The 144179-nt window shown below is 43.7% G+C and overlaps 1 protein-coding gene across 1 annotated transcript; it reads left to right on the forward strand.

The window, feature by feature from the left end:
• The first annotated feature begins 13111 nt into the window (after positions 1–13111).
• Positions 13112–68064, forward strand: LOC143997923 (fucolectin-like). The gene is made up of 4 exons (XM_077493744.1): positions 13112–13198; positions 58982–59052; positions 59453–59738; positions 65958–68064. The coding sequence occupies exons 2-4, from the start codon at positions 58983–58985 to the stop codon at positions 66118–66120; spliced, it is 519 nt and encodes a 172-aa protein (XP_077349870.1). The 5' UTR covers positions 13112–13198; position 58982; the 3' UTR covers positions 66121–68064.
• The last annotated feature ends 76115 nt before the right edge of the window (positions 68065–144179 follow it).

Below are 144179 nucleotides of genomic sequence, written 5' to 3' on the forward strand. Positions count from 1 at the left end.
AACAGCAGGCACAGGTGGTCAGACTGGAACAGCTGGCAGAAGAAGCGAGGTCAAGGTACAAGCCGGGTCGGTAACAGGCGGGCAGCAACGGTACACAGGAGAAGGCAGAAGCGTGGTCAAACAGTCCGAGGGTCAAAGGCTGGCAGCAAGCAGGCATCGTCAGGAACAGGCCGGGTAACAAGGATCAGGAACAATCAGATAAGCAGGAGACAAAGTAACCGGACACGCTGTAGACTGGACAGCATAGAGGCACTGTAACGGATTCCTTAAGTAGCCCTTTGGGCGCCAAGAACGGTCGCACGGCGTGCCTGTGTGCGCCCGCGTGAAACCATGCAGCCGTTCGTGACCCCGCGCACCCGCGTGCGCTCATTCGCAGCATCGCGCACCCGCATGCGCCCGTTCGTACCTACACGCACCCGCGTGCGTCCGTTCGCGCCAACGCGCTCCCATGGATACCTGTTAACTCTCAATGAGGGGATTCCGTGGGTAGGCCTTCCATAAACCACTGGATTCCGGAGACGACCATGACATCGGCAGGTTCTGAGCTGTAATTGTCCCATCCACTGCGCGTTCCGTTTACAAAAGAGTGGAGCGGTAAAAAAAAAGGGGGGGGGGAGGGGGGAGAGAAAGGAGGAAAAAAAGAAAAAGTAGAAAACCACAAAAAGAAGGGATCAAAGTGCCGCTTCAGACGTCATCAGTTCACTACAGGGCAATCCGAAGTGAGGGTCCGAGCACCCCTTTTATATAGAATTGCAGTACTCACAGTCCATCCCGGGAGGCAAGAACTCCTAGTGTCCTTGTGTAGTCCAAGCAAGGTGAGACACTGGCTACCCATACATGAAGGAAGGAGATGTCCCACTCCGGGAGCCCATGGGATCTATGTGGCCTCTTGTATACAGGGTCCAAGTATGCAGGAGCCCTTCTGACAGCTGTGGTATTTGGTTGAGATATCAATTATTTACATCCCTTTTCACCTGCCGTCGTCGCTCCCATGTATTAACATCCAGCTTCCCTGTGGCCTCAGAGTAACACAAAACAGTTTATCATCACCTCCGGTGCACTCAACACTTAACTATAAACTTCTGCACATCTCAAGTTCCTGTCCGACATATCATGAGAGTTCCTTATCCAGCCATTCGCATGCCTCTGAAGGGTTATCAAAAAATGTAACCCCACCCTTATATTGCACTCTGAGTCTACTGGGGTAAAGCATGCTGTACTGCACCTCTTTCTCGCAAAGCCTCTTGCGCACATCATTAAAGGAGCGGCGTTGTTGCTGTGTGGCCGCTGAAAAATCGGGAAACAGCATCACCCGTGCATTCTCATGCTTTAAATCCCTGAACTTTCTGGACTTGGCAAGAATCATGTCCCTGTCCCTATAGTTCAGGAACTGAACAAGAAAGGGCCAAGGGTATGCTCCAGGAGGTCTTCTACTGGTGGGGACCCTATGCGCCCTTTCCACCACGTACGTAGGGGGCAAATCCTCTAGTGATAGTAAGGTTTTAAAGAGAGTTTCAGCAAATATGACTGGTTTATCACCCTCTGCTCCTTCGGGCAGGCCCACCACCCTGATGTTTTTCCGCCTCTGGCGGTCTTCGGCGCCATCTGCCCTGCATTGTAAGGAGCTCACTAGGTCCCGGAGTACAGCTAAACTCGTCCCGTGGGCATGACTAGTGTCCTCCACTTCGGAGACACTGTCCTCTACCGTATTGAGCCTGCCCCTTATCTTATCCAGATCGTGTCTAATCAATGTACATTCAGAAGACAGCAGGTCAATGCACCCCATGAGTTCTGATTTACTCACATTGATTGCCTCCAGGATCGGCCGTGTGATTGCCTCTGTGTCCACAGCCAGTACTTGCTCCTCCGGGCTGTCCACATCCGACCCTGTCTCAATCCTGTCTCCCTGCTACGCCATCCCTTTTGTTTTCGCGCCGTCATGTTGTTCTGGTCTCTGCGTGGGCAAATTGGCGGGGGTGGAGTCCCGCTCCTGCTCCCTCATGGAGCGTGTGGAGCGTGGGTCTTTCAGCGGCTTATGATGCTTCTTCGACGCGGAAGATGGCATTGTTCCGCTCCTCTCTCCTTCCCCCAAACGGTGATGGTATTGAAAGGGGAAATAAATCGCTCCAATATCACCAAAGAACAAAGCGGACCTCTCCTTGCTCATCATCAGCTGGGATCTCCAACCCCACTAGATCTTCAGTCCTCTCTGAAACCTGCACTGAGAGGAAAGAAGGTGTAGAATTAGGTGGGTAACAGCCAAGTGCTTGCAGGCAGTCTGCTAGCAGTACACCCACGTCCGATTGTAACAGGCAAATTTCCCTGCCCCAGCTGCTGGACTGTAGAAAGAAGTTCACTCCCAGCCATCCACATGCCCAGCAGTTGAATGCTAGCTTGGCTAAATTGCTAGCACTTCAACTGCTTCCTTTTCAGTTGTGCAATGTGCGGTTCCTCAGTGGCAGGTCCCCTAACGCCACATTTTCTCATGGAAGGCGATTCCGGCTCTCTACCGGCATGTGAAAGGCAATGTCCTTGCCTCGCTAGACAGGGCGGTCAGCGGTAAGGTGCATATTACCGCTGACTCATGGTCCAGCAGGCATGGACAGGGACATTACCTGTCTTTCACAGCCAATTGGGTCACTCTTCTGGCAGCTGGGAAGGATGTAGCACAAGGTGCAGTAGTGTTGGAGGTTGTTCTGCCACCACGCCTCCAAAATGCTACTACTGGTTGTGACACACCTCTCTCCTCCACCCCCTCCTCTTCTGTCCTCGGAACCAGCGGTGCTCCGTAGGCGTTCAAGGGGCTACGCAAGTACACATGCAAAAATATGCCTTGCTTGCGCTGGTTTGTTTGGGTGACAGGAGCCACACTGGAGCAGATATTTTGTCAGCTCTGCAGGGGCAGGCCGAGAGGTGGTTGACGCCATGCCAGCTTAAGCCAGGAATGGTGGTTTGCGACAATGACACCAACCTCCTCTCCGCCCTCCGACAGGGACAACTGACCCATGTGCCCTGTGTGGCTCACGTCCTTAACCTGGTGGTCCTTATCCTTAGTGACCCAGAGGACTCCGGACCAAATGCCTCAGCTAACCTACGCTGCATGGCCTCCCTGATCCTGCAAAGCCTGCGGAAGGATCCTCGTATTCTTCAGGTCAAGGAGAGGGACCATTACTGGCTGGCCACTCTCCTTGATCCACAGTACAAGGGTAAAGTTGCAGACCTTATCTTGCCATAGCAGAGGGAGCAGAGGATGAGACATCTCTGGGAAGCCTTGCAGTTAGGTCTGTGCAACGCGTTCCCAGAGACTGGGAGGTTACAAACTCCTGGTCATGGACATTGTGTTGCTGAGGCTTCAGTCAGAAGGAGCGGTGGAGAAGGTGGCGGTCTGACCGATGCGTTCAGACAATTTTTTAGTCCGCATCCCCAAGGCATGATCGGTTCTAGCAACCATTGCCAGCGTCTCATTTACATGGTGCAGGAATACCTAGGGGCAAGGTCAGACTTGGACACCTTTCCCACCGAAAATCCTCTGGCTTACTGGGTCTTGAGGATGGATCACTGGCCAGAGCTTGCACAGTATGCAATTGAGCTACTGGCCTGTCCTGCATACAGCGTTCTTTCGGAACGCACCTTCAGTGCTTCTGGTGGCTTTGTAACTGATCACAGGGTGCGCCTGTCCACCGACTCGGTTGATCGACTGACGTTCCTAAAGATGAATCGGTCTTGGATCACCACCAGCTACCAAGCACCTGAAGCTGATGTAACCGAATAATTTTTTTTTAAAGGTCACATCCCTTCAAGACTGTCTATGCTGATGCTGAGTGACTGTCCTGTTATGTTGACTGACTATCCTCTTCCTCCTCAATGATCCCGCTGATATCTCGGAAGAACATTTTTGGTTCTGGGTGATGCCACCCGCCCAATTTTTCAGCCCCTGTTTAACAGGGGCGTGTAATTACAATTTTTGATACAATGCTTTGCAGCAGGGCTCATTCCTGCACACCAAATAGAGTATATGGGAGAGGTTGCAGTGTCGTGGCACCAGCACCAGTGCCCAAGGCTCAATTTTTCATCCCCTGTTTAACAGGGCCATGTAATACAATTTTTGATGCAATGCTTTGCAGCAGGGCTCATTCCTGCACTCCAACTAGAGTATCTGGGAGAGGTTGCAGTGTTGTGGCACCAAGTAGTGCCCAAGGCCCAATTTTTCAGCCCCTGTTTAGCAGGGGCATGTAATTACAATTCTTGATGTAATATTTCACAGCAGGGCCCGTTCCTTTGCCCACTGATACTAACTGAGAGGACTTATAGTGTTGTGGCACCAGCACCACCACAACAACCACCAAAGGCCCAATTTTTCTACCACTGTTCAACAATGGCATGTAATTCTTGATATAATCGCTCAAAGCAGGGCGCTCCAGCGCCCACCAAGAGTCACTTTGAGGGCTTACAATGTTGTGGCAACACTAACACCTTGTTCCGCCATTTCTGCAGAGCATATAGGGCAGGCCCCTACTTTCAAACATCCAACTTACAAACGTCTCCTACTTGCAAACGGAAGGAGACAACAGGAAGTGAGATGAAAAAAGACGGACGGCAAAACAAATTATACAGGGGTGATAACCATTCCCTATGTTTTCCAAAAAGCTTAAAAATAGATTTTTTGACTGGAGCTGCACTTTAAAAATGTACCAGTTCAAAATTACAAACAGATTCTACTTAACACAACAAACCTACACAGTCCCTGTCTTGTTTGCACCGCCTGTATACTGCTGTTCTGAGTATATAGGGCCTGGGGGTCCCACGTACTTCCTTTTTTTTTAATTTGTGTACGGGGTTCCCCTTAATATCCATACCAGACCCAAAGGGGCTGGTAAGGGGCAGGGGGGGCTACCTATGCCATTTTTCTAAATGATTTTTATCCATATTGCCGGAACCAGATATTACATTAAAACCGCAAGCAGTTTTAAATGACTTTTTTTCCGTTAAATGTCATTTTGTGCAGGGACTGTTCTAAACATGGGAAACACGTGGCACTTCACATCCATACTATAGACACCCCCCAGGCATGATATTTAAAGGAAGATTTCACTTTTTTTTCACTTTAATCGTCATTAAAGTCAGTGCTTCCAAAAAAACTTCCCTTTTTAAAAACAATTTTAGCATTGACCCATGTCCCCTGGGGCAGGAGCCAGGTCCCCAAACCCTCTTTAGGACAATATCTTTGCATATTAGCCATTAAAATGAGCACTTTTTATTTCGAACGTTCGAGTCCCATAGACTTCAATGGGGTTCTAAAGTTCGCACAAATTTTCGGTCCATTCGAAAGTTCTGGTGCAAACCGAACCGGGGGGTGTTCGGCTCATCCCCAATGGTGAGTGTGAATCTTCTCATTACATTGGGGCTTGGTGTACAATCCTTTCATTCACACTAGTGGCTAGTGTGAAGGTCCCCCTTAAATGGTCAGTATAAATCCCTATTACATTGGAGGCCAGTAGGGATGAGCCGAACACCCCCCTGTTCGGTTTGCACCAGAACCTGCGAACAGACCTAAACTTTGTGTGAACTTTAGAACCCTATTAAAGTCTATGGGACTCGAATGTTCACAATCTAAAGTGCTAATTTTAAAGGCTAATATGCAAGTTACTGTCCTAAAAAGTGTTTGGGGACCTGGGTCCTGCCCCAGGGGACATGGATCAATGCAAAAAAAAGTTTTAAAAACTGCAGTTTTTTCAGGAGCAGTGATTTTAATAATGATTAAAGTGAAACAATAAAAGTGTAATATTCCTTTAAATGTCATACCTGGGGGGTGTCAATAGTATGCCTGTGAAGGGGCGCATGTTTCCCGTGCTTAGAACTGTCCCTGCACAAAGTGTCATTTGTGCAGGAAAAAAATATTTTAAAATCACTTGCGGCTATATTGTCGTGTTGTTTAAAAAAAAAAAATTGACGTGGGGGTCCCCCTAAATATCCATACCAGACCCTTCAGGTCTGGTATGGATATTAAGGGGAACCCTGCATCAAATTTTAAAAAAAATTTGACGTGGGGGTCCCCCTAAAAATTCATACCAGACCCTTTATCCGAGCACGCAACCTGGCAGGCCGCAGAAAAAGAGGGGGGGACGAGAGAGCGCCACCCCCCTCCTGAACCGTACCAGGCCACATGCCCTCAGCATTGGGAGGATGCTTTGGGGGTCTGTGACTCCTCAAAGCACCTTGTCCCCATGTTGATGTGGAGAAGGGCCTCATCCCCACAACCCTGAGCGGTGGTTGTGGGGGTCTGCGGGTGGGGGGCTTATCAGAATCTGGAAGCCCCCTTTAACAAGGGGACCCCCAGATCCCGCCCCCCCCCTGTTTGAAATGGTAAGGGGGTACAAAGGTACCCCTACCATTTCACAAAGAAAGTGTAAAAATGGTTAAATAAGACAAACACACTTTTGAAAAATTCCTTTATTAAAAAAAAAAAAAAAAGATTCCAGCGGTGCTAATCCACTCTTGCTATCCAGCGACAGATCTCCGGGGTCCAGCGATGGATGATCATATCCAGCGACGGGGGATCTCTCAGTCCAGCGCCGTCCATGCATCCGTCTTCTGTCTCCGTTTCTTATATTAGGAGGGCGGGGCCACCCATCACCTGACCCGCCCCTCTGACGCTGGTGAGGGGAGCCAGGGATTCCCTAATGACGTATGGGTGACCCCGCCCCCTCTGATGTAACGGAAACCTGCGTCAGAGGGGGCGGGGTCAGGTGACGAGTGGCCCCGCCCTCCTAATATAAGAAACGTCAGCGCTGGGATCCCCGCAGTGTCTCCACAGTGGAGACAGAAGACGGATGCATGGACATCGCTGGACTGAGAGACCCCCCGTCGCTGGATATGATCATCCATCGCTGGACCCCGGAGATCTGTCGCTGGATAGCAAGAGTGGATTAGCACCGCTGGAATCATTTTTTTTTTTTTTTTTAATAAAGGAATTTTTCAAAAGTGTGTTTGTCTTATTTAACCATTTTTACACTTTCTTTGTGAAATGGTAGGGGTACTTTTGTACCCCCTTACCATTTCAAACAGGGGGGGCCGGGATCTGGGGGTCCCCCGCCCGCAGACCCCCACAACCACCGCTCAGGGTTGTGGGGGTCTGCGGGCGGGGGACCCCCAGATCCCGGCCCCCCCTGTTTGAAATGGTAAGGGGGTACAAAAGTACCCCTACCATTTCACAAAGAAAGTGTAAAAATGGTTAAATAAGACAAACACACTTTTGAAAAATTCCTTTATTAAAAAAAAAAAAAAAAATGATTCCAGCGGTGCTAATCCACTCTTGCTATCCAGCGACAGATCTCCGGGGTCCAGCGATGGATGATCATATCCAGCGACGGGGGATCTCTCAGTCCAGCGATGTCCATGCATCCGTCTTCTGTCTCCACTGTGGAGACACTGCGGGGATCCCAGCGCTGACGTTTCTTATATTAGGAGGGCGGGGCCACTCGTCACCTGACCCCGCCCCCTCTGACGCAGGTTTCCGTTACATCAGAGGGGGCGGGGTCACCCATACGTCATTAGGGAATCCCTGGCTCCCCTCACCAGCGTCAGAGGGGCGGGTCAGGTGATGGGTGGCCCCGCCCTCCTAATATAAGAAACGGAGACAGAAGACGGATGCATGGACGGCGCTGGACTGAGAGATCCCCCGTCGCTGGATATGATCATCCATCGCTGGACCCCGGAGATCTGTCGCTGGATAGCAAGAGTGGATTAGCACCGCTGGAATCTTTTTTTTTTTTTTTTAATAAAGGAATTTTTCAAAAGTGTGTTTGTCTTATTTAACCATTTTTACACTTTCTTTGTGAAATGGTAGGGGTACCTTTGTACCCCCTTACCATTTCAAACAGGGGGGGGGCGGGATCTGGGGGTCCCCTTGTTAAAGGGGGCTTCCAGATTCTGATAAGCCCCCCACCCGCAGACCCCCACAACCACCGCTCAGGGTTGTGGGGATGAGGCCCTTCTCCACATCAACATGGGGACAAGGTGCTTTAAGGGGTCACAGACCCCCAAAGCATCCTCCCAATGTTGAGGGCATGTGGCCTGGTACGGTTCGGGGGGGGAGCGCTTTCTCGCCCCCCCTCTTTTCCTGCGGCCTGCCAGGTTGTGTGCTCGGATAAAGGGTCTGGTATGGATTTTTAGGGGGACCCCCACGTCAAATTGTTTTTAAAATTTGATGCAGGGTTCCCCTAAATATTTTCAGGTCTGGTATGGATATTTAGGGGGACCCCCATGTCAAATTTTTTTTTCAAATTTGACACGGGGGTTCCCCTTAATATCCACACCAGACCTGAAGGGCCTGGTAATTGAATTTTGAATTTTGGTAATTGAACCCCCACGCTTTTTTTTTTTTTGAATGAATGAATGAATGAATTGTCGGCTAATACAGAGAACACTCATTGAGTGTTCTCTGTATTACGGGAGCTGACAATATAGCCGCAAGTGATTTTAAAATACTTTTTTTCCTGCACAAATGACACTTTGTGCAGGGACAGTTCTAAGCACCAGAAACATGCGCCCCTTCACAGGCATACTATAGACACCCCCCAGGTACCACATTTAAAGTAATATTACACTTTTATTGTTTCACTTTAATCATTATTAAAATCACTGCTCCTGAAAAAACGGTCGTTTTTAAAACTTTTTTTTACATTGATCCATGTCCCCTGAAGCAGGACCCGGGTCCCCAAACACTTTTTAGGACAGTAACGTGCATATTAGCCTTTAAAATTAGCACTTTAGATTCTCCCATAGACTTGTATAGGGTGTTCCGGCTTTTTGAATTTGCCGCATACAGCCCAAATTGTTCACTGTTCGCTGAACAGGCGTACAGGCAATGTTCGAGTCAAACATGAGTTCGACTCGAACTCGAAGCTCATCCCTAGTGGCCAGTGTAGAAACTCCTCTTTATATTGGTAAAAAAAAATCCAAACTTGCATTTGTGGACAGTATCGACTTCTCACTTACATTAGTGGTCCATGTAGAAGCCCCCCTTGTAATTCCGCCTTTCCCTGCAATTACAGCTGCAAATCTTTTTGGGGATGTCTCTACCAGCTTTGCACATCTAGAGAGGGACATTTTTGACCATTCTTCTTTAAAAAAATATCTCAAGCTTTGTCAGATTGGATGGAGAGCGTCTGTGAACAGCAATTTTCAAGTCTTGCCACAGATTCTCAATTGGATTTAGGTCTGGACTTTGACTGGACCATTCTAACACATGAATATGCTTTGATCTAAATCATTCCATTGTAGCTCTGGCTGTATGTCATTGTCCTGCTGGAAGGCAGGGGCGGATCCAGGGGGGGGCAACAGGTCAATTGCCCCCTCCGAGAATACCGGCAGCTGATGACAGCAAAGCCGGTTCCGCAGGTCCAATCGCGGCCGGTTCCGAGGGTACCAGCGACCGGTTCCACAGGTCCAATCGTGGCCGGTTCCGCGGGTACCCGCACGGCCCGTTCCGCGGGTCCAATCGCGGTCGGTTCCGCGGGTACCCACGCAGCCGGTTCCGCGGGTACCTGCGCTGAGTGGACGGGTGAGGGGGGGGGCAGCTGGGCGGCTTAGGAGGGCTGCTGGCCAATCAGGAAGCCAGCAGGCAGGGGAGCAGCGAGATGACATCATCTCTCACTGCCCTGCATCCCTCCAGTTACGCCCTCACTGTGTAGGAAGCTGTGCGCAGCAGAGAGATTGCATCATCTCTCTGCTGCCTATCTTCACTCTGGGACCCAACAAAAGACCACCTTAGCAGAAAAGTGACACAGTAGGTGACAATCCGCAATGTGTGGCAGGCTACGTGGCAAGTGGCAATCCGCAATGTGTGGCAGACTACGTGGCAAGTGGCAATCTACAATGTGTGGCAGACTATGTGGCAAGTGGCAATCCGCAATGTGTGGCAGGTGACGTGGCAAGTGACAATCCGCAATGTGTGGCAGGTGACGTGGCAATTGACAATCCGCAATGTGTGGCAGGTGACGTGGCAAGTGACAATCCGCAATGTGTGGCAGGTGACGTGGCAAGTGACAATCCGCAATGTGTGGCAGGTGACGTGGCAAGTGACAATCCGCAATGTGTGGCAGGTGACGTGTCAAGTGACAATCCGCAATGTGTGGCAGGCTACGTGGCAAGTGGCAATCCGCAATGTGTGGCAGGCAACGTGGCAAGTGACAATCCGCAATGTGTGGCAGGTGACGTGGCAAGTGGCAATCCGCAATGTGTGGCAGGTGACGTGGCAAGTGGCAATCCGCAATGTGTGGCAGGTGACGTGGCAAGTGACAATCCGCAATGTGTGGCAGACTACGTGGCAATCCACAATGTGTGGCAGACTACGTGGCAAGTGGCAATCCGCAATGTGTGGCAGGTGACGTGGCAAGTGACAATCCGCAATGTGTGGCAGGTGACGTGGCAAGTGACAATCCGTAATGTGTGGCAGGTGACGTGGCAAGTGACAATCCGCAATGTGTGGCAGGCTACGTGGCAAGTGGCAATCCGCAATGTGTGGCAGGCAACGTAGCAAGTGACAATCCGCAATGTGTGGCAGGTGACGTGGCAAGTGGCAATCCACAATGTGTGGCAGGCAACGTGGCAAGTGACAATCCGCAATGTGTGGCAGGTGACGTGGCAAGTGACAATCCCCAATGTGTGGCAGGTGACGTGGCAAATGGCAATCCGCAATGTGTGTCAGGCAACGTGGCAAGTGACAATCCGCAATGTGTGGCAGGTGACGTGGCAAGTGGCAATGCGCAATGTGTGGCAGGCTACGTGGCAATCCGCATCTGGTGGAAGGCGACGTGGCAAGTGACAATCCACAATGTGTGGCAGGTGACGTGGCAAGTGACAATCCGCAATGTGTGGCAGGCTACGTTGCAAGTGGCAATCCGCAATGTGTGGCAGGCTACGTGGCAAGTGACAATCCGCAATGTGTGGCAGGTGACGTGGCAAGTGACAATCTGCATTTGGTGACAAGTGACGTGGCGAGTGACAATCCACATTTGGTGGCAGGCGACATGGCAAGTGACATCCTCAGGGCTCCCACTGATTCTGCATTATGGTGAGTTGAACCATTTAATTTTATATTACAATGTATTAATAGAAATAATGTGCTTCAATCATCCTGACACCATAACAACCATGGTGCCATAATGATTGAAGCGCAAATACCAGCCATTTCCCATATAAATTGCCCCCAAAAAAACATATTTTATAGCAGTGCCCCTCCCGAGATTAGACTCTGGATCCGCCCCTGCTGGAAGGTGAACCTCTATCCCAGTCTCAAGTCTTCTGCAGACTCTTAGCCCTTGTACACACGGTCGGACATTCCGACACCAAAATCCGTCGGATTTTGTCCGACGGATTTTGTTGGAAACTGGTGTTGCATACACACGGTCGGACAAAGTTGATGGAAAATCCGATTTTTCGTAATGTGATGACGTTATTTGGTTACGACGGGACTACGTTCAGGCTAGTAGCCAATAGCTTTGATCTAGGAATTTGATCTGAGCATGCGTGGCACTTTGTCCAATCGGAATTCTCTACAAACGACCGGACAAAGTCCAATTGGATCATGTTGTCAGAAAATTTTATAGCCCAGCTCTAAAACTTTGTCGGTCGGATATTCCGACAGAAACAGTCCGGTGGAGCCCGCACACGGTCGGATTATCCGACAACACGGTCCGATCAGACATTTTCCGTTGGAATGTTAGACCATGTATACAAGGGCTAACAGGTTCTAAGATTGTCCAGTATTGGCTCCATCCATCTTCCCATCAACTCTGACCAGCTTCCCTGTCCCTGCTAAAGGGGACGGTGTGTTCAGGGTGATGTGCAGTGCTAGTTTTCCACCACCCATAGCGTTTTTGCTTTTAGGCCAAAACGTTCAAATTTTGGTCTCATCTGACCAGAGCACCTTCTTCCACATGTTTGCTGTGTCCTCCACATGGCTTCTCACAAACTGCAAATGGGACATATGGCTGTCTTTCAACAATGGCTTTCTTCTTGTCACTCTTCCATAAAGGGCAGATTTGTGGAGAGCACGACTAATAGTTGTCCTGTGGACAGATTCTCCCACCTGAGCTGTGGATCTCTGAAGCTCCTCCAGAGCTACCATGGACCTCTTGGCTGCTTCTCTGATGAATGCTCTCCTTGCCCGACCAGTCAGTTTAGGTGGACGGCCATGTCTTGGTAGGTTTGCAGTTGTGCCATACTCTTTCCATTTTTGGATGATGGATTGAACAGAGCTCTGTGAGATGTTCAAAGCTTGGAAGATTTTTTTTATAACCTAACCCTGCTTTATACTTCTCCACAACGTTATCCCTGACCCGTCTGGTGTGTTCCTTGGCCTTCATGATGCTGTTTGTTCACAAAGGTTCTCTAACAAACCTCTGAGGGCTTCACAGAACAGCTGTATTTATACTGAGATTAATTACATACAGATGGACGATATTTACTAATTAGGTGACTTCCGAAGGCAATTGGTTCCACTAGATTTTAGTTAGGGGTATCAGAGTAAAGGGGGCTGAATACAAATACACGCCACACTTTTCAGATTTTTATTCGTAAAAAAAAAACATTTATCATTTTCCTTCCACTTCACAATTATGTGCCACTTTGTGTTGGTCTATCACATAAAATCCCAATAAAATACATTTACGTTTTTGGTTGTAACATGACAAAATGTGGAAAATTTCAAGGGGTATGAATACTTTTTCAAGACACTGCATTGTCTGCACATGTATAACATCGTTGTTATAATTTATTGACAGTTCTGTTGAACTGGTTGACAAAATGAACTTTACATATCCAAAAATTCAATTAGGCCTGATTCACACCTAGGGCATTTTTAGTGCTTTTTGCATTTTGCAGATTTGCACTATAGAACATGTTCCATAGGAAACTACTGTATGTTAAATGAATTGTAGTGCAAATCTGCAAAATGCAAAAAGCACAAAAAATGCATAGGTGTGAATCCAGCCTTACAGTCGGATGACTTTACACAGCTCCTCCCCCCTCCCCAGGATAATTAGGGATTGGATGGATTTTTAGGGATAAGTCAGACCAGGTTCCCCACCCTCATTGAGGACGGGATTTGGTGTGGGAGGAAATGTGTAAAGCAAACACCCATATAAATACAGAGGGGAGGCTATGAAAATTTCAGAAGCTTCAAGACTCTGTACAGGTAAGAACTTCATATGTAGAAATACCTGTTGGCGGGGGAGGGGGATGAGGGCAACTGCTTAGGTTGCAAAGCACAAGGGGATACAAAGACATCCCAAAGGTATCAGAGAAATGAAAGTGTATTTAATGACACATTTTTTAGTCAAATAGGATAAAGGAATAGTTAGGCTCCATTCACACCTATGCAAGTTCTACAGTACGCATTCGTTTTTTGTGCAACTTTTGTGTCTTGTTTAGGGGCAGCCCATTCATATCAATAGGCTGCCCTAAGGCTGGGTTCACACTGATGCAAATTGAATCCGGATTTCTCCGCATCCAATTCGCATGACAGGCGAGTGTGACCGGCTCTCAATAGAGCCGCTCCACATAGGAAAAGGGTCCTGTGCGTCTTTGGCTCAGTTTCAGGTGCGAATTCAGGCAAAAATTTGGACCTGATGCGCACCTGAATTGGTAAATAGACACGCACTGGACCCCCTGCTGTGACTCCCACCGGCATCAGTGTGAACCCAGCCTTAATGTGAAAATCACACAAAAGTGCATACTCTTTTTATTTTTTAAGGTTACACTGCACCAAAACACATGGCACTATGCTAGCATGCATTTTGGCACGTGTACGGTTGCATGCCTGCAAAAGAGATGCACTTTTTTGCGTTTTGTGGAAACATCGACATTGATGGGGGGCACTACTTCATAGTTACATAGTTAGCCAGGTTGAAAAAAGACACAAGTCCATCCAGTTCAACCTTAAAAACAAATAAATAAAATAAAAAAAAGAATCGTACAATCCAAATACCCAATTTTATGCCCACAATTCATTCAGAGGAAGGCGAAAAAAAACCCCAGCAGAGCATGCTCCAATTTGCTACAGCAGGGGAAAAAAATTCCTTCCTGATCCCCCAAGAGGCAATCGGATTTTCCCTGGATCAACTTTACCTATGTTAGTACCCAGTTATATTATATACATTCAGGAAAGTATCCAGGCCTTTCTTAAAGCAATCTACTGAGCTGGCCAGAACCACCTCTGGCGGGAGTCTATTCCACATTTTCACAGCTCTAACTGTGAAGAAACCTTTCCGTACTTGAAGATGAAATCTCTTTTCCTCTAGACGTAAAGAGTGCCCCCTTGTCCTCTGGGTTGACCGTACAGAGAACAACTCAACACCAAGTTCACTATATGGACCCCTAATATATTTGAACATGTTGATCATATCCCCCCTTATTCTCCTCTTCTCAAGAGTGAATAAATTCAGTTCCTCTAATCTTTCCTCATAGCTGAGTTCCTCCATGCCTCTTATCAGTTTGGTTGCCCTTCTCTGCACTTTCTCCAGTTCCCCGATTCTTCATTCTCCCCTAGGCAAGAAAGGAGGACATGCTGTGATGCAGCATTAAAAAGGAATAAGGAATCTTTTTCAAATTGTGGGAGAGCGAGGGAGGATCAGGGCCAAAACTGGGGGGCTGGAGGGACATGTGCCCGGAGTGCCACATTAACACAGAAATATTGACAGTGGTATCGCTATTCCTGTGGCCGGCACATCTGAAGAGATGCCAGGGATTAAGGTGGTCAGATTTTTAAAATGAAATCTGGGGACATATTTTTTTTTATTGGCAAATGGTAAACTATTTTATAAGCATTAGAGATGGCCTTGCGGTTCGCCCAGCGGTCGGTTCGCGATTCGCCAAACCGGCGGACATATGGCGCTGTTCGCGGCGGCACTATTCGTTTACATTGTGAAGAACTTTGACCAATGGCACATCCATCATGGGGTACAGGACAGCCAATTGAGACATTTCAGCACATGGACAATTGGACATTCCCCCTACCTTATAAATAGACCTGATCTGGCAGCCATTTTACATTCTGTCTTTTGTCAGTGTAGAGAAAGGACGCTGCGTGGAGCAGGGACAGTCAGTCTGTAATCACTAGCTATTACTATTATGTCCACAAAAGTCCTTTTAAGGACTGGTATAGGTGTACAGTATATAGGGTTGTAATACACTTATAATATACTTTCTTTCACATATAGAAAGCATATTATAGTGCACTGCAGTGCTGACCGATTCTGCAGCTGTCTGTTCTCAGTGTAGGGATAGAGTTTGCTGTTTGGAGCAGGGACAGTCTGTAAATCACTAGCTAGCTACTATTAGGTCCACAAACGTCCTTTTAAGGACTGGTATAGGTGTACTATTTGGTGTGCAGGATATAGGTGTGTAATACACGTATAAAATACTTGCACATAAAGAAAGCATAGTATAGTGCATTTCTACTGTGCAGTATTGTGACTGCTGAGCGGTTCTGCAGCGATACTACAAAGAGTGACAAACACAATTAGAAAAAAGTATTATAACCGGTGTGATAGACCAGTGGCCCCCCAATACGACAGATGGAAGTGGGGTGTTATATACCTTCTTCCACATATACTGCACATCTCTAGAGACTTTTGTCACTGGGTCATTTAAAAAATGACAGGCAGAGGAAGAGGCAGGCCCTTCTGCAGGGGTGGTAGGGGTAGGGCAGGAGCAACAGGCTTGAGCCAAAGTGACAAATTGCAGAAGGTGCGTCCGATTACGTCAAAGGATGCACCAGACTTGGTTGAGTGGCTCACTCAGCCTTACTCTTCTGCACACTCCTCATCCTCTCGATCTGCACCCTCTTCACTCACTGCTGTGTGCACCCCCAAAGACACTACCACCAACACCACCACCACCACCACATACCCTCCGCTTGATCACAGAAATTATTTTCCGATCCATCACAAGACATTTCCGATGCGCAGCCATTTTTGGCATTGGATCAGGAAGAGGTAGCAACAACCGCCACTCAGCAGTCTGATGACAGTACCCAGATCAGCCCAAGGAGGTTGGTCCCCGCTGTTGCTGCCTACTCCGAGATCTCTAATTATAGCAGTGGGGAAGGTGACGTCGATGATGACGTGTCTAGGGACGTCACGTGGGTGCCCACAAGAGAGGAAGAGGAGGGGAGTTCAGAGGGAGATATGGACCAGCAGATAGTGAGGAAAAGCAGGCATAACTTACATTGCACAGGAGGGACAAAGCAGACTGCTAATGTATCAGGAGCCATCAACCATGTACGGTCACATCTGGCGCTCCCAGGACGCCAGCACATGGCTCCGCAGTGAGGGCTTTTTTTAACGTGTCCGCTGCTGACAATAGTGTTGCCATCTGCATCCTTTGCAGTCAACGCATAAGTCGCAGTAAGCCCAACACTCACCTAGTGACGACCACCTTAAGAAGGCACATGAGCTGCCATCACAGAGCCCAATAAGAGCAACTGAACCCACAAAGCCACACTCCATGCTCTCACCGTCCAGCCTCTTCTACTTCTCCATTTTCTCTCTCCTCAGAATTGTCCTCCACTCCACCTTCCATCATGCCTTTCCTTTCTGGAAAAAGGCAGGCTTCCGTGGGCCAAATGTTGGAGCGTAAAAAAATGATGACGCCGGATAACCCTCTTGCCCAACGGTTGACCGCTGGCTTGTCAGAACTGATAGCCCACCAACTACTGCCATATAAACTGGTGGACTCGGAGGCCTTTCGAAAATTTGTGGCCATTGGAACACCACAATGGAAGGTCCCAGGATGGAAATATTTCTCACAGAAGGGCATCCCAGAGCTATATGGCCTCGTTCAGAGGCAAGTGAATGTATCTCTGGCACACAGTGTCGGTGCCAAGATACATCTGACCACGGACACGTGGTCTAGCAAACACGGGCAGGGAAGGTATATAACTTTTACTGCCCACTGGGTGAACCTTGTAACCCGTGGCACCCATGCAGATTTGGTTTTACCGCCACGGATTGCATGCAGGCCTGCCTCTTCTTCTCCTCCTCCTACTCCATCCTCCCTCTCCTCCTCGGCTGACTCCTCCTTTTCCGCTGCTAGCGTCTCTCTTCCGCTGCGTCAAGATCCCCAGAACCTATTCGACATGCCAGGTGAGACGTTGCCATGCTGTGCTGCGTCTGTTGTGCCCGGAAGCCGAGAGCCACACTGGCCCGGCACTCCTTTTAGCTTTGCGTTCACAGGCAGATCAGTGGCTAACACCGCTCAATTTGACAGTTGGTGAAGTGGTGTGCGACAACGGTGCCAATCTGCTTAGCGCATTGAAACAAAAACAAAATTACACATGTGCCATACATGTCACACGTCTTAAACTTGGTCGTGCAGTGATTCCTTGTCAAATACCCTGGGGTCCAGGACATCTTGTGGCAGGCAAGGAAAATCTCGGACCATTTCAGAAGATCTTACACGGCCATTGCTTGCCTTGCTGACATTCAGCGGCGACACAATCTGCTAGCCAGACGTCTTATTTGCGATTGCCCGACGCAATGGAACTCAACCTTCTATATAATGGAAAAGGGCCTTCGCGCTACTATATAAAAAATATAGATACAAACTGAGTAAAAATACCTCTCCAACTAATCAGTGTGAGTAAATGTAGAAAATATGAATAAATAGTCAAAGTGCATGTGCAAATATAAGGTGCAAAAATTGCAGCAAAACCTGATAGTATACACAAACTACCCAATAAAGTGACAAAAGTAAGAAGGTCCTGCGCAAATATGCCAAAAAATAGTCCTTGGAACAGCTAAGTGCAAAATCAATTAAACAAATAGATATATATAGATAAAACAAAAAACTATATTAAAAGTCCATATAGATCACGAGCACCAATGGTGAAAATAAGTGGATGAAAACAGTGGTGTTAAATCCCAGGATTAAGGGCTCTCAGAACTCTCACCTCAAAAAGAAGAAAAACGAGCACATCAGAGAAAAGCTATCCCACTCCACTCCTCGTCTCTAACCACCAGGGGGGTCCTTCACTGTGGCAGACTACACGGCGATGGTCTCCATACCGGGCCACTAGGGGGCCATATACTGCATGTACACGCTACTGTGGTAACCAGGAAGATAATCTCCGTAATATGCGGCTCAAATGAAAATAAAAGAAAAGGAGGGAGAAGGGAGGCTCCAATAGTGTAGTAATTAGAATAAATGATGGTTTAATAAAAGAAAAGCAAATCGGACTCTCACATTAAAAAAAGTAAACAACAGCATAAGAAGTAAAAATGGTGGTATGGCGTCTTCCGCCAGTCCTACTTCACTTCCGGTACGTCATACGGCCAATCCCTACGCGTTGCGTCAATCACGTGACTTCTTGAGGGGATTGTGATGGGCCGCTGTATCACTCCTTATATGTAACAAAACCGGAAATGCCAAATCGGCCATTTTAATAGTGGTATTCAGGAAGTAAACAAGTGTAGACCGGAAGTGTAGATTCCGCCATCTTGCTACTCCAGTTAGACACAACCGGAAGTAAGAGCCACGCCATTTTAGTGCTCTTAATGTTCATAGCAGAAATGGAACGATAATAAAGGGAAAACGCATAGAAATCAATAATTCTAAAATAATAAACAACAAAGCATTGGCGTTAAAAAGGAGATAACAATCCCCATGTACCATCTGTAGAAAATAAACACAAAACGCCGATTTATATATATAAATTACAGTATGTAGATGGCATACAGCACCAAAAATGAATTATAGCTCAGTGGCAGAATAAAAATATGCGATAGCTAGAAAAAATAATACTAAAAATATGGCCAAATCAGCCTAGGGTGTTGCAAAATACCACGACCATATCCTTAAAATGAAACAAATTATAATCAGGAATATACAAATATATTAAAATACCATAGAAATAGCGACGTAAAAAACGTATATATAAAACTCATGTACAATCGCATACCGAAAATGAAGCAGGACTTTACATATGCAAAAAATATATCTATTAGTTGCAAACAGGCATCACAAGACAAATACAATAATATATAAAAAAAATTTCAGCATATAATATAAAATGAGAAAATATATGCCTATAATCTTAGTCAAAATGTCTAGAGACACTGTGTTTGGGAAAGCCTTTAAGAATGTTTTGTATATGCTCTTTTAATCTAACTTTTAATGCTCTCTTAGTTCTTCCTATGTACTGTAAATTACAGCTACATTGCAAGCAATATATAATCCCTTCGGTATGACATCCTATAAAATCACTGATGGAGTATGTTTGTCCAGTAGTAGTGCATACAAATTCAATTCTTTTACTCTGAAATTGTTTTGACTGTCGACATGCAAAACAGTTTTTACATGGGTAGAAACCCTTCCCCGTAAAAAAGGTGTACCCCTTTCTGGGTGGTGGTTCTACCACAGATTTAGCAATAATGTCTCTCAAAGTAGGGGCCCTCTTATAAATAATATTCGGCTTCTCTGGTAAGATATTTCCCAAATCCCTATCTTTTTTCAGGACATGCCAATGGCGACTAACCAATCTAGATATTTCTTTATGTTGTACGTTGTAGTCCAATATTAGGGAAGGGACCTCATGGTTAAACCGGTTGTCTTTATTATTCTGTTGGAGCATCATATTTCTATCCAAAAATGTCACTTGTTCAATTTCCATTTTAATCTGGGAATCTTCATATCCCTTTTCCTGGAATCTTGCAGCAACAAGATTAGCCTGTTCCAGGTAGTCATCAACCTTGGTACAGTTTCTCCTTATTCTAACCAACTGTCCTTTGGGTATATTGTATAGCCAAGGCTTGAAATGACAGCTATTTATAGAAAGATAACTGTTAGCATCGACGCTTTTAAAGTGAGTTTTAGTGATGACTTCATTTCTTTCAAGGGAGATATTTAAATCCAAAAAATGTATTGACTTCCCATCAATTTTCCATTCTAAATGGATATTTTTATCATTATTATTCAAACCAACCAAATATTTCTCCAATGCATCAGAACTACCATTCCAAACGATGATAACATCATCGATGTATCTTTTGTAGAGAGTCAACTCTGCAGGCATATTTTTATAAACAGCCAGTCTAATTTGTACCTTTGCAGTGTGTGTATGTGTATTCTGTGTGTGTATACTGTGTGTCAGTGTGTAGATTGCGTGTCTGTGTGTGTGTATGCTGTATGTGTGTGTGTATACTGTGTGGCCCCATAATCTATTGCCTGGGGGCCCCATAATCTCCTATTGCCTGGGTGCCCTATAATAATCTTTTCCTATTGCCCGGGGGCCCCATGAGTTGTTAGTCCGCCCATGGTATGATATATACATTATTTCTCACATTTTGTCCATGAAATAAAAAAAATACTTCTTAGAATTTTTTGGGATATGACTACCAAATGTTTTTTTTTTTTTTGTTTACAAACTTTTTTATTTGGTACAAAAGGTGGTACAAAATATATAGTACAGTAGTATAAGACAAATCACAGAGAGTTCAATATACATTTGAGCATATAATAATCATATGTGGTATAAATAACATTCCTTGACAGTAAAAAAAAGGAAAAAAGGGTGAATTCTGTCATATTTTTGGGTATTTATATTTTTAATTCTTTTTTGGGGGGAAACACTTACTTTATATATGTAGGCAACTAAGGATTCAAAGATTAAATATAAATGTGGACATTATTCAGGGTTGAAAAACTCATTGCTATGTTCAAACCAGGGATCCCATTTTTTATTGTATATATGCATAGTGTTTTGAACAGAATGAAATATTTTCTCCATTAAGTTAATGTTTAGGATCCTTGTCTTAAGATGTCTTAGTGGGACTGTAGATGATTTCCAGTGATATGCAATTAACCAGTGGACTGCTACACATATAGTATGGATTAATCTCATATTATGAGTGCGGAGATCTGTAATTGGGGAGAAGAGGAGGCAGTTGTGTAATGATAAAACTATATTTTTATCTGATATTTTGGAAGCAAACTTTTCTAGTTGCCTCCAAATATAGGTGATCTTATCACAGGCCCAGAAAATATGTGAGAAAGATCCTATAGAATGGCATTCTCTAAAGCATGTAGGGGAGGAGGAAGGGAAGATGGTGTGGAGTTTAATTGGGGTGTAATACCATCTAGTGAATAATTTTAAGGCCGTTTCTTTAATGGCAATAGAATTGGTACATTTATGCAAATTATTTATACAAACGTCCCAATTAACCATAGTGTACGAGAAATTTGATTCTTGTTCCCATTTAATCATGTATGGGAGTTTATTTATGCTTGTAGTGTTAGATAGGTTAAAGTATACTTCCGAGATAAAGCCACGCTTTCTAGGTGATTTAAGGCAGAGGTTTTCATAGAAGGATGGAGCTTGAGTGTGCGTGGTTTGATAATGTTTAATAAAAAATTGTTTGATTTTAAGATAATTGTTAAATTCTGTTTCTGGGACTTGATGTTTTGCCTTGAGGGAGGAGAAAGAAATGAAATTTGAGCCTTCAATGAAACAATAAAGAAATGTAAGGTTATTATTAATCCACCAAGTAAGATCTGCAGGGTCTTGAAGGTAGTCGTGGAGTTTTGGGTCTCCTATAAAGGAGGCGTGTGGTGGGGTTTTGGAGATACGATTACATTTTTGGTTATACAATTTCCACAATTGGTAAGACTGAGAGACAATTTGATTCAGAGAGTCGATTTTTGGGTTGGGAACTTTGTTTCCCCAAAGTAAACTTGATAGGGCGAATGGAAGAATTGAATTTTTTTCGAATGCGACCCATGGTACCCTTGGGTTCGGGATATGCCATTGGGCGATTTGGGTTAATCTGGCTGATAGGTAATATAACCAGAAATCAGGGAGGCCCGTCCTCCCTGTTTTTGGGATCTATATAGAATTAATTTTGAAAGGCGCGGGTGAGAGTCTGACCAAATAAATTTATTAATATCGGATTGAAACTTCGTAATCAATGCTTTATTAAGTCTGACACGGAGCGCTCTAAATAAATATAGAATTTTGGGGAGTAGTGTCATTTTAATTGCTGTTATCCTGCCCAGGAATGAAATTTTATATGATTTCCACATTTTCAAAGTGGTTCTCAGTTTATGTATCAATGGAATGTAATTTTTAGTCCCTAAATCTAGAAAAGTAGGGGTAAGGTGAATACCTAGGTAGGGGAGAGAATCTAAAGAATAGGAAAAATTGAAAGAGGTACGTAGGGATTCCAGGTTTGAGGTTGGTATATTTATCGGCATACCCAACGATTTAGAAACGTTTACCGTTAAGCCTGATAGAGATGAGAAAATATTAAGCGTTTGTAATAGGTTGGGTAATGCTTCATGAGGTTGAGAGAGGAAAATTAACATATCGTCTGCATACATGCTTAATTTATATGAATTATGTGTAGTGGAGTATCCCTTAATGCCGTCATGAAGAAGGATAGATGTAGCTAATGGTTCAATCGCTAGTGCGAATAATAGTGGGGAAAGGGGACATCCCTGCCATGTTCCTCTACAAATTTTGAAAAAATCTGAATTGCAACCTGGAATTCTAATTCTCGTGGAGGGGTTGTGATAAAGTGCATGAAAAGCATGCACAAATGCTCCATCAAAGCCGTATCTTTGAAGGATAAGATCTAAAAATTTCCAGGAGACACTGTCAAATGCCTTATTAATATCCAGGCTCAGCATTAAAAGGGGTTTAGAGTGTAAGTTTGCATCCTGTATAATGTTAGTGACTAGTCTGATGTTATCAGTAATTTGTCTTCCCCGGATAAAGCCATATTGAAAAGGGGAGATAAGTGTGGGGATGATTGAGGAAAGTCTATTGGCCAGGAGTCTACTGAAAATCTTCAGATCGCTGTTTATAACAGAGATTGGTCTGTAGTTTTGTGGTAGTGTGTGATCTTTATTAGGTTTTGGGATGAGAGACATATTGGCCGATAACATTTCCTCTGGGAATTGTTCCCCTTTTAGGATCTTATTGAATACTTTCATGAGGTGGGGAATTAGAAGTTGTTGAAATTGTTTGTAGTATAGCGATGTAAAACCGTCAGGGCCTGGGGCTGAGTTTATTTTAAAAGACTTAATAATTTGAACTAATTCTTCTTCAGAACATGGAGAATTCAGAGTATCCTTTTGGTTTTGATTTAATTGAGGGAAAGGGATATTGTTCAGCCAGGAAAGTGAGGAGGGAGGGAGTGGGAGATTAGGTGATGAGAGGAGATCAGAGTAAAAAATTTTAAATATTGAGAGTATCTCCTGAGGATGTGTGATCAACTGATTTGTGTTATTCTTAAGCTTGTATATATGGGTAGGTTTTATAGATTGATTAAGTTTACGGGCAAACATTGTAGAGTAGGAATTACTGGATAGTAGGAATTTGGCTTTCGACCAACGAAGGGCTTTCTCTGCTTTGAACGTTAGCAGAGCGTCTAATTCATTACGTTTAGTTGTAATTTGTTTGAAGATATCAGGGTCGTGTGTGTGTTTATGGTCTTTGTATAGATTATGAAGGTCTTTGGTGAGGGAGTGAATTTTTTCTAACCTAGCCCTATTACATTGTGCCGCTCTTTTAATAAAATGGCCTCTTATTATGGCTTTATGTGCTAACCATGTTGTGGAGGGGGAGATATCCGGGGTGACATTGGCTGAGAAATACTTTCTAATTTCCGAAGCCAGGTCTAGTTGATGAGCTGGGTCTGATAGTAAGGAGTCACTCAATCTCCATGAATACGGGGTAGGGGCAAGGCCTATAAATTTGGTGTTAAGGGAGATAATGTGGTGGTCTGACCAAGAGCATGGGTGTATTTCAGCATTCAGTGTGTTGGCTAGTATTATCGGGGTGCAAAAAATAAAATCTAAACGGGAATATGAATCATGTGGGTGTGAGTAAAATGTATAATCCCTTGCACCTATATTCAACGCTCTCCAAGAATCAATCAATTGTAGGTCATTAATATGGGAAGTGGTGGTTTTAGAGAATGTTCTGGAGTGTTGATTCTGTTTACTTCTGTCAAGGTGTGGATGAGGAACTGAATTAAAGCGGAGGTCCACCCTAAAGTGGACCTTCCGCTCATCGGAATCCTCCCCCCCCCCTCCGGCGCCACAATTGGCACCTTTCAGGGGGGAGAGGGGTGCAGTTACCTGGATAATCCAGGTAACTGCACCCACTTCCGGGATAGCTCTCTGCGGAAAGGGGCGTAGATTACGCCCCTTTCCGCAAGTGCCCGCCCCTTTCCGCAAATGCCTGCCCCTTTCCGCAAGTGCCCCGCTGCCTGCTGGGAAACACACAGATCCCAGAGGCAGCGGGGACCGTCCTTATTGCGCAGCGCGATTCGCGCATGCGCAGTAGGGAACCGGGAAATGAAGCCGAAAGGCTCCACTTCCTGATTCCCATACCCAAGATGGCGGTGGCAGCACACGAGAGACGATCTAGAGATCGGCTTCGGGTGCCGACATCGCAGGCGCGCTGGACAGGTAAGTGTCACTATTTTAAAAGTCAGCAGCTGCAGTATTTGTAGCTGCTGGCTTTTAAAAAAAAAAAAACGCGACGTCCCGGCGGACTCCCGCTTTAAAGTCTCCTCCTAAAATAATGTGAGGAGAGTGATATTGTTGTAATATATATATAAAGTGGTTTGTGCGTCATTTGGAGCGTATAAATTTGCAATTGTAATATTTCTGCCAGCCAACGAACCTTTGACAATAATAAACCTACTTTCCTGATCTTTATAGACCTGACTTCTAGGGGGAAAGAATGATGAAAGAATATCGCAACCCCTCTGGTTTTTGATTTATGGGTGGTATAAAAGAATTGGTTGTATGCTTTATGGAAGTAGGTGGGATGAGTGTCAGTCATAAAGTGTGTTTCTTGCAGCATTACAATTTTTGCATTCAACCTTTTATAATGCAAAAAGGCTTTTTTCCTTTTATTGGGGGAAATGAATACCTGTACATTATGTGAAATTGTTATGATCGTCATGGGATGGTATTAGAAAGTGGGGTAGCAACAGAGTAAGTAACATATGAAAGCATTTAGGTATGGATAGAGGAAGATTATATATGCTATAGGCCAGCTTAAAATGTATACGAGATAAGAACCCTTCCGTGAGGCCCAGTTCGTGTTTGTTGTATCTAGATTGTCAATCGAACGAAAAATTGTACCATAATAAAATGATTTTACAATAGATAACTTACATGAAAAAAAACTTATTTGAAAGTTAAAAGAACCTTTGGGGTTGGGAAAAAAATATATATCCAACCGACATAGAAAATATAGAGGACCGGCCGGTCCAAAACTCAGTTTTAATGACTTACAAGTGCGACACATAATCATCTGCAATAATAATATAATTGAGTATTTGAAAGTGTGTAAAAGCTTGTATCCTAGTTGTAAGTCAGTTCTCCCTCTATAGAGAGGGGTCACTCTAACTGAGTGGGGGAAAATCATGGCGTCATAGGGTGAAGAGCCACATGAAACCTTTTTTTTTATTTTATTTTTTATTTTATTTTTCCTTATTATTTCTTTATATATATTGAATGTTTTTCTTTTCTTATTTTTTGGGTTTCTCTATATCAAAAAAAACTTAACCTGTGCAAAGCAGAATAGTTGGTAGTAATGTATCAGCCAACTGGGAGAGCATCAATTCTCAGCTCATAGAGTTATGTGGAATGTAAATAAAAACGGGGAGGATGAGAATATTACCATGTTATATCTAGAGGGTCAATGTTTAATCTAACATGTGAATATTCTTCATAGAGGCTTAGGAATTCTCCTAAAAAAAAAAAAAAAAGAGAAAGGGAGGGGTACTTTAAAGGCGTACTCATCACGTGAGAATAAGACTGGTGGTACTCTGTATACAATGGTTAAACTTGTATGGTTAGTTGCTGGAGCATGACTTTTAAGAGTTCAGAAAAATAAAATTTAGGATTATTATTCTCGCAATACCATCTGTAGGAGACTGATAATAAGTGTGATGTAGTCAGAGTATATATAAGTGGATAAAAAAAAAAAAAAAAAATGAAAAAAGGGTGTAATACCAGTTCCCGTCTGTAGATGTCATTGTTTCCTTCTAAATATGTGAACAGAAATGGTAACTGCAAACTTAATGTAGGAACCTTCTAAACATGGAGATCCGTAGGAATCCCCATAAGCTTAAAGTTTGAACCGAGCAAAAAGAAAAAGAAAAAAAAGAAAAGAGTCAGTCTCTATTAAGCATGAGGATATCATTGAATCAACAGAACATCCAGAAAGTCTAGTTTTGATTGAAATTCAGGATTCCAGCCTCATGTCTAAATCTGCGTCTGTCTGATCTTGATGCTGGGGTGTTCCAGATTGGAGCTGGGCGAGGTAAAGATGGGGTGCGAGGGAGATTGCCTGCGTCCATCAGCCCAAGTTTAATCAGGATATCCTGACCTTCAGGAACAGTGATAGCAATGTAGGTTGTTCCATTGTGGGGAACAATCAGCTTAAAGGGGAAACCCCATCGGTATCTGATCCTTGCTGTGGATAACATTGTGGTGATTTCTTTCATTTTCCTGCGTCTATCCAGTGTTGCTTGTGAGATGTCAGGGTAAATCTGTAGTTGTACACCGTCCAGGACTATGTTTCTCAGACCCCTGGCCGCCCTCATGATTTCCTCTTTAATCAGAAAATCTTTCATGCAGAGCACAATGTCTCTAGGGGGTTTGTCTGGGGGAGGTTTAGCTCTTAAGGCACAGTGAATGCGATCACACAGAAATGCTTGGACATTTTGATCAGGCAGCAGGGAGTGAAAGAGCTTATTAGCATATACTGATAAATCTGTAATGGACTCTGGGACCCCTCTGATCCTGAGGTTGGATCTCCTATTCCTGTTGTCTCCGGGCGGGAAAAGTCCGCTCATTTCAAAAGTAGGGCGGACTGGCACACACACACGGGCGGATTGTCCGCCGAAATGCGAGTCCGACGGACAGTATTACGGAAATTCCGAAATACTTAGTCCGCCAGACTGCACGCTGAAAAAGTCCGCTGAAGCCCACACACGAGCGGACTGTCCGCTGAAATGTGTTTCGGCGGACTAAGTAGGCCAGACAGTCCGCCCGTGTGTACGCAGCTTAAGTCTCTGAATTAAACAATCAGGTCTTCTTTATTAAGAGATAAATCACAGAACAAAGAAATACGGCAAAGTTGCCAAACATGACATGACCTCTGAATTCTTTTTAATAACATTGTTATGCTGTTGCTAACCAATGATGCATGGTTTTGCTGATGGCTTTGTAGTCTAGTTGATAAGTGGTGAGGTTAAGATTCATGAAGGCATTGAGACTTCAATCCGTTAAACGTGATCGTAGGTTGGTCTTAAAGCGGGGTTCCACCCTAAAGTGGAACTTCCGCTGATCGGAACCCTCCCCCCCTCCGGTGTCACAATTGGCACCTTACAGGGGGGAGGGGGGTGGAGATACCTGTCAAAAACAGGTATTTACACCCACTTCCGGGCATAGACTCCCATGGGAGTCTATGTCATTTCCTGTCCTGCCGCGCTGTCTGCTGGGACACACACGGGTCCCAGTGACAGCGCGGACAATTCCTATTACGCTGCGCGACTCGCGCATGCGCAGTAGGGAACCGGGAAGTGAAGCCGATCCGCTTCACTTCCTGATTCCCTCACCTAGAATGGTGATGGCAGCAGCCGAGAGCCGAGCGATCGATCGGCCTCGGCTGCCAGCATCGCTGGAACCCGGGACAGGTGAGTGTCCATTTATTAAAAGTCAGCAGCTGTAGTATTTATAGCTGCTGGCTTTTAATATTTTTTTTTTAGGTGGAATCCCTCTTTAATGTTCTTTTTTTTAATCGATTAATCGACTAATTTCGACTAATTATAACTGTAATGTTGTAATTTCCCCCACTGTAATATCCACATCTCCCTTCACTGTAATATCCACGTCTCCCCTCAGTGTAAGGTCCACATCTCCCCCCACTGTAATATCCACGTCATCTCCCCCACTGTAATATCCACGTCATCTCCCCCACTGTAATGTCCACATCCCCCCCACTGTAATATCCACGTCATCTCCCCCACTGTAATATCCACGTCATCTCCCCCCACTGTAATGTCCACATCCCCCCACTGTAATATCCACGTCATCTCCCCCACTGTAATATCCACGTCATCTCCCCCCACTGTAATGTCCACATCTCCCTCACTGTAATGTCCACATCTCCCTCACTGTAATATCCACATATCCCCCCCCCACTGTAATGTCCACATTTCCCTCACTGTAATATCCACATCTCCCCCCCCCCCCCTTACTGTAATGTCCACATTTCCCCCCATTGTAATGTCAACATCTCCCTCACTGTAATATCCACATATCCCCCCCACTGTAATGTCCACATCTCCCTCACTGTAATGTCTACATTTCCCCCCCCCCCACTGTAATTTCCACATCTCCCTCACTGTAATATCCACATCTCTCCCCCACTGTAACATCCATGTCATCTCCCCCACTGTAATATCCATGTCATCTCCCCCACTGTATTATCCATGTCTCCCCCACTGTGATATCCACGTCTCCCTCCACTGTAATATCCACGTCTCCCCCCACTGTAATATCTATGTCATCTCCCTCACTGTAATATGTCTGACTCTGCTTGCTTACCACTAGCAGGCAGATCCAGGAGCAGATGAGGCGGGCAGTGATGATGACGTCAGCACAGCGCTCACCTAGGCCGCTGCCGGGTGTACCAAGATGGCCGCGGCTCCGGAGCTAGGCCGAAGCCGCGGCCTTTGCTATGGGCTCAATCTGCGGATCGGCACACCACGCGATCCGCGGATTGAATTGCGAGAGCCAGATGTAGCCATCAAAAGAGCCACATCTGGCTCGCGAGCCATAGGTTCCCCACCCCTGGGTTAAAGGATTGGTGTAAAGCTGAAGGCTTTGGTTATATTAGTGTAGCGCTGACATGCTTGTTTATTAATGTGTGTTTCCATGTAATAATCAAAAGTTTATGGACATGTCTATGGCTTAGTATTTGGCGCCATCTAGCGGCCAAATACTGGTACTGAACTTAAATGTTTATTGCTTTGAAAAAAGCACAAAAGAGATATACAGGAATTGACTGTTGTTTTGATCAGAAGGTTGACCCTTTTATCCAGGAGGCTTGATGACCTACCCATGAACACTCTCTCTGGCAGTGCATGCTGGGTAGGACATAAAAGGACCCTGAACGGCCATTTTAGGTCTTTTGGGATCGCATGGCCAGCCTGTGAGGATCTGTGTGAAGGTCCTCCCGGAGACAGGGCCCACAGCCTTTGCGGAACGCAAATCTCGCTTGTTTGTGCGAGTGATCTGACGGTGCCAGAGAGATAGTGACCGGATTGGAGAGATCCAGAGGCACTCGTTTGAGCATCAGAGGACCGGACTCACCCAGCGGAGCAGAACAGATCGACGGGCCCAGCTGACGGAGAGGCAAGCTGCAGTCACCAGACCAAAGCAACTACACGGAGCTCTGATCCAGTTGGTGAGCGGGTCACGGCCCACAGTTTATTAACTTTCACAGGCAGTTAGACTCATACACAGGCCTCACTGGGATTTATAGTTCCACGGAGGATGAGCAGAGCAACTGACACTGAGCAGGCTTCAGGCCTACCTATTCTGATATCCCAAGCCTTGTAGAATAAGTACTGAAGTTATATCAGGAGCACCTTTACCTCAACTTAACCTACTTTAATCTGTGGATTACAAAACACAAGGAATTATTTTAGCTAGCGAAGAGAAGAAGACCAAAGACCAAGTACTTTAAGTGAGATCTCACGCATAGCTTAAAAAATGTAAGGGGAGCTCCCGGGTGTTTATCTATATGTATATTGTTTGATATTGTTTATATTGAATTCCATTGTACTGTCGTCCTATGTTGGGATGACAGCGCAATTACTGTAATCACCTCTTTGAATATTTTCTCAGTAAAATACACTGTTGTTTAAGCATCCAGTTGTGTGGCGTACTGTTTTCTTTCAGCAGGTGGAGCCAGTGGATCCTGAGGTTACACTTCAGGTACCTTGCATTGTATTATATTGTACTGTATTGTATTGCAACACAGCTGTGTCAAGGGGACTGAGCCAAGTTAGTGGGGTGTTGTTATTAGAGTGCAGGCCCAAATCAAATCAGCTGCTATTTTGGAAGTCAGTGCTACACGTGGGGGCGTCGTCCGGGATCCTGTCACTCTGAAAACAAGCCCACCTCAGCAGTGACAGTATGGATCCCCTCACAGTGGTCCAGTGGTGCGAAGAGAAAGGCACACGCTCACAAGTGAGCATGGCCATTGAATTCCCAGGAGAAGACTGGAGGGAGAATCAAGTTAAAGAAATTGTGCAAGCATTGTCCCCAGACAGAAAAGCTTATGTGGTCGCAGTGAGACCAGACCATGAGACTGATTGCACTTACGCATTACTAGAGTGGAGGCAGGGTGTCCCTGAAAACCTTCAAGGTGCCAGTGTAAAATTGTCAGAGAAGACAAAGTTCTACCTGACACATCCCACCAGGTCAAAAAAGGACTGTTCGGGTCGGAAGCAGATAGAATCCTTTGACAAGGAAGTAGGGACCGCTGCCAAATCACGGTCAGAGCAACAGTTGGCTGACCTGAAAAAGTAAAAGTAAAACAATATAGTGACATACAGGAGAAGTTTCAGGAGACCTCCAGTATGATAGCTGAGCACATTAATGGATTACGTGTCGCATGCGGAGGTCAGAAAGACAGCCAGACTACGCCAAAACCTGGGTCGGTAATGAAGAAGCGTACCCATGGCCGCCTGCAGGAAGTGACTATCCGGAAAGATTTTAGCATTGATGGCCAGATAGGAGAGAGAGGGCAGAAAGACAAACTGTCCTACACAAACCTCCTGCATCAAATTGAGTTGGGGCTACAAAAAGAATATTCAGAGTCCGAAATCAGTGAGGCTGTAATCCACCATGCCATTAGCCCAGGTTTAAGTGTCAGGAGCATGCTGGAGAGGAAAAGTGGATTGACTCTGACTCAGCTCAAGAGAATATTAAAGAGTTATTACGAGGAGGAAGATGCCACTGAACTATTCCACCAGCTAATAAATATGGCACAGAGCAGTCAAGAAACTCCCCTGAACTTTTTATTCTGAGCCATTGAACTTAAAGACCGCCTGTTGTCTGTATCACAGGGGGAAGGCACTGGAGAACACTTTGGAGCTGTACTGGTTCAGAAAAAATTCCAGAGGTCCATGACTACAGGACTGAGGAGTGACTACATCAAGTTACAGCTGAAGCAGTACCTGGAAGATCCCTCCACTCCAGATGAGATACTCATTGAGAAAGTTAATGAGGCAGACAAGATGGAGACTGAGAGAGATCAGAAACAGAGAAATCTTCAACCTCCCAGCATCACAAGTGGCAAAGTCCATCAGTTAGAGGTTCCCGAAAGCACTCGAGAACTCAGTGTCCTAACAGCAAGTGCTGAACAGAGACCGTGGGTTTCATCCACTCACCATCTACCCACAAGCCAGCTTGAACTGGAAAAACTGCTCCAGACACAGAAAGAAATACTGGAAACGATGGCCCTGTTGACTGCCAGATCCACCATTCCTCTGGATAAAGAGGTTCCCGCGCCTAAAGAACTGACCAGTCCCACGGTGATAAAAGAGCCCATGACCTGCCTCAACTGTGTAGGAGTGGGACATCTCAGGCGAGTGTGCCCAAGCCCAAAAGCCGTCTTTAAACTTTAAGGGGCCCCAGTGAAGGAGTCAACTGGGTGCCCAGTTATCACAAGGAACTTCAATCCAACCCGTACGCACCAGACCCCTGAGACTGCAGTAAAGTCAAGGTGGAAGAAGGAGAGGCCACAAAAGCCAATTGTCAAGGTACAAGCCACTAAGCAGGCCAAAAGTGCCACCTCCCGTGGGCTCCCTCCCAAGTTAGTGGGGCCCTCTCCAATTGTCCCATCCAGATAGAGGGCATATACACCAAAGCCCTGCTGGACACTGGGGCACAGGTGACACTGCTCCACAGGGACTTCTATGATAAGCATCTCAAGCACCTGCCTTTACAAAAACTGGAGGAGCTGGAGATATGGGGATTAGGGACCCCGAACTTCCCACATGACGGTTACCTGCAGGTCAAGCTCCCTTTCGACCCGAGTAAAGCAGGGGAGGCGGAAACCTTTGACACCTTGGCAGTAGTGTGCCCTCGCCCTTCAGGAGCTGACAGAAGTTCCCTCGTCATTGGAACAAACAATGACTTGGTGAGAAGACTACTTGCACCACTTGTACAGCAGGAAAAGACTCTCCCCACAAAAATAAACCCAATGTTAGCCCAGGTGTACCGAGACCTTAAACATGAAGAGAAGGCGCCAGAAGAGGGAGTCGGAAAAGTCTGTCTTCTAGACAAGAAAGAGAGACTGGTAGTCTGCCTGAGAGCTTCCGTCAAGTTAACCTGGAAGAGACCGGGTCCTTTCAGTGTTCTTGAGACTTCAAACCAAGAAGAACACAGGGGGTTAGAACTTATCCATGTAAGTATTGCCAACCAAGGCATTGAAGAGGAATCGCAGCAACATTTCAGTCAGTGTCCACAACACAGCAGCTGTGCCAGTGAGGGTGCCAGCCAGAAGACTGTTGGGACAGGCCAGCCCAGCAACTCCAGTCTCACCGTGTGTCTCAATGGGAGAACAGGCCGGAGAGACTCCCCAAGAAGAATTCTTCCTGAAGAACACACCTCTTACTCCTGCCTGGATGGAGAGAGCCAAAGCCCAACTCCTGGGATGGAAGTCGACTTTTGTGAGTTTGATGTGGGGCTGGCGAAGAGTACGACTCACCGGATACATCTGGAAGAAGACAAGCCCTTTCGGGAGAGAGTCAGGCGAATCCCACTGGGGGATCTTGAAGATTTGAGAGAACAGCTGGCTGAACTCAAAAGGACGGGCATTATAAGATAGTCCCGGAGTCCTTACGCCTCTCCAATAGTGGTGGTAAAGAAGAAGAATGGGTCCTTACGGCTGTGCATTGATTACAGGACCCTGAACCAGAGAACCATTCCTGACCAGTACACCACACCTCGGATAGAAGATGCCCTGCAGAGCCTGTCAGGGGCGAGGTGGTTCAGTGTGCTGGACCTAAAAAGCGGCTACTATCAAATCCCCATGTGCCCTGAAGATAGGGAGAAGACCACTTTTATCACTCCTGTGGGTTTCTTTGAATTCAATAGGATGACACAAGGCCTGTCTGGAGCTCCAGCAACCTTCCAGAGACTAATGGAGAAGACAGTGGGCGACATGAACCTGATTGAAGTGCTGGTATACCTGGACGATATCATAGTGTTTGGGAGAGCATTAGAAGAGCACGAAGAATGCCTGGAGAAAGTCCTGAAGAGGCTCCATGATGAAGGCCTGAAGCTCTCCATGGAGAAATGCCAATTTTACCAACCTTCAGTGAATTACGGGGAAGGGTTTGCCAAAATAGCCCACCCACTCACTGAGCTTCTGAAGAACGGGGAAGAAGCTGGTGCAGACTCAGATCAGCTTGGGAAGGCAAAGGAAGGACCCAGGAAGAAGAGAGAATCCATACAGGATCAGTGGACTCCAGAATGTGAGGAAGCCTTCAGGCAGTTGAAGTGGAGCCTCACCACTGCTCCGGTACTGGCCCATGCAGACCCTGCCAAACTCTACAAATTATGTAGATGCCAGCTGAGAGGGCCTAGGAGGGGTACTCTACCAGGAACATGGTGGGCACCTGCGGCCCGTTGCCTGTGTGAGTAGAAGCTTAATTCCTGCCGAAAGAAGCTACCCGACTCACAAGCCTGAATTTCTGGCTTTGAAGTGGGCAGTGGTAGACAAGCTGAAGGACTACCTCTACGGGGCTGAATTCCTAGTCAAGGCAGACAACAACCACCTCACATACCTGCTCACTACTGCGAAGCTGGATGCCACTGGTCACAGATGTTTGGCTGCCCTCTCGGCGTTTACCTTTAGCCTGAATTACAGACCAGGAGTTGGTAACCGAGATGCGGATGCCTTGTCAAGAAGGCCCCATGACTCTCAAAACCCCTCAGAAGACTGGATTCAGCTTACCCCGGAAGGAGTAAGAGCCCTCTGTGAAGGGACAAGCCAGCAAGGGAAAGGTGCTATTGTAATGTCTCTCAGATTATGCAAGAGGGTCTTCCCAAACTGTCGAAAAAGGATCTCAGAAAAGACCAGGAGGAAGATCCGCTCTGTGGATTAGTGCTAAAGGCAATGGAGAACAAACAGCCTTATCTGCTGCGGAAGAGCCCCCGGAAAGAAGCCCGGTTACTATTGAAAGAGTGGGATCGGTTACAGTTACAACAAGGGGTGGTCTACCGAAGGGGCCCCTCTGAAGATCCTGAAGAGAAGTGGCAACTGCTTTTGCCGAAAAAGCACAGAGAGAGGGTGCTGATGGCCCTACATGACCATCATGGTCATCTAGGAGCCGAGAGGACTCTTCAACTCATAAGGGACAGATTCTACTGGCCTCACATAAGGACAGAAGTGGAGAGCTATTGTCATTTCTGCCTCAGGTGCATACAATGGAAGACTCTGCCTCAGAGGGCTGCCCCAATGGGCCACCTAGAGAGCCAAGGGCTGATGGATCTAGCCTGCATAGATTTTCTGTGCCTGGAACCCGACCTGAGTGGGCAAGGGGACATTTTGGTGGTTACAGATCATTTCACCCGCTATGCCCAAGCGTTCCCTACTAGAGACCAGCAAGTAGCCACAGTAGCAAAGACTCTCGTAGAAAAGTTCTTCATCCATTTTGGCTTACCTCAACGGATACATTCGAACCAAGGAAGAGACTTTGAGAGCAGGCTGATAAAAAGAGTGTTGGATCTGTTATGCATACAAAAGTACAGGACTACTCCTTACCACCCACAAAGGGAACCTCAACCAGAAAGGTTCAACAGAACCCTCCTGAACATTTTGAGAACGTTAACTGCAGAACAGAAACCCCACTGGAGTAGACACATCACTGCACTGGTTCATGCCTACAACAGTACCAAAAGTGACGCCACTAGGTATTCACCTTAATTTGTGTAATTACTTCTAAAGGTCCAATGAATTTAGGACCAAGTTTCTGAGAAGGAAGATTAAGTTGTAAGTGTTATGCATAGGGAGGAATGGTTCACCTGTGTCTATTTGCAATTTCCTTATAGGATTCTTGAAGTTTGCGTAAGGTCTTCTTCAGTAATTCCTGATTGTTTTGTAAAGCAGACCCTCTTGCATTTACAGTTAGTAATAAAATGGTTATAAAAGATGGATGACATCCATAGTTGACGAAGAATAGGCTTTGAGAGATGGAACTATGGCAGGAGTTATTGTAAGCAAATTCTGCTAACGGTAAATATTCAGTCCAGTCATCCTGAAGAGGGCAGATGAAACAACGAAGATATTGCTCTAAAGTTTGATTCGTTCTCTCAGTCTGCCCATTTGATTGTGGATGAAAGGCAGTTGATAGGTTGACTTCAATTGCCAGAGTAGAACAGAATGTTTTCCATAGTTGTGATGTGAACTGGACTCCTCGATCATATATCATTTCATCTGGGAGCCCATGCAGTCTGTAATTTTCTCATACTAATATTTCAGCAGTGTCTTCAGCTGAAGGAATGCTAGTGATGGGCACAAAATGAGCCATCTTGGTTAAACGGTCCACCACCACCATGACAGTTGTAAATCCCTTGCAAGGAGGTAGGTCCACAATTAAAACCATGGTCGCGATAGCACAGGGAGAGGCTGTAGCAGACCTACCGTGAGGAAGCGTGGTGCTTTGTGTCGGGCACAAGTCTCACATGAGAGAACATACTCCTTTGCATCTTTCTGATAAGAAGGCCACCAAAAGGTACGAGCAAAGAGGTCTATCATTTTCCTAATTCCAGGGTGACCAGCAGATTTTGAATCATGCACCAGCTGAAGCACCTTAAGTCGTGCCTCTTCAGGGACATACATTCTTTTTTCAAAGGTCCAGCGGCCCTCATGAAAGTCCATGTGTAAATCTCTTGGTGGATTAAGAGTGGGTTCCTATCATAAATTTCTTTAAACTTTTAAAGAAGCTCTGCAGGGTACATTACTCCCAAAAAGTGTCTGTTGTAAGATAATACTCACTGGTTCTAAGTCTGTAGAAGAGTCACAAGACATTCTCGAAAAAGCATCTGCTTTTCCATTTTTACATCCTGGTCTGTAAGAAATGACAAACTTGAATCTTGAAAAAAAAGAGTCCATCTTGCCTGCCTTACATTGAGTCTCTTTGCAGATTTAATAAATCCAATATTTTTGTGGTCACCAAGGACAGTTACGGGGTGTGTGGTGCCCTCCAGAAGGTGTCTTCATTCAGGGAAAGCTTCCTTAATTGCTAAAAGTTCCTTATTGCTGATATCATAGTTCTGTTCTGCAGTTGTCATTTGGTGGAAATAAAATGCACATGGGTGTAATAAAAATTTTTCACCAATTCTCTGGGAAAGAACTACTCCGATGGCTGTATCGGAGGCATCTACTTCTACTTTAAAGTGAAGTTCTGGATTAGGATGTACCAGTATGGGTGCAGGGGTGAATAAGGTTTTCAGATGTGAGAAAGCCATTTCTGCTTCTGTGGACCACTAGAAGCGTACCTTCTTCCTTGTCACATAAGTAATGGGAGCCACGATTTTAGATTTTTTTTTAAATAAATCTTGGGTAAAAGTTTGAGAACCCTAAGAACCGTTGCACATCCTTTATGTTCTTGAGGGTAAGCCAATCTAGGATGACTTGGATCTTGCTGGAATCCATGTTCAGCCCTTCAGGAGAGATGATGTAGCCCAAGAACTGTATATGGGTCTGTTCAAACTCACATTTTTCCAATTTAATATATATGGTAATTCTAAGACCGTATGGACATAATCCCAGTGTTCCTGTAAATTGGCTGAAAAGATAAGTATATCATCCAGCAAAAGCTACCACAAATTGATCTAACAAGTCTCTGAAAACATCATTTATGAAATGTTGAAAGGTAGCTGGTGCATTACAGAGGATCCATAATGCCCATATCTTGTCCAAAAGGCAGTCTTCCATTCATCTCCAGATCGAATTTGAACAAGATTATATTCACCCTGCAGATCAAGCTTGGTGAAAATCTTTGCTGTGCTTAGTCTCTCGAATAGTTCTGGAATTAATGGAAGTGGGCAATGATTCTTGACTGTCATTTTATTTAATTCCCTGTAATCGATGCATGGGTGCAGGCTTCCATCTTTTTTCTCAAGAAAGAATAGCAGGCTCCAGCAGGAGAGGTTGAGGGATGGATAAACCCCTTTGCCTGATTCGCTTGTAGAAAGTCCCTTAACGCCTTCAGTTCTGGTTCAGTAAGATTGTAAAGGCGACCACAAGGAATTGGGGCTCCTGGTACAAGCTCTATTGAGCAATCATATGCCCGATGAGGTGTTAATTGGTCAGCATATTTCTTATCACAAATGTCTTTAAAGCCTCGGTGTTGAGGGGGCAATTTTTTCAGGTTAGTCGATGTCACTCTGGTAATAGTATGTGAGATGTATCTCTTTTGACAATGTAACTCACAATGTTCAGAGGGAAAGGCAAGATTTCGGGCCTGCCAGTCAATATTGGGGTTGTGAATTGATAGCCATAATATTCCTAAAATAACAGGAAACTGAGAAGAAATCAGGTTGAAAGATAAGATATTAACTCTTGATGTCGGGGCTCAATACTTAACTGCAGAAGAAGTCTCATGAGTGTTTAAACCGGAGGTGAGTAGAGAGCTATCCACTGTCTCCATATGTACTGGGGATGGTTTAGGTATTGGGTGATGCAATTTTCTTCAGCAAACTTCAAATACATAAAGTTACCACCAGCCCCGGAATCCAGCATTTCTGAGGTGGAGAATAACTGGTCTTTCTCTTTAAGAGTGACGTTTACAGAAAAATGTGGGTGATGACAATCTCATTTTCTCCTGTTCGCACTTGTTCCCTAGATGTGGACAATTCTCTTTGGCCAGCCGCTGCAATGGTTTGTCTTGATTTATTTGGACACCTGAGGGCGTAGGGATCTGACTGACCACAAAGATTCAGTTCCTGTCTGCATCTCTTTTCAGCAAAGCTGAGAGCTCCAATCTGCATAGGTTCAGGTTCAGATTCATAGTTGGCAAACGATTTAGGCGTTGGTTGACTATCGAACGAGGAACTAAAGTCAACAGATCTTTGTTTCTCAAATCGTCTCTCCATAAATCATCTATCGATCTTAATGCTTAATTTAATAAAGTCATCAGGACCATTGGGCTTATCTATTCTGGAAAGTTCATCTTTTATATTCTCAGAAAGTCCTTTTCTAAAGTGAAAAGCTCTTTGCACTGTCGTTCCAGTTGATATCAGTTACCCATCGACGAAATTCGGCAGCATATTCAGCAACAGTACGTCTTCCTTGGCGCATGTTCAGTAAAACAGTTTCAGCAGTTACGCTGCGATTTGGATCAACAAAAATGAAATTCCTGGTCGTCACAATCCCCTCGAAATCTCCTAGACGCCGTTACCTAGACTGTCAGCGGTCTTCTCAACCCTGGTTCACCGCACTTCATGAAGTTCCGAGGAGTGGTGATAGGGAGACAAGCAACCTATAGACAGGATTGTGAATTTTATCATGCTATTTTAATCTGTATACATTGTGTGTAATTGTAAGGGGGGTTGTTTACAATACATTTTATGATGGAATTACACACATATCTGTTTTTATTGTGAGAAATATCCAGATCAACTGAAGCAATCTCAGGTGCAAAGACACTGATCATTACAGGCACAAGTTGTGGATCTATCTGGTGAGTTTGTGACCATAGGGGAGATTATGCACGTGGTGTGGTGACGGGATTCTGATTTGGAAACACACCATGCATGAACGATCCTAACAGATCTGAATTGGATTGATTTTGAACAATTGAACAGTCATGTTATCTACTTATGGCAGAACATTTAAAGCATTGCTAATGTTATAGTTTTTCTGTAGCATATGTTTGAATGTTGGTTTTAGTTATAGCGGCCGCTATTAATGTTTATATCAAATCACTATTTGTAATTAGTGGTCTGTGAGCTCTGGGAGAGGGACATTTTTTTGACTGTGGTTAATTGATCACTTTCATTGGATTTAAGAATCTCTTATAATAGGAGCAAAATCCCCAAAACTACCTCAATTCAGTGACGGTGCTTGGGCGGGGCCAGGAAGTAACGGCCTCCAACTTCTGAGGGTCAGTAGCTATCCCCTCGACTGAGACTACATGCCCAAGGTACGTAACTGAGGTCTGGTAGAACTGGCATTTCTCTAACGACAACTTCAGCCCCTCTGTGTTTAGCCATTGGAAGACTTTCTCCATCCGAGCTTCATGCTCCTTCGATATTCTGCCAAACACAATGAGATCATCAAGGTACACCAATACTTCTACCAAGTTCATATTTCCCACGGTGTTCTCCATCGGTCTCTGAATGGTGGCGGGGGCCACAGCCAGTTTTTGTGGCATTCAGTTGAATAAAAAAATCCCAGAGGGCTGATGAAGGCCGTCTTTTCTCATCATCCGGATGCATGGGTATCTGGTAGTATCCACGCTTCAGATCTAGTACACTGAACCACTTGGCCCCTGATAGGCACTGCAGGGTCTCTTCCATGCGAGGGGTTGTGTACTGGTTTGGAACAGTCCTTCGGTTCAAGGTTTGGTGAGAGGCGCAGCTTCTCGCACAAGCCGGGGGATAGCAGGGGGACTCTCGATGCTGTCCCCAGCTGGGAGGGCGACATTCCGATCCCAATCCACTTGTAGTGTCCACGGAGGTTGGGCTGGTGCGACTACCTCAAGCAGGGGTTCCCCGCAGTGTCCACAGAAGATCTAAGGCCACAGGTGTGTGAACAAGCTGGAACACTTCCTGCAAATCAGTCCCAAGGCCTCATAGGCTCTGGCCGTGTACAAGGCAAGGCTACCCTTAGGTGTGTACCATACTCTGGTGTCAGTCAGGATGCCCTTAGACCCGCCCAGACCAGGGCCAATACCTCAAACATACACCTTCCAATCGGACATGGTATCTCCAAGCTGCCTCATCTTTTCCACCCAACAATCAGATGCACATGGCAGCACTTCCTTATCCTCCTTCACAGAGCGATATCTCCTCCTGCTAAGGGATTGGTCCAAACATTGTAGAGAAAAGAAAAAGAGGCGCCTCTGGGTGTAGACTGTAAATGTTATATTTAATAGAAAAGTGGTTAAAAACACTCACATTGTAAAAATGATAATCAGGCGATATGTTGATCCCATAAGAACGGAGGGGAGAAGAGCCTCAATGTGTAGTCATTCCAATCATTTGCGCTAGGGAGTCCTGTCAGGATGAGTCCGCTCCTGGTGGCTGTGTTGGTATACGAAACGGCTGGTGTTGACAGCGTGCGTTCATCTGAGGCGTGGAACGCACGCGGGACTCCAGGCGAAGGGAGATGATGTCACAGAGGATGCGACGCGTTTCCTGAGCGGCAATACCGTAGATGACAGGAAGGCTGCGCTCCTTTGTCAAGCTGGCCGTTCGGAATCAAGGCGGAAGTATAAATACCAAGGAGGGGAAAGAAGGGGTGGGGACACAAAGCCAATAGACATACGGAAATAAAACAGGAAAATACAAGCTGATGCATAGGACCATAAATAGTGGGTTGCAAAATAAGAGAAAAAAGGCCCAGAAACATAGTGGAAAAAATAATAATGGAAGAAAATATATATATATAATAAAAAAAAAAAAAAAATATATATATATATATATATATATATATATATATATATATATAACGAGAAATAAAAATAATAAAAATATATATATAGAAGAAATGAAAGTAAAAATACAAATAAATGTGAAATAAAGGAATTCTGAAAAAGTAAAAATAAACAAAGGTGAAAATAAATTAGAAGCAAATGGAAAAAGGATTGAAAAGAAATGGAAAAAAAAAATGAAAAAAAATATAATGACAATTAATAATAGATAAATAAAATAAAATAAACTAAAACTAAACTAAGAGAAAATAAAATAAAATAAAAAATAGTTAAAAAAGAATAAAAAATAAAAAATAATAATAAATAAATAAATAAAAATAAAATGAAAAAAATGAATGAAATGAAAAAAAAAATATATGGGAAAAAATAGGAAAAGAAATAAAAAAAAATAGAAAAAATTAATGAAATATAAATGAAAAAATAATAATAAAATAATAATAATAATAATAAAAGAATATATTGATAGTGTTAATAGTAGAAAAATAATAATAATAGTAATGATGGTAAAAAAATAAGTGAAAAATGATACATAGAAAGAAAAACTGAAAAATAATAATACTAAAAAATAATAATAATGAAAAATAATAGTGGAAAAATAAATAAAAATAAATATAAAAATAATTAAAAATTTAATGAAAATAAGCTGTGATAGGAATTGATGGATATTATCAAAAAATAAAATATTATTCATACACTGAAAATGATCTATATATTATCCATATAAAACCAACAAGCTAATGTGGGTACATATATATGTAGCAAGAGGTATAACACAAAAGGCACTATTCGCAATTATGGAAATAAAGTATTAGAGAATAGTAGAAATCTCAATACTTTTGTTAATTCCGCCAGGCGCTAAAGTGTCAAGGCAGTAAATCCAATATGTTTCCCTAGCGCAAAGTTTTTTGAAACATTCAGCTGGGGGAAAAGAACTACAGATTTGTTCTATAACCCATACCTTAAGGCCGGAGGTAGACCCTTGGTGCGCAGTAACAAAATGTCTAGGGACACTATGCGGATCAGTTTTACCTTCAATCGACCTCCTATGTTCCCCGAACCTCTGTCTAGCCGGCCAAATGGTTCGGCCAACATAGATGAGGCCGCAGGGGCAAGTGAGGCCATGCACGACATAATCTGAAGAACAATTATAAAAGTTCCTCAGACAATAGGTAGTACCCTTTGTACTGAAGGACTTCTGGCTATGTTCAACAAAAACACACATTTTGCACAATTTCTTGTGACAATGGTACATCCCCACAAGAGGGATGAGGGTGGGTACAGGGACGAAGGTAGGAGCAGTTTTTAATTTGCTTGGAGCAATTTTACTTTTTAGATTAGGGGCTCTACGATAGGTTACTTTAGGCCGAGGAGGAAGAATCGATTTAAGGTGAGGGTCTTGTTGTAAAATATCCCAGTGATTTTCTATAATTTTCTCCATTTTTTTATGTTTACAGTGGAAGGTAGTAATAAAATTACTAGAATGGTCCCTCTGAGTTGAATGGACTCTTTCAGGTTTGCCATGTAGATACAGTTTGTATGCGTCGTCCCTGAGACTCTCGGGGTATTGTTTTTCTTTGAATTTTTTTTCAAAGAAGAACTAGATTGAATGTAATCAACGTCTCGTGTACAGTTCTGTCTCAAACGACAGAATTGTCCCTTAGGTATGTTTTTAATCCATTTGGGAAAATGACAACTTTTAAAGTGCAGATATGAATTCCCAGCAGTTGGCTTTTTGTAGTTCTTCGCATATATTGTAGGGCCATCATGACCAAGTTCCAAGTCTAAAAAGGCTAGGGATGCCTGGTTGCTCTCATGGATGAATGAGAGACCATATGTACTTTTATTGCAATACTCAGTAAATGAATTGATACCATCTGGAGTGCCGTCCCAAATGATTATCAAATCATCTATATATCTTCCGAAGAAGATAATATTCAGAGAAAATGGATTATTGTGATGAATGGAATTATGTTCCCAATAGCCCATCGCCAGGTTAGCATAGGAGGGAGTAAAATGTGCTCCCATAGCCGTGCCTTGTTGTTGTAGGTAAAAATCTCCATTGAAAGTAAAGTAATTATGGGTCAGACAAAATTTAGTAGCTTCAATGATGAAGGAAGCTTGACGGGCATTCATTAGAGGGTCAGTGGTCAAAAAATGTTCAAGAGCCATAATACCAAAAGAGTGTGGAATGGACGTGTATAATGAACTAACGTCCAGAGATAACCACATATATGTGGGTTCCCAGGTGTATGATGACAAAAGTTCCAAGAGGTGTGTTCCATCTCTGATATATGACGGAAGTGATTGAACTAGAGGCTGTAAGAATAGATCTATATAGAGGCTGAAACCAAAGGTGACGCTATCCATGGATGCTACAATGGGTCTGCCAGGTGGATGTTGCTGATTTTTGTGAATTTTGGGAAGGTGATAGAATTACGGTATGGAATAAAAATCATTGTGTAAAAAGGAACTTTCGATTTTTGTAATGATACCATCCGATAAAGCGATTTTAATCAGTTGGTCAGCTTCTTGAGTAAAAATATTAGTAGGATCAATCTTTAGTTTGGTATAAGTGGATTGGTCAGAAAGTAATTTTGGAGCTTCCGCAATGTAGTCATCCTTATTCTGGAGTACAATTGCTCCACCTTTGTCTACGGATCTTATCACAATATCGCTGGCCTGAGTGAGATGCCTCAGGGCCTTAGTTTCTAAAGCAGTAAGATTGTGTGAGTTTTTAGAAGAAGGGCTGTAGGGATGAGCCGAACACCCCCCGGTTCGGTTCACACCAGAACTTTCGAACGGACCCCAAATTCGAATGAACTTTAGAACCCCATTGAAGTCTATGGGACTCGAACGTTCGAAATTAAAAGTGCTAATTTAAACGGCTAATATGCAAGATACTGTCCTAAAAAGGATTTGGGGACCTGGCTCCTGCCCCAGGGGACATGGATCAATACCTAAAATGTTTTTAAAAATGGCCGTTTTGGCGGGAGCACTGATTTTAATGACGATTAAAGTGAAAAAAAAAGTGAAATATTCCTTTAAATATGGTGCCTGGGGGGTGTCTGTAGTATGCCTGTGAAGTGCCACGTGTTTCCCGTGTTTAGAACAGTCCCTGCACAAAATGACATTAAACGGAAATAACACCATTTAAAACTGCTTGCGGTTTTAATGTTATATCTGGTTCCTGCAATATGGTTGAAAATCACTGAGAAAAAGGGCATGGGTAGCCCTCCCTGAGCATTCCCAGCCTATTTGGGTCTTGTACGCATATTAAGGGGAACCCTGTACCCATATTAAAAAAAGGAAATAGGTGTGGCCCCCAGGCCCTATATACTCAGAACAGCAGTATACAGGCGGTGCAAACAAGACAGGGACTGTGTAGGTTTGTTGTGTTAAGTTGAATCTGTTTGTAATTTTCAACTGGTACATTTTTAAAGTGTAGCTCCAGTCAAAAAAACTATTTTTAAGCTTTTTCGAAAACATAGGGAAGGGTTATCACCCCTGTATAATTTGTTTTGTCGTCCATCTTTTTTCATCTCACTTGCTGTTGTCTCCTTCCGTTTGCAAGTAGGAGATGTTTGTAAATTGGATGTTTGAAAGTAGGGGCCTGCCCTATATGCTCTGCAGAAATGGCGGAACAAGGTGTTGGTTTTGCCACAACATTGTAAGCCCTCAAAGTGACTCTTGGTGGGCGCTGAAGCACCCTGCTGTGAACGATTATATCAAGAATTGTAATTACATGCCATTGTTGAACAGTGGTAGAAAAATTGACCTTTGGTGGTTGTGGTGCTGGTGCCACAACACTATAAGTTCTCACCGTTACTCTGGGTGGGCACAGGAAGGGGCCCTCCTGTGAAATATTATATCAAGAATTGTAATTACATGTCCCTGTTAAACAGGGGCAGAAAAATTTGGCCTTAGGCACTGCTGCTGGTGCCACCACACTGCAACCTCTCCCATATACTCTAGTTTTATTGCAGGAATTAGCCCTGCTGCAAAGCATTGCATCAAAAATTGTACTTAAACGCCCCTGTTAAACAGGGGCAGAAAAATTGGGCCTTAGGCACTAGTGCTGTTGCCACCACACTGCAACCTCTGCCATATACTCTAGTTTTATTGCAGGAATTAGCCCTGCTGCAAAGCATTGCATCAAAAATTGTACTTAAACACCCCTGTTAAACAGGGGCAGAAAAATTGTGCTGATGGCATCAACCAGAACCAGAAATGTTCTTCCAACATATCAGCGGAGGAGGAAGAGGATAGACAATCAACATAACAGGACAGTCACTCAGCATCAGCATAGGCAGTCTTGAAGGGATGTGATATTTCAAAAAAAATTATTCTGTTACATCAGCTTCAGGTGCTTGGTAGCTGTGGGTGATCCAAGACTGATTCATCTTGATGAAGGTCAGTCGATCAACTGATTCGGTGGACAGGCGCACCCTGTGATCGGTAACAAAGCCACCAGCAGCACTGAAGGTGCGTTCCGAAAGAACGCTGGATGCAGGACAGGCCAGTAGCTCAATTGCATACTGTGCAAGCTCTGGCCAGTGATCCATCCTCAAGACCCAGTAAGCCAGAGGATTTTCGGTGGGAAAGGTGTCCAAGTCTGACCTTGTCCCTAGGTATTCCTGCACCATGTAAATCAGACGCTGGCGATGGGTGCTGGAACCGATCATACCTTGGGGCTGCGGACTAAAAAATTGTCTGAAAGCATCAGTCAGACGGCCACCTTCTCCACCGCTCCTTCTGACCGATGCCTCAGCAACACGTTGTCCAGGACCAGGAGTTTGTAACCTCCCAGTCTCTGGGAACGCGTTGCACAGACCTTTCTGCAAGGCCTCCCGGAGATGTCTCATCCTCTGCGATGGCAAGATAAGGTCGGCAACCTTACCCTTGTACCGTGGATCAAGGAGAGTGGCCAGCCAGTAATGGTCCCTCTCCTTGATCCGAAGAATACGAGGATCCTTCCGCAGGCTTTGCAGGATCAGGGAGGCCATGCAGCGTAGGTTAGCTGAGGCATTCGGTCCGGAGTCCTCTGGGTCACTAAGGACAACATGATCCGCAGCTACCTCCTCCCAGCCACGTACAAGTCCACGTGTTTCTTGGGACTGTAAATCATCCCTACAAGACTGCTGCTGCTGATGCTGCTGCTGATGCTGTGTGCCAGCCTCCACCTCCATGCTGACACAATCATCCTCCTCCTCCTCTTCCTCCTCCTCATCCTCTTCCTGTGTAATGGGTGGCACAGCAGGAACACTGTCTGGATAAAGGGGGCCTTGAGAGGCAAGGAAGTCCTCCTCTTCCTGCCTTTGTTCTGCCTCAAGTGCCCTGTCCATTATTCCACGCAGCGTATGCTCCAACAGGTGGACAAGAGGTACAGTGTCACTGATGCATGCACTGTCACTGCTCACCATCCTTGTGGCCTCCTCAAACGGTGACAGGACAGTGCATGCATCCCTGATCATGCCCCACTGGCGTGGTGAGAAAAAACCGAGCTCCCCTGACCCTGTCCTGGTGCCGTAGTCGCACAGGTACTCATTGATGGCCCTCTGCTGCGTGTGCAGCCGCTGCAGCATGGCCAACGTTGCGTTCCACCTGGTGAGCATGTCACATATAAGGCGGTTCTTGGGCAGGTTCAACTCCTTTTGGAGCTCAGCCAGCCGAGCACAGGCATTAAATGATCGGCGGAAATGCACACAGACTTTCCTGGCCTGCTTCAGGACATCCTGTAAGCCGGGGTACCTGCCCAAGAACCGCTGCACCACCAGGTTAAGGACGTGAGCTACACAGGGCACATGGGTCAGTTGTCCCTGTCGGAGGGCGGAGAGGAGGTTGGTGCCATTGTCACAAACCACCATTCCTGGCTTAAGCTGGCGTGGCGTCAACCACCTCTCGGCCTGCCCCTGCAGAGCTGACAAAACATCCGCCCCAGTGTGGCTTCCTGCCAGAAGAGTGACCCAATGGGCCCTGAAAGACAGGTAATGTCCCTGTCCATGCCTGCTGGACCATGAGTCAGCGGTAATATGCACCTTACCGCTGACCGCCCTGTCCAGCGAGGCAAGGACATTGCCTTCCACATGCCGGTAGAGAGCCGGAATCGCCTTCCGTGAGAAAAAGTGGCGTTTGGGGACCTGCCACTGAGGAACTGCACATTGTACAAACTCACGGAAGGGGGCCGAGTCTACCAACTGAAAAGGCAGCAGTTGAAGTGCTAGCAATTTAGCCAAGCTAGCATTCAACCGCTGGGCATGTGGATGGCTGGGAGTGAACTTCTTTCGCCGGTCCATTAGCTGGGGCAGGGACATTTGCCTGCTATAATTGGACGTGGGTGTACCGCTAGCAGAGTTCCCGGAAGCACTTGGCTGTGACACACCTAATTCTACACCTTAAAAAAAAAAAGGAAAAGAAGGACAAGCGTGTCCCATGGCCACGTGCTGATGACAATGCACCGCGTCCACGACCAGCACTGTTGTCTCTAGACACAGAGCCTGCTTGCCCTCTTTTATCGGCTCGCGCCTGTCTGCCTCTCCTTGCTGGCCTTCCAGACATGGTAATGGCCTTAAGGGAGTTGGGTAAAAAAGCAGTTGGGTAGTGTATATTGTGCTAGAGGCACACAACACCCACTAACTCCTGCAGATGCCTTTATTATAGAACACCAGAGATAAAGGGGTATATACAGATGTATACTGTGCTGTGCTGGAGGCACACACAACTTCCAATAACTCCTGCAGATGGCAAGTGGTCTCAAATAGAGAACAGCTATGTAGGTGGATATAGCGGTATGCACTGGGTACAGAGCACGCAGACAGCACGCACTAGCTCCTAACACTACTGACTGCAAGCTCTAATATAAAAGATAGATCACTAGCTATATAGGTGAGGTGAATATAGCGGTGTATACTGCGGTCAGGGCACACAGACAACAACCACTACACAACAGCAAGATCGAAAATCGTCCGAAAATGATCGGTGTGTACTGTGTTGAAGGTACACAGAACACCCACTAACTCCTGCAGATGCCTTTATTATAGAACACCAGAGATAAAGGGGTATATACAGATGTATACTGTGCTTTGCTGGAGGCACACACAACTTCCAATAACTCCTGCAGATGGCAAGTGGGCACAAATAGAGAACAGCTATGTAGGTGGATATAGCGGTATGTACTGGGTACAGAGCACGCAGACAGCACGCACTAGCTCCTAACACTACTGACTGCAAGCTCTATTATAAAAGATAGATCACTAGCTATATAGGTGAGGTGAATATAGCGGTGTATACTGCGGTCAGGGCACGCAGACAACAACCACTACACAACAGCAAGATCGAAAATCGTCCGAAAACGATCGGTGTGTACTGTGTTGAAGGTACACAGAACACCCACTGCTTCAGACGCCAACACACTACACAAGGCCACCGCGCTGGCGGCCTTATATAGTGTGGGGCGTGCACTACACAGTCTGAGCTATGATTGGCCACAGGCATCCTGCCTGTGGCCAATCATGGCTCTCCTCGCTGCTGGCGCTGCGATTGGCCAAGCATGTGGGGTCACAGTGCATGCTTGGCCAATCATGAGCCAGCAATGCACTGCGCCATCGCAGTGCATTGTGGGCCGTGAGCGCCACACGAATTTGGCGCGAACGGACCAAAATGTTCGGACTTCACCGAACGGACGAACAGCCGATGTTCGAGTCGAACGTATGTTCGACTCGAACACGAAGCTCATCCCTAAAGGGCTGCAAAGTTTTACCATATCAGCAAATACAACTCTGTAGAAACTTTCTAGGTATGGGCCCTTCGAATGAGTAGGAAAAAATATCGATTTTGGCTTAAGGCTAGAGTGTACAATGGGAGGCGAGGTTATTAGATGTTGTGAAAGTGACTTTAAAAGATCATCTTCTGTCTTGTAGAAGGATTCTCGGACACAAAAGTACTGGGAACAGAAGTCACCATTGTACTCGGTCTGTTGTAAAAGCAGTTGAGAGAAATAATCAAGCCCTCTTTGATGTTCCTCACGTTTTTACCTTTGTTGCATTGTTTCCTAGGTCCATTTTTTGCGGTTTCAGGGGTATATTTGGGAAGATGTGAAGGGGAATGGTTATTATTAGGGCGTTTTTTATGAAATCTGGATCTTACAGGAGTATGTAACCTCAAGCTCATGAAGGGAACGGGGGGAGGAGGAACCAAGGCGGGATCCTGCTGACCCATAGATAAGACTGGAGTGGGTGAAGCAGGAAAAACATTTCTGGCTTGTAAATGGTATGAATGAATGAATGAATGAAATACTTGTATAGCGCACAATGCGAACTGAATCGCCTCTAGGCGCTGTGGCGAGCTTTGATCATCTGCTAAAAGAGGAAGGTCTTGAGTTTTTTCCTAAAAGCCAGGTGATTTTCTTCCAGGCGGACGTCCTCCTATTCCATGTAAATATCCTATTAAAGTTATAATCATCCAAATCTCTTTTGAATTTTCCCATTTTAATATCAACCAAGCAATCCTCATCTCTCCTATTGTTGGCCTTCAATATATCCAACCATATAAGGAGGATGATAGTGGACTGATTGTTGATATCCCGAATGATCGTGTGAATTTGATCCCTCAATTTATTAAACCTATTTTTTCTATGAGTGATAAGAACAGCCATCCATTTGGCAGTACAAAATTCGGCCAAGTCCGCCCATTCTTTGGAGTTGTCTGCATCCAAGAAGGAGGGACATTCTTTCATAATTCTTAGGCCCCTAGGGGAAGTATGGGTTTTAATATACTGCTCCAGAAAGAATTGGTCCCACCATTGTTGATTGGTAGTATATATTAGTCTTTCTAATTGTTTGAGCTTCCTGCATAAGGTTTGTTGAATTTTACCCATAAGTTTAGCTTCCCTAAAAAAAATACCCAATTTGAACAAGGAATACAATTTATCAAGGGTCAGATACCTCTGACCATCTATGGTGGTGGGGAGATCCATGAAAAAAAAAAAAAAGGGAAAGAATGAATGGAAAATAAGTAAAAAGAAGGAGGTAAAAAACAATATTTTAGTATTTTAGTATGTAAATGTATAAGTCAAAACTATTGATATACAGTGGTGTGAAAAAGTGTTTGCCCCCTTCCTCATTTCCTGTTCCTTTGCATGTTTGTCACACTTAAGTGTTTCGGAACATCAAACCAATTTAAACAATAGTCAAGGACAACACAAGTAAACACAAAATGGAATTTGTAAATTAAGGTGTTTATTATTAAAGGTGAAAAAAAATCCAAACCATCATGGCCCTGTGTGAAAAAGTGATTGCCCCCTAAACCTAATAACTGGTTGGGCCACCCTTAGCAGCAACAACTGCAACCAAGCGTTTGCGATAACGTGCAATGAGGCTTTTACAGCGTCCTGGAGGAATTTTGGCCCACTCATCTTTGCAGAATTGTCCTAATTCAGTTACATTAGAGGGTTTTCGAGCATGAACGGCCTTTTTAAGGTCATACCACAACATCTCAATAGGATTCAGGTCAGGACTTTGGCTAGGCCACTCCAAAGTCTTCATTTTGTTTTTCTTCAGCCATTCGGTGGTGGACTTGCTGGTGTGTTTAGGATCATTGTCCTGCTGCAGAACCCAAGTTCGTTTCAGCTTGAGTACACGAACAGATGGTCGGACATTCTCCTTCAGGATCTCTTGGTAGACAGCAGAATTCATAGTTCCTTTTATCACGGCAAGTCTTCCAGGTCCTGAAGCAGCAAAACAGCCCCAGACCATCACACTACCACCACCATATTTTACTGTTGGTATAATGTTCTTTTTATGAAATGCAGTGTTCCTTCTACGCCAGATATACTTGGACACACACCTTCCAAAGAGTTCCACTTTTGTCTCATCGGTCCACAGAATGTTGTCCCAAAAGTCTTGGGGATCATCAAGATGTGTTGTGGAGAAATTAAGACGAGCTTTGATGTTCTTTTTGCTCAGCAGTGGTTTTCTCCTTGGAACTCTGCCATGCAGGCCATTTTTGCCCAGTCTTTTCCTGATGGTGGAGGCATGAACGCTGACCTTAACTGAGGCAAGTGAGGCCTGCAGTTCCTTGGACGTTGTTGTGGGGTCTTTTGTGACCTCTTGGATGAGTCGTCGCTGCGCTCTTGGGGTAATTTTGGGCGGCCGGCCACTCCTGGGAAGGTTCACCACTGTTCCATGTCTTCGCCATTTGTGGATAATGGCTCTCACTGTGGTTCGCTGGATTCCCAAAGCTTTGGAAATGGCTTTATAACCCTTTCCAGACTGATAGATCTCAATTACTTTCTTTCTCAATTGTTCCTGAATTTCTTTGGGTCTCGGCATGATGTGTAGCTTTTAAGGATCTTCTGGTGGACCTTACTGTGTCAAGCAGCTCCTATTTAAGTGATGCCTTGATTGTGAACAGGTGTGGCAATAATCAGGCCTGGGTGTGGCTAGAGAAATTGAACTCAGGTGTGGACAACCACAGTTATAGTATGTTTTAACAAGGGGGGCAATCACTTTTTCACACAGGGCCATGATGGTTTGGATTTTTTTCACCTTTAATAATAAACACCTTCATTTACAAATTGCATTTTGTGTTTACTTGTGTTGTCCTTGACTATTGTTTAAATTGGTTTGATGTTCCGAAACACTTAAGTGTGACAAACATGCAAAGGAACAGGAAATGAGGAAGGGGGCAAACACTTTTTCACACCACTGTATATATATATAGAACTGTAATATAAAAGGATTGCTCATATAATAATGTTTTAGCTAACAAAAAAATAGAGCACACGGTAGTCGTGAAGCGTAAGGCTCGGTTCACACAGGGGCGGCATGACTTGCAGCGCAACTCACAGACGCGACTTGCAAAACGACTTCTGTATAGAAGTCAATGCAAGTCGCCTGAAGTCGCCCCAAAAGTAGTACAGGAACCTTTTTTCTAAGTCGGAGCGACTTGAGTCACTCCTATTAGAACGGTTCCATAGTACAGAACAGAGCGCGACTTGTCAGGCGGCTAAGTCGCCTGGGCAAGTCGCCCCTGTGTGAACCGAGCCTCAAACAGCTGCACAACAATGTTTCAAACAGCAGATATATACAAATATTATGGCACTCATAAAAACACACACCCGCCTACCTCCTTTTTCAAAAATTGAAAAAAACTTTATATACACAGTATTTAAAAAGTAATACTAAAAAATGAATGACAATACTATAAGTATAATCAAGTCAATACAGTACACAAGGGGAATGGAGGAGAGGGGGACAGAAAAGTTCTTTTTCAAAAATTATTTTTCTAAAAAAGAAATTAATTCTTCATTGGAAGGTAAAACAACAGTCCAAGCGGAAACTGAATCAGGTTCCCACTTGACACTGTAGAGAAAAGAAAAAGAGGCGCCTCTGGGTGTAGACTGTAAATGCTATATTTAATAGAAAAGTGGTTAAAAACACTGTGTTGGCTGTGTTGGTATACAAACGTCATCTCCCTTCGCCTGGAGTCCTGCGTGCGTTCCACGCCTCGGATGAACGCGCGCTGTCAACACCGGCAGTTTTGTATACCAACACAGCTACCAGGAGCAGACTCATCCTGACAGGACTCCCTAGTGCAAATGATTGGAATGACTACACATTGAGGCTCTTCTCCCCTCCGTTCTTATGGGATCAACATATCGCCTGATTATCATTATTACAATGTGAGTGTTTTTAACCACTTTTCTATTAAATATAACATTTACAGTCTACACCCAGAGGCGCCTCTTTTTCTTTTCTCTACACTGTCAATTGGGAACCTGTTTCAGTTTCCACTGGACGGCTGCTGGGCTTGGACTGTTGTTTTACCTTCCAATGAAGAATTAATTTCTTTTTTAGAAAAATAATTTTTGAAAGAACTTTTCTGTCCCCCTCTCCTCCATTCTCCTTGTGTACTGTATTGACTTGATTTATACTTATAGTATTGTCATTCATTTTTTAGTATTACTTTTTAAATACTGTGTATATAAAGTTTTTTTTCAATTTTTGAAAAATAGGGTAGGCGGGTGTGTGTTTTTATGAGCGCCATAATATTTGTATATATTGGTCCACACATTCTCTGTTAACCTCAGCGCACTCCTCTTTCTCTCTGCGCCGCACCAAAACTTTAATGATTCCATTTTAACCCCTGTAGCACTGGCATAAAGTGGCAAAAGACCAGGCTGACACTCTCCCATGAGCAATGAGATATGTTGGTTCTTTCTTCCCCACATTGTTGGAATGCACAATAATACAGTCTATATGGAGTAAAGATGTGACTTGTCACCTTTCCATGGAGCCAGACGAAATCTCAATGTAGCTGTAGCCATTTGTTAGGGGCGATGGCTGCAGGAATAATGCATTTGAGACACCCTTGAGTAGATGCAATGATAATTGACAGACTCCAAGACTTCTATAGGTAGACCGCTATACAGTGGAAGGCCTCCAGCTGGATAACACTTCTGCATAGGTAGGACCGCTGTCTCCTATGGCAACTATTCTTGTAACAGTCACTAACGGTAGTTGTACATAACTCTTGGTAACACAAAACAGTCCTTTACTTATCTCACAGTATCTCACAGCCCTGACACAAGGGACTAAAAGAAACCCCCACCATTTGACTGAGACACCCCATCCATTTATGATCTGATCTTGCTAAACCCCTGTCTATCTAATGTCACCAGCCACAGTGCCACCTAGTGACAGAAGAGAAAAGATGCAGCAATTCCAAAATTTAGGGAGGAATCAGTGGATCTTCTATCAATCAGCCAGGACAATTACTACCTGGCAAACTAAATTTGTTAGCAACCCCATCTAAACATCAGGGTGCTCCATTTATATCACTAGAGGGATCACCAGCAGGAGGAAGGAGGTCCTGATCCCTCTATATAGATCTTTATATCACTAGAGGGGTCACCAGCAGGAGGAAGGAGGTCCTGATTCCTCTAGAGAGACCTCGTTAAGAATATTGTGTCCAGTTCTGGAGACCTCACTTACGGAAAGATATTGATAAGATAGAATGAGTCCAGAGACGGGTAATAAAAATGGTGAAAGGTCTGGGGGATAAAACATATCGAAAGCGACGTCAACAACTTAATATGTACAGTCTAGAGGAAAGAAGGGAAAGGGAAGAACCTTTAAATACATCGAGGGGGTGAAAAAGATTCAGAAAGGCGGTCTTTTCAATATGAAGCCAAAATCAAGAACGCAATGACACAACCTCAAACTAACTGGAGGATCGTTTAAAACAAAGTATTATTTTACTGAAAGGGTAGTTGATGATTGGAATAAACTACCAACAGAGGTAGTGAGACGGTCAACAGTAAACGGTTTCAAACATGCTTGTGATGATAAATATAGATCTATAGTCAGACAACAAGGTTAATGGAAAAAGGAAAAACAAACAAAAAAAAACAAAAAAACAAATTAAATAAATAAAATTAATTAATTAATAAAAAGGGCAGACTCGATGGACTACTCAGTCTTTTTCTGCCATCACTTTTCTGTTTCTAATGCCGCGTACACACGATCAAACAATCCGGTGGAAAAGTCCGGCGGACTCGAGTCCACCAGACAATCCGCCCGTGTGTGGGCTCTGGCAGACTTTTTTTACCCAAAAGTCCAGCGGACTAAGAAAGTAGTTTTACACCAAAATACAATACGGGCGTGTGTGTGCTAGTCCGCCGTACTTTTGAAATGAACTGACTTTTCCCACACAGAGAAAAGTCCGTTCATTTTAAGCGGGACTAGCGAATGAAGCTGGCCCCCGTCACCTGGTATGGACTTAAACGGGAAGACCTACGCTGAAAAAATGGCGTGGAGGTCCCCCCTAGCTCCATATCAGACCCTTATCCGAGCACGCGCGGCCCAATATTCGCTTGCTCGTCCCCACCCCCTTTCCTGACCGGCCAGCTTGCGTGCTCGGATAAGGGTCTGATATGGACCTAGGGGGGGACCCCCACACCATTTTTTCAGCGTAGGGCTTCCCCTTTAAGTCCACACCAGGTGACGGAGCCAGCGACGCTTCATTCGCTGGTCCTGGCTACCTGGAGCTGCGCTCAAAATGAACAGACTTTCCTCCGTGTGTGTGGACAAGTCCGTTCATTTCAAAAGTACGGCGGACTAGTCCGCCGGAAAAGTCCCGTGTGTCGGCAGGTCCGCTCGTTCTGACAGTCCGGCGGACTTTATGGCGGTTTGTATGCCAGACTAAGTCCGCCGGATAGTCTGATCGTGTGTACGCGGCATAACTGGACCAGAAACTATGACCTCTCTAAAATATGAAAAGTGGCCTGGTCTGAAAGCTGGTAAAACAGTCCCGTCTTGAAGTGGTTATATAACATGCCACTGGGGTGTACAAATATTGTCTGTGAAGGGGCGCATCTCTATGCTGCTCAGAAAGGGCTGCAGCAATACTGCCATTTACAAAGTCATGGCATTTCATTTTTAATAGAAGTCCTCCAAATGTAACTCTTCTTCACCAATGTTTCTGCAGCATAAGTAAGACTTCTGTGCACAGCACCCTCACGTTTAAATCACAGGCTTACCCCTAGTACCCCTAATCATTCACAAAAAACAAAAAAGAATAGTCACAGAAACAAAGACACCCAATAGTCTACCCTTTATTAAAAAAAATTAATATATCCAAAAAAAGGTCCCTCATTGTAAATCCATTATCAATCATTATGCCCACTGAGTTGGCAAAAAAATAAAGGGGGACAACCTGCGGCACACGACCAATCCCAATGATACTCCTCATCGAATGACAACTTCGTGAACTGTCATCAGCCATATGAGAGAAGGGGTGGGAATAGTGGTGAAATCATTGACCAAATCTGGCCATGGCTATATTTGGGCATTGATATCACTGCTATCCCCGCCCCTTTGCTTAGTTGGCAGGGATTTTTGGTGAGGTCAGTGGTTCCGAGGGATGGACGGTGTTTGCTTAATTACCCGCGGCTGCCTTAGTAACAGTGGGAAGCTATCATATATAGAAGCATTATGCCGCGTACACACGGCCGGACTTTCTGGCAGAAAAGGCCCGACGGTCTTCCCGACAGAGTTCCGAAGGACTTTCGACTGAGTTACGACGGACTTCCGCCCGAACGGACTTGCCCACACATGAACGGACCAAAGTTCGTTCGTTTTGAATGTGATGACCTACGACGGGACTAGAAAAAGAAGTTCAATAGCCAGTAGCCAATAGCTGCCCTAGCGTTATATTTGGTCCGTCGGACCAGCATACAGACGAACGGTTTTCCCGTTAGAAATTGATTCTGTCAGACAGATTTGAAACATGTTCTATTTCAGTGATGGCGAACCTTGGCACTCCTGATGTTTTGAAACTACATTTCCCATGATGCTCCACTACACTGCAGAGTGCATGAGCATCATGGGAAATGTAGTTCCAAAACATCTGGGGTGCCAAGGTTCGCCATCACTGTTCTATTTCTAGGTCCATCTGAATTTTTTAATAAAAAAGTCAGATGAAGCCCACACACGATCGTAATATCCAACAGAATGATTCCGTCTGGCTTTTTCTGCCGGAAAGGCCGGTCGTGTGTACGTGGCATTAGAGATACCAGCTGTATATATGATGCTCAGTTCCTGCTGAACAGAAGGTTCAATGGGCAAACGTTCAGCTGTTTGTTTGAATGCCCTTAAATTAGAACCTTTCCTGGCTGGAGAAGAAGGATTAAGAAATTCTAATGCCGCGTACACATGATCAAACTATCCGGCGGACTTGGTCCGTGTGTGGGTTCCGGCGGACTTTTTTCCCCCAAAAGTCCGGCGGACTTAGAAAGTAGTTTTGACTCAAAAACTGTCCGCCGGACTGCGAGTCCGGTGGACAATCCGGCCGTCTGTGTGCTAGTCCGCCGGACTTTTGAAATGAACGGACTTTCCCGCACACAGAGGAAAGTCCGTTAATTTTGAACACGTCTCCAGGTAGCCGGGACTAGCGAAGGAGGTCAATCTCGCCGCCTTTGGCGGCGAGATTGACATGTCGCTGGCCCCATCACCTGGTATGGAATTAAAGGGGAAGCCCTATGCTGAAAAAATGGCGTGGGGGTCCCCCCAGGTCCATATCAGACCCTTATCCGAGCACGCTACCCGGACGGTCAGGAAAGGGGGTGGGGACGAGCGAGCGCCCCCCCCCCCCCTCCTGAGCCGTACCAGGCGGCGTGCCCTCAACATGGGGGGTGCTTAGGGGAAGGGGGGCCGCACGGCCCCCCACCCCAAAGCACCTTGTCCCCATGTTGATGAGGACAAGAGCCTCTTCCTGACAACCCTGACTGTTGGTCGTCGGGGTCTGCGGGCGGGGGGCTTATCGGAATCCGGGAGCCCCCTTTAATAAGGGGGCCCCAGATACCGGCCCCCCCACCCTATGTGAATGAGTATGGGGTATAATGTACCCCTACCCATTCACCTGTGAAAAAAATGTAAATAAAACACAACACACGAGGGTTAAAAATAATTTATTGCACAGCTCCGGGGGTCTTCTTCCGTCTTGGGGGGTCTTCTCGCCGGACTCTTCCGCTATCTTCTGCTAGCTCTTTTACTAGCGCAGGAGCCCGGCTTTCTGGCCCAGTCTTCTGTCGCCGCTGTCTTCACCACCTTCTGTTCTTCTCTTCTTATTCCTAGAGATGTTGACTCAATGCTGTCTCTGGCCATAATGACAGGGACGTGTTGCGTGGCGACTTATATAGGGACAATGGGCGGGGTCACCGGGTGATGTCCCTGTCCATTATGATGTCACAGTCCCAGAGGATGCTGGGACTGTGACATAATAATGTGCGGGGACATCACCCGGTGACCCCGCCCATTGTCCCTATATAAGTCGCCTCGCAACACATTCCTGTCATTATGGCCAGAGACAGCGACGAGTCAACATCTCTAGGAAGAAGAACAGAAGAACAGAAGGCGGCGAAGACAGCGGCGACAGAAGACCGGGCCACTGCCAGTAAAAGAGCTGGGAGAAGGACTGGAGGCCCGGCAAGAAAAACCGAACTGGGGGACAAGAACCCCGAAGTCGGAAGAAGAAGGCGGCGGTGGCGACAGAAGACTGGGCCACTGCTAGTAAAAGAGCTAAAGGAAGAAAGCGGAGGCCCGGCAAGACGAACCAAAGAGGGGGACAAGACCACCGAAGAGGGGGACAAGACCCCCGAAGTTGGAAGAAGACCCCCGGGCGGCACCGAAGAAGAAAGCTGGGCTCTTCTGCTAGTGAAAGAGCTAGCAGAAGATAGCGGAGGAGTCCGGCGAGAAGACCCCCCCAAGACGGAAGAAGACCCCCGGAGCTGTGCAATAAATTATTTTTAACCCTAGTGAAAGAGCTATCAGAAGATAGCAGAGGAGTCTGGCGAGAAGACCCCCCCAAGATGGAAGAAGACCCCCGGAGCTGTACAATAAATTATTTTTAACCCTCGTGTGTTGTGTTCTATTTACATTTTTTTCACAGGTGAATGGGTAGGGGTACATTGTACCCCATACTCATTCACATAGGGGGGGGGCGGTATCTTTAATAAGGGGGCTCCCAGATTCCGATAAGCCCTCCGCCCGCAGACCCCAACAACCAACGGCCAGGGTTGTCGGGAAGAGGCCCTTGTCCTCATCAACATGGGGACAAGGTGCTTTGGGGTGGGGGGGCCGCGCGGCCCCCCTTCCCCTAAGCACTCCCCATGTTGAGGGCACGTGGCCTGGTATGGCTCAGGAGGGGGGGGGGGGGGGGGCGCTCGCTCGTTCCCACCCCTTTCCTGACCGGCAGGGTAGCGTGCTCGGATAAGGGTCTGATATGGACCTAGGGGGTTTTTTTTCGGCGTAGGGCTTCCCCTTTAAGTCCATACCAGGTGACGGGGCTAGCGACGTGTCAATCTCGCCTGGAGACACGTTTAAAATTCACAGACTTTCCTCCATGTGTGGGCAACTCCGTTCATTTCAAAAGTACGGCGGACTCCCGCCATAGTCTGCCGGAAAAGTCAGGTCGTGTGTGGGCAGGTCCGCTCGTTCGGAAAGTCCGGTGGACTTTCTGGCGGTTTGTCCGCCAGACTAAGTCCGCCGGATAGTCTGATCGTGTGTACGCGGCATTAGAGTTATTTTTGAATGACTGTTTTTATTATGAACGTTCTATTAAGCTATTGATCGATTCATTGCAGGCGAATGTATTTCTGTATTATTTTACTGTTTTAGAATGATAACTGACTCTGTGTGTCCTGATGTCTCCTCCAGAATGAAGACTCTGGTGGCTTTTCTTTTCCTGGGCTCTTTGGGTCTGGCTTGGTGCACACCTAAACCTGGAGGTAAGAATAATAGAAATATAAATAATAACTGTGGTGCACTAGCTGAGGAGGAGGATCTGAATACATTCTCATGGCAGAAGCTAGTAAATAAAAATAACTCCTGGAAGATTTCTGATACCAACACTAAATCTGGGATCTTTTTTCACTCTCGGTGATAACAGTAAACGGGAAAAAAAGGGAGATCGAATCTCCTTAATGGAGACACAGATAGCAGAGACAACCTGACAGGGGTTCTAACTACCCACCCATTCTATCCAAAACAAAAAAAAAAAAAAGTTTTACCTTATATACTTTAACCTTAAATCAGTACTTCAACCAGACTTTGTCACATTCACATTCGTTCAGCCAAGGGACCCCAAAATGTATAATTATTGAGTGTCTTCTGTTTTTCTCACTTCAGCCTTTAATATCGCCAGAACTGGGGAAGCCTCACAGAGCTCCGATTATCATGGCGCTACGCCTATAGGTTACGCTTACAAGGCCATTGATAGTGTGAAAGATACAAACTGGTATAATGGCTTCTGTTCCCACACAAATAATGACCAGTCACCCTGGTGGAGGCTAGACATGAAACGGAAATACAAAGTAAATGCCGTTGTAGTCACTGGACGGTCAGACGGAGCAATGGAACGGATGATGGGTGCTGAGGTCCGAATTGGATATTCTCCAGACAATAACAACCCAGCGTGAGTACCACGGGGCCAACAAACTGTAAGGGTACCTATGTCAATGGTCTTTGGGCTTATGTCGATGGCCTCAGTTTGAGATGCTTCTGAGATCACTTAGAATTCAATGACAGGTGTATCTGAGTATACCTCCTACAATTGACCTTCTTCTGACCTGCTAAAACTTACCTGATCCTCTGCTTTCCTGACAAATGGTGCTTCCCCGCGGTCTGGTGGTGGACTGTCCCTTTGCGCCAGAGTTTGATGACATCATGGCCTTAGACCGCTGGTGTGCTGGGGAGAAGAAGCTGGGGTGCATGTCCCCTAGATCTAAATAAACAATTTAATCCTTGCAGTACAGGCACAAGCTCCACTGCATTGGAAAATGTTTACGTTTCCCCCTGCTTGTGTAATTTTCCCAGAATTCTGTACAAAGATACAAGTCAAATTTTAGACATCCCCTATGATGGGAATTTCAATTTTGGTGAGAAACTCCCCAACAGTTAAATACTTCTAAAGAGATGGAGACACTGCAACTTTTCTCATTAGAACACTAATGCTGCGTACACACGACCGGACTTTCCGTCAGACTAGGTCCTACGGTCTTCCCAACGGACTTTCGGCGGAGTTCCGACGGACTTGCCACACGAACGGACTAAGTCCATTTGTAAGTCCATTTGTTTTGAACGTGATGACGTAAACGGGTCTAAATAATGAAGTTCAATAGCCAATAGCTTCCTTTGCGTCGTATTTGGTCCGTCGGACCTGCACACAGACAAACAGTTTTCCCGATTTTAGTCCGTCGGAATTGAGTCCGTCGGATAGATTTGAAACATGTTCTAGGTCCAACTAATTTTTTTTCTTCAGAGCAACAAAAAGTAGTAATCTGCTACAAAGTTTGCTATTATACTTTGTGATATATTACCTTTGTTTCCAGTATGTCCTCAGACAAAAGATTTTTGTGACAGACTCACCTGGGACAGTGGCTTTTGGAGGGGACTGAATGCTATCCTCTTGGCTACTGACTATGGGCCCTGGCATTTGAGGGAGATACAAGCATTTAGGAAGCTATTCTCTGTTATGTAATGCAAAAGGACATTATTAAGGAGGCCATGATGCCCTATGCCACCCTAACTTGCCCTATACCACCCCAACCTGCCCTATACCACCCCAACCTGCCACTATACCACCCTATACAATCCTAACCTGCCACTATACCGCCCTATATTAGTCCCAGGATAACACCTCTTGAAGGTTTGAAGTCCAGCACCAGCTAAACACTTCAGAACTAACTAAGCCCATCCACTCTTCCCTAGAAGCGGTAATATGCCCTGGCCGAAGGGCTGCTGTTAGAAATCATGGGGCCCCCGTATAGCCTACCTCATGGGACCACCCCTGATCCTGCTCATCTGCCTACCTAAAATGTGATCCGAAAAACAAAACGGAAGGAGATATGTCTTCCCACGTCTTGGCGGATCGGAGGGTAGTTGAATGTAAACAGGCAGCCGAGTCCATTTACACCCGACTACCCATAAAGCAGAGTTGGCTCGATCCGTGGCCGCTCTGCATAAACTGAGTGATCCTGTCATCCGTCCGCTCTGCTCTGATCAGTGGGGAATCAGTGAACAGATGCCCCGCTGAGCAAAGTGAAGCCCCCTTTGTGTGATAGGGGCCTAAGGATGCATTTCACTGTCCTTCAATGATCATCATCATATCATTGTGATAATCATACTGCGTCACATGTGTAAATCCAAGGCGGACTAATTTGGCATCTACTGTATGTCAGTGGGATGAAGGAGGGGAACTTGGCTCTGTAGAAATGTATGAAACCAAATTGCTCTAGGGGGAACGCAAAGGGAGAAAGGAGGGCTAAAAGGACTTTAAGGGATGATTTGGATGGGTGGCTATTGTGGTGTTTGTCAAGCAATGAGAGGGCAATATTGCAAAATGCAGACACACAATGCCCCAGCCATGTTCATTGCATGCACTTGCAGGGTATTTGTGGTGCACCCTATTCAAGGTGACATGCCATTTCATTTTTGCCATTGAACAGCACTGAGTGGCTGCATCTCCTTTTTCAGGTGGGGTGGTCGGGTGGTTGGTAAAACTTCAGCTTACAAGTGTAGTCTCAGATCTGGACATTCCTCTCTAGGGGTCCACACACTGACTGTCTGCCTGACACCCTTTCTGTAGCACCCTGGAGTTTAGGCAGGGTTTCTCCTAAATTTACCTGCCAGGCGTAGCTACCTAGACTAATTTTTAGGGATCATCTGACTTCTTCCCATGTCTGGCACTGCTGCACTTTTCTCTTCTTCCACTGGGTGGTCAGGTACCTGGTGGCATTAGATAAGAGAAGGGCAATGCAAGGTCAGATTATGGATGTATGTCAGACAATGGGCAGGGGTTTTCTTGGATCCCTTTGCCTACTGGGTGAGCCTATATATTTGGATGGAGTCAGGGGATCAGTGTTCTGTGCCACCTGGATGGCTGTCTGGGTGGACGTGTGTTGTATTGCCCGGGCTGCTAGGCTGGAGTTTGGGCCTATCCCGGGCACATCTGGCTGCTAGGCTCTCTGAGGGCCTATCCAGAACCAAGAGAGCAGCGTAGGGTTGGGATTGCGGCTTGCAGTACAACCAGAGATGACGGTTCTGCCATCCAGAAAACCTGTCGTGATCGGAATTCGCCACTAAGGGGCCGTCCACCTTATTACCAGGGACCACAGTGAGTAACTGAAGCAAGTATTCTCACCAACCGTGGACGGTGAAGAATCGGGAAACTTCAGTGGGTATTTAGCCAGGGACCCAGCCAGCGGAGGTGACGCTTGCAGAGCAGCCTTGTCTCAAACCAGGGACTGAGCACGCCAGTGGGGTGAAGCTTGAGAGTTATCTTGAGTGCCAAGCTAGGGTCCCAGCAGAGAAGCGGGGGTGACCCGAAGGTACTACAGTGAAGATTGGAGGAGCTCAAGGGATTCAGTGGCAGAGAACAATCTAGTCTAGTGAGAGACTGGGAGCTCAGTGGGCAGAAAAACTACAAGAAGTGATTGTAGTAGAAGGGAAGGAACTGTTACACTTTGTGTTAGGAACTGTTAAAGACTGTTGCCATAGGAGACAGCATTCCTACACATGCAGATGTGATGTCTTGCTGAATGACTTTCCCTGCATGGCTGTCTATCTATTGAAGTCTCGGAGTCTGCCAATTAATCTTGCAACTACCTAAGGGTGTCCTGGCCCTAACTCTCCCTCCTAAAGTTCTATTAAGAGAAATACAAATCTCTTTTGCATTCAAGAAGTGTCTGGCGCCCAATGACTTTAACTACTTTGCACCCACTATGACTCACAACCAGGGCCGGACTGGCCTACCAGTTTACCGGGAGATTTCTCGGTAGACCGCCTGCCCTTGGGCCGCTTTGAGTTGTGGCTGCAGTGCTCCCCTCTCTCCTACGGGTCACAGAGCAGGCAGGGTCTGTGTTTGGCAGTGGTGCTTTAACACGGTCCCATCCCCCCCAGACCGGCTCGTGTGATAGTAGATAGAATCAGTGTTCCGCTTTTCTATATTCCTCCATGCAGCCGCTGAATGCTTGGAGGAGGGAGAGGAGGAAAATCAAGCATTCAGTGGCTGCATGGAGGAATATAGAAAGCTCATTTCCTCTCTATGCGGCCCCCCCTGCCGATCCTCCTATCCAACTTCTTTTACTGGCCCCTCCCAGTTCTCCTTGTGCTCCCTGGCTCCCCGCCCCCAGTGCTCTCCTCCCCCACCACACTCTCCAGCCCCCCCCCCCCCCTCACAGTTTTTTCTGCCCCCCTGCTCTCCAGCTCTCCCCATCCTTCTCTAGCCACCATCCCAGTTCTCTCCACGCCCCCCCCCCCCAGTGCTCTCCACCCCTGTTCTGGATATTTGGGGGGAACCCCACGTCATTTGTTTTTTTAAATTTGATGTGGGGATCCCCTTAATATCCATACCAGACCGAAAGGGCCTGGTAATTGAATTTGGGGGAACCCCACCCTTTTTAAAAAAAAATTTTTATCAATGACTTTCAATGACTGTTATCTGTATTATGGGGAGCCGATAATTCATTATAGCCGTGAGTGATTTTAAATGACTTTTGTTCCTGCAGAAATGACACTTTGTGCAGGGACAGTTCTAAGCACGGGAAACATGCGCCCCTTCACAGGCATACTATAGACACCCCCCAGGTACCAAATTTAAAGGAATATTACACTTTTATTGTTTCACTTTAATCATTATTAAAATCACTGCTTTTGAAAAAACGTCAGTTTTTAAAACCTTTTTTTGCATTGATCCATGTCCCATTGGGCAGGACCTGGGTCCCCAAACACTTTTTATGACAATAACTTGCATATTAGCCTTTAAAATTAGCACTTTTGATTTTGAACGTTCGAGTCCCATAGACTTTAATAGGGTTCTAAAGTTCACACAAAGTTTAGGTCTGTTCGCAGGTTCTGGTGCGAACCAAACCGGGGGGTATTCGGCTCATCCTTAGTTGTAACATGACAAAATGTGGAAAATTTCAAGGGGTGTGAATACTTTTTCAAGGCACTATGTATACGTGTATATATATATATAATATATACCAGGTGCATGTGTTTGAACTTAGGGGTGCACACTGTAATGCAATAGGCTGCGCACACCATTGAGTTACTGTACCATGACTTCTCTGTGTGTTCACAGTGATCCCTCTGTGTGCACTGCTGGTCACAGGGAGATGGATGGAGGACATGGACTGCTGCCCGTTGCATGGACCTACAGTATCGCTCCCTGTAATTGCCCTGAGCCTGCAACCTTTCTTCTGTTGTTGATTCCCTCAGCACTTACTTGCTGAAGGAGGCAGGCAGTGTGTGAGCTGAGTCACTGCTCCTCCAGCAGCACAGGGACTGAGAGAGCTGGGACTTTAATCTCACTATTGGCAAATGCAGCCAGGGTAAATCCGCATATGAGCCGAAATAGGAAAAATAGTCCCTCTAGCTACAGTCTCCCCTGCCCTCTGGATGAACTGAGCCATCCCCCCTCCCCCAGCCCAGGGGTTGCCTCTTATCAGGATAGAGCAGTGGATGGATGGCCACCTACCTGTATGCAGGCCAGGTAGCGATCGCCCCTGGGCACTCCACTGTCCAATCTGTGTGTTCTTTGGGCTCAGTATCAGCAGCAGGCTGGGAGGTGTACAGGAGTGTCTGATGGCTGGCCGACTCAGAGAGGCTCAATCTTTGTGTTCCACCACCATGGGACCGGGGACAAGTTCACCAGCTAAACCGGAAGTGAAGCGGTTCCACTAAAAGCACCACCCTACATCCTCCATGGCTTCGCAAATCATAAACCACCACACAAAGAATAATTGTACAGTAAGAGTGTTAGGGGGAATCGCTCTGCGCCCCGGGGAAACTCTAAGCCCTTGTGCACACGGTCGGACATTCCGACGGAAAATGTCCGATCGGACCGTGTTGTCGGATAATCCAACTGTGTGTGGGCTCCATCGGACTGTTTCCGTCGGAATATCTGACGGACAAAGTTTTAGAGCTGGGCTGTAAAACTTTCCGACAACATGATCTTGTGTGTAGAGAATTCCGATAGGAACAAAGTGCCACGCATGTTCAGATCAAATTCCTAGACCAAAGCTATTGGCTACTAGCCTGAACGTAGTCCCGTCGTAACGAAATAACGTTGTCACATTACGTACGATCGGATTTTCCGACAACTTTGTCCAACCGTGTGTATGCAACACAAGTTTCGGACAAAATCCGTCGGACAAAATCAGACGGATTTTGTTGTCGGAATGTCCGACCGTGTGTACAAGGGCTAAAGGGAGCCAATCAAGTTTCCCAGCTGCAATCACATGATTGCAGAAACGTCATGCTTCCCGTAGACACCTGTGTATCTGGCGCCCCCGCAGACACTTAAAGGAACTTTTTGTTTTTTTGATCACTAGCTTTGGAGGGGGGGTGGGCGCCACTGAATTATGAATATCTTTAAAAATAGCCCTAAGCTTCTCATTGATCATATAGCATGTAATGCAAACCCAAAAGATAGAGCTTGCCCCCAGGATTTAGCAATTCTCTGCCTTGTGGCTAAAATGATGTATTTCTGGCCAAATTTATGGTTCTTTGAAGAAGTTCTTAACAATTGATGAGCCTGTATGTATACTAGGAACCCATTTTGTAAATCTCTCAAAGGTGAATAAGTGCCATTTTCTGTATCATTGTGCTGGTCCTTGTTTGTCTTCCACAGGTGCGGTAAGATCACTAAAATTACTAATCCTACGTCGACTTTCTTCTGTGATGAGATGGAGGGTCAATACGTCAGTGTGGTGATCCCGGGGCGCAGTGAATTCCTGCACCTGTGCGAGGTGGAGGTCTATGGTGACCCTGTGACCGAGTGCTGCGCATTTTAGGGAAACCTCAGAGGAACATGACAGAAAACATACTGAAGTTGATCATCAAATTAAATATCCAGGAAATAACATGTCCTTAAAGCGGAACTTCACTGCTCAACCAAACGCGATTTAATTCATTTTTAATACTGAAAGCAAACTACCCCCATACATCCATGTCTCCGTTGCTTTATTTTGTTGAGAAATCAGTTTGAAAAACCCCTCCCTAGTTTTTCTGGCCTTGGCCATCTTGAGAAAGGGCAGATGATTCATGTATCATTTACTTCCTGGAATCCATCAGCCGTTAGTTTAGGCATTCGGGCAGGAGGGCGTTCTTAGCTGAAAAAGCCCATCCTCCTCTCCCGAAGACTCCTGGGATGTATGACATCATTTGCCTAGGCATTAAAAACACCTCCCTAGTTTTTCTGGCCTTGGCCATCTTGAGTAAGGGCAGATGATTCATGTAGCATTTACTTCCTGGAATCCATCAGCCGTTAGTTTAGGCATGCAGGCAGGAGGGCGTTCTTAGCTGAAAAAGCCCATCCTCCACCCCTGAAGACTCCTGGGATGTATGGCATCATTTGCCTAGGCATGGAAACTAGGAATTAATGGAATAAATGTAAAAAGAAAGTTTAAAACTAATTAATATGATATACTTTCCTATCTATTTACTAATGCTAGCAGCATAAGGATTAAAAATAGTCAGTGTTGATTGAGAGAGTGAAGTTCTGCTTTAAGGCCCCAGAAAAATATGACACATCTATGTTTTCCCATCTGACTATAGGAGGTTGTTTTCCACACCTTATAGTCTTGACTCACTCAAGAAACTCTTCAGATATATCACTTCTATAGAATGACCTTGACCTAGCAAGACCAAACACCCTTTTATCTGATTGGGACAAAAAGAGAACAGGAACTGCTCTACCACGATGGGAAAAATCAAGGTCAAACCTTATAAGTGCCCCTTACACCCCTTACATCTTGCACATTCTCCTTTCATAATCTCAGTTACACTTGTCCCGAAAGGGCAGAACTTGCTGCAACAGACCTAGAGGTTCTTTATAAATGTAACCTTGTTGGGATAGGGAATGGATAGATTGGGGACCGTTGTCCAAATACCCATGTTTTCCTATTAACAAGCCAGGCCAGGAGTCTTCATTGTTTCACCTTCCTCCTTATCTCAACAGGCTTCCATATATTCAAAGGCATGTGTTTAGTGAACTCATGGCCAACACAGATGTTTAAGGGCATGTGGTTTATCCTTACACATTCAACCATCCTGTAGAATTTGTGGTCAAATTTAGACTCACCTGTTAGTAGCACTTGACTCTCTGCTGCCTGTGGTGGCAGGAGTCAGGTGGGTTCTTTTGCAAAGGAAAAAAATTCTGTGTTCATTGGTCAAGCCACTGATTGGTTGGGTGAACATTCTGCTTTGCCACTTTCCCTGCAACACCCCCAACCTCCTTGGGTCTTAAAACAAGTTACATTTTTCTGTGGCTTTAGGTCTGCAAGGGCCAACGTTTTCTAATTTGGTGAGTTGCTCCTAACTTATGAGCCATGAAATCCTTACAAAAAATGACTGAACTGCTAAAATTTTACAAGATTACAGAATGGTGTCCCCAAGAATCTGTCTGTGGCACCAGCTCTGAGACTCCTCCAGCCTTTTGCCTGTGTTACCCTGACATCCCTCCAGCTGTTTGCCTGTGCTATCAAATTTAGCCTTGCTGAATGCAGAATTTTCCTTTTTGTTGGGTGGTGTGGGGTCGTATCTGAAACATACTGAATGTATCAAACGTTGTTTTAAAATGTTAAATAAGCAAATAAATAGAATGTGTTTGCAGAGAGCAATGAGTTGGACTTATTGTGTGCAACTGTTTGGAACACAAATATAATCCTAAAGCCTGCTGTTTTAATCATATGAGCTGTCAATCTAGTTCTATGAATAAAGTGTATTGTTTAAAGAAATTAATGTGGTTCTTTTTTGCTAAAATTCCTGGCTGGTTCCAAGAGCTTGCAATCTATGTCCACTGTCGGCATAATCTGCTCAGTACTGTATGAAGAGGTAATTGGGTCTTGTATCATTACTCATCCGAGAAAGCTTCAGATTTTAAACACTGATTGTGCTACTTAATCTGCTACCAAAATAGAGGAATGTAACCCACAGATGGACTGCCAGTGACCCCCACTTTAAACAGGCCCCCATTCCAACTTCACTGTTTTACCTGGCATGTACCAATATGTCCTGTAACCTGTTGTCTACTGGGCTGGGCTATCTTTTTAACCCATTGATCCCACACTCCTCATACACATAGCAGGCCCTGAAGGTCCAACTGACAGCTGAACCCCACAGAATACCCCCGGGACAGAGGTAGCCACATGGCCCTTTAAAAGTTTTAAAATTCTGGGGGGGCCTTATGGTCACGTGACCGACATGATTGGCTATCACGGTGGTCACATGATGGGAAGCTCCCAATCGCAAGCAGCGAATAGGAGCTTTCTATTGGCAACCAGTAACTGTGCCAGGAGAGCACATGGCACACACTCTCAGCACAGCGCTATCGGCGCTTTTGCATGCAAACATGCTGCCATTCGGTGCCAAGGCACAGCCACCGTGAGGCCACATATTTGCGTGCGCTTGATGCGAAGAGGTTAAGGTAGCATGCAATTGTGAAAAAAAGTTTTTTGTGTTTTTTTTTTTTAAATATCTGTTTGAAGCTCATATTAACCACTTTAGCCCCTGGAAGTTTTACCCCCTTCATGACCAGGCCATTTTTTGCAATATTTACTGACAATTGCGCAGTCGTGTGATGATGTACCCAAATAAAATTTATGTCCTTTTTTTCCCACAAATAGAGCTTTCTTTTGGTGGTATTTGATCACCTCTGCGGTTTATTTTGTTGCGCTATAAACAAAAAAGACAGACAAGTTTGAAAAAAAAAACTATCTTTTTGTTTTCTGCTATAAAACATATTGAGTAAAAAAATCGAATTTCTTCATCAATTTAGGCCAATATGTATTCAGCTACATATTTTTGATAAAAAAAATCTCAATAAGCGTATATTGATTGGTTTACACAAAAGTTATAGCATCTACAAGCTATGGGATATTTTTATTTACTTTTTAATTTTTTTACTAGTAATGATGATGATCAGCAGGACTGCGATATTGCGGCAGACATTCTGCCACTAACTGACATTTTTTGGGGACCAGTGACACTAATACAGTGATCAGTGCAAAATATATGCAGTCACTGTACTAATGACACTGGCTAGAAAGGGGTTAACATCAGGGGCGATCAAAGGGTTAACTGTGTGCCTATCCAGTGTTTTACTACAGTGTGGGAGGTGCTTTTACTAGGGGAAGGAAAGGAATACATGCTTTCCCTCCTGTTAGACCGACGATCTGCCTTGTTTACATAGGGTAAGGTGACCAGATTTTTAAAAAAGCAGACTTTTTTTTATTTTATTGGAAAATCGTAAACTATTTTTTAAGAGTATTATTCTCAAATGATATATGCAGTCTATCTGGTATGTGTTTATGTAATGATTGTATGATATATATACGTTATTTCTGGAAATCATTTCATACCAACCCCATAGCAATATTATACCAGCCCAACCGCATAACATCTTTACTTTCTTGTTCATAAAAGGGAAAACCATTCATTTTAAAGCACATTTAAAGAGTGTATTATACTCATCAGTGCCCATCAGCGCACCCTCATCAGTGCCCATCAGTGCAGCCTCACCCAGTTCCCATCAACGCAACCTCACCCAGTGCCCATCAATGCAGCCTCACCCAGCGCCCATCAGTGTAGCCTTACCAGTGCCAATCAATGCAGCCTTACCAGTGCCCATCAATGCAGCCTGATCAGTGTCCATCAATGCAGCCTCATCAGTGCCCATCAATGCAGCCTGATCAGTGCCCATCAATGCAGTGTCACCAGTGCCCATCAGTGCAGCCTCACCAGTGCCCATCAATGCAGCCTGATCGTTTTCCAACAATGCAGCCTCATCAGTGCCCATCAATGCAGCCTGATCAGTGCCCATCAATGCAGTGTCATCAGTGCCCATCAGCGCAGCCTCACCAGTGCCAATCAGCTCAGCTTCACCAGTGTCCATCAATGCAGCCTCATCAGTGCCCATCAGTGCCGCCTATCAGTGCCCATCACTCATGCGGCGGCCTATCAGTGCCCATGAGTGCCTCCACATGAGTGCCGCCTATCAGTGCCACTGCATGAGTGCCTATCAGTGCCGCTGCATGAGTGCCCATGAGTGCCGCCTATCAGTGCCACTGCATAAGTGACCATCAGTGCCACCGAATGAGTGCCCCTGAGTGCCACCTATCAGTGCCACTGCATGAGTGCCCATCAGTGTTGCCTATCAGTACCACTGCCTATCAGTGCTACCTTTCAGTGCCCATCAGTGCTGCCTGTCAGTGCCGCCTATGAGTGCCTGTAAAAAAATGTCTTATATTGTTGATAAGACAAACTTACGATTGTGAGACGAATTTCCTTAATTAGTTCTGAGTCAGCGTAAATCAAAATGTGTGTTTTATTGTACACACCAAAGTAGAAAAATAATACTTACAAAAATAGTACAATGCTATAAAAGAATGTGGCGATTCATAAATGATTAAAATTCTAGTATTGGTCATTCGTTTCAAAAGGTATGAAAAGAGTTCTTACAAGTTAGACCATGTGATCTATTGTCTTAGCTTTTAGAAATGGCCGAATAACCCTTTGTATGCTGAAGAGTAGCTGAAGAAAGTCTGTGTGCTGAGATGTATGTTGTGCCTCAAGCAGGCTGGATGAGAACTTCTTCAAGGAAACTTTTAGGTTATAAGAACTCAAAGCTTCTAAATTCGTGCCAAAAGAAATACACACACCCCTTATCCTATTAACATCACCTCCCCTTTTGTTTCTCACAAGGGTGAGGGCTAAGGAGTGGACACCTAAGCTTTTCAACATCTGGTATTCTTCAGACATACAGACTACTCTCCTAATGACAGGAAATGGGGGAAGAGAATCTTAGACTTTAAACAAAATATCAGTTACATGTCATGGTTATGCATTAGAGTTGTTCTCCTTACCTGTCTGCATGTGTTCATTTCTAGAGACCAGCCGAGCTTCACCTGACTGCTTTTATTTCCTTCCTCTGGAATGGCTCCACCCTAGCCCCTATCAGACTACACTATATTAACCTTTGCACTGCTAGCCTATCCTGCTGATCAACCTTTGTGTATTAGCTTCCTGTTTCCTGTCGTGTGCTCTGCTTCTGATTTACGTTACCGACCTTGGCGTGTTCTGACCATCCCTGCTTGCCTGTGATCCTGACCTATTGGCGTGTACCCGACTATTCTGTTCTGCTTGTGGCCCCGACCTTGGCTTTGTCCCTCACCATCCCTATCCTCCTGTTACCTACTGTGGGTGTGAGCTGGGGGACCCTGGGGGTCGCGACCTGGAGCCAGTTGCAGCCAAGACCATCTTCACCACTCGAAGCTCTGGTGAACACCAGCTGGCTCTTAGACTCCGCGCCCCGGGGAATCTTACGCTCTTACCCCAGTGGGATCTGTCCCCCGTCTGCAGCCATCAGCCGTAGGGTCCACAGCCTTGCGGTGCATCCCCAACCCTACGGTGTGCACCTGTCACCTGGGCTCTAGGTGACCTGACAGTTTGATCAGCCATGGACCCGGCTGACGTGCCGCTCCCTGCAGTCGATCCATTGCAGGGCATAGTGCGGAGACTCGAGACCCAGGAATCTAATCAGACTCAGGTGATGCGATTCCTCCAGGATCTGGCTTCTCGCTTCGAGCAGCTACAGGCTTCCTTGGGAACCCCGAACCCGCAGCCTCAAGTACAGTCTGCGACTGCACCTATCGCACCAGTCGCATCCACGCATTCATTAGTACTGCCTGCTCCGTTCCGTTTCTCTGGGGACTCCAAGGCCTACAGGGGCTTCCTCAGCCAATGCACCATTCATTTTGAGCTCCAGCCTCAAAACTTTCTATCCGATCGGGCAAAGGTAGCCTATATCATTTCCCTCCTCTCCGGTGAAGCTTTAGCCTGGGCTGCCCCCCTGTGGGAGAAAAATGATCCAGTGGTTTCCAGCCTGTCCGACTTCTTGAAGCTCTTTCGTAACATCTTTGAGGAGCCAGCTCGGGTTTCTTCTGCGGCTAGTGCCCTTTTACGCCTTCGCCAAGAATCTGGTTCAGTGGGCCAATATGCACTTCAGTTCCGTATCCTTACAGCGGAATTGAGCTGGAACAATGAGGCCCTGGTCGCAACCTTTTTACATGGCCTCTCAGACCGAGTGAAGGACGAATTAGCAGGAAGAGCTATCCCCGCCGGTCTAGACGAAGTCATTTCCTTATGTAATCAAATTGACATTCGCTTCCAGGAGAGGTCCTTAGAAAAAAGACGCCAGCACCCCCCAGGTTCTAGTCAGCCTGAGCTTTTTCCCCGTCGCCCCGTGGAGCATCCTCCGTCTGCTGAGGAGCCCATGCAGCTGGGCCGGACCAGACTAACCCCCGAAGAACGTGCTAGACGCAGAACTCTGGGCTTGTGTCTTTATTGTGGGGGAAAGGGTCATTTTCGTGACTCCTGCTCGCTCCGTCCGGGAAACGCTCGGGTCTAATACATTTGGAAGGTGGAGTATTGGACCCAGAAACATCACCTTCTCGTCTCCTTCTTCCGGTGTTCCTCCATGTAGGCACTTCTCCCCAATCAGTCCTAGCATATCTGGACTCCGGGGCTGCCGGCAATTTTATGGACTGGAGAACTGCCTCTTCTATGAAGCTTACCCTTTCTCCCCTCGCTACTCCACTAGTAGTCTCGGCAATTGATGGCACTGTGCTCCCAGGGGGTCCTATCCGTTTCCAGACGCTACCTATTAGGATGTCGGTAGGGATACTCCACCAGGAGTGGATCTCCTTCCTCATCCTACCCAAGGCCTCTACCCCCATTGTATTGGGTCTTCCTTGGCTGCAGCTCCACTCGCCACATGTGGACTGGGTATCTGGGCAGATCCTGGCCTGGGGTCCTTCGTGTTTCTCGTCTTGTCTTTCCAAGGTGACCCCCAAGAGGAAACTTCCCATTGCTACCACATCTGTCTCGTCCGATCTTCCTGCGGCTTATAGCGATTTCCGGGATGTGTTCTGTAAGAAGTCTGCTGAGGTACTTCCTCCTCACAGATCTTTTGACTGTGCTATTGACCTTGTCCCTGGAGCAACCCTGCCCAGGGGTCGTACCTACCCTTTATCCATTCCAGAGACCCAAGCCATGTCTGAGTATGTCGCTGAGAATTTGGAGAGAGGTTTCATCCGGAAATCCTCATCGCCTGCAGGAGCAGGGTTCTTTTTCGTTGCCAAAAAGGATGGCACCCTCAGGCCCTGCATTGACTATAGAGGTTTAAACGCTGTGACTATTAAAAACCGTTACCCCTTACCTCTAATATCTGAGCTATTTGACAGGTTGAAGGGGGCTTCCATTTTCACTAAATTGGATCTCAGAGGTGCATACAATCTCATTCGAATACGAGAAGGTGACGAATGGAAGACCGCATTTAACACTAGGGACGGGCATTACGAGTACTTGGTTATGCCTTTTGGTTTGTGTAATGCTCCAGCTGTGTTCCAGAACTTTGTCAACGAAATATTCAGGGATCTACTGTACCAGTTTGTTGTCATCTATCTGGATGACATTCTCATCTTTTCCCAAAATCTGCCTGCTCACAGAAACCATGTACGCACCGTAGTTCAGCGCCTTAGAGAGAACAATCTCTATGCCAAGATGGAGAAATGTTCCTTTGAATGTTCCGAGGTCCTGTTTCTGGGATGTTTTGTTTCTAGTGAGGGTCTTCGCATGGATCCCGGAAAGGTCTCTGCCATTACCAACTGGCCCCTTCCTGCTAGCCTCAAGGCCACACAGCGCTTCCTTGGCTTCACAAATTATTATAGGCAGTTCATAAGGAATTACTCTTCCATTGCTGCGCCTATTATCGCTTTGACCAAGAAGGGTGCTAATGCCAAAGACTGGTCTTCCGAGGCTGTCTCTGCGTTTCACGATCTGAAACAGGCCTTTGTCTCTGGACCCCTCTTGAGGAGACCAAATCCTGAAGACCCATTTTTTATTGAAGTAGACGCTTCTTCGATGGGGGTGGGAGCTGTGCTTCTTCAGGACTTTGAGAAGAAACGTCAACCATGTGCGTTCTTCTCCAAAAAAAATTCTCAGGCAGAGAGAAATTATGCCATTGGTGATCGGGAACTTCTCGCAATTAAATTGGCGTTGGAGGAGTGGCGTCATCTCTTGGAAGGTTCCCCTCACTCCATAACGATCTTTACTGATCATAAGAATCTACAGTACCTACAGAATGCTAAACGTCTGAACCCCAGACAGGCCAGGTGGAGTCTCTTCTTTTCTCGTTTTAAATTCACGATTACGTACAAACCTGGTTCCTGCAACGGTCGAGCTGATGCGCTCTCTAGGTCATTTGACACCTTGGACGAGGAGTCCAACCCTGATCCTGAGCCGATCATTCCTACCTCTTGCACTGTTGCCCATTCTACCACCCTGGAATCAAAGATTCCTCCTGGTAAGACCTTTGTTCCCACGGAGCTAAGAACCAAGATCCTTCGTTGGGGACATAATTCCAAGATGGCAGGTCATGCTGGGTTCCTCCGATCCTTTCTGCTTATCAGTCGTCACTACTGGTGGCCTAATCTCCGCTCGGATGTTAAAGACTATGTTAAGGCTTGTCACGTCTGTGCTCAGTCTAAATCTTCCACTCAAGCCCCTGCTGGTCTTCTCATGCCCTTGCCCATTCCTAAGGAGCCCTGGTCTCATATCGCCATGGATTTTATCACTGATCTTCCACTATCGGAGAATAATACGGCCATTTGGGTAGTAATCGATCGGTTCTCCAAGATGGCTCATTTTGTTCCTCTTCCTGGTCTCCCTTCTGCCCCTGCCTTGGTTCCCATTTTTGTACGAGAGATTTTCCGCCTTCATGGTGTTCCTTCGCATGTCGTCTCGGACAGGGGTGTGCAATTTACTTCTCGTTTTTGGGGAGCCTTTTGCAAATCCCTCGACATTACCTTGGATTTTACCTCTTCTTATCATCCCCAATCCAATGGCCAGACTGAGAGAGTTAATCAGGAGTTAGAGGTCTTTCTCCGTACCTTGGTCTCTGCCCATCATGATGATTGGGCATCACTATTATCGTGGGCTGAGTTCTCCCACAATAATCATGTTAACGTCAGTTCTCAGAAAACACCCTTCCTCACTGTTTATGGAAGACATCCTCAGCTTCCCCTTCCTATGATTTGTTCTTCTGACATTCCAGCTTTGGCTACTGTTCAGGAATCATTCAATTCCATGTGGGCTGACGTTCATGATTCCCTCCAGAAAGCTGCCAACAAATTCAAGAGTTTTGCTGACCGTCGCAGGCGTAAGCCACCCTCTTTTCAGCCAGGAGACAAAGTCTGGCTCTCCACCAGGAACATCAAACTCCGGGTTCCTTCCCTCAAATTTGCCCCAAGATTCATTGGTCCATACACCATAATTTCTAAACTGAATCCGGTTTGTTTCAAGCTCCAGATTCCCAAAAGCCTCAAAATCTCTAACTCCTTCCATGTTGCCCTTCTAAAGCCGTTAGTCCTCAATAAGTTCTCTCGTCCTTCCCCTACCATAGCACCGGTCTCTGAGGATGATCAGGAGTACGAGGTTAGCCAAATTTTGGATTCCCGACTCTGTAGAGGCATTCTCCAGTACCTCGTGCACTGGAAAGGTTTTGGTCCTGAGGAGAGGTCGTGGATTTCTGTTTCCGAGGTCTTTGCACCTCGTCTGTTGAGGAAGTTTCATTTGAAGTTCCCCTCTAAACCTGGTCCCAGGCGGGGGAGGGGGAGGCCTCGTAAGAGGGGGGGTACTGTCATGGTTATGCATTAGAGTTGTTCTCCTTACCTGTCTGCATGTGTTCATTTCTAGAGACCAGCCGAGCTTCACCTGACTGCTTTTATTTCCTTCCTCTGGAATGGCTCCACCCTAGCCCCTATCAGACTACACCATATTAACCTTTGCACTGCTAGCCTATCCTGCTGATCAACCTTTGTGTATTAGCTTCCTGTTTCCTGTCGTGTGCTCTGCTTCTGATTTCCGTTACCGACCTTGGCGTGTTCTGACCATCCCTGCTTGCCTGTGACCCTGACCTATTGGCGTGTACCCGACTATTCTGTTCTGCTTGTGGCCCCGACCTTGGCTTTGTCCCTCACCATCCCTATCCTCCTGTTACCTACTGTGGGTGTGAGCTGGGGGACCCTGGGGGTCGTGACCTGGAGCCAGTTGCAGCCAAGACCATCTTCACCACTCGAAGCTCTGGTGAACACCAGCTGGCTCTTAGACTCCGCGCCCCGGGGAATCTTATGCTCTTACCCCAGTGGGATCTGTCCCCCGTCTGCAGCCGTCAGCCGTAGGGTCCACAGCCTTGCGGTGCATCCCCAACCCTACGGTGTGCACCTGTCACCTGGGCTCTAGGTGACCTGACATTACATAGGAAAATGTCTAAAAGCATATATAAGATTTACAATATTCATCAAAATCCTGACAGGTTTTAAATGTTTACTTTTTCAGCTTCAGCATGTCACCATCTGGAGATTTTATTGATTCAGAGTTATCTTTCACACAATTATGGAGAATTCATATTCTAAATGAAGTATAATAAAGCCAAATTACATTTTAGATATTAATATAACATTCCCCTCTGAAATATGAATACTAATCATATTTTCAAATATAAATCCATTCAAAACATTAATGTCTCAATCACGCAGACTTTGATTCAATAACTCCAAATGTTCTGTCATGTGTAACTGAATCCGCAACTCCAAAACCCATTCTCCTTTTACGCTTTTTTTGCTTCACTTCTAATTCGATAATATCATTTTTTTCATTCTAAACATCAAACATAACTGGAATATAAGAAATAACATAATAATAATAAAAAGAATAACAATAGGATGTGATAAAATATTTCCTGCTGCTGAAGTTATCGAAGTTTTTCCCCAAATTGATACACTATTACTAAATTTTTTCCACCAATTACTTCCTGAAAATTCTGACTATTGATGTGACATTTCTTGCAAATTACCTTGTTCATATTTAAACAATAATTCTGCCTTCTGCCAAAGCTATTAATAAACCTTTATCCTTTTGAATTATATTTGCCAATTTTTCCGATGGAAATTCATCTATTTGGGAAATATTATACTGTGTAGAAGAAAAGTGCTAATATTTTTCATAAACATATTTGTTAAATTTGTTCTCAACCCATTAACACTTATTGCAACAATGTCTCCTTCTATACAATACAAACCTTGATTTAGATTTTCTGTATTTGTACAAGAAGAGAAAAAAGTTTTAACCCTTTCTGTATCTGACATAATCTGAAAACAAACCTTCTTTTTATCTACACGAGTAATTAATTCAGAAATTGTTTCAACTTTTTCTATTCTTGCTGAACATAATGTGTGATTATGATAACAATAATGAAATATACTTTTATCTTAATTAGGTAAACAGATAACTTTAGACTGGAATTGTAAACATGATGACAGATCTAATTGTTCTAATTCAGAATTTTCATTGTTAAATACAAAATCTGTATACTGTAATTTATAGTATAATAATTGTGTATTGCTGACAGGTAATCCCAAAACAGTGATTGGAACCAAAATCTGTTCTTTTCCGGCTATTGGAATCATAGAAGAACTATAACATACATCCTGTTTGCATCCTATCCATTTATTTACCCATAAATCTGTATGATTTATAGCATATACATATTCTCTGGGTAAATTCTGTAAAATGCCAAGAGGAGTTATTCCAATCTGAAATGCTTGCGCAATTATTTTAAAATTAGTGGAATATTCAGTCTGAATCTCTAAGCATGCTCTGGCTATATGAGAATGTTGTTCACTTATCATCAAATCAAGAGTAATATTTTGAAGATGTAAAATAGATGGACCCATTATATTAGCAATTTTAATTACCATATTTTCTAAAATCTGATTTAAATGTCTTTGTATTTTAATACCATTACTTCCCACTAAACCAGCGGTTTCTAGATCAGACTTTAAAGTATTAATATCCATACTATTTGTTATACTCCCGATCGTGTCAATCCCTCCTAAAACACCTTCAACAATACCACGCTTATTTCTGTTATAATTTCTATTATTAATTCCAAACCATCTCTCAATACCCAATTCCATATTAACCAAATGCCCTTGACATTTTGGAAACCTTGTAGAAATTTTCCATTCTGAAACATTAAAATTCCACAAAATAATGACAAACTTTCCTTCTCTCAAAAGCGTTCTGGATTGGAAATGGTTAATCTGAAAAGGACTTGCAGAGAAACTTTTCTTATTAACACATGGAGTTTTCCTTGGAGACATAACAATAACACTTGCCTTAGCACATTTCACCGGATAATTTTCTATTGATATGCAACATTCATATATACCAGTATCATTCAAAAATACTCTCATTTGTTGATAAACAAATGTATCATTGATCCAATTCACACTACCAAAAATTCCTTTATGAATTATGATAGTAGAACTGTAAAGAAAACTACCCAAAAACTCATCATTTCTTTTCCAAATTAACAATGAATTTTGAGGTAGATATTTTTGTATCACATATCAAATGCAAATTATCTTTATCTTCCATAATTTCCAAAGATTGTGGGAAAATATTAATTTCTGGAACAATCCTATCAACTATAAAAATATAAATTTTGACCCTTATTTGAGTAAATTTTCTTGTTACTTTAAAATCCCATGTTCTTACCACGTCTCCTTTTTCATCTCCAATGATGTTTAAATGTTTTGGATTTAATATCTTTACAAAACTTTGAAAAAGATAATAAAATTGATCAAAGGGATAAAGTATTTTCACAGATCTTGACATAGTATTAGTAACATCTCCAGACCACATTGTTGACTCATTACCTTTTAAATATATAGACCAGAAACTCCTCAACAATATGTTACATTCAAAAGTTCCGGTTTTGTTATTTAGTCTATAAGATCCCTGCATTTTAACAAAATTTGTTTTGGATTCTATTTTAACTTTGATTTCAATATTATTGCTGTGAATGAAATACAATTGTAAACAGAATCATATCCCTGTCCTACACATACAAATCCATACAAATCTTCTGCTGTATTAATATCAACATCTCTAAAATTATGATTTTTATCATATGCATTTATATCAATAACTCTCTCATTTTTGTCCTTTGTGATGATCTCAATGTTCTTATTTTTCAGTTCATCTGCATTGATATCAATGTCTACATCTCTCTTATTTCTGAATAATATGTGATCTTTGTTGTGTAATTCTTCAATCCTGTTAATTCCTGAACAAATCGTGATATATTTGACCACAGATAAAATTTTCACTAAGGAAAAGATGCATCCTGTGATGATGATACATTTTCTCTCTTTAAAACTTTTCTTTTGTTGAGCTGACATCTTTTCATCTTTTTGGGATCCATGATTCCTCCAGATTAGATTTGTATAATTCATTCCTGAAAAAAGGAATGCAGCATCATTATCTCGGCATATACAACTTGTTATACCCACATTTTTCTTTCTACATACATATTTCACTGAACTTAGAAGATATTTGTACCCCTTGAACATCCCAAAATGTCCATGGACCTTCCCAATTACTTTTCCATGTTCCAACTCCTGAAACTCTAGCTCTGCCTGTGACGTGCATCTCACCATCTCTGGGTGTGACCTCACATGTAACAATTCTTTAATCATCTTTATCCTTTCTGTCTTAGACTTGTGTCAACAATATCTAATTTTATTTTAAATAAACCTTTCTGTTCCTGGTCAACTTGATAGACCGCTTATCTTGTACAAAAGATAATTTTGGTTTAACAACAAAATAACAAAATGTTACAAAAAACAATATCAATTGTAGAATATCAAAAATAGATTATTCTTACAATGAAGATTAAATCCGATATGTGTGTGGATTTAATAACAATTCATATGTGCCTTGTGTGTGCTAGAGTGAACATTTCTCTGGACTGTGTCATGTCCTTCATTAATTGTCTGTGTCCTGTAACAAGATCTCCTCCTAAAAACACCAGCCCCCACCTTTTTCCTTAAAGACTAGCTTAAAATTCTGCTGGGCAAGACAGTGCCACAGAATGAGCATATTCCCTCCCACTTTTCTAAAACAATGGGCGTTACTCATTCTAAATTCCTAAGGGTAGCTACGAATCTGATATGTATAAAAACATTTTAAACATACACAAACCTTTTTACCTTAAAACAAATACTACATATCAGTATATATACAAATTATTTCTTAATAATCTCTTAATCAAGAAACATTGTAATATAAAAGACATATTTTAAACATACACAATGACACTTTTTATCATGAATTAACTTCCTTTCTCAACTGAAAATGTGTAGAGAAACCATTTTTTCATAACATCTGCAACCAATTTTGACTTCACGAGGCAACACAAACACCATTTTCCTTTCTCAAAAGGAGAATACTTTGTAGCAGCAGAAATTTTGCTTCTTACACCCATTAGAATAAATGGAACAACATCAACCCAAGTATTTCCTTTGTCCAACAACATTTTTTTAAATCCTAGATTTAATTGTCCGATTCATCCTCTCAACAATAACTGCAGACTGTGGATGATATGATACATGAAATCTCTGTTCTATTTTCAAGATTTTACACATCCTCTGTCACTACTGAGGTGTGCTGGTATACCCCAAACTAGAAAAACATGATTAATCAACATCTAAACAATTGTTAAAGCATCATCATTAGTGAATCCCACCTGTAGGTGTTGTGATATATGAAACACAAAAACCCTTTTAGTCATGACACAAACTTATGGTCTAATGACCAAAATAATTTTGTGACACCCGATGAAGAAGGAAAAAGCGACTTGTCCTTTTTGTTCCTCTGAAATTAAAGGAATCTGTGTGTCTATTTTCTTCACAACATAAATTGGGACCATTTCAGGTTGAACTACTAATTCTCCATACAAATCTGTTTTCCTAACTGTCTTAAACATAATGTATTCATTCAGTTGCTAATTGAGTACCATGCTGAAAATGTATTCAGTTACTGAATACAAAACTATTCTTTTACCCTACTTTTCAAGTGAACTAAACCTTTCAATGTTCAACCTGAACAAAACAAAAATAAAAACATAATAATCATAACAATGAAACATTGATAAAAAATAATAATCCAATGGATTATCCTTGAAAATATTAAAAATATATCAAAGTTCTCAATAATATTCCAAACGTCAAAACCAGATCTCTTAAACTCATAACAATAACCTTATTCATAGCAAGTAAACATCAACCAGAAAATTCTTACCATATCTGCAGTTAATTTAAGGACTACTAACCGTTTTCACAATGTTATATACTACATAATGAAACCTTTCCTGTCTTAATGGACTATTTTCAGTTTGCAACCTTTGCCTTTGGGTCTTAGAAGGGAAATAAGTTTGATTATTATGACCTCTATACTTCAAATTACTACACCAGCGTACCGAGTAAACCTCATGACGCCTTGGCAAAGTTTTCGGATAATACAACCTCTTTTGTATATCATTATTATTATTATTAGCCAACAAACAAACCCTAGATATGTGACCCTTTCGTTTAAGAGTTGCTCTTTTTGTATAAACTTTCCTCTGAGCATATGGCGATGAAAATTTACATTTCTGCTTAATATCAGTATTATTGAAGTCAACTGACTTCCCACTTTCATTGCCTGAGGAAATATTAACATTTGACTCATCACAAGACATAACGCTCACATCTGCCTTTGTCACGTGTTCAAGATCCTCCATTTTTAAGAACTGAGCATGTGCAGTCTTTTCCTGAGTCAAAAAAGCAATTTGACTTTCTTTTTCTTTAAACGATTGCAATAATGCATTCATTTTATGTTCCAATTCAACTTTTTCAGTCAATAATTGTTCAGTATATTTCTTCTCCTGCTTTGCTGCAATTTCTATTGCATTCTCTAAATGCTCAATATACGTACAAAAAGTTTCACAATCTGAACAGCTAGGTTCAAAAATACATTTTCATGTGTATTTTCAGTTACATTTTGACTTTGTTTTTCTGGCATATCAAACACCATTGTATTATAAATTTTTACTAGCTTCATTACATTACGTAATTTTTTCTTTGTTTTAACTAATGAGAATCTATCCTTCTCAATGCCAGCATTTGCCTGAAAGCATTGATTATACATTGATTTCCATAAAACAGCATCAGAGACCTGTTTCGATAAACCTTTAAATTCTAATGTATTTTTATCAGCTAAAACATCTACAAATTCCATATTACTTTTCTACTCACCAAATATAAAACTTTTCAGTTTCCCGCCAAACTCGAATTCAAATCTGTCAAGACTTCTGTATATCTGAAATTCTCCGGTCTTTCACAGTCATCAATATCATAATTTTCTTCTAGGTTCTTTTCAATCTTTGCAAAGTTAATTTCTGTTCATCACTTCTTTCCCCTCTGATCAAAGGATGGAAGTTGAAAAAAAACTTCCGACTTATGATTGACTGGATGGCTGAGCCAATGTTAAAATATTTGCAAATGTCTTATATATCTCTTATATATATCTGGTGAGACCGACTGAGATTGTGAGACGAAATTCCTTAATTAGTTCTGAGTCAGCGTAAATCAAAAATGTGTATTTTATTGTACACGCTTAAATGGAAAAGAATGCTTACAAAAAATAGTACAATGATAAAATTATTAGTATCTTTCTTTCTTATTAGAGATATCAAGCTTGTCCATGTAGTCTATTGTACTATCTAAAATGGCAGAATAACCCTTTGTATGCTGAATGTGTCTTTCTGAGAGTCTACTTAGTTGTGTGTGTAGGATCCAACAGGAAGTCTTACCACCTAACTTTTGTTTATATAAAACAGACTTCTAATTTCGCGCCAAAAGAATAAACCCTCCTTCACAAGGGTATGGGCTAAAGAGTGGTTACTATAGTAAAGCTACCATCTGTTAACACTCATGAGTTGGGGAAAGTAAAACTATACCTCTAAACAAAATATCAGTTACATACAGGAATGTGTCTCTAAAAGCATATATATAATGAGGTGGGGAAGTAAAAACTAAACAATGTATCAATTACATAGAATATATCTCTTAAAAGCATATATATGATATACAATATTCATCAAAATCCTGACAGGTTTTAAATGTTTACTTTTTCAATTATCACATGTCATAACATAGAATTAATTGATTCAAAGTTTTCTTTCACACAGTATGGAGAATTCATATTCTAAATAAAATATAATAAAGCCAATTAAAATTTAGATATTAAGAATATAACAGGGCCCAACCCACAATTTTCCACAATTATTTAACCAGCACCTCCTTCAAAGACCCATTAGACCCCCTGCCTACTGCTATTACAAGAAAATAAGGTCTAAGGTCTTTGAAAGCCTATATACTCACGATTAACTGCTTGTATCTGTCACCCAATCAAAGGCCCCCATCCGCAACTACACCAGCTCGGGGATAATTAGCCACTTATGTACTACCAGATACAACCTAATTAATACCCCGATGTTACCACCATATTGCTAGGAAGGGACACCCATACCTCAGATGGCCCCAATCCACAATTTTCCACAGTTAGGAAGGGATACCCATACCTCAGATAGGCCCAACCCACAATTGTCCACAGTTGGGAAGGAACACGCATACCTCAGATGGGCCCAACCCACAATTTTCCACAATTATTTACCCAGCACCACCTTCAAAGACCTAATAGCTAATAACACTAAGAAACTGAATGGCAAGCTAATGACATAAAACCTGAAAACCCACTACAAATACCCCAGCACCATGAGAAAGTAAGAGGCTCCCCCAAACCAAAACAAACAAGGGAGGGAGGGTGGGAGAAAATTGTCTGATGCTGTGACGAGCTCTGACTGAGCTGTGACACAATTCCCCTTCCTCTCTACTCACTACAGGACGCACCCTCTGCCTTGAACACTTCAATCTGCTAAGCGGACTGCATCATTCTAAATCACTGTATGATTCTCGTTTTTACGGTAATAATATTGATATTTCAATAATTCATATTAATGAGGAAAGCTCCAAGAAAGTCCGTTCAGTTCTTGTGTAAAAACTCAAAAATGTATTTAACTAGTTCCTGACCGCTGGACGGCCAAGCGGTGCACCTATTGTGGCCGGAGGGCGTCATATGATGTCCTCCTGTTTAAACAAGGAATGCGCGCGATCGTACGCGTGCATCCCTGTTTCTTCGGTGATGGCGTGTCATGGAGACACCGCTCGCCACCAAAGGGGATGAACAGCCATTGAGTATGGCTGTTTACCACGTGATCACAGATGGTCACACCCCCACTGTGCATGGCGCGTGCGCGCTGGTGGCGGCGTGTTCCTGGGAACACTGCTCGTCACCGACGCTGGTAAACAGCAATTGGCCGGCTGTTTACCCACGTGATCGGCTGTGATAGTTTCACAGCCAATCACTAAAATGTAAACAAACCGCGGTAAAGAGATGTTACCGGGTTCTCCTCCTCACACACCGATCGTGTGGGAGGAGAGGAGGAGATTGCGGTAACATCTCGTTACCACTTACAGTGTACACCAATCACACTGATTGCCCCCCCAAGAAAGAGGACCTGTCACCACCCCTCATAGTACCTGTCACTCACATTCCATCAGCGTACCTGTCATAGTCCATCAGAGTACCTGAGTACCTGTCACAGTCCATCAGAGTACCCGAGTACCTGTCACAGTCCATCAGAGTACCCGAGTACCTGTCACAGACCATCTGAGTATCAGAGTACCTCTCACGGTCCATCAGAGTACCCGAGTACCTGTCACGTCCCATCAGAGTACCTGAGTACCTGTCACAGCCCATCAGAGTACCTGAGTACCTGTCACAGTCCATCAGAGTACCTGAGTATCTGTCACAGTCCATCAGAGTACCCGAGTACCTGTCACAGCCCATCAGAGTACCCGAGTACCTGTCCCAGTCCATCTGAGTACCTGAGTACCTGTCCCAGTCCATCTGAGTACCCGAGTACCTGTCACAGTTCATCTGAGTACCTGAGTACCTGTCACAGTTCATCTGAATACACGAGTACCTGTCACAGTCCATATGAGTACCTGAGTACCTATCACTGCCCTTCAGAGTACCCAAATACCAGTCACCAGGCTATCAGAGAACCTGTCACCAGGCCATCAGAGTACCCGAATACCTGTCACCAGGCCATCAGAGTACTCAAGTACTCGAGTACCTATCTGCAGCCCATCAGAGTAACTGAGTACCTATTTGCAGCCCATGCCTCATAGAATATATATGTTGGGGCTTTTGCTTTTCCAAAATGGGCAGATTTTGTGGGTAATTGCACTGTCCTGGTGCTCCAGGACCTTCAAAAGTGTGATAGGTAGGAATGAAATGAGATGTGTCATTTTTGCTCGTAGAACGTCTGAAGGTACTATTTCAATATTGGTGCTCTGTATGTGGCCAGGCTGTGTAAAAGTCTCACACATGTGGTATCGCCGTACTCGGGAAGAGTAGCAGAATGTATTTTGGGGTGTAATCTGTTGTATGCATATGCTGTGTGTGAGAAATAACCTGATATGACAATTTTGTAAAAAAATTAAATAATAATAAAAAAAATCTTCATTTTGCAAAGAATTGCGAGAAAAAATGACAACTTAAAAGAACTCACCATGCTACTTACTTAATACCTTGGAATGTCTACTTTCCAAAAAGGGGTAATTTGGGGGGGTATTTGTACTTTCCTGACTTGTTTATGTCTCAAGAAAGGAGATACACCTGATGTACTGAAGGCCTGATCAGATGTGATCAATTTTCAGTGATTGGCACCATAGTTTGTAGACTCTATAACTTTCACAAAGACCAAATAATATACACTAATGTGGGTTATTTTTACCAAAGATATTTAGCACTATAAATTTTGGCCAAAATTTATGAAGAAAAAATACTAATTAGCAAAAATTTATGACAGAAACAAAGAAAAAGGAATTTTTTTCACTAAATTTACGTTTTATTTTATTTATAGCACAAAAAATAAAAAACCCACAAGTGATTAAATACCACTAAACGAAAGCTCTATTTGTGTGGAAAAAAGGATGAACGTTTCATATGGATACAGTGTTGCATGACTGAGTAATTGTCATTCAAACTGTGAGAGCGCTGAAAGCTGAAAATTGGTCTGGTCAGGAAGTGCACTGTATTGAGGTGGTTAATAATAAATATAGCAAAATATTACAAGAACAATATCAAAATATAGAATCTCATTAATAATGTATTATAACCTTAAAACTTTAGCATCTTTTAAAAAATGTGAATCCTTCCTTCTCACAGATGGGCGAAGCTGAAAGGAAACCAATTAATTATTACCATATGGGAAAAATTTAATTATTAAACCTTTTGCTTCATATACCATAAAAATATTTCACCCTTATTGATTTCTTTTTCTTTTACCAAATAATCATTCCCCTTAATTTCATAATTCATAAATGTAACATTGCTTTACAATACTTTGAAATACTTTCCCTCCAAACTGTGTTTAGCATAAATCTATAATCCATACAACCTTTCAAATTTGAACTTAAAATATGTTTCTTAACTTCAATTCATTCATATATGTGAGATGTTTTTAAAAATAATTACATATTATAATGTAAAGCTAATCCTAACTTATCTATATGATTTTAGGAAAAATGTACTGTTATCATAATTGACACAAGATGTTCCTCCTATCGAAAGTGACTCTATTGATTGTAAGGATGTTTAACCCTTTTAACTCTGAAAATACACTATATGTGATTGTAAAAATTGATGTGTAAAAAATATCTCATCTTGATATGATAAACATATCATGTCACAAAAATGTGTATATATATATATATATATATATATATATATATATAGCTACAATATATCTTATGGATAAATTATTTCATCAGTAGTCAAAAAGTCAAAAGTCATGTTTTTTAGAGGTTTCTCTTTTATTAGAAGTCTTGCGTTTTTTTTTTTTTTCTTATTCTTCTTCCTGTACTCTGTAAAGTTGGAAGAACATTATTGAACATTAAAAGACGACAATAATTATAACAAATTAATCTCTTCTGTCAACTCTTCTCCCAAAACTGATATTCTTAAGGTTCAAAGTTTTGTTTTCATCTTGGAAGGTCTAGAAATATAAATTCTCTCTTCTTTTGGTGACTTACAAGTCAGATCCTGAAACAGAATGCAGTATCATTATTTTGAATTTCATTAATGCAAAATAGACCTTCATTTACTTATTCATTTTACATACCACAATCCTAATATTTTAACTGCTCGGACCCAGGGGAATTCTGCACTCAGGCAGGTGTCCTTACGTCCAGATTTCTAGAAAAAGGATATGAACGGGAGTTTCTGGCCTCTACTTTGGAGGGTGTCCTCAATCTTGATAGAGCTGATTTATTGAGTGAAAGAGGCCCGAGAAATAATGTTGATTTTCGAGAGAATGTTCCTTTTGTCACCACTTATTCCTTACAACATAGGAGTGTAAAACATCTGGTGGAGAAATATTGGCACATTGTTACGGGGGATACTGTGTTGGGGAACATTTTACCGGCCAGGCCTAGAGTTATTTTTAGGGGTGTCCCTTCTTTGAGACACCAACTAGCTCCCAACGCGATTGATCCGCCCAAGATGGGGAAGGGCTTTTTCCACCAATTAACTGGATACTATAGGTGTGGAAAATGTAGGGTTTGCTCTCTCAATATATGCACTCAGAGATGTACTACCGTGTTCACTTCTACAGTAACACGAAAGGAACACGCTATCAAACCATGCATTACTTGTTCCACAAAGGGTGTCGTTTACATGCTGCAGTGCCCATGTGGGCTGCAGTATGTGGGACGGACCAAACGGCCCTTACAAATTAGGTTGAATGAACACATCACAAATATTCTTATAGGGTTCCCCAATCACTCAGTGTCTAAGCATTATTTGCTCAAACACAACAAAGATCCTTCTAAAACTTTATTTGTGGGCATAGACAAGTTCAAACCACACTGGCGAGGAAGCTCATTGGTCAGAGAAATTTCTAAATCTGAAATGTCCTGGATCCATCGGTTGAAATCTTATGTCCCTTACGGAATTAATATAGATACAGATGTGAACGCATTTATAGATAATTCCTAGGTACAAAGTTTTATTTATCTACTGGTTAAAGTAAATTATCTTTTATTTATTCTAAGGAGTTGATTGATTTAATTGTTCATGAGCCTTGTATTTTGTAAACTCTTTCTGAGACATGGAGGTTGGCTTTTTTTCTTTTAGTAGAGGCCTAACTTTCAAAATCTTTGGGGTTATCCTTATTTTTATTTTTATATTTTTTATATAAAAATAGTCTCCCTTTTTTGGGGTCTTTTTTGGGGTCTTCCTTGTTTCCGTTGCTATAAAAGTAAAATAGTAATTATGGGGTGGCACTATTTTGGCTATTGGCCATCACTATTTTTATTTGGGGTAATTAGGATATGTGTGTATAAGGTTAGTATAGCACATTTAAGCAATTTTGGTCTACATATCTAACCCCCCCCCTTTAGGTTAGGGGGTCTGTATATGTGGATGATTTTTTATGTTCTGTATATTATTTATATACACATGAAGAATACAGAAATATTATATACATATATATTTTTTGTATTTTTTGTATATTCTATTTGGGGATAGTATAGCTTTAAGAAACTTTTTTTCGTATTTTTTTCGTATTTTATGTTTTTTTGACACATAGGGATATGAGGTAAATTTTTGGTAATGTATCCTCATAGTTCTGTATGGGATGCATTACCTATACAATTCGGGTATGTAATACATATATAATCATATTTTATTATACACTTTTTTGTTTTCTAACTATATATATTTCTTTAGGGGCTCTAATTTGTGGAACATTTTTGGGGAGTGACATCCGGATTATCATGTTCTTTTTATTTATAAATTTTTTGCCCTTACATTCTGTTGGGAGATTTAGACGTCTTGCCCACAATTAAGATGGTTTTATTTGCCAGACCTCTAAGTCTCAGAACGAGGTTTGGCTCTATTTAATGGTGGTGCGTTACGGCGGGCCCGTTCCCTATTGAAAACGCCACGTATGACGAAACGCGTATGGGAGGGCACGCTGTGACGTCACCACGTGTTACGAGAGGATTGATTTTACATGCGAAAAACGTTCGTTTTTATGTAAGTGTATTTCTACTAATTAAAAAAGCATTGAAGTTTTTTACACTATGGGAGGCTTCTTTTCTTTTTATATTACGAACGTGCACCTGGGTTACTTATGAGATTGTTGAGCAGCTACAGTGTATGGATCATTCGTTCCTGAGGGATCAAGGATAAAGTGTTCGGTGGAAGCGAGGAGCTGCCGGTGGCTTGGTACTTTAAACACTCCTTGTGCTTTTACCATCTGGTAAGCGCACTGTTTTGTCAGTGGTGGGACACTATAGCGATAAGGAAGTGTGGAATCACTGTGGTGCGATCGTTTTCCTTTTTTGGGTAACATACAGTTTTTATGGACTTTTCTTTATAAATTTGTTTTTGATTTATATTATTTGGCGCAGCTCTTTTGTTCATTTTTCTATCTATACTTATGTGTGTGTATCCCACTGTGGAGCAGCAGCCTTATATTTTGTGAAACATTCATTTGTAATTTTTGGACTATTTGTATTTATGTCTAAGATAAATTTTTTGGGGATATTCATTTGAGAAAAATACTTATTTTTTTCTTGCTTGATAGTTTTTCCTCTTGCACGATAAAATAAGAAAGAGGAATTGTTTCCTTCCTTTCTTTGAGGATTTCAGCGCGGTTTTATTTTTCTTTTGATTGACTTTATAGATTGGAGAACAAAGGAAGTAAAGACCCTGATACAGTATCCAGAACGATGGTCCAGAGTAACAAAATAATGACTCTTTTCCCCAGAATTTTGTGTGATGGGGGTGGTGGGGGGAGGGAGAAGGGAATGAAAAAATTAATTTATTTATTTATTAACCACTTAATAACCGCCCTATAGGCGAATGACGGCTACAGGGCGGTTTCTTAACTCTGGGAGGCCGTCATATGACGTCCTCCCAGAATTCCGCTCTCGCGCGCCCCCTGGGAGAGCATCCGTGACCGCCGGATCATAGCGGCCGTTTACCACGTGATCGCTCCATCAAATGACGGAGTGATCACTTGTAAACAAACCGGCGTCATGTTATGACGCCGGTTCCTCCCTCCCCCTCTCTGTACCGATCGGAACAGCGGAGGGGGAAGAGATCGGTGTCAGCAGCGATGTGGGCTGCATCTGCAGTGCCCACATCGCTGCTCACCGAAAATTAACCCCTCAATTCCCTGCAATACCCTGCCATTACTCTGCATTACTCTGCATTACCCTGCATTACCCTGCATTACCCTGCAATACCCTGCAATACTCTGCAATACCCTGCAATACTCTGCAATACCCTGCAATACTCTGCAATACTCTGCAATACCCTGCATTACTCTGCAATACCCTGCAATACCCTGCAATACTCTGCAATACTCTGCATTACCCTGCAACACTCTGCAACACTCTGCAACGCTCTGCAATGCTCTGCAACACCCACCAATACCCTGCAACACTCTGCAACACCCGCCAATACCGTGCAACACTCCGCAATGCTCTGCTACACCCTCCAATATCCTGCAATGCTCTGCAACACAATACTCTGCAACGCCATACTCTGAGATACCCAGCCATACTCTGAGATACCCAGCCATACCCAGCCATAGTCGGTGATACCCTGCAATACCCAGCCATAGACACCCCCCCTCCCGCCGCCCTCCGGTGCTTCTACCGACTCGCCAATACGATCAAATCCAGAATCTTTTTTTTTTTTCAGGCTTCCCAGCTTAGAGGTGAGATGCGGGGTCTTATTGACCCCATATCTCACTGTAAAGAGGACCTGTCATGCCATATTCCTATTACAAGGGATGTTTACATTCCTTGTAATAGGAATAAAAGTGATCAAAAAATTTATTTTTGGGGAAAAAAATGTCAAACTAAAATAAATAAAGTAAAATGAACAATAATTTTTTTTTTTTTAAAGCGCCCCTGTCCCCATGTGCTCGTATGCAGAAGTGAACGCATACGTAAGTCCCGCCCACATATGAAAACGGTGTTCAAACCACACATGTGAGGTATCGCTGCGAACGTTAGAGCGAGAGCAATAATTCTAGCCCTAGACCTCCTCTGTAACTCAAAACATATAACCAGTAAAAAAAAAATTAAATCGTCGCCTATGGGGATTTTTAAGTAGCGACGTTTGGCGCCATTCCACGAGCCTGTGCAATTTTGAAGAGTGACATGTTAGGTATCGATTTACTCGGTGTAACTTCATCTTTCACATTATGCAAAAATTGGGCTAACTTTACTGTGTTTTGTTTTTTTTTAAGCACAAAACAGTTTTTTTTTCAAAAAAAAGCATTCGAAAAATTGCTGCGCAAATACCGTGCGAGATAAAAAGTTGCAATGACCACTATTGTATTCTCCAGGGTGTTTGCTAAAAAACATATATAATGTTTTGGGATTCTATGTAATTTTCTAGCAAATAAATGATGATTTTTACATGTAGGAGAGAAATGTCAGAATTGTCCTGGGTGCTCCAGAACGCCTGATGGCGCTCCATGCATGTTGGGCCTCTGTATGTGGCCACACTGTGTAAAAGTCTTACACATGTGGTATCACCGTACTCGGGAGTAATAGCAGAATGTGTTTTGGGGTGTAATTTGTGGTATGCATATGCTGTGTGAGAAATAAACTGATAATATGAAAATTTTGTGAAAAAAAAAAAAAGTAAAAAAATCTTGAATTTGCAAAGAATTGTGGGGAAAAATTACAACTTCAAAAAACTCATCATGCCTCTTACTAAATACCTTGGAATGTCTTCTTTCCAAAAAGGGGTCATTTGGGGGGTATTTGTACTTTTCTGGCATGTTAGGGTCTCAAGAATTGAAATAGGCCGTCAGTACTTCAGGTGTGATCAATTTTCAGATATTGGTACCATAGCTTGTGGACTCTATAACTTTCACAAAGACCAAATAATATCCACCAATTTGTACTTATTTTTACCAAAGATATGTAGTGGTATAAATTTTGGCCAAAATTTATGAAGAAAAAATTACTAATCTGCTAAATTTTATAACAGAAACAAAGAAAAATTCATTTTTTTTACAGAATTTTCTGTATTTTTTCTTTTATAGCACAAAAAAAAAAAAACCAGCGGTGATTAAATACCACCAAAAGAAAGCTCCATTTGTGTGAAAAAAAGGACAAAAATTTCATATAGGTCCAGTGTTGCATGACTGAGTAATTGTCATTCAAAATGTGAGAGCACCGAAAGCTGAAAATTGGTCTGGTTATTAAGGGTGTTTAAGTGCCCAGTGGTCAAGTGGTTAATTGGGTTTTGTTTTTTTCCAGAAGAAGGGTGTGAAATGGTTATGAGGGTAATGTAATGATGGTGGATTGGTCTTTCCAAGTGAAAAAAATGCATAAAACAAATACACCTAGTAGACTGTTGGCATGTATAATGAAGGGGTAAAAGACTATAGTCATTATTCAAAAACTCATAAAGTATATTCTAGACTAGATAAGTTTATGGTAGATCAGTATTATCTAGAATATGTGAAGGAGATAAAAATCGGGATAATATTGATCTCGGACCATGCACCGGTGGCGATGACATTTCAGCTAGTGATGAGTGGTAAACGGGAAAGGATATGGAGACTAAATGAAATTCTTTTGGATGATAAACAGATATCGGAAGATATTCATAATAAAATAGTAAGCTATTTTGAAGAAAACACATCAGAAGTGGCGGAGCAAGTGATATGGGCAGCCCACAAGGCGGTGGTGAAGGGGGCATTAATAGCACATCGCTCAAGAGTAAAAAGGGAAAAAAAAAGAGATGGAAGATCTAGTTAGGAAAATACAGGAGCTAGAAACAAAACATAAAAAGAGTCCTCACCCGGAAGAGACTAGACAGCTGGAAAGACTGAGAGGAGACCTTATTCACCATATAGATAGGAAGATTAAAAACAAATATAGATTCCTGGCACATAGATTCTATGAGCACGGGAATAAGTGCGGTAAATTATTAGCCAATCAATTAAAAAAACAAGGGGAATCCTCTCATGCCCATAGTATAAGAAATGGGGATAAACAGATAATAGACACTAAATCTATAGCAAAAGAATTTGAAAATTTTTATAAGAACTTATATAATATTAAAGGTGCAATATCTGGGATGGAGGAAGGAGAACAAGGAAAAGAAATAAGAGATTATATTAAGGAGTCCACACTTCCATCTCTTCCTCTGGAGACAGTGGAGAAATTGGAAGAAGAGATATCTGTGGAGGAAATAAAGAAAGCTATAGAAAATGTGCCTAATGGGAAGAGTCCAGGACCGGACGGAGTTACGAGCATTTATTATAAAAAATATAAAGAAGTCCTGGCCATACCATTATGCAGATATTTTAATCAGATAACAACCGAAAAGCCGATACCCCCAGAAGCATTACCAGCCTTTGTGACAGTTATACCCAAACAAGGGAAGGATCCGGGACTATGTCCCAATTATAGACCCATATAGCTCTTAAATACGGACACAAAGTTACTAGCTAAGATTTTAGCCACAAGATTACAAGAGAAAATTACACATGTGGTACATATTGACCAGACCGGATTTATGCCAGGTAGAGAAACTAGAGACAATACTATCAGAGCCTTACACATGTTATATTGGATGCAGAATGGAGGTAAAAAGACCCCAGGAATAATGCTATCTATGGATGCCGAGAAGGCTTTTGATAGAGTAAATTGGAGATTTATGGAAGAAGTACTGAAAGTAATAGGGCTGGGTGAGAGAATGATGGGTTGGGTGATGGCTTTATACTCAGGTCCAAGGGCAAGAGTAAAGGTGAATGGAACATTATCAGAAGGGTTTGACATATGGAATGGAACAAGGCAGGGATGCCCCCTGTCCCCAATTCTCTTTTCCTTGGTATTAGAACCATTCTTATGTAGAATTAGAGGTAATGGGAAGATAAGGGGAATAGAGATGGTGATAGAGAATATAAAGTATCAGCATATGCTGATGATTTGTTATTATCTCTGACGAATCCACAAGACTCTATAAAGAGGTAATGTAGGAAGTGAAGCGATATGGACAAACTTTAAGGTTAATGCAGAAAAACCAATGCTACTGCCTATACAGATTCCATCAGCTTTAAGAGTGACCCTACAAAATAACTATCCGTTTATATGGAATAAGAAGTCACTATTTTACCTAGGAGTTCATATATCAGCAAATGTAAAAGCATTGTATGAACAAAATTATAGTCCTTTATTAATAAGAATAGAAGAAGATCTAAAGAGATGGAAAGGTCAGACTTTGACATTGTTGGGGAGGGTTAATGCACTGAAAATGAATGTAGTGCCTCGACTATTGTACGTTCTATATACACTACCCATAGCGTTACCCCAAAAGTTTTTTAAAAAAATACGTAAGATATTTTTAGAATTTATCTGGGAAAATGGAAACGCAAGAATAGCCCATAAAATCTTATACAGAGGGAAGGATGAAGGGGGGGGTGGGACTTCCGGACATGATGAGATATTACAGAGCTATGACACTAGTTCGAATACTGAATTGGTGCCATGAGGGCGAGGAGAAAGAATGGGTAAGGATGGAGAAGAGAATGGCAGAAAGAGAACTAGCGGGCGCACCCTGGATACCAGAAAAGCACAGGGGTCTATCTAAAAGAACATCTCCACTAACACGAAACACATTGGCAGTGTGGGACAGATTGAACAAGACAGGCAAATACGCCCCAGGGATATCCCCTCTGGCACTATTAGGAGGGTTCCCTTGGTTCCCCCCGGGGGAGGAAAAAGGGGTATTGGGACCATGGGAATTAGAAGGAAATGCGATGTGTCTAAGATATGCCCCATCAGGAGTTTTACTGCCACAAAGGGAGATGGAATTGCAACAAGGAGGGAGATTATTATCAGGATGGAGGTATAACCAAATAAAAAGTTTTTTTAAGAAAATAGAGTTGCAGATAAGATCTTGTTTAAAGGGGGCGTGGCCTGGACATGGAAGGGTAGAGACGTGCAACGCTTGAGCTCCCGGCCGTCTCTCACCTTAAGGGATAAACTATACAGTTGGACCGCACTATGCCCACCTCAAAGAAGAAGACCACACAAAAGCACGGCAAATCTACCCGACCACCGACTCCTGCATCGCATTCGGGTGATATTGGGAGACTTTTTCATCTTTCTCAGCACCGCTCCTCAGGCCCCAATATGGCGGCGGAGCGCGCCCACGCGGACGCTGACCGAGCTACTTGCTCCTCGCCGGACCTGGATTCAGAGACCTCTCAGGCTTCCCTGCCTGCTCCGTACATGGGAACACCCCTGGCGACCCACAGTGCTGACCTGGACGCTATGGAGACCCCACGACAGGCGCAGCCGGTGGATGCGGACCTCCGCCTGCTGTTACAAGCTCTCCCCACGAGAGCCGACATCACCGCCTTGATCGATAAGGTGGAGGAGACTCACCGCAAGGAGATAGCTCTCGTCAGGGGAGAGGTGAAGGACCTGGCGACTAGGGTTGCTGGAGGAGAACATTCCCTATTGGCCCTGTAGCTACGGGTGGAAGCAATGGAGGCCTCACAAGCAGCCCATGTGGACATGCTACTCGCACAACAATTGCGGCTGGAAGAGATGGAAGACCGCAGCCGCAGAAACAACCTGCGGCTGCGGGGGCTGCCTGAGGCGACGGGATCAGAGGATCTAGCGGACACTGTCGCTGCAATCTTCCGCAGTATCCCTGGAGTGGAATTGCCATCCCGACTGGAGTTTGACAGGGTGCACCGTGCTCTGGGCCCCAAGTCCGCGGATTTGACTAGGCCGCGGGACGTTGTTTGTCGGCTGCATCATTATGGCCTCAAAGAGGAGGTTTTGCGGAAGTCCTGGGAGGCCCCTACCTTGGAATTTGATGGTGCAGAGGTGAGGATCCTCCCGGACATCTCCCGTGCCACCCTTCAGCGGCGTGCCTTACTGAAGCCCTTGCTGGACCTTGCACGCCGTTGTGGTGCTACATACCGCTGGGGCTACCCGCTGTCGGTCACGTTCCGCAAAGACCAGAGAGTCTTCACTCTTCGTGCCATGGACTCCCTACCTGCTTTGTTCGGTTTCCTGGATGTGGAGCCTATCGCTGTCCCGAACTGGCTGGCGTCTCTGCCCCGTCCGCAGGAACAAGACCCAAACCGTGGACGACGAGGGGACTTGTCGCCCAGACAGCAGCGACAACGCCGCAGACCCAGGGCACAGGGGAGGACTCCCACGAGCTTTAAGGTAACTTTTGCTTTTTGATCCCTTGTCCACTGCTCCCCACCTCCCCCCCTCTCGCCACCGCCATTATAATCGTCGCCACCGCCACCGTCATTTATGTTATGCCGCTGTCCTGGACTGCGGCTAAGGCCTGCGCGGATGACACCCCCCCCTTAGCTACCTTCTTACTACTACCCTGACCTCCCCTCCTCACCATGGAGCCGTTTATAGAGCCGCTCTATTGACTACCTATCTGGGAGACTGTACCTCGTGCGGCAGCTCGTCTCTTTATACCGGGTCGCAAGCTGAGACACGAGTCACTACTTCTGTGTCACCTACGATGGGATGCCTTCACATGCTCCGGGCCCCTTGATAGGGGGCATTGCCTCTCGCTGACTCTGGTTTGGTGCCGGGAAGGATTACCTGTTGGACTTCACTGCTGTGACAACGCTCCTCAACGAGCGGACTGGCTCCCCACTATTGTGTCAGACAGTTCTTCCATTGCCTGTGGCGGGGACGTCTAGGCCCAGTAGACGGACGCTGCCGGGGTGATATATCGGCCAGACCGCCCTTGTAACCGGTCCAGACAGGGAGTATCTTTGCACAACCGGTACTCTTGGCTCAGGCGCTCGGACGTCTGCCAGCCCTTATGTTTGCTGAGTGGCTATGGGACCTGATTGCAATGTTCTCCATGGGGAGGGAGGTGGGATGTTTTTCATTTTTTATTCTCTTACTTTATGTCACTACGTTTATTGTCTTGCATTTTATTTTTTGATAAGATGGGGAGGACGCATCTGGCCGGGTATCCCGGCGGGCGGCACTTGCTGTTCAAGGAGGGTGGGGGGTGTTCGGGGAAGGGGGAGGTTGTGGGACTCGGAAGTAAGGATGGTTGTATGTGCCCAGGGGGGCCTCTGGTTGCCCTGCCCGGATACGGTATGACCTGCTAACCACCTTACCTGGGTTGCTGCTCATTATTATAGTCCTCTGCTTTATTTGTAAGATTTACTTGCACTGTTAATTTTTGGTTTGGTTATTTATTTTCTATGTTTCTGTTCTATGGTTTTGAGGTGTTATACATGGTGCATCTGTGACCTACAAGAGGTGGGAGGCGGGCCTGTGGAGCTGGCTACCTAGTTTCCTGTCAGTCTCGTCCTCACCAATAGGCTGGCATATTTCACCGGGGGTGCGGTTTGTTCCCCCTGGGAAATTATATGCTCTTATTTGTGTTATAGGGAGACGGGGGCAATAGGCCCACTCCCATGTTACGGTTCTTTGTGTTTTTCTTTTTCCCTTCTCCTCTCTATTTCTCCCCTCTTCTGTCCCCTCTCTTTCTATGCCAGCATCTGTCTTCGGATTTTCTTGTCTCTATCTCTCCTTTCTCTCTTTCTGCTTTTTCTCGCTACACCCCCCCTTCTGGACCCTTTCCCCCTCCCTCCCCTCCCCGCCCCACCCCCGTCCCCACCCTCACCCCGCTCTGACCCTTCCTGAAACCTCTCTCCCTTCTTACCGACCCCGTCTGCCCGCCCCGGTGTCCCCCCCCTTTCTCTCCTTACTCCCCTTTTCTCCGGTTTGGAGGTTCCCCCGGTTTGATTATGTCGGTATCACATGTGAACATACTATCACTTAACGCAAAGGGCCTTAATACGCCTGAAAAGCGTCGCATTCTTCTGGCTGATCTAAAAAGATTACATGCTGATATTGCCTTTATACAAGAGACACATTTTAAACCAAATGCATTGCCATACCTACGCAATAGACACTACCCGTGGACGTATCATTTGGCCAACCCGCTAGCTAAATCCAAAGGGGTCTCCATACTCCTCTCTGGTAAACTTCCGTGGTGATGCCAGGGATCCCTATTAGATCCTTCAGGCCGATATGTGTTTCTTAAGGGGCTTCTTGGCCACGTACAGGTGACTTTAGCGGCCGTATACGCCCCTAACGAACTTCAAGCCACTTTTCTAGAGAGGACCATGGAAAAATTACAGGAATTTAAAGTTGGGCAATTGTTGCTCGGGGGAGATTTTAATGCCCCGCTGGTCCCATCTGTAGACACTTCGTCTGGTCAGACCTCCATGCCGATCGCTCAGCTTAAACGCATTGCGAAGACACTACACGACTCACAACTTATAGATGTCTGGAGGCTCCAACATTCGGGCAAACGAGATTACACGTTTTACTCCCCCATGCACAAACTTTATACCAGAATTGATTACTTTCTGATTCCCCATTCCCAATTGCACGCGGTTGAATGCTCTTCCATCGGCGACAGGACATGGTCAGACCATGCGCCGATCTTCCTTACTTACAGACTGTCTGACGCTTCCTCCCTGACGAATAGATTTTGGCGACTGAACGAAAGTCTCTTACAGACCCCGGAAGTTCTGGATGATGTCACCAAAACATTGCATTGCTATTTACAGGAAAATGACCTCCCAGACTGTACTCCGGGTGTTCTGTGGGAGGCCCACAAGACGGTAGTGCGCGGGGCACGGCTAAAGCGAGAACGCACCGAACAGCTGAACCAGCTTTTAGAACAGCTACACGTCATAGAGGCCAGACACAAACACGTTCCCTCACAATCCTCTGAAAATGACCTACTGACCGTCAGGAAGCAGATTACGGATATACTTCATTATAGAGCTAAAGCTGCCATTCAATTTTGCCGCAGGATGACTTACGAAACAGGTGACAAGTGTGGAAAGCTACTGGCGAGACTGGTCAGGGAACGTAGGCTTCTGACATATATTCCCCATATCGTGGCACCGGGGGGACGGAAAATCCAATTACCCATGCATATTACCCGTGAGTTCAGGAATTTTTATTCAGAACTGTACAATCTACAGATGCACCCCCCACCTCCGACAGCCTTGTCCGACTACCTAGAAAAGTCTCAAATGCCCTCCTTGTCACCGGCGGTGAGGGAGGAACTGGAATCCCCCATTACCTTGACGGAAATTCATAGGGCTATAGGGACGATGAAGCCGGGGAAGGCTCCGGGACCAGACGGCTATACGCTGCAATACTATAAACGACTTTGCAGCCCATGCTTGCACTATTCAACGCAATAGGGGCGGGCGGGGAGTTCACTAGAGATTCCTTAGCTGCTCACATCTCGGTGATTCATAAAGAGGGGAAAGACCCGGCATCCTGCGGTAGTTACCGGCCGATTTCTCTCCTAAATATAGATCTAAAAATTTACACCAAGATCTTGGCTACTAGGCTGGCAGGCCATCTCCAGCAACTGATTCATTTGGATCAGGTTGGATTTATTCCCTCCCGTGAGGCCCGAGATAGTACCACGAAGGTGCTTAATCTGATTCATGTGGTGAGAAAAGCGGGATCACCATGTGTCCTGTTAAACACGGATGCTGAAAAGGCTTTTGACCGTGTGAACTGGCCATTTATGTTTGCAGTACTCCGACACGTGGGATTGGGGGACCGGATGATTGCACGTATATCTGGGGTATACTCCAGGCCGACAGCCCAAGTTAAAGTTAATGGGACGCTGTCAACTCCCTTACCGATAACCAATGGGACGCGCCAGGGTTGCCCACTATCTCCTCTCCTGTTCGCATTATCTCTAGAACCCTTTTTAGCCACGGTGAGACTGAACCCAGACATACAGGGAGTAGTTGTGGGGGGTGCGCAACACAAACTCTCGGCATATGCCGACGATATGCTTTTCACACTGACTAACCCCAGCATCTCCTTACCTAACCTGCTCAAAGAGTTTGAGGTGTACGGGAAGCTATCTAACCTAAAGATCAACTTCACCAAATCAGAAGCCATGGGGATACTGATACCGCCACGATTGCTCCCCACTTTGCAATCCAGCTTCCATTTCAAGTGGACGACGACCGCCCTGACTTACCTAGGCACTAACATTCCTCCAGACCTTTCGGACCTGTACACATGCAATTTCCCCCCCTTACTTACTAAGACGCAGCTGCTTTTGGACTCATGGCACAAAGGGACACATTCCTGGTTCGGTAGATGTAATTTACTGAAAATGTGCATCTTACCCAAATTTTTGTATCTATTTCAGACTCTGCCGATCAAAATCCCACCTGCATATTTTAAACAGGTACAGACACTGTTTGCCCGCTTTGTCTGGGCACAGAAGCAGCCTCGGATACCACGTTCCCAACTATCACTTCCGAAACGACACGGCGGTGTGGCGTTACCAGACATCAAGCAGTATTACAGCGCCTCCCATCTGAGTAGGGTGATTGATTGGGGTCGCAACCTCACCACCAAATTATGGGCCCAAATAGAGCAACACCAGTGTTCAGTCCCATTGAAGTCTGCTCTCTGGTGCAGAGACGCGTTACCGAAGGAAGTGAAAGCTCACCCTCTTATAGGCAACACCCTCTACCAGAGTGAGAAGGTGGCATTCCAACACTCCCTGATGACCGCGGTGTCGCCGCTGACACCAATCCTCGGTAACCCTAGATTCCTGCCGGGTCTACCGACTATGCAGTTTAGACGGTTGCGGGACTCCAACCTTACTAGGGCCTCTCAGTTTGTAGCACGTGACGGCTGGGTTTCTATCGGTGACCCTATGGTCTGGATTTTTGGAACACCGCGCGTCTACATCACTTTCTTCAGTCCATCCCGAACCCCACGGATTATTCCAGACAGCTGACCGTGTTTGAGGAATACTTCTCTGGCACGGAACCCATCTCCCGACTTCTCTCTAAAATGTATGTATTACTGAATACCCCACCACAACTGCACCGTATCTCTAGTCTCGCGAAATGGGAGGGGGATCTGGGTCACACCTTCACACCCGCGCAAATTGCACAGGTTCTGCGGTTCGCCCTGAAATCTTCAATATGCACCAAAACGCAGGAGTTGAATTATAAAATCCTCACGAGATGGTACCTGACTCCTAGCCGCCTTCACCTTATCTTCCCGGACGCGTCTGCACATTGCTGGCGATGTGGGGAGGATGGAGGTACAATCCTGCATGTTTTTTGGTCCTGCCCCAAGCTCTCGGACTTTTGGACAGCAGTCCGAAACATAGCCCAAAAATTCACGATGTGGCAAATCCCGAATGACCCGGCGTTCTTCCTCTTACATGTGTCGGACCTGCCCTCTAGGAAATATGCACGGTCAATACTGCGCCATCTCACCAATGCGGCCAAATCTTGTATCCCTTTTGCTCTGGAAGCAACAAACTCCCCCTTCCGTGGCAATGTGGCTACGGAAGGTGGAAGAAATTAACAAAATGGAGGATTTGATAATGACTGCCCAGGATAGGCAGGAAGTCTACCGAAGGACCTGGTCCCTTTGGAATGCGTTTGTGAACTCGACAGAAGGCAGAACCCTTTTCGGGCGATAGGTGGAGATGGGTTAGTTAACAGGCGTCCATGTGGGGTACTCCGAATCACCTCCACTCCCCTTCCCTAATCTATTCCCTGTCCCTCCTTCCCTTATCCTCCGCTTTCCTAAACCCTCCCCCTCTCTCCTCACTGCTTCTCTATCCTATTCCACTCCCCTTTCTACATCTCTCACCCCCCCCCCTCTTTCTCTTGTTTGTGCGCTCACTGCCTACCTTTTCTTATGACTGCGACCTATTGCCTGCTCACAGCGGCCTTGACCTCTGCCTGCGGGCCCGGACCTTGGGATCTTAACTGGACTTGGTATATCTGTGGCCCTTCTACCGGAATCGGATGAGGGAGTGATCCGGGTGGGGTCGACTCACTATTCACGGTGTAATGCAAGGCTGGTAGTCGTACTTTCTGTTACTGTGCTGCACATTCGGGAGGCTGCGACCTTCACTGTCTATGTTGTACCTTCTTGTTTGGGGGCTCTACCCTATATGTGTGAAAATTCTGAATAAAAATTATATTTGCAAAAAAAAAAGATCTTGTTCAAAAAATTTTATTTTATGTTAAAATAAATTACATGTACAAATTATAAGACAAATTATGTGATACCAGAAATAAAAAGTAGACATATTGAAGTACGGATGATACAAAGCAAAGAAGAATTTCAAGATATTCTCTTGGGGAGTTGCAGATAAGATCTCAGGACACCCTTACTATATTTGAAAAGATGTGTAGAAAAATAGTCCAAAACCTCTATTGTCCCAAAAGTACAAATTGGTTTCGAAGGAAGAAAAGAATACCATACCCTATTTCATAAGAGAGTGGGAAAAGGAATTAGAACATAACTTTTCGACAACACAAATAAAAAAATTAATTGGAGCAACATATTCCCTATCAAGCAGTTCAGCTATACAGGAGATGTCATATACATTTTTGACCAGATGGTATAGAACACCAGTAAGACTGGCACAAATATACAAAAATGCAGATAATAGGTGTTGGAGAGGGTGTGGGGAGATAGGAACCTTTCTAAATATTTGATGTAATTGTCAAGGGATAAGGAATTTCTGGGAAGACTTAGCCCCATGGATCAGTAGGGCCTCAAAGGGGCAGCTGGAGTTTGGCCCCTGGCACTGTCTGTTCCATGGCACTATGGATACCGGAGGGAGATATAAAGATAGTGTAACCCCCCACCTATTAAATGCAGCGAAGAAACGAATTCCCAGATACTGAAAACAAGCAACCTGCCCAGCATTGAAAGACTGGAAGAAGGAAGTACAGGAAATAAGGGAGGCAGAGCGATTGTCAGGAACCAGGAATCAGACTGAGACAGAAGTACAATAAAATCACACTTGTTTATTAATAAAAATAAAAAGGTAAATAGAAAAAGCGTAGTCAAGCATAGCCAGAGTCCAGTAACCAGATCGGGTAGTCAGCCAGTCCAAAGTTCATTAACCAGATCGGGTAATCAGCCAGGCCAGAAGTCAGGGATCCAAGGAGAGCAACTGCAAGCAGGATAAGGAGCCAGGAGGGATGTCAGCAAGCCAATCTTGAAACAAACAGCAGGAGATGGTTCCTTGTGATGTGACCAATGCGAAGACAGAGGACAAGTGATCTGGAAGGCTTTAAATAGGCAGGTCAGACGAGCATCATCAGGAACAGCTGGTAACTGTGGAGAGAGAAGAGAGCTGGCAATTAGCCGACAGCTGAGTGGCCAGCCCAGAGGAGGAAGGGCTAAGCCAGCCCTGACAGCGATGGATATATAGGATAAGAAATAAACAAGATAAATTTGTGGTAACATGGGAAGGTTGGGATGAACATAGGGAAGATCTAGAAAAATAAATATTTGCCAAAAAATAATAGGAGATGCTACAGAAGAGAAGTGATAGAGTTGAACAGACAGCGGAACCAAAACTGTTACTCCTTGTTGTTTTTTTTATGTTATATATCCATGTTAAGGTTGAATATGAAGTTATATGTAAAAGTTGAGTCGAGGGAGGGGGAGGCCCTCTTCTTGGTTAGAATCTTAATATTATTAAATTTTAAAAGAGGGTGGAGAGGGGGGGGGGGATAAGAAATAAGTTAGGTAAATGCAATTAACCTTTTCAATTTTTTTTGTCCTTTTCTTATTTATCTCTCACGTATTTATTCTCTGGGGATTTAAATTAAAAATTAGAGACACATAGGGGGAGGAAAGGAGAAATAGGTGGAGGAAGTATAAGTAGGAAAAAAGGTGCACTAAATTTTATATTGGGAAAATGCTCTCACAAGGAGGACAATAACACGAATACAGATAAGAACACATGGAGTAGGAAAATATCAAAAGTATTAAGAGGATAGGAAAGCGCACATTGGATATTGGTAGCACAAAGGAGGGAAGAGGGGGAGGGTTTCTTCTCCCCTGTCTTCTTCTCCCCATTCCTCCCTTATTTTTATTTTTTTTTCTCTCTTTTCTCTTTTTCACGTGAAGGATTTCATGACAATCATGGGCACAGATGGAGATGAAATAAGTATTAGGTGGAAGAATTATAAGTATCATCAAGGGGTAAAATGATTTTACACAAAAGATATAAATGTAAATATAGGATTGAACACACACAGTAGAATAATTAGCAAGAGGGAAAGGGAAACGTAAATGAGAAAATGGGCAATTTTGACTAGAATCGAACCAAAGAAGTAGAAAATTCCTCTCCCAAGCCTTAATCTTAAAGAGAATATTGAAAGATAAGATATTGGAATTGAAGAGGTGTCTGTACATGGATAGAAAAAATATGTTTAATAAAACTTTGAATTATAAAAAAAAAAAACATCCCCTGTAATACAAAAAAGCATGACAGGTCAAAAAGACCTCAGATTTCCCATTTACACTAAATCCGCAACATGTGTCAAGTGACAATTCGTAACTTGTGGCAGGCGATGTGGCAAGTGGACAATCCGCAACTTGTGGTAGGTGACATGGCAAATGACAATCTGCAACTTGTGGCAGGTGACGTGGCAAATGACAATCCACAACTTGTGGCAGGTGACATGGCAAGTGAAAATCTGCAACTTGTGGCAGGTGACATGGCAAGTGGACAATCCCCAACTTGTGGCAGGTGACGTGGCAAATGACAATCTGCAACTTGTGGCAGGTGATGTGGCAAGTGACAATCTGCAACATGTGTCAGGTGACGTGACAAGTGGACAATCCGCAACTTGTGGCAGGTGGCTTGGCAAATGACAATCCACAACTTGTGGCAGGTGACGTGGCAAGTGAAAATCTGCAATATGTGGCAGGTGACGTGGCAAGTGGACAATCCGTAACTTGTGACAGGTGACGTGGAAAGTGGACAATCCACAACTAGTCTCAGATAATGTGGCATATGACAATCCGCAACTTGTGGCAGGTGACGTGGCAAGTGGAAATTCCACAACTTGTGGCAGGCGACATGGTAAATGGACAATCCACATCTTGTGGCAGGTGACATGGCAAGTGGACAATCCGCAACTTGTGGCAGGCGACATGGTAAGTGGACAATCCACAACTTGTGGCAGGTGACATGGCAAGTGGACAATCCGCAACTTGTGGCAGGTGACATGGTAAGTGGACAATCCACAACTTGTGGCAGGTGACGTGGCAAATGACAATCCGCAAATTGTGGCAGGTTACCTAGCAAGTGGACAATCTGCAACTTGTGGCAGGTGACATGGTAAGTGGACAATCAACAACTTGTGGCAGGTGACATGGCAAGTGGACAGTCCACAACTTGTGGTAGGTGACGGGGCAAATGACAAACCGCAACTTGTGGCAGGTGACGTAGCAAGTGGACAATCTGCAACTTATGGCAGGTGACGTGGCAAGTGGACAATCTGCAACTTGTGGCAGGTGACGTGGCAAGTGGACAATCTGCAACTTGTGGCAGGTGATGTGGCAAGTGACAATCTGCAACATGTGTCAGGTGACGTGACAAGTGGACAATCCGCAACTTGTGGCAGGTGGCTTGGCAAATGACAATCCACAACTTGTGGCAGGTGACGTGGCAAGTGAAAATCTGCAATATGTGGCAGGTGACGTGGCAAGTGGACAATCCGTAACTTGTGACAGGTGACGTGGAAAGTGGACAATCCACAACTAGTCTCAGATAATGTGGCATATGACAATCCGCAACTTGTGGCAGGTGACGTGGCAAGTGGAAATTCCACAACTTGTGGCAGGCGACATGGTAAATGGACAATCCACATCTTGTGGCAGGTGACATGGCAAGTGGACAATCCGCAACTTGTGGCAGGCGACATGGTAAGTGGACAATCCACAACTTGTGGCAGGTGACATGGCAAGTGGACAATCCGCAACTTGTGGCAGGTGACATGGTAAGTGGACAATCCACAACTTGTGGCAGGTGACGTGGCAAATGACAATCCGCAAATTGTGGCAGGTTACCTAGCAAGTGGACAATCTGCAACTTGTGGCAGGTGACATGGTAAGTGGACAATCAACAACTTGTGGCAGGTGACATGGCAAGTGGACAGTCCACAACTTGTGGTAGGTGACGGGGCAAATGACAAACCGCAACTTGTGGCAGGTGACGTAGCAAGTGGACAATCTGCAACTTATGGCAGGTGACGTGGCAAGTGGACAATCTGCAACTTGTGGCAGGTGACGTGGCAAGTGGACAATCTGCAACTTGTGGCAGGTGATGTGGCAAATTACAATCCGCAAATTGTGTCAGGTTACCTGGCAAGTAGACAATCCGCAATGTGGGGCAGGTGATGTGGCAAGTGGACAATCCACAACTTGTGGCAGGTGAAATGGCAAGTGGACAATCCACAACTTGTGGCAGGTGACGTGGCAAGTGGACAATCTGCAACTTGTGGCAGGTGACGTGCAACTTGTGGCAGGTGACGTGGCAAGTGGACAATCCGCAACTTGTGGCAGGTGGCGTGGCAAGTGGACAATCTGCAACTTGTGGCAGGTGATGTGGCAAGTGGACAATCTGCAACTTGTGGCAGGTGACGTGGCAAATGACAATCCGCAAATTGTGGCAGGTTACCTGGCAAGTAGACAATCCGCAATTTGGGGCAGGTGATGTGGCAAGTGGACAATCCACAACTTGTGGCAGGTGACATGGCAAGTGGACAATCCACAACTTGTGGCAGGTGATGGGGCAAATGGCAATCCGCACTTTGTGGCAGGTGACGTAGCAAGTGGACAATCTGCAACTTGTGGCAGGTGCCGTGGCAAACGACAATCCACAACCTGTGGCAGGTGACGTGCAACTTGTGGCAGGTGATGTGGCAAGTGGACAATCCGAAACTTGTGGCAGGTGACATGGCAAGTGGACAATCTGCAATTTGTGTCAGGTGATGTGGCAAATGACAATTCGCAAATTGTGGCAGGTTACCTGGCAAGTGGACAATCCACAATTTGTGGCAAGTGACAATCCGCAACTTGTGGCAGGCGACGTGACAAGTGACACGCTAAATAAAAGTACACTGCTGCTTTCTCAGCTGCTGTTACTCACTCTGGTCTCACAAAATGTCTGAAATAGTTAAATAATACTGTTTTTTGAGCTTGGGAAAGGTCTTATGATGTTATCTTAACTAAACGCTTCTAGACGCAAACGCGGTAAAACACGGCTAAACGCGGCATGCAAACGCGGTAAACGGCCATTTTAAATGCCGGTTTCAAGGTGTCAAAAAAAATGTTCAGAGGACTTTGCCTCAGCGTCCCGTGTACATGGAGCCTTACTGTACCCGTTAGTAACTTTGACTCTTTCCGCAGCCCATGGTGGCAGGGGTAAGGTTGGTTTTGTCAAAGGGAAAAATCTGTGTTCACTGGTCATACCCCTGTCCCTGATTGGTTGTGTAAACCTCTTGTTTTGCCACATCCCCTGAAACACCTCCAATGTGTTTATGTAGTAAAATAAGGTACATTTATTTGAGGTTTTAGGTGTGCTTTGCCACAAGGGCCAACTTTTATTAATTGCGTGGTTTGATCCCTGCTTATGAAATCTTTACAAAAAAAGTACTGATTACAAAATGGTGTCCCCAGGCACCCACCTTTGGTACCAGCCCTGAGACTCCTCCAGCCTCTTGCCGTGGTACAAAACCCAGCCTTGTTGATTACAGAATTTTTCATTTGTTAGGAGGTGTGGGGTCTTATCTGAAACTTTACTGACTGCATCAGAAATTGCTTCAAATGTTAAATACAATAAATAAATAAAATGCGTGCACAGAGTGCAATGACTTGGACCTATTGTGTGCAACTGTTTGGAACAGAAATGTAATTTTAAAGCTTGCTGTTTAAATTAAAAGAACTGACAATCTAATTCTACAGATAAAGTGTTTTTTTTTTCTAAAATTCCTGCCTGGTTTCAAGAGCTTGCAATCTATGTCCACTGTCGGCATAATCTGCTCAATACTGCTTGAAGCGGTAATTAGGTCTTGTGTTATGCTTGTCAGACAAAGGTGTATTTCAGCTTTCAAATACTGATCATGCTACTTACTCTACTACTTCAATAGAGGAATTATTGGACATAAAGCCCACAGAGGAACTGCCAGTGACCCCCCCACTAAAAACAAACCCCCTCTAACTGTACATGTTACCTGGTACAGTGCCGGGGCATGTATCAATCTGTCCTGGATGGTACGATTAGTCCTGGAACCCGTTGTCTTCTGGGCTGGGCTATCAGTATGGCCCATGGATCCTGCACTTCTCATACACATAGCAGCCTCTGAATGTCCAACGGACAGCTGAACCCCGCAGATTACCCCGGGACAGGGGTACTGATAATAATGGCATTAATAATTAAAGGGGTTGCTAAGATGTTAAGGATATTATGAATAGATAGGTTCGATCTTTGACTGATGGTTAGCAAAGACACGCCAGGCGGGAGATTAGTGAGTAAAGCTCAGCACCTCAGGGGTTAACAAAACCCCTGTAGGCAGAGGGCTGGCATGACTGTGTGAAAAGTGCATGTCAGCCCTGAGTGTTAGAGGATTGGCTGGGAATGTAGGGGGTGGGTTTACAATGTGCAGGGTGGGTCATCCCGCCCTACTGGGGTGGTACCCCAGTTAACGGAGGTTATCTGGTAATTGGTTATGGGGCATTGTGGTAGGTGGGTGTCTCTGAGTCAGCCTGTCGGCTAGAGGCCTAATAACCCACGTCAGAGGGACCGCAGTGACATATTTTTGGATATAGTTGAGTGTTATTGGTGGACCTGCAAAGAATAACACTAAGGGGAGCTGATGTGTGTCATAACTGATGTTGTTATGGTTTTGTTATTGTTTATTATTGTTTACGTTATTTAAAGAGTTATATATTTTTGGATATTTTGATTAATAAATTAATGGCTGCTAGGGCCTATTTTACTCCAAAAGTTGTATGGTCTTATTTATTATCTAAATGGGGGAATAAGTTGCAGTATAGGTTGGTAGCAGATGCACATATGTTATACACTAGTCATGTAAACAGATGGGACTAGAGGACAAATTTAAATTGCATAACTTAAACTTTAGATATATAATAAAATACTATTAGACTTTAATAAATGGTATGAATGGCCATGGCCCTTTATTATTTATATGACGATAAACATAACCAATAACGATAACCAATACTATTACATTGACGATATTACATTTATAATTAAACATAGATTATAAATACCAATGATCCAGCTTTGAAAGCTCGAACCAACCAAACAATTACAAACACTATTCCCTATGACAAAATGGGGATATTCAAGTAAGGAAAAGAGGGGAAAAGGACCGGGACATGTAAAAATATTTGAAAAATGTATATATATATCTCTTATATATATCTGGTGAGACCGATTGAGATTGTGAGACGAATTTCCTTAATTATTTGGGAGTCAGCGTAAATCAAAAAGTGTGTTTTTATTGTACACACTTAAATGGAAAATAATACTTACAAAAATAGTACAATGATAAAATTATTAGTATCGGTAAAAATATTTCTTCTAAAATGGCCGAATAACACTTTGTATGCTGAATGTAGCTGAGATGTATGTTTGCTGAGATGTTTCTTTCAGAGCTGTAGGGATTCCAAGAGAGCGTCTGCTCTTCAGCCTTTCGATTATAAAAACTCAAGTTTCTGATTTCGCGCCAAAAGAATAAACCCTCCTTCACAAGGGTGTGGGCTAAAGAGTGGTTACTATAGTAAAGCTACCATCTGTTAACATACAAATGAGATAGGGGAAGTAAAACTAAACAACATATCAGTTACATAGGCATTTATCTCTAAAAGCATATATAAGATATACAATATTCATCAAAATCCTGACAGGTTTTAAATGTTTAATTTTTCAATTACCGCAAGTCACAACATAGATTAATTGATTCAAAGTTTTCCTTTCACACAATGAAGAATTCATATTCTAAATAAAATATAATAAAGCCAATTAAAGTTTAGATATTTCTAAAACAATGGTCGTTACTCATTCTAAATTCCTAAGGGTAGGCCTATGAATCTGATATGTATAAAAACATTTTAAACATACACAATCCTTTTTACCTTAAAACAAATACTACACATCAGTATATATACAAATTATTTCTTAATAATCTCCTAATCAAGAAACATTGTAATATAAAAGACTTATATTTTTAGCTAACACAATGACACTTTTTATCATGAATTAACTTCCTTTCTCAACTGAAATGTGTAGAGAGACCATTTTTTTCATAATATCTGCAACCAATTTGACTTTTCTATCGCCTCTCTTTGAAGTGTAAACAAAAAATTCACGAGGTAACACAAACGCCATTTTACTTTCTCAAAAGGAGAATACTTTCTTACACCCATTAAATTAAATGGAACAACATCAACCCAAGTATTTCCTTTGTCCAACAACATTTTTGTAATCCTAGATTTAATTGTCCGATTCATCCTCTCAACAATACCTGCAGACTGTGGATGATATGATACATGAAATCTCTGTTCTACTCCCAAGATTTTACACATTCTCTGTCACTACTGAGATGTGCTGGTATACCCCAAACTAGAAAAACATGATTAATCAACATCCCAACAATAATTAAAGCATCATCATTAGTGAATCCCGCCTGTAGGTGTTGTGATATATGAAACACAAAAACCCTTTTAGTCATGACACAAACTTATGGTCTAATGACCAAAATAATAATTTTGTGACACCCGAAGAAGAAGAAAAAAGCGACATGTCCTTTTTGTTCCTCTGAAATTGAAGGAATCTGTGTGTCTATTTTCTTCACAACATTAATTGAGACCATTTCAGGTTGAAATACTAATTCTTCATACAAAACTGTTTTCTTAGCTAATTGAATGTGTCTGTAGTTCTACTGCCTACAGCTAACTCTCTGTTGTTGAATACCAAGCTGAAAATGTATTCAGTTACTGAGTACAAAGCTATTCTTTTACCCTTCTTTTCAGGTAAACTAAACCTTTCAATGTTCAGCCTGAACAAAACAAAAATAAAAACATAATAATCATAACAATGAAACATTGATAAAAAATAATAATTCAATGGATTATCCTTGAGAATATTAAAAATATATCAAAATCCTCAATAATATTCCAAACGTCAAAACAAAATCTCTTAAGCTCAAATCAATAACCTTATTCATAGCAAGTAAACATCAACCAGAAAATTCTTACCATCTAAGCCATTTTAAGGACTGCTAACATTTTTCACATTGTTATATGCTACATAATGAAACCTTTCCTGTCTTAATGGACTATTTTCAGTTTGCAATCTTTGCCTTTGGGTCTTAGAAGGGAAATAAGTTTGATTATTATGACCTCTATACTTCAAATTACTACACCAGCGTACAGAGTATACCTCCTGACGCCTTGGCATGGTTTTCGGATAATACAACCTCTTTTGTATATCATTATTATTAGCCAACAAACAAACCCTAGATATGTGACCCTCTCGTTTAAAAGTTGATCTTTTTGTATAAACTTTCCTCTGAGCATATGGCGATGAAAATTTACATTTCTGCTTAATATCAGTATTATTGAAGTTAACTGACTTCCCACTTTCATTGTCTGAGGAAATATTACCAATTGACTCATCAGAATACATTGTTTCATCATTATCACTCATATCTAACTTTGTCACATGTTCACGATCCTCCATTTTTAAGCACTGAGCATGTGCAGTCTTTTCCTGAGTCAAAAAAGCAATTTAACTTTCTTTTTCTTTAAACGATTGCAATAATGCATTCATTTTATGTTCCAATTCAACCTATTCAGTCAATAATTGTTCGGTATATTTCTTCTCCTGCGTTGCTGCGATTTCTATTGCATTCTCTAAATGCTCAATATACGTACAAAAAGTTTCACAACCTGAACAACTAGGTTCAAAAAATACATTTTCATGTGTATTTTCAGTTATATTTTGACTTTGTTTTCCTGGCATATCAAACACCATTGTATTATAAATTTTAACTAGCTTCTCAATCTATCCTTCTCAATGTCAGTATTTGCCTGAAAGCATTGATTATACATTGATTTCCATAAAACAGCATCAGAGACCTGTTTCGATAAACCTTTAAATTCCAATGTACTTTCATCAGCTAAAACATCTACAAATTCCATATTCATTTTCTACTCACCAAATATAAAACTTGTCAGTTTTGCCGCTGTACTCGAAATTCAACCGTCTTCTGTATATCTGAAATTCTCCGGTCTTTCACAATCATCAATATCATAATTTTCTTCTAGGTTCTTTTCAATCTTTGTGAAGTTAATTTCTGTTCATCACTTCTTTCCCCTCTGATCAAAGGATGGAAGTTGAAAAAAAAACTTCCGACTTATGATTGACTGGATGGCTGAGCCAATGTAAAAATATTTGAAAAATGTATATATATCTCTTATATATATCTGGTGAGACCGATTGAGATTGTGAGACGAATTTCCTTAATTAGTTCTAAGTCAGCTTAAATCAAAAAGTGTGTTTTTATTGTACACACTTAAATGGAAAATAATACTTACAAAAATAGTACAATGATAAAATTATTAGTATCGTTAAAAATATTTCTTTCAGCTAATGTGGGCTCTATTGTACTATCTAAAATGGCCGAATAACCCTTTGTATGCTGAATGTAGCTGAGATGTATGTTAGTAAGTATAATAAAGCCAATTAAAATTTAGATATTAAGAATATAACAGGACAATTGGGGGGGTGCCTTTTTCTTCTGCTGCAACCATTGTTATGATAAAATTAGTTGTTGAAATTCCTTTTATAACCTTATTTTTGTTCCTATAGGTTCGTTGGATCACCTGATGTAACTGAAGAATTTTCTAGAAGCTTGAAATCAGCTGATAGGTAAGTAACCAATTAAATTGCAGGTATAATTTTTATTTTTTATTTTACTGGAATTCTCCTTGTCCCTATTCCCATATGTAGGGGGCGCTATTACGTTCCCCCTACATTTATGGGACTAGAGGACAAATTTAAATTGCATAACTTAAACTTTAGATATATAATAAAATACTATTAGACTTTAATAAATGGTATGAATGGCCGCGGTCCTTTATTATTTATATAAAGAAGTGCGGGGCTGTCAATGTGTCAGAAAAATAAGGTAAGGTGGTCCCATCCCTAATAAATAGACAAAAAAATTCCCCCTTTTTAATGGGACTTTAAATGAACCACCAATACCACCAAAATTCAATAAAATAAATAATTTTACTTTCAATATTTCTTTATTGATTTTCAGTATTTGAAACAAGATAAACAATTATAACAGCTTATCAGATGTTCCGACTAGAGAAAACAAATACAGATCATATACAGTAGAGTAAAGTAACACATAGCTAGTCAATTATGCAAACTAGTTAAAATAGAATTGGGTATAGATACTAGAACAAGAGAGTAGAAATGTAATATCTCCAGTCGGGGGGAAAGGGGGAAAGAGTACAGATAGGAGAGCACCAGTTAGGAAATATAATGGATACATCAGGGGGGAATGGTTACAAAGGAAAGTACATCAGTCGGACAATAATATTGATAAGGAATAGCAAGTAGGAACTAAAATTATGCAGTTACCGTACATTTCGGGTGCGAAAGCCAAATACGCCATTCAGAGAAAAACTTTTTCATACTTAATTGTTTTCGAGCTATTATCCTTTCCATCTCACATTGAAAGTTTAGGTCTGCAATTGTGTGTGTGAGAGAAGGAGAAGAAGAGGCTTTCCAAAGTTTAGTTATGTTCAATTTCGCTGCAAGGAGTAGATGGATAATCACAACTCGTGTATGTGTTGGAAATTTGTCAACGCCGAGGTGTAGAAGAGCCAATGAAGGGTCGGGGAGTGTAGGGATTTGTGACAGGTTGGATATCAAGGCAAAAATTTGTTTCCAGAAGGAGCTCAAAGATTTGCAGAACCATAGGATGTGCGCTATGGTACCGGTACTTCCACATGATCTCCAACAGGTAGAAGGATGATCTGGGAAAAATTTAGAGAGACGATAAGGTGTGATATACCATCTATGGAGTGTTTTTTGATAAGATTCCCAATGATTAGAGCAGCGGGAGGCTGTGTAAGTGTATCTAAAGGCACGTGTCCACATGTCAGGTGTGACCTTAGTATTTAGTTCGTCCATCCATCTGGATAGAGACGGTATTTGCGAGTAAGGCCGATTATCATTCAGAATAGAGTACATCAATGAAATACCGCGTTTAGGGTATGTTGAATTGGTGTAAAAGTTGTGGAGTTTCTCAGGGAAAGTCAGTACTGTAGAAAGGTTGGCTTGGCGAAGGAGGTGTGTGATCCTAATATATGTGAAGGTTTCATCGTCGGGAAGGCCAAATTCGTTTTGGAGAATAGTGAAGGTTTTCAAGTTGTGGTTAGTGTGGTATAGATCTGATAAAGTAGATATTTTACGTTTCAACCAGTTGCTTAAATTTATGTTAGGTATTTGTGACAGTATCGATCTAAGTGGAATTTGTAGTAGATGACATGGTTGATCTAAGATTTTCATCTGGGTGACTTTTTTCCAGACTGTTAAAGAGGCCATTATGGCTGGGGATTTATGAGTTGAAGGAAGAGGGAAGCCTGCCGAAATAGCGATCAGAGATTCATGTAGAGTATTAGGATGGAATGACAAGGATTCTAAAACAGACCAAGCCTTATTAGGATTTGGATGCCACCAATAGTATAGTTGGTCTAAAATGGAGGCGTAATAATAGTTCTGAATATTAGGAAGGCTGGTCCCTCCTTTTCTGTGATGCCTGGTTAGGATATATTGGGCACATCTAGGTGGTTTATTGTCCCATACAAATCTGGAGATTTGTTTTTGAATGGAGGTGAAGAAGGAGTGGGGTATTGGTGATATTACAGTCCTAAAAAGATAAAGTAGCTTAGGGAGAATTAGCATTTTAAAGGATGCTATACGACCTAGTTTGGAGAGACCAGTTGTGCGCAGCTGATTCAACATTTGGGGTAGCCATTTTTGGAAGGCACGATAATTGAGGTCATAGAGTTGGGACAGAGTAGGGGCTAAATTTATTCCGAGATATGGGAGGGAGCTTTTAGTCCAGGAGTAGGGGAGATTACTCTCTAAGAGAGATTGTTGTCCATGTGAGAGATTAAGTGGAAGGATTAAGGATTTAGAAGTATTAAGTTTGTAAAAGGAGGCCGAACTAAATTGGCTAATGATGTCTTGGATTGCAGGCATGGAGATAGTTGGGTTCGTGACCATTAAAATGACATCATCAGCAAAGAGGCTGATTTTATGTTCAGTGTCGTTATGTATAATTCCTGAGATGCGCTTGTCTTCTCTAATCTTTGCCGCAAGGGGTTCCATTATCAGGGCAAAGATGAGAGGGGAGAGCGGGCATCCTTGGCGAGTACCATTAGAAATCTTAAAGGGATTAGAAAGAGTACTATTAGTCAGTACTCTGGCTGAAGGGTTTGAGTATAATGAGAGTATGGCCGCTTGGAACCATCCTGTGATGCCAAATTTGGATAGTACTTCTCTGAGGAAGCCCCAATGTACCCTGTCGAACGCCTTCTCTGCGTCTAGCGACAACAGCAGAGAAGGCGTTCGAGTTTGGGTGACTTGGTGAATCAGGTTAAGGACCCGTCTAGTGGCGTCCGGGGCTTGTCTGTCTGGCATAAAGCCAACTTGATCAGGGTGTACAAGGTCGGGAAGGTAGTCTACAAGTCTGGAAGCAATCATTTTAGCAAATAATTTTATATCAGTGTTGAGGAGAGATATAGGTCTGTAATTTTTTGTGGAGGTGTGGTCCTTTTCCGGTTTGGGGATAGTGGTGATGGTGGAACGCAGCATATCTACCGGTAGAGAACCAGAGGTGGCAGCAAAGTTGAAGAGGTCCGTAAGAAGGGGAGCAATAATGGAGGCAAATGATTTATAGAATTCATTAGTGTATCCATCTTCACCTGGAGATTTGTGAAGCGGAAGAGAGCTGATGGCCTTTAAGGTTTCATCCAGGGAAAATGGTCGAGAGAGCTCCTCCAATTGGTTGCTATTTATAGTCGGAAGATCAAGTGAGGATAGAAAATCTTGGATAATTTGGTCATTTGGTTGGGGAGTATCTGCATCTTTGGACAGGTTGTAGAGAGAAGAATAATAGTCGCTAAAGGCATTAGCTATATCCTGAGGATTTGTCAAGAGTGTGTTGAAGGTAGGGTGCCTGAGGGAACTTATCTTATTTTTAAGGCATTGGGCTTTGACCTGTCTGGCTAGTAGAGCGCCAGCTTTATTGCCTAAAGCGTAGTATTTGGCCTTGGTCAATTTGAGGTTGTGTTCAAATTTGGAAAGTAAAAGGGATCGGAGTTTCTGTCTCTGTTCTAGGAGCTCAGCAGTTAATTTTTGGGAGGGGTTCTTTTTATTTTGATGTTCCAGGAGAGTAATTTGGCGGAGGACCTCGTCAACTTGCTTACCCCTCTGGTATTTAACATTGCTATGTAGCTTAATTAGAATGCCACGCATGTAAGCTTTATAGGCTGACCACAGTACAAACTTATCAGTATTCGGTTGATCATTGGTTTGGAAATACAGTTGGTGTTCAGTAGTGAGACGTTGAATAACCTTGGGATCCGAGAGGAGAGAAGAATCAAGTCTCCACAATCGAGCAGTGTTAAGTCTGTAGTTTCCCACAAAGAGGGAGACAGGTGCGTGGTCTGACCACGTGATACTGCCAATCTCAGATTTCGTTATATCTTGCAAAGTGAGTCTATCAACAACAAAGAAGTCAATTCTGGAATAGGAAAGTTGGGATGAGGAGAAGTAGGAGAAGTCCCGTTCATTGCTGTGGTGGCACCTCCAAGGATCATAAAGGTCGTTTGCATGAAGAAAGGGATTTAGGGTGGAGCGTTGGGTTTTAGGCGTAGAGGTAGTGTCTAAAGAGGAATCTCCAATAATGTTAAAGTCTCCGCCCATGAGGAGCCTCCCCTTTCGAATTTGCGTGACTTTTTTATATAATCGGTTATGGAATCGTAGTTGATGTGTATTTGGACCGTATACATTTACCAGGGTGTAGGTAATTTGGTTAATGTCACAGATGATAATTAGGAATCTGCCTTGTGGATCGACAATTGATTGATGTAGCGTAAACTGTACAGTGTTTCGTATAGCAGTGAGGACACCATTTCTCTTCTTCGGCCCTGAGGCTAAGATAATATGGTCATAGTTTTTCATCTTGAATGTAGGAGATTTTGCAGCAGCAAAATGAGTCTCTTGTACTAAGAGGATGTCAGCCTTTTGGTTGGTAGCCTCTTTAATGAGTGCAGATCTTTTTTGAGGGGAGTTTAAGCCCCTAGCGTTAATAGAGACTAGTTTGAAAGCCATTCTTAGGATTGGATAGAAGTGTGGATGTCCGTAGAAACAGCAGGGTAGTAAAATATGTTGGGCTGTTTTGCCAGTCCGGCTATGTGAGGAGTACGCTGTATGTTATAGTGCTAGGTGCCTGATGTAACTTGTTAGGGGAAGTGGAAGAAGGGTAACTGGTGCTGGGTATGGATGAGGGATAGGGGTTAAAAAGTGAGAGCCCAGTAACAAAAAAGGGTCTGAGCTCAATGTGCAGACACTACTGCAAAAAAGAAAGTGGGGTAGAGAGATCTTACGTCCACAACGTGGGACAGGGATCTCTGAAAAGGCAGGCAAGTGCTTGATAGGAATGCTGCAGTTAGCCAGCCATAATTGTTTTGTAGAGAAGGGTAAATTTTACGCTGGATGTCCATCAGAAGGGTCTCCTCCGGTTTCCATAAGAGTCGGCATTTGGGCAGAAGGGATCGGCGAGTCTTCTGGGATGATACGCCATTGTTTCAGGAGAGAAAGCCCCATAGGGAGGGTACGCACTGCATGGGTTTTGTTTTGATGCGTAATAAGAAGCTTAGTAGGGAAGCCCCATTTATAGGGTATATTATGATTTCGAAGTGCTTTTGTGATGGTCGCCAGCTGTCTGCGATTATCCATCGTTGCTTTAGAGAGATCCGCATACAATGCAATGTTAGTGAAGGGGTCAGGGAGATTCGTTGCTCGTTTGGCTGCGTTTAGGATTCTGTCTTTGACAGAAAAAAAGTGGATGCGCGCCAATACATCCCTAGGAGTGGAGTCAGGAAGATGTGATGGCTTGGGGAGTCTGTGTGCTCTGTCGATTTCCAGATCACAGGCAGTCAGGTCAGGTAGAAGAGCCTGCATCAAAGCGTGTATAAATTGTATGAGCTCGGATTGTTGGATCGATTCTGGGACATTGCGGAATTTAATATTGTTCCTTCTGGAACGATCTTTCAAATCTGCGATTTTAAGGTTGATTGCTTGTAGTTCATCTTCATGGTCTGCAAAGCCGTCAACCAAATCATTATGTGCAGTGAGCATGTCTTCCAATTTATTCTCTATATGTGTGATAGCATTGTCATGTTGATTCACTACAATAGAGAGGGATGAGACTGCTGAGGATATATCAGAGTATAGTGTCTGCCTCAGTGAGAGCAGCATGTTCTTCATGGTGCTTTCTGACAGAGGTTGATCTGAGGCAGGGAAAGTCTCCAGCACTGAGGCCTGTTGTGGTGAGGGGAGGGAGAACAAGCTGGGAGCTGAGGGAGGTTGTAATGGCTCTTCCGTCCTGAGCCTGGACTTAGCAGGGCTGGAAGTTGTGGGAGAGTTAGGTGGGGAACACTCACCCTGTGCGGTGTGAAGACTCTGGGGTCCCAAAGGCAGCAGTGAGCTCTGAGGCGTCTGTGAGGAGGAGGACCGCGCTGAGGAATCTCGGCCGCCGCCGCCATTTTGGCTGCTCAGCGCTTCAGGTGAGGGGAAATAGTCCGTTAGTTTTTTAGGCAGAGAGGATCTCTTTCTTCGTTTAAGCATGTCCGCTTACTGTGTGGAGCCTTCGGATGCTCTGTGAATGTTTTTCCCCTTCTCAATAGCCGTTTAGACTGTCGCTGTGGCTGGGTTTCTGCGGAGCAGAGGAATCAGTCAGCCATCAGCACGAGCCGGCAAGCCACGCCCCTCAATAAATAATTTTAATTCATATAACAAGGCTTAAAAAAGAGAAACTTACAGACACATAGTATCTCTAATAAAATATCAAACAGCTATACATAGAAAGCATGTTACAAAATAATTCTCAAAATATCCCAAACCCAACTTTATTATTTATATGACGATAAACATAACCAATAAAGATAACCAATACTATTACATTGACAATATTACATTTATAATCAAACATAGATTATAAATACCAACGATCCAGCTTTGAAAGCTCGAACCAACCAAACAATTTCAAACACTATCCCACACGCCAGGCTCTTTAATTCAAAGGAGCCTGGCACCCCGCCCGGGCCACGGCCAATTCAATACAAGAACCAAAATCCATGTTAAGAATATCATTACCTATGTCAGACAGATGCACCTGGTCGGAACGATACAATCCAGGCAAACCACCTTCCAATTCAGTGTGACGGAAGGATAGTCCATCTATCAAAGTCATAAATTTTGCCATAAATCTATTAACACGTTTACGAATCTTCTCAAGATGCAAATGCGTTGGATCAACCAACCATTTTAATCTTACAACAATTTCAGAGAGGATCAAAATAGTTGAAGGTAGAAGGATATGAAAATGAGAAAGATCCGTTCTCATTTGTGCAATTAGATCCAAAGTTTTATATGAACCTAAATCATTACCCGCTAGATGAAAAATAATAATTGAAGGAGGAGGCATAGAGGAAAGCAGAGCACGTAGCGAGGAATGAAGGTCGAACCACGACATGCCTCTGTAGCCGAACCAAAAAAACTTTGAAAGACGAATCAGCAAGACCCAAGTTGAGGCCGTAGCATCGTAATGAAGCTCTCTTTTCAGCCCAATAAACAAATGAATATCCTAAAATCCATATGTAGTAAGGGGGCTCTATAAAGCAGAAAAGCAAAAGTTAGGTCTCACATATGATTTGAAACAGTTAGATTGCCAACCACCTAAACTCTTAATTGCATTAGAAGGCAAACCCATTTTAGCTGCCTCAGTCGCTGCTCCTATGCGAAAAGAATGCAATGTGATTCGCTAATGGTCTAAGCCTAGATGGCACAGGCATTTATTTAAAATAATCTTAAATTGATATTGTGTAAGCAGGAGACTTGAAATATGTACTAAAAGGTGGCCACAGCTCGTGGGGCGCAACATTAAAAATCTCTTCAACAAAAGAAAAAAACGCAAAGCTGGGAATCGCCCATTTTGTGAATGACGATCCAGCGCCCTTTACCCAACTGGTCAGTTTTGCTGAAATGCAACAAGATCTTAACGTGATCCACATTCATGAAAATATCAGAAATTAAGAGACCCCCGGAAGCCAAAGAAGATTTCAGTAACAATTCAAAAATGCGAAATGCACCGAAAAAGCAAATACAAAATGAGACTTGCAAAAGAAGGGATTCCTAACTGGAATAACAAATGGTAGATGTAGCCACCAAAAGCATAAAACATAAAATATCAGAAGTAATAGGAATTCTATCATCCACTTGGAAAACTTGCTGTTTTCGGTAACCTTTAAGGGCCTGCGTAACTGAAAAGAAACAAGTGCATGGAGGTAGGCCCCTCATCTTATTAAAAAAGGAAACACCTGCCAACACTTTAACAATATGAGAATACGAATAAGAATTTCTCATTAGAACATCAAGAAAAGCCAAAACCAATGCTTCCGAAAATTGATGCATAGTGAAGTGGGCAGACTGTAAAAAAGAGCACCACAGGGACTACGGAGCGTTGTATTGCTCCCGCGCGGAAGGAGCCAAAGAATTAGAGATAGAAGACATCACAGAGGGCAAACAACTGACCACAATGCTTTCGGGCAAGGACAACCCACGAGATGCGCTTCCGGCGCCAAACTGCGGAATCGATCGAGCTGAAAGCGGGATAAAGAATCAGCAATATCATTAATTCGGCCTGGAATATATTTCACTTTAATCCATAAATTAAACTTCAAGCAAAAGAAAACTAATCTCCTTAACACAGCTAAAACAGGCAAAGATTTAGAAGTTAAGCAATTTACTGCAAAGGCAACGCCCTTATTATCAGAATGGAAAAGAATACGAGAATTCCTAAAATGATCGCCCCAGAGTTCAAGGGCCACCAAAATAGGAAATATTTGAAGCAAAACCACATTTTTTGTAAGACCTTGTTCAACCCAAGAAGTGGGCCAGAAATCCATAGACCAGTGACCACTCCAAGCGCCATAACCGATAGAACCTGCCGCGTCAGTAAATAAGGAAATAGCAGAGGATTCACAAAATGGAGTTTGCCAAATACAACAACCATTATAAGAGGATAAGAATTCATCCCATATTAGGAGATCAGAGACCAACTCAGATGAAATACGAATAAAATGAAATGGTGACTTAAAAGTAGCCAAGGCTTTGTACAGCCGTTTTGAAAAAAACATGACCCATAGGTATGATACGAGTTGCGAAAGCAAGCATGCCCATCAATGATTGTAAAGTCCTAACCGTAACTTTATGTTTAGAAAGAACAAAAGAAACCAAAGTTTGCAACCGATCTATATTTTCAGAAGGAAGATGACATTCCATCAAAGTAGTATCGATAGTAATTCCTAAAAATTCAAGGCACGTAGTAAGCCAAACAGTCTTTTCTACAACTAGAGGAATACCAAAACGTGTACACAGAACACGAAATTCGCTAAACAAATAGAGACAATGCAAAGAATCAGCTGGACCCATAAATAGAAAATCATCTAAATAATGAAGTATGTTAGTAGAATTAGTTTGATACGAAACTTTCCATTCGAGAAAAGATGCAAGAGCTTAAAAATATCTACAAGATAATGAGCAGCCCATCGGAAGGCATTTATCGTAATAAAAGGCGCCATCAAAACCAAAACCCAGCGAGCTGAAAGCTGAGTGATGAATGGGCAGCAAATGGAAAGCTGATTATAGTCAGCTTTGGCTAGCAAAGCAGACTGACCGAGTAAACGGATCTTAGAAATTGCATCATCACAAGAAGAATACGTAACAGAGCTCTCAATAGGGTCAATGCAATCGTTCAGCGAAGGTGAAGGATAAGACAGATGATGTATCAAACTAAAACTATTTTTATCTTTTTTATGGATCAAGCCTAGTGGCGATATTCTAAAATTTGTAAAAGGCGGAGCAAAAAAGGGGCCTGCTACACGATCTTCACAAACTTCTTTATTAATCTTGTCAGACACCACATTATGAAAACGACCAAGAGAAGGAAGGTTATTGTGACACAAGCAACCAGAGCCATCAAAAATAGGCAAACGAAAACCGTTAGAAAAACCATCAATTAAGAGATCCGCCGTCTGATGATCTGACCAGATTTGAAGGAACGGCAACATTTCGGGCTAGTTTCACTGGAGTTACAGCTAGGACAAAAATTATCCCTTGAATGAGATGCAATGTTAAGATATATTTTCTTAAAACAGCGAACAGCCGGATGTGCACCAGAGCACGTGGCACACTCATGCTTGTAACGACATGAATTGGGCCACTTACACTGCCCTTCGTTAAAACCAAAACAGAGACCTTTATGGAAAGGAGCAGGCTGCAAAGATGGAGAAGGAAGCGATTGTTTCTTAGAAATCAATAGATTCAACCATAGTCCCACATCCTTAGAACCCCACTTCAAATTTTTATGTATCACCAATTTCTGCCGGAATGATTCGTCATAGTAAAACCATGCGAGCCCAGAAAAATTTCTAAAAGCTTCAAGAATTATCTCGACATGTTGGAACATGCCACAACACAATTCTGGGTGTATTTCTCTCATAACACTCGTATAGATGCAAAAGGCTTGAAGCCAATTGTTAAAAGAACGAGGTGCGGACTTGCTCTTGTTATCTTCAAATTTATCAGAGTCTCTTTCTCGTTCAAAAGGTTTTTTTTTATGTTAAAATAAATTACAGAATATAAGACAAATTATTTGATACCAGAAATAAAAAGTAGACATATTGAAGTACGGATGATACAAAGCAAAGAAGAATTTCAAGATATTCTCGTGGGAATGACAATAAATGGCCTTATATATTTTAGAATTTGAAAACATTCTTATAGCTGAGTATTAAACATTTTTACTTTCAAATAGTTTATTGATAACAAGCATTAGGAACAAACAGTCACTGTTACAAACATGTGTTCCAAAGAAAAAAAAATTAACACATCACATCAAAATATCAAGCATAGATACAGAGTCAGGCTACATTCAAATATACGAAATGTACTCCATGCTAAAGCGCGGATTAGAACTTGGGCCTACAACTCACATTACCAATAGTATCACAGGGACAGAGTCCAGTTAACACTAGAAGAAGTAGTAGGGCGGAACTCTGCTCAGATTACTGTGACAACAGTGAGCATACATATATTGTGTAGGTTGAGCATCATTATCAAAAAAGGATAACGGAAAATGGAGAGAGGTAAGACAGAGCAAGAGATCAGAAAGAAAAAAAGAGGAAGAACCAGAATTAGGGATACAACACAAAGGAATTGAAGGAACTAAGGAAAGAGGGGGGTTGGGAGGGAAGGTGGCACTGACCAGGTGGCTCAAGGATGTCACAAAGGGGTGTGAGCCTCCCCGGCTCCTAATAAGTCAAGCTTAGGGTTTCAAAAGTCGACTATCAAATCCAGGGGGAAGAAAATGGTCTAGCCAAGGGCGCCAGACCTTAAGATGTCGTGGGATCCTGTCCACTATTGTAACCCTATTCTTAACTTCCGCAATATGCAGAAATGGAGACTTCCATGCCTTCGCAATTGTCTGCTTGCCAGCTGTAGTGAGTTGCAAAAAGAGACGCAGTTGTGATTTAGTAAAGTCTCGCGGTGGAAGATTAAGTAGGGCCAAAGATGGGTCGGGAGGGAGGGTCACATCAAATAGAATGGAAACCATATGAAATATTGTCGCCCAGAAGCGCTGCACCACAGGACATGTCCACCAAATGTGCAAGTGGGTACCACCAGTGTCGCAGCCACGAAAGCAATTGGGGGAGTATGACGGTAGAAATCTAGCTATCCTGGTAGGAACCAGGTACCATCTCATGAGGACTTTATAACTGGCCTCTAGCGCAACAACATTCTGTGAGGAAAGCTTAGTAGTCGCCCATATCGTTGACCAATCGCTATCATCCAGGTCCAAGGATAGGTCCTTGGACCAAGCAGAAACATACGAGGGAGGCAGGGGTGAGGGGGACGTGAGATACACATAAAGACTGGAGATTATGCCCGGGGCATGGGGGTCTGAGTCACAAATACTCTCAAAGAGAGACAATTTGTTCAGGACCCTTTGGGAGCCCATGAGGGTTTGGATAAAATGGGAAATTTGGAGGTACCTAAAGCACTCCCGGGAGGTGAGGTGTGAATGGGCTTGTATAGATGGAAAGGGTTTCAGGACACCATTCGAGATGAAGTCCCTGACGCGTTCCAGTCCGGCACGAGACCAGGCCAGGAAAGAGGCAGGCTGAGAAAATGCGGGGGGGAATAGTGGGTGGCCAAGAAGAGATAGTAGGGGTAGGTGCGGGGAAGTCAATTTAAAAGGTCTGCGTAATTTGTCCCAGATTTTCATGGAATGTAGGGTTATAGGATTATGAATAGGACCTCGGGCAGTGGGGGGGAGCCATAAAAGATTAGTGATATGTATGGGATGTAAATCTATTGCCTCCAGAGCTACCCAGAGAGGGATCTCCGTTTTCGCGTGGTAAAGGGTCAACTGAGCAAGTTGAGCTGCATGAAAGTAACGGAGAAAATTGGGAACACCAAGACCCCCATGGAGCTTACTGCGGAGCAAGGTTGAACGTGAGACTCGGGGGGCCCGGGTGCCCCAGATATATTTGTATACCCGACTCTGGATCGCCCTGTGGAAATATGGCGGAATCGCGACCGGGAGGACCCTATACAGGTACAACAACTTCGGCAACAATGACATCTTCACAGCCGCGATCCGCCCCAGCCATGAAACATGTAAAGGCAGCCACGTGTCAAGCATAGAGGACAAGTGTTTAAACATTGGGAGATAATTGGAGCGAAATAAATGGGCGGGGTCACTAGTTAGTTTGATACCCAAGTAGGAAATGGAGGAGGAGGACCATTGAAAGGGAAAATTACTTTTTATGAGGTCGAGGACCTCTGGAGGGAGCGACACGTTGAGGGCTTTGGATTTCTCTTGATTTACCTCTAATCCAGATATTCTTGCAAATTTAGACAGGAGTTGTAGAAGGTTGGGCAGGGAGACATGCGGAGATGTAACAAATAACAGGGCGTCATCTGCGAAAAGACATATTTTGTGAGTTGTAGAAGCGACCTCTACACCCTGAATATTGGGATCTGATCTAATCAAGGCAGCAAGGGGTTCAATTACTAAGGCAAATATTAACGGGGATAAGGGACAACCCTGCCTTGTCCCTCTACTAATTGGGAAACACTCTGAACTGAAGCCCGAGTACTTAACATATGCCTGTGGATGAGTATACAGAGCACTTACCCATTGCAAGAAGTTGGGGCCAAAACCCCAACGTCCCAAAATGTAGTGGAGATAGGGCCACGAGACCGTATCAAAAGCTTTCCTAATATCAAGGGATAAAAGGTGCATGGGAATCTTACGAGACATAGCTAAGTGTTGTAGAAGGACCACCCGACGGATGTTGTCGGCAGCCTGGCGGCGAGGAATGAATCCTACTTGATCCTTATGTATCAGGCCTCCAATGATCGGGTTGAGTCTTAGGGCAAGGATTTTGGCTAGTAGTTTCACATCTACGTTTAAAAGGGATATGGGCCTATAGTTGGACCAAAGGGTGTGGTCAGTATTGGGCTTAGGGATCATGGCAATAATGGCAGTCAGCGAGTCTCGACCAAGGGATTGTTGCTTTAGCAAGGCGTTGAAGGATTTAGAAAGAAGTGGGGCAAGAGTGGATGCGAATTTCTTGTAATACACAGCAGGAAGACCATCCGGGCCAGGGCGTTTATGAGGTTTAAGTGATTTAATGGCGGCAAGGACCTCCTCAACCGAGATGGGTTTATCTATAGACTCCCGGCTGGCATCAGGCAATGAAGGTATAGGTAAATCTTGGAAGAGCATCTCCGCCTCAGAAGAGGGAAGAGACCCCTTCGATTCATACAGGTTAGCAAGACGCTTACGGAATTCAGAGAGTACCTTAACAGGGTTGCTAGTATGAGTGCCATTAGCCAGCCGGAGTCTAATAGGTTTATGTATACGGTCTGGTCGTCGAAGACTCAGCGCCAGGAAGGTGTCCGGCTTGTTGGCTTTAGTGTAGATCTTGTGGCCAGACCGGCGGAGAGCTTTCTCCGCAGATTCAGCCAAGAGCAGATCCAGTTCCAACCTGGTTACCTCAAGCTGTTTCTTATTATCATTAGAAGGAGTCGTTTGAAATTGGAGGAACTGGCGATGGAAGTCAGCCTCCAACCGCTGTAATTTGAGTTTTTTGTCACGCTTTAGATGCGTGGCAACTGAAATACACGTACCTCTGATCACCGGTTTATGCGCTTCCCAGAGGAGGGTCGGCGAAATGTCTGGACTAGCATTAAATTGAAGATAGTCATTAAGGGCAATTTGAATATCGAGACAGTAAGACTGGTTAGTAAGGAGGGCCTCATTCATACACCAGGATTTATTGTCAGGACGGGGTATTAACGACGAGATCGTAGTTACAACAGCGCAGTGATCTGACCACGAGATGGGTTGTATGGATGATTTCAGCAAAATTGGGGAGGAAGCGATTGGTACAAGGATATGGTCTATTCTAGAAAACGAATTGTGTGGGGGGGAATAGTAAGTATAATTTTTCTTCAATGGGTTACACTCTCTCCAGGAATCTAAAAGGGAATGTTGTTGCAACAATCTGCGAAGTTGTGAGGCAGGGGAATAATGATCTGGGGAGTAGGGAGACTTATCCAGATGCGGATGAAGTACCAAATTTGAGTCGCCGCACATAAACAACGTGCCTTTGGCGTGCGTCTTAACTACCCGTAAGAGGTGAGTGAAAAAGGGGATCGGGTTGACGTTTGGGGCATAATAGGAGACAAACGTAGTTTCCACTTCCTGTAAAAGGCCCACCAATATAATATAGCGGCCTGAGGGGTCTTTGATCTCTGTTTGTAATGTGAAGGGCAGGGAGTGGCGGAAAGCAAGTAAAACACCTCTGTGTTTAGTATCTGCAGAGGCGGTATACACTAACGGATAACTGGAGCTAAAATATTTGGGAGTGTTGCGAACAGTAAAATGAGTTTCCTGGAGGGCGACAATATCGGCCCCCAAGGAAACAAAGGTACGGAAGGCCTTTGTTCTCTTATGAAGGGAGTTAAGTCCCTTAACATTAAGGGAAATTATATTTAAAGGGGCAGTATTAAACATTTTAATCCCAAGAAAATATAAATATGTCTAAAAGAAAATATATGATTTTAAAGTTTTGACCATAACTTCTAAAGTATGTTTATAGTAAGTATTATATAGTAAGGGAAGAACATAAAAGGTATATAGGAGGGGAAGGGGAGGGAATAATTCTCCGGAGGAGGTTTTATATATCAGCTAATGTTGTAATTCTATAAAAAATCTTAATCACCATAACAATAAAACTCGGTTATCAATATTATCTGACGTATAATATTTAATCCAGGGTTTCCATATGATATCAAACTTTGTCATCTGGTTTTTATCTATAGCGTCCATTTTAGCATGGATGAAAGATTGATTCATTCTACGTTTGGTTTCTGCAATATTCACCACATCTGTTTTCCACGCTTTGGCTATAGTCTGCTTTGCGGCTATCAGGAGTGTAAGAACTCATTTGAATTGTTTCTGATTCAGAAAGGCTGGTTTTAAATTAAGGAGAGCTATAATTGGGTCTGGAAAAATTGGACGATCAAAAAATGTTGTAATTATCAGAAAGATCTTTTTCCAAAATGAATGTACAATTGGGCAATGCCACCAGGTATGTATATAGGTACCTTTTTCTGGACAGCCACGAAAGCAGATGCCAGTGTTGTCTGTTGAGAATTTGGCGATTCTCGCAGGAACCAAATACCAGCGTGTGAGAACTTTATATGATGATTCAGACACCAATATATTTATAGAGGAAGATTTTGTGTAAGACCATATGTTGGACCAAGACCTAGAATCGATCGTACAATCCAAATCTTTTGCCCACTTGGCCACATATTTAGGTATAACAGTATTAGAATTAGATATCAATTGTGTATACAATGATGTAATACGATCTTTAGCATGTGGTTCCTTGAGACAAAATCTTTCAAATTGAGAAATATTATGTAAGTTTAGATTTAAATTGAGAAGAGGAGTATAAAAAAATTTGATTTGGAGATATCTGAATACTTCTGATTGTGGAAGCTTATATAATTCACATATATCTGTAAAAGATTTCATTGATGTAGTTGAAGTTAAATTATATAGACAAGTGATACCAGCCTTAGACCAAGCTTTAAAGGTTTTGGGATATTTCCAGGCTGGGTAAAAAGTCGGATTCTTGTGAAAAGATAATAGCGGATTTTGTGGAGATTGCAGACCATGTGAATTTCTATACCTATCCCATATAGATAGAGAGTGCTTAGAAATGGGGTTATTTATAGACTTACGATCCGCAGGTTGTTACCATAATATATTGTTTATAGGAAGAGGATCACAGTCTACAGCTTCAATGAGGACCCATAAAGGAATCTCTGTAGAAGAGTGATATTTTGTTAATTGAGATAATTGAGCTGCCTTATAATATATGTTAAAGTCTGGAAATCCCAAACCACCCAAAGCTTTGGGGAGAGCAAGTGTTTTTTGTGAAGTCTGGGTTTTATTTTCCCCCAAGCAAGTTTCGTTACTTTTTGTTGAATCAGCCTAAGAAAATATGCAGGAATATAAATCGGGAGAGTTCTGAATAAATATAAAAAATTCGGAAGAACAGACATTTTTATGATATTGATTTTCCCAAACCATGATATCGGCATTGATGACCAATTAGATAACGGCCTTGTAATATTTTTTAATAGAGCTGGGTAATTAGCTGCAAATAAATCGGAGGGGTTAGGAGTAAACTGCACACCCAGATATGGGAGGCTATGATCTACCCACTTAAAGGGTAGTGAATTTTGTAAAGATTGTTTATCTTTCTCGACAAGTGAAATGTTTAATGCTGAAGATTTTTGAATATTGACCTTAAGGCCCGAAATAAATGAGAATTCTTGTAGTACAACCATAAGATTTGGGGCCGAAACATGTGGAGAAGATAGAAAAAGGAGAATATCGTCTGCGAATAAACAGAGCTTATGATGAAAGCCACCCATTTCAATACCTGTTATAGTGGGTTCCATCCTAATTCTTTGTGCTAAAGGTTCAATGAGTAAAGCAAATAATAATGGCGAAAGTGGACATCCTTGACGAGTCCCCCTCAGTATATTAAACTCGTCCGATTTGTACCCTGCATATCTGATATAAGCTTTGGGATCTTGATACAAATTAGAGATCCATCGTAAAAAATGAGGGCTGAATCCCCATTTGGAAAGGGTATAGTTCATATATGACCATGATACTGTGTCAAAAGCTTTCATAATATCTAAAGAAAGAAAACAAGTGGGAATACATCTTTTTTAGCAGCATGTGACAGGAGTGTTGCACGTCTAATATTATCTCCTGCTTGACGTAATGGAATGAAGCCCACTTGATCACAATGTATAAGATTGCCTATAATAGTATTTAATCTGTTAGCTAGAATTTTGGCTAAAATTTTTATGTCCAAATATAGTAACGAAATAGGGCGATAATTAGACCATATTGAATCGTCTGTGTGAGGTTTAGGGAGCATACAGATAATTGCAGTCAGGGTTTCTCTTCTAAAAGAATGACCTTCCAAAAGGGAATTAAAAGAGTTTGTCAAGACTGGAGATAGGGCGTTTTGTAATATAGCGCAGAAAAACCATCAGGACCTGGCCTTTTATTTAGTTTCAGATTTTTTATAACTTCAGATACCTCTATAATTGACACTGGTTCCTCCATCATTTCCATTTGTGTTTTAGATATATATGAGAGAAAAAAATCATTCGCTCTAGAAGGGTCCAACTCATTATTAGAAGAGTATACATTTTTTAATTGTGTTTTGAATTTTTGTAATATTTTTAAAGGATTATTTGTGTATACCCCCCTAGAGATTTTCAGACGTATCGGTTTCGTTGGGTTCTGGCAGGATTTTAATGCCCTGGCTAATAATTTGTGAGGTTTATTCGCATTGATATAGAAATTGTTTTGTGATATCTTGATGGTTTTATCCGCTGCTTCAGTAAGGAATAGATCAAATTCCAATTTAGCTTTTTCAAGATTTATTTTAGATAAAGAAGGGTTATTTTGGAATGCTGTGTGACATTTATTGAGTTGTTTGTCTGCTGTATGTGAATGTGGGATTGGTGATCTCTTGATGGTTTTATCCGCTGCTTCAGTAAGGAATAGATCAAATTCCAATTTAGCTTTTTCAAGATTTATTTTAGATAAAGAAGGGTTATTTTGGAATGCTGTGTGACATTTATTGAAATTTGTTTCTAAAGTCTGACAAAGGATTTTCCGCTCTCTGTTGAATATGTTTGCTTGCTGTAGACATATGCCACAGAGAACAGGTTTGTGTGCTTCCCATAATGTAGTCGGAGAGAGGTCAGGTGTGGAGTTATATTTTATATAATCTTTGAGTGCAATATCAATATTATTTTTATGAGCTGGATTTTTGAGTAGGAAATCTTTTAATATCCATGTTGGATCTTTTTTTTTTTTGCAATTATAGAGGCAACAGTAATGTAAAGTGCACTATGGTCAGACCATGGGATGGGAATAATTTTTGTAGATATTTTTTCTGGAATTAGCCCTATGGACATAAATATATGGTCTATCCTAGAGAATGAGCGATGAGGGAACGAGTAATGTGTGTATTGTCTCTTGGTTGGATTCAATTCTCTCCAAGTATCTAATAGGTTATGTTTTGTAATTAGTTTTGATAAGAGTTGTTTGTCTGCTGTATGTGAATGTGGGATTGGTGATTTATCCAAAAATGGAAATATGGTCTGATTAGAATCTCCACATAGAATTGTAGTACCTATTTTGTGGTGTTCTATAGTTTGAAATAAATGAGAAAGAAAAGAAATAGGATTTTTGTTAGGAGCGTAGTATAATGTAATGGTGATAGCGGTATCAAGTAGGTGTCCTTTAAGAATCAAGTAACGACCTTCTGGATCCTTGATTTCCTTCATTAGTGAAAATGGTGTATTGGCGATGGAAAGCTATAAGCACGCCTCGTTTTTTAGAGGAGGCCGAAGCTGTGTATACTTGGGGGTAGTCTTTACTGAAAAATTTGGGAGTGGATTGTGACGCAAAATGAGTCTCTTGGAGGCAAACTATATGTGCTTTTTTGGAAGAAAATGTGCGGAAGGCTTTAGTGCGTTTGTGTGGAACGTTTAGTCCCTGAGTATTTAATGATATGATATGTTTAATGGGGCCATGGAGTTGGGAAAAGTAAATATATGTTGGTGTTTATGTTAGAACGTGTGTCATATAAGAAATTATTTGTCTCCAGAGTATAGGGGTGGAGGGAGGGAGGGGAAAGGAGATAATGACTGAAAAAGAAAATACAATTAATATACAATATTGAAATATATCTTAACATATCTATGTTCTTAATGTGTCTGTTGGGAGGAGAAAAACTCTCCCTCCAAGGGTACATGAGCCACTGTCAACTGCCCGGTGTACACCGAGCTGTTGAGGGTAGCAAGAGAGGGTGCAAGGAACTTCCCTGCAGAACACCAAGAGCCAATCATATAATTTCATTTTTCAAGCTAAAAATAAAAATGTAAGATTAAGGCAACCTCAGAGACAAAGAAGAGAAGAGAGAGGAAAAAAAACTGTTATAATAAGGTGCCTAAATTATTAGGAACATTTCTTAGGCTGGATTCACACCTATGCAGTTTTAGTGCTTTTTGCATTTTGCAGATTTGCACTACAGAATGTGTTCCATAAGAAAACCATGGTAAATGGACTGTAGTGCAAATCTGCAAAATGCAAAAAGCACTAAAACTGCATAGGTGTGAATCCAGCCTTAAATAAGATTATGATAAAAATATTGATTGGAATTCAGAGAAAAGACTTGGCAGTAGCCATTCTGTTGAAAAGGCAAGATAGTAGCCTCAGTACAGGTGTTTATCAGTCCATAGTGTCAGCCAGATCTGGATCCGGAGGTGGAGATTGTATGCGACTTCTTTTCTGTGGATTGTAGTCTTCTTCTCTTCTGGAAGCAGAGGAGGGATTATCAGCATATGAGGATGATTTTTGACGAGTGTCCGCAGCATCTCTTGATGTGTTTATCATCCCTATTTTCTGTAAAGTAGTTTGCAGGTCCTTAGCTATTCGGCACATATATTTGCGACTTTGGAAAGTAAAACGCACTTAGAAAGGAAAGCCCCATTGGTAGATTATGTCATTTTGCTGTAATATTTGCAGTAGTGGTTTCAGGGTTCTTCTTTTGTTGATTGTAATTTGTGAGAGGTCTGTGAATAATTGATATTCATGACCCTGGAAAATTAGGGGATCTTTATTTCTAGCTGTATTTAGCAGTAGTTCCTTAGTGCGGTAGAAATGCAATTTTGCGATAATGTCACGGGGAGGACCATGTGTTTTCTTTGGTGCTAGGGCTCTATGAACCTGGTCCATTTCAAGACGCTCTAGTGGGATAGCTGGTTGTAATTCTTGAAAAAGTGCAGTAATTTAACCGTTTAAATCAGTCACAGATTCGGGTATTCCTCTAATACGTATATTGGAGAGTCTTGCACGATTTTCGAAATCCTCCAATTTGGATTGTAATATGTCATTTTCCTCTTTAAGAAAATCTATTTCTGAGGCAATGTTAGATGTATAATTTTCCAGATCGCCTGCTCTAATTTCCAATGCTGATGTACGCTGACCAAGTTCTCTAATTTCTTTAGTAAGTTTTGTGGTGATGGTATCTGCAGTGGATTTTAGTGATTTTTGAAACAGATTTTCTATTTGATTCAGCGTTACAGGAGGGGATAAGTCTTTTTATGTGGAAAGTTCTAAATTCTCCAGAACTGACATATTTTTCTCAGGTATTTGGTTAGAGAGACTATGTGCCTTTAATGAGAGAACATCTTTATGTAAAGCAGCAGAAGGGGCTGTCTGTTTGTTCTCCTCACTGTGTCTCCCCTGAGAGGGGGAGGGTTTCAGTGCCATACTGCTGTATGTGTGAGGCGGCGCTTTCTTGTTAATTTTCTGCCTCATGAGTCTCCTCTGACCCCCCCCCCCCCCCGAATGTCACCTATGTAAGGTAGGGATATTTATCTACCGTTTGGTATGATATATGTGTGGAGGGTCAAGTTACCTCTGCCGTTATATGGCTCCATTGTCCTGCTGAGAATGTAGCTCTAAGCCAGCATTACCTCTCGGCTTGGCTCCGCCTTCTGCCCCCTATCAGAGTCTCTTTTATCCAAACGGTTCTCCTTTAACGACGGAAGGAGAGAAAGAAGATCGATGTAATCGCCTCTCCAAATTTTATCTATAAGGGAAGCTGGCAGATGAAAACCGAGAGGCGATATCTCGCAAACCAATGCTTCTTTGAAGCAGCTCTCAGGGATCGAGGGAACCGATACTTGATCAACTACCAGAACCGCTGGCACTGAAGCTAATAAAGTAGGAGCCACAACAGGTGAAGCTGGATTGGCAACATCTTTCCATGCTTGCAACAACTAATTTTCTGAAGCAACGGGCAAACTGTTAACGCAACGTTTAAAATAGTCAGCAAAAGAAGTAAATGAAGACAATAATGAACGCAATTGATACGACTCACCATTCGTATCATTCAGTACAGGAGCCTGAGAAGGTGCAGTCTGGTCTGAGGAAACCTGTGAAGTTGCAGCTGCAGGAGACAGATCAGAAATTGCAACAAAAGGAAAAGACACAGCAGGCAAAACATTTGTAACAGAGGTAGACGTGGACGGATAATAACCAGAAGCAAAAGGAAAAGATGTAGCAGTAGTGGAATTTACAGTGTTCTTGTAAATTTAAGGAATCATCATTAAATTGAACAGACTGTGAACTAAAAGATGCATCAGTATTTGCAGCAGATGGTCTGTTAACAATGACATGTTTTGTAAATTCACATCATTTGCAGAAACACATCTAAAAGAATGAACACTTTTACCAGCTAATTTCTTTTTCTTATTTGTAGGCTGGCCCCTGGATTCGATCAAGCCAACCGTCTTCTTCTTCTTCTGTCTTTGTGGACAACCAGTCAACACTGCGCATGCTCCTGCATTCCATCCTAGTAACAGATGATAGAGGAGGGGAGGAAAGAAGAGGCGGAATCAAAGATCGAGCAGCCGGAGGTTGAGAGGAGGGCTGAATAATAGGCTCCACAGCAGGAGGAGCCGGAGCAGAGTGGATAAGGGAGGAAGAAATGAATGACTGGGCCGGAAGACCAGCGGAGGGCAAAGGAGATGGTGAAGTGGAGAAGGTAGCCAACGCAGAAGAAGAAAAAGAAGGCGGAGGAAAAACAGAAGCATCAGCGGGGAAAGGAGAAGACAGAGGAGGCATAGAAGCTGCGGATGGGTCGGAAGACAGACAGGACCTCATCCAGGCATCGCCATCCGGAGCAGAGGCCCTTTTCATCAGCTGGCACAGCAAAGAATTCATGGCAGGTAAGAGAACAGCGCAGAGGGTGCCTTTTTCTTCTGCTGCAACCGTTGTTCTGATAAAATTCATTGTTAAAATTCCTTTTATAACCTTCTTTTTGTTTCTATAGGTTCGTTGGATCACCTGATGTAACTGAAGAATTTTCTAGAAGCTTGAAATCAGCTGATAGGTAAGTAACCAATTAAATTGCAGGTGTAATTTTTTTTTAAATTTTACTGGAATTCTCCTTGTCCCTATTCCCATATGTAGAGGGCGCTATTACGTTCCCCCTACATTTATTCTGATCTGCTTTATTGATAGCTTAATTCCTTCTTTTATACAGGTAAAAAGGGGTGTACAGGTTCATTAATAATTGTACAATTGGGAGTATACATACAGTATGTTAACATTTATATCTGGGTGTATAAACTTTGATAATAATTATACAATTGGGCGGGCATTATCAAAAGATAAATGATTCAACTTTGTATAACCCATCAAAACCACATCATATCAAAGTAAAATTTAAGGAAAAAACACCTTGTTTAATCATTCACTATTCCTCAAATAGTGCATATTTAATCTAGCTAAAGTAAGCAAGCAGAAAAAACTATTGTGTTGATTTAGAAATTGGCTTGAACTGATATATTCTCTGCTTGTGACATATTTATCATGCTAGCTTGCAATAAATCATTTCATTAAAACTAAAAGATTCTAGGCCTTATGAAAGTGATTGAGCCTTACTAAAGTAATGTCAAGCATATACCTATGATTAACTACTTAAAGACCGCGCCTATTTTTCAGACTTGGTGTTTACAAGTTAAAATTTTTTTTTTTGCTAGAAAAATACTTAGAACCCCCAAACATTATATATATATATTTTTCAGACACCCTAGAGAATAAAATGGCAGTCTTTGCTATACTTTACATCACACTGTATTTGCGCAGCAGTCTTACCGGCGCACTTTTTTGGGGAAAAGGTACACTTTTTTGAATAAAAAATAAGTTAGCCCGTTTTTTTTTTTATATTGTGAAAGATAATATTACGCAGATTTTATTGAAACCCAGCATGTCAAGTTTAAAAATTGCACCTGCTTGTGGAATGGCGAAAAAAATCTCCATAGGCGTTGCTTAAAAATTTCTATAGGTTACAAGTTGTAAGCTACAGAGGAGGTCTAGTGCTAGAATTATTGCTCTCGTTCTAACGATCATGGAGATACCTCACATGTGTGGTTTGAACACCGTTTTCAAATGCATGTGCGACTTACGTATATATGCGTTCATTTCTGCACGCGAGCTCGGCAGGATGAGGTGCTTTCAATTTTTATTTTGTTTCTTATTTATTTTACTTTCTTATTTATTTATTTTCTTATTTATTTTACTATTTATTTTTACACTGTCCTTTAAAAAAAAGTGTGTGACTTTTATTCCTATTACAAGGATTGTAAACATCCCCTGTAATACAAAAAAAGCATGACAGGTCAAAAAGACCTCAGATTTCACATTTACACTAAATCCGCAACATGTGGCAAGTGATAATCAGTAACCTGTGGCAGGTGATGTGGCAAGTGGAAAATCCGTAACTTGTGATAGGTGACGTGGCAAATGACAATCTGCAACTTGTGGCAGGTGACATGGCAAATGACAATCCGCAAGTTGTGGCAGGTGACGTGGCAAGTGACAATCTGCAACATGTGGTAGGTGATGTGGAAAGTGGACAATCCACAACTTGTGGCAGGTGATGTAGCAAATGACAATCCACAACTTGTGGCAGGTGACCTGGCAAGTGGACAATCTGCAACTTGTGGCAGGTGGCATGGCAAGTGGACAATCCACAACTTGTGGCAGGTGACATGGCAAGTGGACAATCCACAACTTGTGGCAGGTGACGGGGCAAGTGGACAATATGCAACTTGTGGGAGGTGACGTGGCAAATGACAATCCGTAACTAGTGGCAGGTGACATGGCAAGTGGACAATCCGCAACATGTGGAAAGTGACAATCCATAACTTGTGGCAGGCAACGTGGCAAGTGGACAATATGCAACTAGTGGCAGGTGACGTGGCAAATGACAATCCTCAACTTGTGGCAGGTGACGTGGCAAGTGACAATCCGCAACATGTGGCAGGTGACGTGGAAAGTGGACAATCCACAACTTGTGGCAGGCGATGTGGCATGTGGACAATCTGCAACATGTGGCAGGTGATGTGGCAAATGACAATCCTCAACTTGTGGCAGGTGACGTGGCAAGTGACAATCCGCAACATGTGGCAGGTGACGTGGAAAGTGGACAATCCACAACTTGTGGCAGGCGATGTGGCATGTGGACAATCTGCAACATGTGGCAGGTGATGTGGCAAGTGGACAATCCGCAACTTGTGGCAGGTGATGTAGCAGATGACAATCCACAACTTGTGGCAGGTGACCTGGCAAGTGGACAATCTGCAACTTGTGGCAGGTGGCATGGCAAGTGGACAATCCACAACTTGTGGCAGGTGACATGGCAAATAGACAATCCACAACTTGTGGCAGGTGACGGGGCAAGTGGACAATCCACAACTTATGGCAGGTGACGGGGCAAGTGGACAATATGCAACTTGTGGACAGTGACGTTGCTAGTGAACAATCCGCAACTTGTGGCAGGTGACATGGCAAGTGGACAATCCACAACTTGTGGCAGGGGACGTGGCAAATGATAATCCGTAACTAGTGGCAGGTGACATGGAAAGTGGACAATCCGCAACATGTGGAAAGTGACAATCCATAACTTGTGGCAGGCAACGTGGCAAGTGGACAATATGCAACTAGTGGCAGGTGACGTGGCAAATGACAATACTCAACTTGTGGCAGGTGACGGGGCAAGTCACAATCCGCAACATGTGGCAGGTGACGTGGCAAGTGGACAATCCACAACTTGTGGCAGGTGATGTGGCAAGTGGACAATCCACAACTTGTGGTAGGTGACGTGGCAAATGACAATCTGAAACTTGTGGCAGGTGACATGGCAAATGACAATCCGCAACTTGTGGCAGGTGACGTGGCAAATGGACAATCTGCAACTTGTCGCAGGTGACCTGGAAAGTGGACAAACTGCAACTTGTGGCAGGTGATGTGGCAAATGACAATCCGCAACTTGTGGCAGGTGATGTGGCTAGTGGACAACCGCAACTTGTGGAAGGTGATGCATTGCAGGTGAGGTGGAGAGTGGACAATCCACAACTTGTGGCATGTGACGTGGAAAGTGGGCAATCCGTAACTTGTGGCAAGTAACGTGGAAAGTGGACAATCCACAACTTGTCTCAGATGATGTGGCAAATTACAATCCGCAACTTGTGGCAGGTGACGTGGCAAGTTTACAATCTGCAACTTGTGGCAGGTGGTGTGGCAAATGACAATCCGCAACTTGTGGCAGGTGACCTGGCAAGTGAAAGATCTGCGACTTGAGGCAGATGACGTGGCAAATGGCAATCTGCAACTTGTGACAGGTGATGTGGCAAATGGAAAATTTGCAACTTGTGGCAGGTAACGTGGCTATTGGACAAATTCCGCAACTTGTTGCAGGTGACGTAGCAAGTGGACAATCCACAACTTGTGGCAGGTGATGTGGCAAATGACAATCCGAAACATGTGGCAAGTGACAATCTATAACTTGTGACAGGCGACGTGGCAAGTGGACAATCCAAAACTTGTGCTAGGTGACGTGGTAAATGACAATCCGCAACTTGTGGCAGGTGACGTGGCAAGTGGACAATCTGCAACTTGTGGCAGGTGATGTGGCAAATGACAAATTTGCAACTTGTGGCAGGTAACGTGGCTAGTGGACAAATTCCGCAACTTGTTGCAAGTGACGTGGCAAGTGACAATCTACAACATGTAGCAGGTGCCGTGGCAAGTGGACAATCCGCAACTTGTGGCAGGTGACGTGGCAAGTGGACAATCCGCAACTTGTGCTACGTGACGTGGCAAATGACAATCTGCAACTTGTGGCAGGAGACGTGACAAGCTGAGAATCTGCAACTTGTGGCAGGTGATGTGGCAAATGACAATCTGCAACTTGTGACAGGTGATGTGGCAAATGGAAAATTCACAACTTGTGGCAGGTAACGTGGTTAGTGGACAAATTCCGCAACTTGTTGCAGGTGACATGGCAAGTGACAATCTACAACATGTGGCAGGTGACATGGCAAGTGGACAATCCGCAACTTGTGGCAGGTGATGTGGCAAATGACAATCCACAACGTGTGGCAAGTGACAATCTGTAACTTGTGGGGGCGATGTGGCAAATGACAATCCACAACTTGGGGTAGGTGACGTGGCGAACGACAATCCGCAACTTGTGGCAGATGATGTGGCAAGTGGACAATCTGCAACTTGTGGCAGGTGACGTGGCAAATGACAATTCGCAAATTGTGGCAGGTGACATGGCAAGTGACAATCTGCAACATGTGGCAGGTGACGTGATAAGTGGACAATCCGCAACTTGTGGCATGTGACGTGGCAAGTGGAAAATCCGCAACTTGTGGCATGTGAGGTGGAAAGTGGACAATCCACAACTTGTGGCAGGTGACGTGGCAAGTGGGAAATCCGCAACTTGTGGCAGGTGTTGTGGAAAGTGGACAATCCACAACTTGTCCCAGATGATGTGGCAAATGACAATCTGCAACTTGTGTCAGGTGACGTGGCAAGTTTACAATCTGCAACTTGTGGCAGGTGGCGTGGCAAATGACAATCCGCAACTTGTGGCAGGTGACCTGGCAAGTGGACAATCCGCAACTTGTGCTACGTGACGTGGCAAATGACAATCTGCAACTTGTGGCAGGAGACGTGACAAGCTGACAATCTGCAACTTGTGGCAGGTGATGTGGCAAATGACAATCTGCAACTTGTGACAGGTGATGTGGCAAATGACAATTCGCAAATTGTGGCAGGTGACATGGCAAGTGACAATCTGCAACATGTGGCAGGTGACGTGATAAGTGGACAATCCGCAACTTGTGGCATGTGACGTGGCAAGTGGAAAATCCGCAACTTGTGGCATGTGAGGTGGAAAGTGGACAATCCACAACTTGTGGCAGGTGACGTGGCAAGTGGGAAATCCGCAACTTGTGGCAGGTGATGTGGAAAGTGGACAATCCACAACTTGTCCCAGATGATGTGGCAAATGACAATCTGCAACTTGTGTCAGGTGACGTGGCAAGTTTACAATCTGCAACTTGTGGCAGGTGGCGTGGCAAGTGGACAATCTGCAACTTGAGGCAGATGACATGGCAAATGACAATCTACAACTTGTGGCAGGTGATGTGACAAGTGGAAAAATTGCAACTTGTGGCAGGTAATGTGGCTAGTGGACAAATTCTGAAAATTGTTGCAGGTGATGTGGCAAGTGGACAATCCACAACTTGTCTCCGATGATGTGGCAAATGACAATCTGCAACTTGTGGCAGGTGATGTGGCAAATGACAATCCGCAACATGTGGCAAGTGACAATCTGTAACTTGTGGGGGCGACGTGGCAAGTGGACAATCCGCAACTTGGGGTAGGTGACGTGGCGAACGACAATCCGCAACTTGTGGCAGGTGATGTGGCAAGTGGACAATCTGCAACTTGTGGCAGGTGACGTGGCAAATGACAATTCTCAAATTGTGGCAGGTGACATGGCAAGTGACAATCTGCAACATGTGGCAGGTGACGTGATAAGTGGACAATCTGCAACTTGTGGCATGTGACGTGGCAAGTGGAAAATCCACAACTTGTGGCAGGTGAGGTGAAAAGTGGACAATCCACAACTTGTGGCAGGTGACGTGGCAAGTGGGAAATCCGCAACTTGTGGCAGGTGATGTGGAAAGTGGACAATCCACAACTTGTCTCAGATGATGTGGCAAATGACAATCCGCAACTTGTGGCAGGTGACGTGGCAAGTTTACAATCTGCAACTTGTGGCAGGTGGCGTGGCAAATGACAATCCGCAACTTGTGGCAGGTGACCTGGCAAGTGGACAATCTGCAACTTGAGGCAGATGACATGGCAAATGACAATCTGCAACTTGTGGCAGGTGATGTGGCAAGTGGAAAATTTGCAACTTGTGGCAGGTAATGTGGCTAGTGGACAAATTCTGAAATTTGTTGCAGGTGAAGTGGCAATTGGACAATCCACAACTTGTGGCAGGTGACGTGGCAAATGACAATCCGCAACTTGTGGCAGGTGACGGGGCAGATGAGAATCCGCAAATAGTGGCAGGTGACGTGGTAAGTTGACAATCTGCAACTTGTGGCAGGTGACGTGGCACATGAAAGCCCAAAACTTGTTTGTGGAAGGTGACGTGGCAAATGACAATCCCCAACTTGTGGCAGGTGACGTGGCAAGTGGACAATCCGCAACTTGTGGCAGGTGACGTGGCAAGAGGACAATCCGCAACTTGTGGCAGGTGACGTGGCAAGTGGAAAATCTGCAACTTGTGGCAGGTGACGTGGCAAATGACAATCCACAACTTGTGGCAGGTGACGGGGCAGATGAGAATCCGCAAGTAGTGGCAGGTGACGTGGTAAGTTGACAATCTGCAACTTGTGGCAGGTGACGTGGCACATGAAAGCCCAAAACTTGTTTGTGGCAGGTGACGTGGCAAATGACAATCCGCAACTTGTGGCAGGTGACGTGGCAAGTGGACAATCCGCAACTTGTGGCAGGTGACGTGGCAAGTGGAAAATCCGCAACTTGTGGCAGGTGACGTGGCAAGTGGACAATCCGCAACTTGTGGTAGGTGACGTGGCAAGTGGAAAATCCGCATCTTGTGGCAGGTGACATGGCAAGTGGACAATCCGCAATGTGTGTCAAGTGACGTGGTAAGTGACACGCTAAATACAAGTACACTGCGGCTCTCTCAGCTGCTGCTACTCACTCTGGTCTCACAAAATGTCTGAAATAGTTAAATAATACTGTTTTATCTTATCTGTGATGTTATCTTAACTAAACGCTTCTAGACGCAAACGCGGTAAAACACGGCTAAACACGGCATGCAAACGCGGTAAACGGCCATTTTAAACGCCAGTTTCAAGGTGTCAAAAAAAAATCGCTCAGAGGACTTTGCCTCAGCGTTCCGTGTACATGGAGCCTAAGGCCGCGTACACACGGGCGGACTGTTCGCCCAACCTTGTCCGCTGAACAGTGTTTGGGCGGACAGTCCGCTCGTGTGTGGGCTTTCAGCGGACAGTTTCAGCGGACAGTTGGACAGACAAAGTCTTTCGGAAATTCCGAAAAACTGTCCGCTGAAACTGTGTTTGAGCGAACAGTCCGCCCGTGTGTGGGCCTGTCCGCTGTACTTTCGAAATGAGCGGACTGTTCCCTCTCGGAAAGTCCGCCCATTTCGAGCGCGTGTACAGGTAGGCGGGGCCCGCGAAGGAGACTTCGCGGGCTCCGCCGCCTGGAATGGGCTTAAAGGGGAACCCCAACGCCGAAAAAAATCGGCGTGGGGGTTCCCCCAAAGTCCACACCAGACCCTTGTCCGAGCACGCTACCCGGCCGGCCAGGAAAGGGGGGCGAGCGAGCGCGCCCCCCCTCCTGAGCCGTACCAGGCCGCGTGCCCTCAACATGGGGGGTGCCTTGGGGAAGGGGGGGCCGCGCGGCCCCCCCACCCCAAAGCACCTTGTCCCCATGTTGATGAGGACAAGGGCCTCTTCCCGACAACCCTGGCCGTTGGTTGTCGGGGTCTGCGGGCGGGGGGCTTATCGGAATCCGGGAGCCCCCTTTAAGAAGGGGGCCCCCGGATACCTGCCCCCCACCCTATGTGAATGAGTATGGGGTACAATGTACCCCTACCCATTCACCTGTGAAATAAAGTACAAAAAAAAACACAACACAGGGGAAAAAATATTTTATTGCACAGCTCCGGGGGTCTTCCGTCTTCGGGGGTCTTCTCGCCGGACTCCTCCGCTATGTGTGTGTAGCTCTTTTACTAGCGGAGGAGTCCGGCTTTCTTCCTCCCCGCCGCCGGCCTCTTCTCCCGACTTCGGGGGTCTTGTCCCCCTCTTCGGTTCTTCTGCCGGGCCACCGCGCCTTCTTCTAGCTCTTTTACAGGCGGTGGCCCGGTCTTCTGTCGCCGCTGCCTTCCGTTCTTCTGTCGCCGCCTTCGGTTCTTCTGCCGGGCCACCGCGCCTTCTTGTAGCTCTTTTACAGGCGGTGGCCCGGTCTTCTGTCGCCGCTGTCGCTGTCACCGCCTTCCGTTCTTGTTCTTCTTCTTCTTCTCCAGGCGATGTTGACACGTCGCTCCCTCCGGCCGGAATGCCAGAGCCGCGCTGTGCGGTCACTTATATAGTGACAATGGGGCGGGGTCACATGGTATATGTCACATGGGTTGGTCACATGGGTTGATGTCACATGGGGACTATGACATCGTAAGGGGGCGGGGTCACCATGTGACCAACCCATGTGACATATACCATGTGACACCGCCCCATTGTCACTATATAAGTGGCAGCGGAGCGTGTCCCTGGCATTCCGGCCGGAGGGAGCGACGTGTCAACATCGCCTGGAGAAGAAGAAGAAGAACAAGAACGGAAGGCGGCGACAGCGGCGACAGAAGACCGGGCCACCGCCTGTAAAAGAGCTACAAGAAGGCGCGGTGGCCCGGCAGAAGAACCGAAGGCGGCGACAGAAGAACGGAAGGCAGCGGCGACAGAAGACCGGGCCACCGCCTGTAAAAGAGCTAGAAGAAGGCGCGGTGGCCCGGCAGAAGAACCGAAGAGGGGGACAAGACCCCCGAAGTCGGGAGAAGAGGCCGGCGGCGGGGAGGAAGAAAGCCGGACTCCTCCGCTAGTAAAAGAGCTACACACACATAGCGGAGGAGTCCGGCGAGAAGACCCCCGAAGACGGAAGACCCCCGGAGCTGTGCAATAAAATATTTTTTCCCCTGTGTTGTGTTTTTTTTTGTACTTTATTTCACAGGTGAATGGGTAGGGGTACATTGTACCCCATACTCATTCACATAGGGTGGGGGGCAGGTATCCGGGGGCCCCCTTCTTAAAGGGGGCTCCCGGATTCCGATAAGCCCCCCGCCCGCAGACCCCGACAACCAACGGCCAGGGTTGTCGGGAA

The sequence above is a fragment of the Lithobates pipiens genome, unplaced genomic scaffold (genome assembly GCF_037356315.1).
Source record: "Lithobates pipiens isolate NorthernLeopardFrog02 unplaced genomic scaffold, aLitPip1_a1.2 Scaffold_19, whole genome shotgun sequence".
NCBI classification, from domain to species: Eukaryota; Metazoa; Chordata; class Amphibia; order Anura; family Ranidae; genus Lithobates; species Lithobates pipiens.

Bases quoted from the DNA above. Each gene is read 5' to 3' on its own strand.
- LOC143997923 (XM_077493744.1), top strand. From the start codon at position 58,983: ATGAAGACTCTGGTGGCTTTTCTTTTCCTGGGCTCTTTGGGTCTGGCT. The intron at 59,053-59,452 runs GTAAGAATAATA...TTCTCACTTCAG, and splicing joins GTGCACACCTAAACCTGGAG to CCTTTAATATCGCCAGAACT. The intron at 59,739-65,957 runs GTGAGTACCACG...TGTCTTCCACAG, and splicing joins CCAGACAATAACAACCCAGC to GTGCGGTAAGATCACTAAAA.